A 144,179-nucleotide genomic window follows, 5' to 3' on the forward strand; every position below is an offset into this window, starting at 1 on the left:
AGGATACCCTCCTGCTTTCTATCAGCAGGATCCTTAAGGGCGGCCGTCTCAGGAAAGGGTAGAGCCACCTGTTTTGATAAGCGTGTGAGCGCTTTATCCACCCTAGGGGGTGTTTCCCAACGCACCCTAACCTCTGGCGGGAAAGGATATAATGCCAATAATTTTTTAGAAATTATCAGTTTTTTATCGGGGGAAACCCACGCTTCATCACACACCTCATTTAATTCCGCAGATTCAGGAAAAACTACAGGTAGTTTTTTCTCCCCAAACATAATACCCCTTTTTGTGGTAGTGGTATTATCAGAAATATGTAAAACATTTTTCATTGCCTCAATCATATAACGTGTGGCCCTACTGGAAGTCACGTTTGTCTCTTCCCTGTCGACACTGGAGTCAGTATCCGTGTCGACGTCTGTATCTACCATCTAAGGTAACGGGCGTTTAAGAGCCCCTGATGGCTTTTGAGACGCCTGGACAGGCACAAGCTGAGTAGCCGGCTGTCTCATGTCGTCAACTGTCTTTTGCAAAGAGCTGACACTGTCACGTAATTCCTTCCAGCATCTCATCCACTCAGGTGTCGACTCCCTAGGGGGTGACATCTCTATTATAGGCAATTGCTCCGCCTCCACATCATTTTCCTCCTCATACATGTCGACACAACGTACCGACACACAGCACACACACAGGGAATGCTCTGACAGAGGACAGGACCCCACTAGCCCTTTGGGGAGACAGAGGGAGAGTATGCCAGCACACACCAGAGCGCTATATAAATATACAGGGATAACCTTATATAAGTGTTTTTCCCCTTTATAGCTGCTATATATTTATATTACGCCAATTAGTGCCCCCCTCTCTTTTTTACCCTGTTTCTGTAGTGCAGGACTGCAGGGGAGAGTCAGGGAGACGTCCTTCCAGCGGAGCTGTGAGGGAAAATGGCGCCTGTGTGCTGAGGAGATAGGCTCCGCCCCCTTCTCGGCGGCCTTTTCTCCCGCTTTTATGTAGAATCTGGCAGGGGTTAAAATTCATCCATATAGCCCTGGGGGCTATATGTGATGTATTTTTGCCAGCCAAGGTGTTTTTTATTGCTGCTCAGGGTGCCCCCCCCCCAGCGCCCTGCACCCTCAGTGACCGAAGTGTGAAGTGTGCTGAGGAGCAATGGCGCACAGCTGCAGTGCTGTGCGCTACCTTGTTGAAGACAGGATGTCTTCTGCCGCCGATTTTCCGGACCTCTTCTTGCTTCTGGCTCTGTAAGGGGGCCGGCGGCGCGGCTTCGGGACCGGACTCCGAGGCTGGGCCTGTGTTCGATCCCTCTGGAGCTAATGGTGTCCAGTAGCCTAAGAAGCCCAATCCACTCTGCAAGCAGGTGAGTTCGCTTCTTCTCCCCTTAGTCCCTCGATGCAGTGAGCCTGTTGCCAGCAGGTCTCACTGAAAATAAAAAACCTAAAACTAAACTTTTCACTAAGAAGCTCAGGAGAGCCCCTAGTGTGCACCCTTCTCGGCCGGGCACAAAAATCTAACTGAGGCTTGGAGGAGGGTCTTAGGGGGAGGAGCCAGTGCACACCAGGTAGTCCTAAAGCTTTACTTTTGTGCCCAGTCTCCTGCGGAGCCACTATTCCCCATGGTCCTTACGGAGTTCCCAGCATCCACTAGGACGTCAGAGAAATATATATATATATATATATATATATATATATATATCCATCCATATATATAAATACACATATATACATACTAGGGTCTCAATAGTCCACGCCGTCACAGCGCTACAAACCCATGCCAACCCAATCGCTGGTCTGAGTAGTGTCTCAGAATGTGCACGCTATCTGCAGGATCCCTGAGAATAGCTGTTACGTCAGGGCTACCTCTTGGGCAAACGTGACACCCTAGGGGAAGATTCCCATCATATCCTGGCCCTAGTGGGGAAAGGATACTGCCTGAGAATTCTTTGTGGGAAACTGCCGTCTCTTGTCTGGAGATTCCCGCTCTTTTTCCTCATGAGAGGAGGAAAATTTACCTCAGCTTTCTTCCCCTTAATCATGTGTACCCTTGTGTCAGGGACAGATGGGTCATCAGTGATATGCAAATCATCTTTTATTACAATAATCATATATTGAATACTTTTCTGCCATTTTTGCTGTAACGTTGCATTATCGTAGTCGACACTGGAGTCACATTCCGTGTCGACATCAGTGTCTATTATACTGGATAGTGAGCATTGAGAGACTCTGAAGGTCTCTGTGACATAGGTACAGACATGGGTAGATTTCCTGTCTGTTCTCTAATCTTTTGTGCAATAAATTCACCTTAGCACTTACACATATCCAAACAGGTGTCTGCGTTGTCGACGGAAACACCCTCTGACAGACATATTTGCTCCATTCCTCCTTATGGGAGCCTTTTACCTCACACATGTCAACACACATGTACCGACACACCACACACACAGGGGATGCTCTATTTGAAGACAGTTCCCCCATAAGGCCCTTTGGAGAGACAGAGTATGCCAGCACACACCCCAGCGCTATATGTCCCAGGAATCACACAGTAACTTAGTGTTAAACCAGTAGCTGCTGTATATATTGTTTTTGCACCAAATTTATGTGCCCCCCCCCCCCTCTCTTTTTACCCTCTTCTACCGTGCAGGGGAGAGCCTGGGGAGCTTCTCTCAGCGGATCTGTGGAGAGAAAATGGCGCTGGTGTGCTGAGAAAGAAGGCCCCGCCCCCTCAGCGGCGGGCTTCTGTCCCACGATTTTGTGAAAAATAATGGCGGGGGCTCATGCATATATACAGTGCCCAGCTGTATATATGCTACTTTTGCCAAGAGGTATCCTAATTGCTGCCCAGGGTGCCCCCCCTGCGCCCTGCACCCTACAGTGACCGGAGTGTGTGGTTGTAATGTGGGAGCAATGGCGCACAGCTGCGGTGCTGTGCGCTACCTCATGTGAAGACAGGAGTCTTCTGCCGCCGATTTCGATGTCTTCATTGCTTCTGCCGGCTTCTGTACTTCTGGCTCTGCGAGGGGGACGGCGGCGCGGCTCCGGGAATGGATGACCAAGGTTAGGTACCTGTGTTCGATCCCTCTGGAGCTAATGGTGTCCACTAGCCTAAGAAGTGCAACCTAGCCGCAGTTAGTAGGTTTGCTTCTCTCCCCTCAGTCCAACGTAGCAGAGAGTCTGTTGCCAGCAGAAGCTCTCTGAACATAAAAAACCTAACTAAAATACTTTCTCCTTAGAAAGCTCAGGAGAGCCCACTAAAAGCACCCAGCTCTGGCCGGGCACAGATTCTAACTGAGGTCTGGAGGAGGGGCATAGAGGGAGGAGTCAGTGCACACCAGTAGTACTAAATCTTTCTTTAGAGTGCCCAGTCTCCTGCGGAGCCCGTCTATTCCCCATGGTCCTTACGGAGTCTCCAGCATCCACTAGGACGTTAGAGAAATGGGAACATGTAAGTAGGCATCTTTTATGTCTCAGACATAAAACTGGAGACTGGAGATCACTGCCCTGAGAGATTCCATCTTGAATTTGAATTTCTTTAGGTAGAAATTGAGGGATTTCAGGTTTAGGATTGGCCTGACCGAGCCGTCCGGCTTCGGGACCACGAAAAGGCTTGAATAAAAGCCTTCTCCCAGTTGTGACGGGGGAACCAGGATAATGATTTGATTCTGACACAACTTTTGTATAGCCTCGCTTACTACCTCTCTGTCCGGAGGAGAAACTGGTAAAGCCGATTTGAAATATCGGCGAGTGGGAACGTCTTGAAACTCCAGTTTGTACCCTTGGGACACTATTTGTAAAACCCACGGGTCTAGGCCCGAACGAATCCAGAACTGACTGAAGAGTTTTAGACGTGTCCACACCGGTGCGGACTCCCGCAAGAGAGCCCCAGCTTCATGCGGTGGATTTGGCAGAGGCAAGGGAAGACTTCTGCTCCTGCGAACCCGACAAGGTTGTTGATCCTTTACCTCTTCCCCTTCCTCTACTAGCAAGGAAGGAAGAGCCTCGCCCTCTTCTGTATTTATTGGGCCGAAAGGACTGCATTTGATAGTGGTGCGCTTTCTTTTGTTGCTGAGGAACATAAGGTAAAAAGGATGACTTACCCGCCGTAGCCGTAGATACCAAATCATCGAGGCCATCCCCAAACAAGACACCACCTTTATATGAGAGAGACTCCATATTTTTCTTGGAGTCTGCATCAGCATTCCATTGGTGAATCCACAATGCTCGCCTAGCCGAGACCGCCATGGCATTGGCTCGTGATCCCAAAAGGCCAATATCTCTCGCCGCTTCCCTTAGGTAGGCTGCAGCGTCCTTGATATAACCCAGTGTCAGGAGGATGCTATCCCTATCCAGTGTATCTATATCAGATGACAAGTTATCTGCCCACTTTTCGATAGCACTACTCACCCCCGCAGATGCAATGTGAGGTCTGAGCAGCGTACCCGTGGTCGCATAAATGGATTTTAACGTAGTTTCTTGCTTACGATCTGCTGGGTCCTTAAGGGCCGTCGTGCCCGGTGCTGGGAGAGCCACCTTTTTAGACAAACGTGACAGGGCCTTGTCCAAAATGGGGGGTGACTCACACTTTTTCCTGTCCTCAGTGGGGAAATGATAAGCAACCGGAATCCTTTTGGAGAATTGAATCTTTCTTCCAGGGCTTTCCCCGACTTTTTCAAATAGCGTGTTCAGTTCATGAGAGGGAGGAAACGTCACCTCCGGTTTCTTTTCTTTATACATACAGACCCATTTATCAGGAACATCAGGGTCCTCAGTGATATGTAATACATCTTTAATAGCCACAATCATGTACTGAATGCTCTTTGCCAATTTTGGATCTAATCTGGAATCAGTATAGTCGACACTGGAATCAGTGTCCGTGTCGGTATCAGTGTTCATCAACTGGGCAAAAGAACGTTTTTGCGACCCCGAGGGGTCCTGGACTTGTAACAACATATCCTCCACAGATTTTTTCCACGTCTGGGTCTGAGACTCAGACTTATCTAATCTCTTACTGAGAAGAGCCATATTCGCATTCAAGACCAGTCAGGAGTCGGCGGTGCCGACAAGGTCACCCCCACAGTCGTCTGTGTCGCTAATACAGCCTCCTACTGGGAAGAGCACTCAGCCTCAGACATGTCAACACACGTGTACCAAACACCCACAGACACACCGGGCTTATAGGGGTCAGACCCACAGTAAAGTTTGTCAGAGGGACACAGAGAGGATTTGCCAGCTCCCAACCCAGCACCAAACTAACAACTCTGAAAACACTAAAAAATGCCTCAGACTTGTAGCGCTTTTAATGCCAATATACTGCACCAAATTTATACTGCGCCCCCCCGTTTTGCACCCTGATACTTGTCAGCAGTGTAAGGACCAGCGTCTCTGCTGCCTTGTGAGAGAAAATGGCGGCGAGCAGTGAGCTGACAGAGTGAGGAAGAACCTCCGCCCCCATAATGGCGCGCTTCTGTCCCACTCAAAATAAATAAATAATTATACTGGCAGGGGTTAGGACAGTGTCCTGGCTCTAATGTCCCCTCTTGCCAGTTTTAACAATGAGGATTTATGCTGCCCAGGGCGCGCACCCCCTCGCGCCCTGCACCCTGCAGTGCCTGTGTATGTGTGGGAGCATGGCGCGCAGCGTTTCGCTCACTGCGCGGTACCTCAGAATGCCGTCACTGAAGAGAAGTCTTCTTTTCTTCTGCAACTCACCTGTCTTCTGACTTCTGGCTCTGTAAGGGGGTGACGGCAGGCTGCGGGAGTGAGCATCCGGGAGCGCCCAGCAATCATCACCCTTAGGAGCTAATGGTGTCCTGTCAGCCAGAAGCAGAGCCATATAACTCACCAGAAGTTGGTCATACTTCTCTCTCCTAAGTCCCACGAAGCAGGGAGACTGTTGCCAGTAGGTCTCCCTGAATATAAAAAACCTAACATAAGTATTTTCAGAGAAACTCAGTAGAGCTCCTCAGTGTGCATCCAGTCTGCCAGGGCACAGATTCTAAAACTGGAGTCTGGAGGAGGGGCAGAGAGGGAGGAGCCAGTTCACACCCTTTGAAAGTCTTAAAGTGCCCATGTCTCCTGCGGATCTCGTCTATACCCCATGGTTCTATGGTGACCCCAGCATCCTCTAGGACGTATGAGAAATATACGTTATGGTAAGAACTTACCGTTGATAACGGTATTTCTCCTAAGTCCACAGGGATCCCACCCTGACGCACCTGATTTGAGGATCTTGCTACTCACTAACCTCTTCCCTTTTGTACGGAAGGGTGTGCATGTGTGTTCTCGCCTGATTAGGGCTCTACATGATGCTCCTGCCTAGATTCTTTGGAATCCAACTGATTTGCCTCAGCCAGTGGGCGGGGATATATGGACAGGCCCGTTGCATCCCCAGAGGCCTGAAAGCTTGTGATCATTTGGTGCCAATATGCTGTCGCTCCATCATATCCCATTGTTATTCTGTGGAACCTGTGGACATAGGAGAAATACTGTTATCAACGGTAAGTTCTTACCATAACGTAAATATTTTTTTTATATATAAAGCTTTTTTTTTTTTATTGCGTTGCGTTTTTCTTGTTTAATTAATGGTTGGTAATGCAAATGTCATTTTGTGTAACATATTTTTGTAAAAATCAGAGGGTCAGCGAGACGTTATGGAGCCAATGTATCATTCAATATTTGCTGCTAATTCCCCCAAAACAACCGGACCTCCCAAATGTAAGTAGAAGGGACTGCAGCAGGTATCTCCCATACCTTCATACATGTACATTTCCAGGCAATGGTCAGGTAAGTTTATTTAAAAAAATACAACAACCCTAATTCACTTACAAACAACCCCCAACAATTTATTTCAATCCAACCAATAATAAAACTATTTAACACAGAAAGAGAACCCCCCCAGTAATATCATCCCACTGTTCAAAGGACATAGGCAAAACCACACTGGAAATCTTTAACTTTTAAACTACTTTATTTCATATCTTTAATACACACATTTGTGTCTATAGTTTAAACTTAAAAAATACTTTTCTCTATGCACAGCCTATGGGGGTCATTCAGACCCAGCCGCAATAGCGGCCCGCAGCATAGTTTGCTGGTAGTGGCAGCAGCCGCACAGACACACATTGCGATCACATCCCTGAGGGGTGAACGCGGGCAGGCCGATATCATATTCCAGGGGGCTGCGTGATGGCACATCTGCGGTCATCTCTGATTAACCCCTATAAGCTTCCAGAGTGCACCTCATATCTCATCTTTTCCAAGTTACTACAAATGATATGAGATCGCTAGCAGCACTACTTTCAGGATTATTACACAGAACACACATAAAGGCTGACACAGCAAATAACAGTAACACATACAAGGGATTAATTAGAAATAAGGAAGCATAATCATCACTAAGTCTAATTATCAACTGATTCTGTGTGGGACCCATACACCTCTTTACTGCCTCCAGCAGCCCCTGGTACTGCACTGCAGCCATACGCCCCGTCTCCCCCCACTACTGCCACCCACCCTGTCTCCCCTTACTACTGCCACTTGCACTGTACCCCCACTACTGCCACCGCCATCTCCCCCCACTACTACTGCCACCACCCTGTCTCCCCCCACTACTGCCACCTGCCCTGTCTCCTCCCACTGCCACCTGCCATATCCCCCCCACTACAGCCATCTGCCCTGTGTCCCTCTACTACTGCCACTGCCTTGTCTCCCCCCACTGCTGCCACCCATCCCGCCTCCCCCCACTACTGCCACCCACCCCATCTCCCCCCACTACTGCCACACACCCCACCTCCCCCGACTACTGCGACCCGCACTGTCTTCCCCCACTACTGCCACCCGCCCCATCTGTTCCAACTACTGCCACTACCCTGTCTCCTTTTACTACTGTCACCCCTCACTACTGCCACCTGCCCCGTCTCCCCCCACTACTGCCACCCGCTCTGTCTCCCCCCACTACTGCCACCCGCCCCGTCTCCCCCCACTACTACCACCCGCCCCGTTTCCCGCCACTACTGCAACCCGCCCCATATCCCCCATTACTGCCACCCACCCCATCTCCCCCCACTACTGCCACTGCCCCATCTCCCCCCACCACCCTGTCTCCCTGTGCCACCTCAGTGCAGCTTGAGGACAAGATTACCCACATAGACACTGCTTCCGGCAGCCCCCACTACTACACTACTGCCATCTACCCTGTGCCACCTCAGCGCTGCTTGGGGATATTACCCAATGACAGTGTTTCCGACAGCCCCCGCTACAGCACAAGTGCCACCACCCTGTCTCCCCCCTGACATCTTAGCACTGCTTGGGGATTCTTGGTACTGCTGGTAACAGTCCGTCATCTGCAGATGGAAGTAAGCAAGCAGGCCAATAAGGAGACAGAAGCTGCTTCTGGTAACATGGACCCTGGTCATGTAGGGCTGGGAGAGTCAGTAAGATTATGTAATAGAGTCACCATTTTACAGGCGGCCGGTGAAGGGAGTAGAGAATGGGTGTTATGTGGCAGGAACTAGCTGGTTAGGTAACAGCCTGGCTGCTGCATTCTGTACAAGCTACAAGCGGTGCAATTCTATTGCTGGGAGACCCAGGTAGAGGACATTGCAGTTGTCTATGTGTGATGATACAAGTACATGTATGACTGTAGGTAGATATTCTGTGGGAAATAAGTGCGGGAGGCTGGCTATGTTCCTCAGATGAGGATCTAATTGTGGCTGATACCAATGTCCAAGTGTCACTCCACCATCTAGGACACCAAGATTCTGCACATGATCAGCATTTTGTAACTTTGAACCCCCAAGCGTAAGTAAGGTTGGTTTGCAATGCTGAGCTGTAGCCCTGCTCTTTGTTGGTGAGCTTCTATCATAAGGACCTGTTTCACCAGGACTGAGTCACAGTCAACTGGCATCACCCACACCGGGAGCTCAGCTACACAACCATTTAGGATTGGTACTGGGTTCCCAGTACCCGGAGAAAAAGACAGGTCATCTGCATAGCAGTGGTAGACAAAAACATGACATCTCTTTGTTTCATCCTGCGGTAGTATGTATATTGCAAAAAGCATGGGAGATAGCATAAGAACCTTGAAGAACATTCCATGGCAATGATCAGTATACTCCAGAAGAATAAAATGTTTCCTCACCTGAGTGATGTCTATTGTGTGCGCAACAAGAGTGATTTATTTCTCAGAGCATGGAAATGGCCTCTTACCTGTTTGACTTCTCTGATGTGTAACAAGACCTGATTTGTATGCAAAACATTTCCCACACTCAGAACATGGAAATGGCTTCTCACCTGTGTGACTTCTCTGATGTGTAACAAGACCTGATTTGTGTGCAAAACATTTCCCACACTCAGAACATGGAAATGGCTTCTCACCTGTGTGACTTCTCTCATGTCTAACAAGTTGAGAATTCCGGGCAAAACTTTTCCCACACTCAGAGCAAGAAAATGGCTCCTCTCCTGTGTGACTTCTTTGATGTGTAACAAGATCTGATTTGTGTGCAAAACATTTCCCACACTCAGAACATGGAAATGGCTTCTCACCTGTGTGACTTCTCTCATGTTTAATAAGATCTGATTTCCGCGTAAAACATTTAACACACTCAGAGCAAGGAAATAGATTCTCACCTGTGTGAATTCTCTGATGTAAAACAAGATCTGATTTGTGTGCAAAACATTTCCCACACTCAGAACATGGAAATGGCTTCTCACCTGTGTGACTTCTCTGATGTGTAACAAGATCTGATTTGTGTGCAAAACATTTCTCACACTCAGAACATGGAAATGGCTTCTCACCTGTGTGAATTATCTGATGTCTAACAAGTTGAAAATTCCGGGTAAAACTTTTCCCACAGTCAGAGCAAGAAAATGGCTTCTCTCCTGTGTGAATTCTCTGATGTATAACAAGATCTGATTTGTGTGTAAAACATTTCCCACACTCAGAACATGGAAATGGCTTCTCACCTGTGTGACTTCTCTCATGTTTAATAAGATCTGATTTCCGCGTAAAACATTTTCCACACTCAGAGCAAGGAAATAGATTCTCACCTGTGTGAATTCTCTGATGTAAAACAAGATCTGATTTGTAAGCAAAACATTTCCCACACTCAGAACATGGAAATGGCTTCTCACCTGTGTGACTTATCTGATGTTTAATAAGATTTGATTTGTATGTAAAACATTTCCCACACTCAGAACATATCAGTGGCCTCTCACCTGCCTTAGCTGGATGATGGGTAATACACTTTGTGTTCTGTGTAAAACATTTGGCATCTCTAGAACAGGGAAACACTGTATCTACTCTCAGAGCTGTACCAGATGCACCAATATCAGAGTGATCAGGAGAACATTCCCCAGGATCAGAGGGATGAGCTGATAGAGCTGGATGTATAATTGGGGTAATGGGGTTATCTCCTGGAGAATCCTGTATACTGTCATTATCTTTTATTTCACAATCCGGTGTGAACAATAGATGTCCTTCTGGGATATTCCTGCTTGTGTGTACATCTGCTGGAAATAAAAAAACATTACGGAAATGTGACATTTTCTGTAACAATATTAATCTTGTAAATAATAGAAGACGACTTTCTGGGACACTTAATTGTAAATGTGTGTGTGCATATTAAAACATAACTTTTAATGAAGGCTTTATAATATTGTGTCTAAGACTATCATTGTGTCCACCCTCCTGAGAACACTCACAACAACAAATGTAATACTATTAAAATAAGACTTAGATATATCTCTCTCTTGTACTGGTAACTAACCATGAAGTATAAATGGAGATGTAGTCACTCGCCAAGTCCTATGTCAGCACCAATGTAAAACAATGGATGGGGAACATATCGTATGAACTGGAGATTCTAGATGAACAATAACATCAGGCGTATGAGCTGATGGATCAGAGAAATGTCTCCTAACGTTACTCCTGGAAGCATTGGTAAGGTAGCATTCCTTTATGTGTATGCTCATACGCTGGTAAGCCTGTACATGTGTTACTCACCGTTATATAAGGTATATTGCTACAGCAGAGTAGGTGTGGAACAAGGTATTTTACATGCAATACACCATATAATACCCTGTAATCGTCATCATCTGCTAGGTTACACCCCCATCATCAGTGTCTTACCTCTATACTCTCACTAGTAATAAGGATGATGTGTGTACGGTAAGTATGATACAGAGAATTACATATCAGGATCTATACAGCTGCCGCCATACTTCTGCTTCTCATACGTGTGCTACTGACAGCAGTGAACATCTAAGTGAGACCACCTTAGGAAGATATCCAGATTTGGTTCTGAGAACTGCTCTATCTGGATGAAAAATCAGAAAATGAGGGTGACAATAACGCCCCTAAATCTGAAACTCTTCTAGCTAAAGCAGGTGGTACTCATTATACCAGCTGTCGGGAATCCGGCACTCGGCATACTGGCACCAGGATCCTGACCGCCGACAATCCGTAGTACACCCAGCTGAAGCAATAGCCAATAGAAAGAGAACTTTAGCTGTCAGCCATTTAAGATCCACTTGACTCACTGGTTCAAATGGGGCAACTTGAAGCGCCTTTAGGACAAAACGTAGATCCCAAGGAGCTGCAGGAGGAAGAAAAGGAGGTTGGATGTGAAGTATTCCTTGGAAAAAAAGTGCGAACATCCTGTAGGTTAGCAATTTTCTTTTGAAACCATACAGTCAATGCTGACACCTGAACTTTCAAGGAAGCCACCCGAAGACCTTTGTCCATTCCTGTCTGAAAGAATGCTAGGACTTTGGAAACTCTGAAAGACCTAGGGTCAAGCTTCCTGGCACTGCTCCATTGAATATAGGTTTGCAAATTCGGTAATAAATGCGAGCCGAAGACAGTTTCCTTCCTCTAAGCATTGTGAATTACCTGTTGTGAGAATCCTCTTGCTTTCAGGATGGATTTCTCAAGATCCACGTCGTCAAAGACAGGCGATCCAGGTGCTTGTAATAGCAAGGACCCCAAGACAGTAAATCTGGATGTTGAGGCAGTAGAAATGGAGTATCCTCAGACAGCCTCTGCAGATCTGTGTACCAATGTCTTCTGGGCCATGCCGGAGCGATTAGTATAAATGCGCCCATTCCTTGTTTGACTTTCCGAATCACCCTGGGCAACAGGGCGATTGGTGGAAACACATAGGCCAGATGAAAGTCGCATTTCACTGACAGAGCATCCACGAAGGTCTTTGGGATCCTTTGTCTATGAGCCGTATGCGGGAACTTTGTTGTTCTGACCAGAAGCCATGAGGTCTATCTCTGGCACCGTCCACTTGAATCTGGAAGACCTCTGGGTTTAAAATGTCCATTCATTTACATGAATGGCTTGTCAACTGAGAAAATCCGCTTCCCAGTTTAGGACTCCCAGAACGAACACTGCAGACAAGGCCGGATGATGAAGTTCTACCCACCTCAACGTGCGCTTACCTCCTTCATTGCCTTTTGGTTGTGAGTTCCTCCCTGATGATTGAGGTATGCTACTGCCTCCGCATTGTTTGAGCTAATCTGAACCAGTTTTCCTTGGAGTATGTCCTTTGACTGAGTGAGTGCCATATATATCGCCCTTAGTTCCAATATATTTATCGGCAGGCAACTTTCTTCCTTGGTCCACTGCCCCTGGAAGCAGCACTTTTGTGACACGGCTACCCAGCCCTGAAGATTGGCGTCCGCCTTCAGAACCTTCCAATCCGAGATCCAAAAGGGTCGCCTTTTGTCCATATGGGATGTCTGTATCCACCAGGATCACGACCTCCGCACTTCCTGAGGAAGGACCATAGTCTGAGTTTTTATAAACTGATGTAGTCCATTCCATTTGGAAAGAATCAGACGTTGAAGGGGCCTTGAGTGGAATTGAGCATATACCACCATGTTGAACGTTGACACCACAGATCCCATCACTCGCATTGCTGCAGGAATGGATACTCTTCAATTGGGTAGTAGCTCCTGAGTCCTTGTCTGTATTGTGTATAGTGAAAAACTCTCTTAAGCCTGGAATCCAATACAGTCCCCAGGTGCCTCATGCATTGAGACGGAACCAGGGATGACTTCCCCCAATTTATGAGCCAGGCGTGGCTTTGTAAACAGGCTATTGTCAATTGCAGATGACCCTGGAGAATTTCCTGGGAATGAGCAAGGATTAGCAGGTCGTCCAGGTATGGGAAAATTGTTAACCCCTGATGATGGAGATAAGCTTCCAATTAGGTAGAGGCGATTGCAGGGCTAAGACAGCGTTGGATGTCTACCATGCACCGGCACACTGCGGCGCAGGCGCAATTAAGACCTGATCGCTCCTGTGTGAACACAGACAGCAGTGATCTGGTCTGAATTAGCCCCATGGGACGAGGTTATAGGTACATGCAGGTAAGTATCCTGGATATCCAGGGACACCATAACATCCCCTGGCTCCATGGCCAAGATATTGGAACGTAATGTAGCCATATGAAAACAAGGCACCCAAATGTATTTGTTCAGAGCTTTGAGACTGAGAATGGGCTGGTATGACCCATTCGGTTTCTGTACTAGAAACAGGTTGGAATAGAAACCTTGGGGTAAATTTACTAAGATGGAAGTTCTGTTTAAAATAAGATGTTGCCCATAGCAACCAATCAGATTCCAGGTATTATCTTCTAGAAGGTGCTAGATAAATGAGAAGTAGAATCTGATAGGTTGCTATGGGCAACATCCCATCTTAAATAGAACACCCATCTTAGTAAATTTACCCCCTTGTTCCTGCTGTGCAGGAGGAACCGGTACTATCACTCCTGATTGTGGCAACCTCTGACCTGCCTCTTGTAAGGACCTGGCCTTCGTTTCCACAAAAGACGGGCAGGTACAAAAGAACCTCTGTGGAGGGCGTTTCTTGAAGGCAAACGCATAACCATGAGATACCGCTTCTTGCACCCAGGCATCTGGGGTAGACTGTTGTCAGATCTGTGCAAATAGAAGAAGTCGGCTTCCCACCCTGGGGTCCTCCAGGTGGAAGCCCATGCCATCAGGCTGATGGCTTATCTTCTGGCTTGGTAGCAGGCCCTCTGGTAGCCCAATGCTGGTTAGTCTTTCCAGACTTATCTGATCAGGACTCTCTGCCGTAACCCTTTCTTTTGCTTTTTCTTGCGTCCTGGAAACCTAGGCTTAAGGTGCATTTTTGCCCAGCGTGTATGCACAGCGATGACGGCTGACGTCGCTGGGCTGAAAAATCGATTGGTGCATACACACTGAGCGCTCCCCCCCCCCGCCCAGCATTGTCAGCAGGGGTGAACGGCTTTCCATAACTGGACGCTATGGAAAGCCGTCCACCCTGCCGTTCATCTGCTGGTAATACCAGCAGATGAACAGCTGTCGCCAGCGATGAAGCATTAGCGCTCACCGCAGGGGCATACACACTGAGCGGTTTTGATCTGAAAGCAGCTCAAAACACCAAAAGTGACCCTGCTTTCAGCTCAAAATCGCCCAGTGTGTATGGGCCTTTAGACTTGTAGGTAGAAGGAAACTTCACTTTCTTAGGGTCTGCTTCTGACGCCAGTATATTGTTTAACTCTTTACAAAAAGAATATCTCCAGTAAAAGGCAAAGAATCCAGTACCTTTTCGGACTCTGAGTCAGCCTTCCATGTTCGTAGCCAGACAGCTTTGCCGATGTTTGAGAAGCTATAGTACCCATATCCAAGGCTGCTTCTTCCATAAAAATAGCTGCCTGTTTAATATGTGCAATATGGGACCTTTGTTCTCTAGATGCCAATGACAAATCGTCCTTTAATGCATCAGCCCAGGCTGAAGCCATGGCCGTCCTAACAACTGCCCCTGACAAGGAAAAAATAGTTTTTAGAAAACCATCTATTTTTCTATCCATTACATCATTCAATGCTGTTGAAGGCAATGTAGATTTACGCAACAACCAAATTACATGCGTATCTACTTTGGGAGCAATCTCCCTTTTCAAACAAACCTCAGCCAAGAGAGGATAATGAGAATTCCATTTCTTTGGAATTCTAAACTTCTTACTGGATGTGACCCAAGCCTCTTGCATGATTTCCGTCAGCTGTACTGACTCCAGAAACTCAGTTCTTACCGTTCTGGGACATTTAAACACAGGAGCCTTAGATTTTAACAAAGGCTTTGCTGCCTCCTCTAAGGGTAGAAAGGCTTTTATAGCACTAATTAGCTCAGGTATATCTACCGAGCTGGGACCTTCATCCTCATCTCTGTATGCAGACCCAGAATGTGAGGAATCATCCTCATCCTCCGAAGTGTCTCCTTCTGAAACATGTGTAGACTGTGAAGATGTAGTTTCATGTCTGTGTGATTTACTTTCCACAGGCCTTTCAGCCTGTTCTTGTTGAAAAGCTGCAGATTCCTGGACTGGATGTGATAAGCCCCAGGGGGACTGTTGCATGTAAGGGTTAACAGGGTAACCTATCCCTGGTATAGCAGCTGGCATTATCCGCTCAGCTACTCTATATTGGATAATGTTTGTGCAAAAGAAGCCATCGGAGGGTCTGATTGCACCTGTGCCTGCCTTGGATTATTAAGGAGGGTTTGGTGGAAGCTATAACAATTTCAACATAATCCATTTTGTAGCACATCTTGAAAGGTCAACCCTGCTCTGCATGACAAACATGATATCAATATCGGTGCTGCTGTGGAGAGTGTTTATATGCTCCCCCCGTCTATAAATCCCTCTTGGTACCAGTACAAGGCAATGTAGCAGAGTCTGTGGAGGAGTAGCGCTCTGTATGCAGCCTGGAGATCAGCAGCTGCTGGAAATGGCGCCTGTGAGCCGCTGGTCCCACTCTAAGGGAAGCCCCAACCGCATAATGGCGCACGGCCCCTCTAACAAGATAATACTGGCTGTACAACATTTTTGTGTGTCAAAATGGAGTTAAAACCGTGTACACTAGCGCCAGTGCCATTATCACCAGGGACCCGCTAATTTTTACACACCTCCGCAGAGAGAGGATAGCGAGCCAACAGTCTCTTATTCGGTGTAAATTTTGTCCCCGGATTTTCCCAGGATTCCTGACGTATGTCAACCAGGTGTTTAGAACAGGGTAAAACCTGTTTAACCACCTTCTTACGTTTAAACCTATCCGGTTTCTTGGAGACAGTCTCAGGCTCAGAGTCATCAGACACCTGAAGAATGAGCCGCATCGCCTCAATCAAATCCGGGACATCCACCAGTGACTTCCCTTCCCCATCTGAAACATCAACGTCAGTGTCTGTGGGATCAGTATATGCACCGTCCTCATCAGAGGACGTGTCTGTAATAGCAGTGGATTGGGAGGAGGTAATGGCCCATTTAAAAGATGACTTAATCTTATGCGGGTGAGAGTGAGACTTAGATTTAGTCATAGACCGGTTCAAATGCTGTAAATGAGTGGAAAGCTGATCCGACCACGGCGTGTTCACAGCAGGGACCATAAACTGTGGTAGTGGCACAGGTGGTCCCACAGGGGGCGTTAATTTAGTTACAAGCGTGTTTAACAATGTTGAAAATGTAGCCCAAGGTGGTTCCTGTGATGCCCCAGGTGCTACCGACCCACTGGGGGGTAAGGAACCCCCTGAACCTGAACTCTCAGCTGCTAGATTTTCTTCCATCACGTCAGCGGCCTCACTACCACGCAGTGTGGGAGAAGCCCCGGCGTCGTTGCCACGTGTAGCAGATATAACTATGTGCACAATATCGGGCAACCTGGTACAAAGTGTAGCAGCAATATACCTATCAAGAACTCTCAGCAAAGGTGCCTAAGATATCACAGACCAGGAGGTCAAGAGATATAGATTATATGGTGACTAGAAAATCACAAGTAAAAATACCCCGTTAGTATATCTTGTGAAACAATCCTATATTAAACATAAAGAAAAAACCTGAAACACTTCAGGTATAGCAATATAAGAATAGCCCACTGAGTGAAATACTCTGCAATAAGGCAGCCACGCAGCAGCTACATGCACACACACATATATAGTCACACACGTACCATGCAGAAATGATGCACCATAAACTGCACTGGACTAGCAATACAAAGTAATACTCAGTATGGCTATATGTGATAACAATAGATATAACAATATAGGAATAGCCCACTGAGTGAAATACTCTGCAATAAGGCAGCCACACAGCAGCTACATGCACACACACATATATAGTCACACACGTACCATGCAGAAATTATATACCATAAACTGCACTAGACTAGCAATACAAAGTAATACTCAGTATGGCTATATGTGATAACAATAGATATAACAATATAGGAGTAGCCCACTGAGTGAAATACTCTGCAATAAGGCAGCCACACAGCAGCTACATGCACACACACATATATAGTCACACACGTACCATGCAGAAATGATGCACCATAAACTGCACTGGACTAGCAATACAAAGTAATACTCAGTACGGCTATATGTGATAACAATAGATATAACAATATAGGAGTAGCCCACTGAGTGAAATATCCTGCAATAAGGCAGCCACACAGCAGCTACATGCACACACACATATATAGTCACACACGTACCATGCAGAAATTATACACCATAAACTGCACTGGACTAGCAATACAAAGTAATACTCAGTACGGCTATATGTGATAACAATAGATATAACAATATAGGAATAGCACGCCGAGTGAAATACTCTGCAATAAGGCAGCCACACAGCAGCTACATGCACACACACATATATAGTCACACACGTACCATGCAGAAATTATATACCATAAACTGCACTGGACCAGCAATACAAAGTAATACTCAGTATGGCTATATGTGATAACAATAGATATAACAATATAGGAATAGCCCACTGAGTGAAATACCCTGCAGTAAGGCAGCCACGCAGCAGCTACATGCACACACACATATATAGTCACACACGTACCATGCAGAAATTATACACCATAAACTGCACTGGACTAGCAATACAAAGTAATACTCAGTACGGCTATATGTGATAACAATAGATATAACAAAGCACAGTAGGTACTGGATGTATATCACAGGGTGTTTGTACCACACAAACCCTGACTGTATGCACTCTTTCTTACCTAGCACAGTCCCAGTGACAGGTAGAAGTGTCCTGTAGGAAGCACAGCACTGGCGATCAGGCGGTTCCACAGAGGAGGATTTGCCCCAGCAGTCCCAGGAACAGCTCAGCTCTGTCTGTAATGGCTGCTGACCTTGGGCACATTTTTCTAAACTGATTCTGCTAGGAGGGGCATAAAGGGGAGGAGCCAGCACACTGAACATTTCTTAGAGTGCCAGGCTCCAATGGACCGATCTATACCCCATGCCACTAATACCATCCCAGTATCCCCTAGGACGTTAGAGAAACATATTACTGCATTACCTTATATAGGACTTTTAACGTATTCAGTTGAACAGCAAAAGAAACAGCAGTAACAGTTTACAGACTCGTATGCATCAGGCACTTATCCAACTACTCATACCCAATGGTAGGTAGAGACTTAGGGGGTCATTCCGAGTTGTTCGCTCGCTAGCTGCTTTTAGCAGCATTGCACACGCTAAGCCGCCACCCTCTGGGAGTGTATCTTAGCATAGCAGATTTGATAACGAAAGATTAGTAAATCTGCTATTAAGTATTTCCCCACAGTTTCTGAGTAGCTCCAGACCTACTCCTACATTGCGATCACCTCAGTCCGTTTAGTTCCTGGTTTGACATCACAAACACGCCCTGCGTTCGCCTAGCCACTCCCTCGTTTCTCCAGCCACTCCTGCGCATACTTGCCTACCTGACCCTCTCCATGAGGGAGAAAATGCTCTGTTCCTGGACTTTCCTGGTAATGTATGATTGCCATCACCTGTGGTGACACCTTTCTTATCAATTAACTAGCTCACCACATGTGATGGCAATCATACATTACCAGGAAAGTCCAGGAACAGAGCATTTTCTCCCTCATGGAGAGGGTCAGGTAGGCAAGTATGCTCCTGCGTTTTCTGCTGGCACGCCTTCGTTTTTTAACACACTCCCTTAAAAAAGTCCAGTTTCCACCCAGAAACACCCACTTCCTGTCAATCACACTACGATCATCAGAGCGATTGAAAAGCTTCGTTAAGTCGTGAGTAAAATAGCATAGTTTTGTGTAAAATAACTTAACGCTAGCACTGATGCACCCGAGGTGACAGCCGCGTCAGTGACCGTTTGGTAGTGTCCTCCCTAAAACAGTGCGGCTGTGCCTCGCGTCTTAAACCACTAAGCGGAACCAACGCCTTACCTTCTCCCTATTCTCCGGCCACAGCCTGGTAACGTCTGCTGGACTAGTACATACTACACCGACGCTCGCCGAAACAGCACTGTACACATGGGTAAGCGTTGTTGCGCCCCAGCGGAGAGTTGTTGGAGCGACTCTTTCTAAGGTACGTATAAGACGTTTTTTAGAAAGATCACTCAGAAAGAATAAGACTATAAAAAAAAATTAAAGAAAAAAAGCTTATGACTGCCCTAAAAATCAGCAACCCCATGACCACGGTCCAGCTCCTACCACACCAACAAAAAACTGAAAGCCTGACCCAGGAGGCGGGGTTATATGTACGTGCCCGTTGCATTCTGGGAGGCCGAATGCTTTGATCATTGGTGCCATTCCGCTGACGCTACCTCTTATCCCAATGTATATCCTGTGGATACTACTGTGAACCCTGCAGGAGAAAACATAGGTACCACACAGTGACATGATGTGAGGGGGGAGCAGGAGTATAATAGGGGCTGATGACTCCTGATATATGAGATACACCAGAGAGTGTGGGGAGGAGACTAGTCAGATCTCTGGGCACAGTTACATGATATGAGGGGAGAGCAGGAGTATAATAGTGGCTGATGGCTCCTGATGTATGAGATACACCAGAGATTGTGGGGAGGAGACTGGTCAGATCTCTGGGCTGGTAACACACAGTGACATGATGTGAGCGGGGAGCAGGAGTATAATAGGGGCTGATGACTCCTGATATATGAGATACACCAGAGAGTGTGGGGAGGAGACTGGTCAGATCTCTGGGCACAGTGACATGATATGAGGGGAGAGCAGGAGTATAATAGTGGCTGATGGCTCCTGATGTATGAGATACACCAGAGATTGTGGGGAGGAGACTGGTCAGATCTCTGGGCTGGTAACACACAGGGACATGATGTGAGGGGGAGAGCAGGAGTATAATAGAGGCTGATGGCTCCTGATGTATGAGATACACCAGAGATTGTGGGGAGGAGACTGGTCAGATCTCTGGGCTGGTAACACACAGTGACATGATGTGAGGGGGAGAGCAGGAGTATAATAGGGGCTGATGGCTCCTGATGTATGAGATACACTGGAGAATGTGGGAAGGAATCTGGTCAAATCTCTGGGCTGGTAACACACAGTGACATGATGTGAGGGGAGAGCAGGAGTATAATAGGGGCTGAAGGCTCCTGATGTATTAGATACAACGAAGAGTGTGGAGAGGAGACTGGTCAGATCTCTGGGCTGGTAACACACAGGGACATGATGTGAGGGGGAGAGCAGGAGTATAATAGGGGCTGATGGCTCCTGATTTATGAGATACACCAGAGAGTGTGGGAAGGAGACTGGTCAGATCTCTGGGCTGGTAACACACAGTGACATGATGTGAGGGAGGAGCAGGCGTATTATAGGAGTTGATGGATCCTGCCTCCCCCCAATGGGTAGATATATTTCCCTCATTAGTCTGTACTGACAGAGGAGGGTGTAGGATAAGAGATTGCTGTAGTGACTGAGCAAGAATATGTGACTTCTGTAATAAGGAGATTTATGGTAAGAACTTACTGTTGTTAAATCTCTTTCTGTGAGGTACACTGGATTCCACAGGGTATTACATCGGGGTGTAGAGTTGGATCTTGATCCGAGGCACCAACAGGCTAAAAGCTTTGACTATTCCCAGGATGCATAGCGCCGCCTCCTCCATATCCCCGCCTCCAGGGACTGGAGCTCAGTTTTGTTAATCAGTCCAAACCAGTAGCAGGTAAAAGAGACAACAGTTAGTAGCCACAGACATCACATTCTCACGAAAGGAGTAGGTACCAGCGGCTAACGCCATACAAACAAAAAGAAGTTGAGTGTGTCAGGGTAGGAGCCCTGTGGAATCCAGTGTACCTTGCAGAAACAGATTTAACAACGGTAAGTTATTTCTATAAATCTCCTTTTCTGCAGTGGGGTACACTGATATTCCACAGGGAATTCCATTGGGGATGTCCTAAAGCAGTTCCTCATGGGAGGGGACGCACTGTAGTGGGCACAAGAACCCGGCGTCCAAAGGAAGCATCCTGGGAGGCAGAAGTATCGAAGGCATAGAACCTGATGAACGTGTTCACTGAGGACCACGTAGCCGCCTTGCACAATTGTTCGAGGTATGCGCCACAGCGGGCCGTATAAGAAGGTCCAATAGTCTGAGTAGAATGGGCCTTGATAGTAGCAGGAGCTGGAAGGCTAGCCTGCACATAAGTTTGTGCAATCACCATTCTAATCCATATGGCCACGGTCTGCTTATTCGCAGGCCAGCCACATTTGTGAAAACCAAAAAGGACAAAGAGAATCAGATCTCCGAAGAGAGGCGGTTCTCTTCACATATACACAGAGAGCCCATACCACATCCAAAGACGACAGACCAGGAGAGATAAAGGCCGGAACCACAATATCTTGGTTAAGGTGGAAAGATGACACCACCTTCGGTAGATAACCAGGGCGAGTTCTAAGAACCGCACGGTCACGGTGAAAAATCAGAAAGGGTGACCAACAAGATAATGGCACCTAAGTCCGAAACCCTTCTAGCAGAGGCAACAGCCAGCAAGAACATGACCTTAAGTGTAAGCCATTTAAGGTCCACAGATTCAAGAGGTTCAAACGGAGACTCTTGTAGGGCATCCAGAACAGACAGACAAATCCCAAGGAGCCACAGGTGGACATAGGGAGGTTGAATCCGTAAGACACCCTAAGTTAAAGTATGAACGTCAGGCAGAGACGCAATTTTTTTCTGAAACCATATCGACAAGGCTGAAATATGAACCTTGAGGGAGGCCAAACGAAGGCCTAAGTCCATGCTGTGTTGCAGAAACGCCAAAAGTTTGGCAGTACTGAACTTGTATGCATTATAATTCTTAGCTGCACACCAGGTGAAGTAAGAATTCCAGACTCTATAATAAATCCGAGCTGAAGCTGGTTTATGGGCTTTCAACATTGTTTGAATAACCACCTCAGGACCGAAGCTTCAAGAGCCACGCTGTTAAAGTCAGTTGGGCCAAATCCTGATAGACACAAGGGCCCTGAACGCGGAGGTCTGGGCATTTGCAGAAGAGGACGCTCTATCGAGACACCCTGCAGGTCTGAGAACCAATGCCGTCTGGACCACGCTGGAGCGATTAGAAGTAGTAGTCCTCCATCTTGCTTAGACTTCCTGATTACCCTGGGCAGGAATGACATCGGAGGGAACACATATGGCAGCCGAAAGTTCCATGGAATTGCCAGTGCATCCACAAACGCTGCTTGAGGATCTCTTGTCCTTGGTCCGAAGACCGGAACCTTGTGATTGAGTCGAGACGACATCAGGTCTACATTTGGTAGGCCCCACTTGTCCACTAGGAGCTGAAAAACTTCAGGATGAAGGCTCCACTCTCCGGTGTGTACGTCCTGACGACTGAGGAAGTCTACTTCCCATTTGAGAACCCCCCGGAATGAACACTGCCGATATGGCTGGCAGATGGCGTTCCGCTCATAGAATAATTTTTGAACACTTCCAACATCGCCATGCGACTTTGAGTGCCACCTTAAGGATTTATGTATGCCACTATGGTGGCGTTGTCTGACTGTACTTGAACAGGCCTGTTCTGTACCAGAGGAAGGGCCAGTTTCAAAGCATTGAACACTGTCTGCAACTCCAGAATATTTATCGGGAGAAGAGATTCCTCCTTGGTCCACTGACCCTGAAGAGAGTTGCTCCAACACCATGCCCCAGCCCCACAGACTGGCGTCAGTCATCAGAAGGACCCAGTTGGAGATCACGAAGGGACGAACCCTGCTCAATTGTTGGTTCTGTAGCCACCATGTCAGCGACAGGCGTACCTCCGGAGTCAAAGAGATCATGCGAGACATGATCCAGTGAGGAAGGCCATCCCACTTGGCAAGGATTAGCTTCTGCAGAGGACAGGTGTGAAACTGAGCATACTCCACCATGTCAAAAGCCGACAACATGAGGCCTAGTACTTGCATCGTATAGTGGCCCTCATTCCGAGTTGTTCGCTCGCAAGGCGAATGTAGCAGAGTTACACACGCTAAGCCGCCGCCTACTGGGAGTGAATCTTAGCTTCTTAAAATTGCGACCGACGTACGCGCAATATTGCGATTACAAACGAGTTAGCAGTTTCAGAGTAGCTCCAGACTTACTCTGCCTGTGCGATCATTTCAGTGCTTGTCGTTCCTGGTTGACGTCACAAACACACCCAGCGTTCGCCCAGGCACTCCCACCGTTTCCCCGGCCACTCCTGCGTTTTTTCCGGAAACGGTAGCGTTTTCAGCCACACGCCCCTGAAACGCCGTGTATCCGCCCAGTAACACCCATTTCCTGTCAATCACATTACGATCGCCGGAGCGAAGAAAAAGCCGTGAGTAAAAATACTTTCTTCATAGTAAAGTTACTTGGCGCAGTCGCAGTGCGAACATTGCGCATGCGTACTAAGCGGATTTTCACTGCGATGCGATGAAAAATACCGAGCGAACAACTCGGAATGAGGGCCAGTGTATAGACACTCATGGCCGAGAAAGGAAGCATCGTATCCTGTCCTGAAGTTTTAGGACCTTCACCTGGGACAAAAACAACCATTGGTTGTGAATGTCAAATAATGCCTCCAGGTGCACCATGCTCTGAGCAGGGACCAGGGAGGACTTCTTCCAGTTGATGATCCACCCATGGGCTTGCAGGAATTGAACCGTCAGGTCCAGATGACGGAGGAGAACCTCCGGGGAGTTCGCCAGGATCAACAAGTCATCCAAATATGGGAGGATCCTGATACCCTGATGGCGGAGCAGAGCCGTCATAACCGCCATGACCATGGTGAAGATTCGCGGAGCCATGGTCAGTCCAGAAGGTAAGGCCTGGAATTGATAATGTAGGTTGCCAATAGCAAACCTCAGGTATTGCTGATGCGAGATGGCAATAGGGATATGTAGGTAAGCATCCTGTATGTCCAGGGATACCATATAGTCCATGGGCTCCAAAGCCAGAACGATAGAAGAGTTTCCATACGTAACTTTGAAACCTTAACAAATTTGTTCAAAGACTTGAGGTTGAGATTGGGTCGGGAGGAACCATACGGTTTCGGAACTAGGAACAGCGTTGAATAGTACCCCGTGCCTCTCTGATCCAGAGGCACCAGCACAATCACTCCTGTGTCCAGAAGAGATTGTACCACCAATTGGAGAGTTTTTACTTTTACCGGATCAGAAGGGATGTTTGTTAAGCAAAACGGGTGAGGGGGGGCGTTCTTGAAAGAGACAGCGTATCCGTGAGTGACTACTTCCCTTACCCAGGCATCCGAAGTGGTCCGTAACCATACCTAGGCGAACCGTAGAAGTTGGCCTCCCACCCTGGGATCCCCCAAGGGGAGGCCCGTCCCGTCATGCAGCAGGCTTTTTGCATTTGGAAACAGGCTGATGAGCTGCCCAAGAGCGTTTAGGTTTGGGCTCAGAGGTTTTGGAAGTGCGTGTCTTGTTTGGGTATGCCTGACCTTTGGTCTTTCCTGTAGTTCGAAAGTAACGAAAAGCGGTACTTTTAGCCTTCAGAGCAGAAGGATTAGTACTTGGCAGACATGAAGTTTTAGCAGACGCTAAGTCAGCAACAATCTTGTTCAAATCTTACCCAAAAAGGATGTCTCCCTTAAAAGGGATGACCTCCAAGGTCCTTTTAGAGTCCAGATCCACAGACCAGGACCGCGACCACAGAATCCTGCGAGCCAGAATGGACGTAGTAGACGCTTTGGCTGCCAGGACACCGACATGTGAGGCTGTGATAATATAGGAAAGACACTGTCTGTCATTTTCCAAAAAGTTAGAAGGTAGCTCCGCTTCGACTTCTTGAACCCAGGTTTCAATAGCCTTTGCTGCCCAAGGAGCCGCTATAGTGGGCCTCTGTACAGCACCTGCGAGAGTGTAGACTTCAGAGAACCCTATACACGCTTGTCCGTCGGTTCCTTCAGAGAGGTGACAGGCAGAGCAGACGACACCACCAGACGCGCGACCTGCGAGTCCACCGGTGGCGGTGTCTCCCAATTTTTACTTATCTCTCCAGCGAGGGGATAACGAGCTAGCATCTTCTTAGATAGAGAGAATTTCTTCCGTGGAGACTCTCAGGATTCCTGACGTATGTCAACTAAATGGTCGGAATGGGGCAAAATTAATTTAGCGACCATCTGACGTTTGAATTTATCGCGTTTCTTAGACGTATCAGGAGGTTCAGATTCATCATCAATCTGAAGAATCAGTCTGATAGCCTCCAAGAGGTCAGGAACATCCACTTGTGAAATAGATTCCCCATCAGAAGCATCTGCATCAGTGGCTGATGGGTCAGTATATACACCATCTTCATCGGATGAAGTACCCGAAACATGCGTGGATTGTGAGGAAGTAACGGCCCGCTTAGATGACCCTTTGGTCCTAGGAGAGCGAGGGTTAGGTGTTTTTTTAACCAAAGACTGATTTAATTGCTGTAACTGAGTTGACAGAGTATCTGCCCATGGCGGAATAACTGCAGGGACAATATGTAGCTGCAATGGCACAGGAGGTCCCATAGGGGGCTTAAGTCTCGTTACTAGCGTAATCAGTAAATTAGAAAAAGCAGCCCAAGGTGGGTCTTCATGTGCCCCCGGTGCTGCAGGCTGACTGGGGGGTATAGAACCCCCAATACCTGAACCCTCAGCTGCTATGTTTTCCTCAGAGCAATACGTGGCATCAGCACTGCATGGTGCAAGATCGCCCTGTTTAGCCGACATTATATGAAAGCATAGCCTTAGGGCGTAATAGTACAATATAGCAGACAAAGTACCTGACAAAAAAACCATGTACAGTGTGACAAAGCAGAGCACACACAGAGGATTTCAGAGGTATATGGTGACTGTAATACACAGAGAAAAATACCAAAGAGTATATCCTGTGAAACACACACATATATATATATATATATATATATATATATAGGAATCTGACACACTTAGCCCACTCAGGGTACAGAATATAGGGGTAGCAATATGTGTGAGATACACAGAAGGGAAACCACACAGCAGCTATAAGCACACACAGTCACATGTACAATGCAGAAATTATTACAAACAATAAAACTGCACTTGACTAGTAATACTACATAAAGTTATGTATGTATACAGATATAACAATGCACAGTAAACACTGGATGTATATCACAGGATACTTGTACTAAATATCCCTGAATGTATGCACTTGTTCTTAACTAACACTGTCTGAAGACATGTAGAATACTTAAGTGTCTGTAAATGCACAGCGATGATGATGCAGGCGGCTTACAGAGGAGACATCGCCCAGCAGTCCCAGAATCAGCGTAGCCGTGTGTAATGGCGCCCAAACTCTGACAGGGAGTGAGGGAGAGCGAGAGAGATGCAGCTCTAGGGCGGGAACAGTTACTCTAAATGGCACCCTGGGGCTGGGGCTACAGGTCAGAGCCTTATCCCCTTGCTGGACTTCACCACCAGGTACTGCAGGGCCTGTACTAAACGGATTTTAGGAAATCCGACCCATGCCCCTTGCCCTGGTGGATATAGTGGGGTCCCTGCACGGCCACAGTGTACACGCCAGCGGCGCGGTCCGTCTCTGTAGAACGCGCCTGATTGCGATGGGACCGGAGCGCCTCCGCTGTAACTACCCGGCAACCAGGGCGCAGGAGTATACAGCGCCGCTGGGGGATGTGAGGGAGCAGCAGGATGATATGTCAGGATGACATGCACAGTATCTAGTGTCTGTGAAGCAGCCCTTGAAGTCTTCTTTCTTCTTAGAAAGATCTTTTCAGGGCTGCCTAGCGCAGCCCCCCCTGTTACCTGCCTGCACTGCAGGCACCAACTTACACACTGAGCTCCAGTGCCTGGAGGCGGGGATATAGAGGAGGCGGTGCAAGGCATCCTGGGAACAGTCAAAGCTTTAGCCTGTTGGTGCCTCGGATCAAGTTCCAACTCTACACCCCAATGTAATTCCCTGTGGAATCACAGTGTACCCCGCTGCAGAAAACTGTTTATTACTCTCCATGTGATATTTGTCATGGATAACCTTCTGTTATAAACACCCAACTGAGAACAGGGCTGATGGCAGAGGAGGGTGTAGGATAAGAGATTGCTGTAGTGACTGAGCAAGGAGAATATGTGACTTCTGTAATAATAAGAATTTACTCACTGATAATTCTATTTCTCGTAGTCCGTAGTGGATGCTGGGGACTCCGTAAGGACCATGGGGAATAGCGGCTCCGCAGGAGACTGGGCACAAATAGAAAGCTTTAGGACTACCTGGTGTGCACTGGCTCCTCCCCCCATGACCCTCCTCCAAGCCTCAGTTAGGATACTGTGCCCGGAAGAGCTGACACAATAAGGAAGGATTTTGAATCCCGGGTAAGACTCATACCAGCCACACCAATCACACCGTATAACTTGTGATATGAAACCCAGTTAACAGTATGATAACAGAGGAGCCTCTGATTAGATGGCTCACAACAAGAACCCGATTAGTTAACAATAACTATATACAAGTATTGCAGATAATCCGCACTTGGGATGGGCGCCCAGCATCCACTACGGACTACGAGAAATAAAATTATCGGTGAGTAAATTCTTATTTTCTCTGACGTCCTAGTGGATGCTGGGGACTCCGTAAGGACCATGGGGATTATACCAAAGCTCCCAAACGGGCGGGAGAGTGCGGATGACTCTGCAGCACCGAATGAGAAAACTCAAGGTCCTCCTCAGCCAGAGTGTCAAATTTGTAAAATTTTACAAAGGTATTTGACCCTGACCAAGTAGCAGCTCGGCAAAGTTGTAAAGCCGAGACCCCTCGGGCAGCCGCCCAAGATGAGCCCACCTTCCTTGTGGAGTGGGCTTTTACAGATTTTGGCTGTGGCAGGCCTGCCACAGAATGCGCAAGCTGAATAGTACTACAAATCCAGCGAGCAATAGTCTGCTTAGAAGCAGGAGCACCCAGCTTGTTGGGTGCGTACAGGATAAACAGCGAGTCAGATTTTCTGACTCCAGCCGTCCTGGAAACATATATTTTCAGGGCCCTGACAACGTCCAGCAACTTGGAGTCCTCCAAGTCCCTAGTAGCCGCAGGCACCACAATAGGCTGGTTCAGGTGAAACGCTGAAACCACCTTAGGGAGAAACTGAGGACGAGTCCTCAATTCCGCCCTGTCCGAATGGAAAATCAGATAAGGGCTTTTTCACGATAAAGCCGCCAATTCCGACACGCGCCTGGCCGAAGCCAGGGCCAACAGCATGACCACTTTCCACGTGAGATATTTTAAATCCACAGATTTAAGTTGTTCAAACCAATGTGATTTTAGGAACCCCAAAACTACATTGAGATCCCAAGGTGCCACTGGAGGCACAAAAGGAGGCTGTATATGCAGCACTCCCTTGACAAACGTCTGAACTTCAGGAACTGAAGCCAGTTCTTTCTGGAAGAAAATCGACAGGGCCGAAATCTAAACCTTAATGGATCCCAATTTGAGGCCCATAGACACTCCTGTTTGCAGGAAATGCAGGAATCGACCCAGTTGAAATTCCTCCGTTGGGGCCTTCCTGGCCTCGCACCACGCAACATATTTTCGCCAAATGCGGTGATAATGCTTTGCGGTTACATCCTTTCTGGCTTTTCGCAAAGTAGGGATGACTTCCTCTGGAATGCCTTTTTCCTTCAGGATCCGGCGTTCAACCGTCATGCCGTCAAACGCAGCAGCGGTAAGTCTTGGAACAGACAGGGTCCCTGCTGGAGCAGGTCCCTTCAGAGGTAGATGCCACGGGTCCTCTGTGAGCATCTCTTGAAGTTCCGGGTACCAAGTCCTTCTTGGCCAATCCGGAGCCACGAGTATAGTTCTTACTCCTCTCCGTCTTATAATTCTCAGTACCTTGGGTATGAGAGGCAGAGGAGGGAACACATAAACCGACTGGTACACCCACAGCGTTACCAGAGCGTCCACAGCTATCGCCTGAGGGTCCCTTGACCTGGCGCAATAACTTTTTAGTTTTTTGTTGAGGCGGGACGCCATCATGTCCACCTTTGGTTTTTCCCAACAGCTTACAATCATGTGAAAGACTTCCGGGTGAAGTCCCCACTCTCCCGGGTGGAGGTCGTGTCTGCTGAGGAAGTCTGCTTCCCAGTTGTCCACTCCCGGAATAAACACTGCTGACAGTGCTATCACATGATTTTCCGCCCATCAGAGAATCCTTGCAGCTTCTGCCATCGCCCTCCTGCTTCTTGTGCCGCCCTGTTTGTTTACGTGGGCGACCGCCATGATGTTGTCCGACTGGATCAACACCGGCTGGTCCTGAAGCAGAGGTCTCGCTTGGCTTAGGGCATTGTAAATGGCCCTTAGCTCCAGGATATTTATGTGAAGTGAGGTCTCCAGGTTTGACCACAATCCCTGGAAATTTCTTCCCTGTGTGACTGCTCCCCAGCCTCGAAGGCTGGCATCCGTGGTCACCAGGACCCAGTCCTGAATGCCGAATCTGCGGCCCTCTAAAAGATGAGCACTCTGCAACCACCACAGGAGAGACACCCTTGTCCTTGGTGACAGGGTTATCCGCTGATGCATCTGAAGATGCGATCCGGACCATTTGTCCAGCAGGTCCCACTGGAAAGTTCTTGCGTGGAATCTGCCGAATGGAATTGCTTCGTAAGAAGCCACCATTTTTCCAGGACCCTTGTGCACTGAAGCACCGATACTTGACCTGGTTTTAGGAGGTTTCTGACTAGATCGGATAACTCCCTGGCTTTCTCCTCCGGGAGAAATACCTTTTTCTGGACTGTGTCCAGAATCATCCCTAGGAACAGAAGACGTGTCGTCGGGATCAGCTGTGATTTTGGAATATTGAGAATCCAACCGTGCTGTCGTAACATTTCTTGAGATAGTGCTACCCCGAGTACCAACTGTTCCCTGGATCTCGCCCTTATCAGGAGATCGTCCAAGTACGGGATAATTAAAACTCCCTTCCTTCGAAGGAGTATCATCATTTCGGCCATTACCTTGGTAAAGACCCGCGTTGCCGTGGACAATCCAAATGGCAGTGTTTGGAACTGATAGTGGCAGTTCTGTACCACAAACCTGAGGTACCCTTGGTGAGAAGGGTAAATTGGGACATGCAGGTAAGCATCCTTGAAGTCCAGTGACACCATATAATCCCCTTCCTCCAGGCTCGAGATAACCGCTCTCAGTTACTCCATCTTGAATTTGAACTTCTTTATGTAAGTGTTCAATGACTTTAGATTTAAAATGGGTCTCACCGAACCGTCCGGCTTCGGTACCACAAACATTGTGGAATAATACCCCTTTCCATGTTGCAGGAGGGGTACCTTGGTTATCACCTGCTGGGAATACAGCTTGTGAATAGCTTCTAATACCGCCTCCCTGTCGGAGGGAGTCGTCGGTAAGGCAGACTTTAGGAAACGGCGAGGGGGAGACGTCTCGAATTCCAATTTGTACCCCTGAGATACTACCTGAAGGATCCAGGGATCTACTTGTGAGCGAGCCCACTGTGCGCTGAAATTCTTGAGACGGGCCCCCACCGTACCTGAGTCCGCCTGTAGAGCCCCAGCGTCATGCTGAGGACTTAGCGGAAGCGGGGGAGGACTTCTGTTCCTGGGAACTGGCTGTTTGCGGCAGCTTTTTTCCTCTCCCTTTGCCACGGGGCAGAAAAGAGGAGCCTTTTGCCCGCTTGCCCTTATGGGGCCGAAAGGACTGTGTATGATAATACGATGTCTTCTTTTGCTGAGAGGCAACCTGGGGTAAAAACGTGGATTTCCCATCAGTTGACGTGGAAACCAGGTCCGACAGACCTACCCCAAATAACTCCTCCCCTTTATAAGGCAATACTTCCATATACCTTTTAGAATCGGCATCACCTGACCACTGCCGAGTCCATAACCCTCTTCTGGCGGAAATGGACATAGCACTTACTCTTGATGCCAGTCGGCAAATATCCCTCTGTGCATCACGCATGTATAAAAATGCATCTTTTAAATGCTCTACAGTCAGTAATATACTGTCCCTATCCAGGGTATCAATATTTTCTGTCAGGGAGTCTGACCAAGCCACCCCAGCACTGCACATCCAGGCTGAGGCGATCGCTGGTCGCAGTATAACACCAGTGTGTGTGTATATACACTTTAGTATAGTCTCCTGCTTTCTGTCAGCAGGTTCCTTAAGGGCGGCCGTATCCGGAGACGGAAGTGCCACCTGTTTGGACAAGCGTGTGAGCGCTTTATCCACCCTAGGAGGTGTTTCCCAACGTGCCCTATCCTCTGGCGGGAAAGGGTACACTGCCAATAACCTCTTAGGAATTATCAGTTTTTTAATCGGGAGAAATCCACGCTTCATCACACACTTCATTTAATTCCTCAGATGCAGGAAAAACTACAGGTAGTTTTTTCTCACCAAACATAATACCCTTTTTAGTGGTACCTGTGGTATTATCAGAAATGTGTAAAACATTTTTCATTGCCTCAATCATGTAACGTGTGGCCCTACTGGAAGTTACATTTGTCTCCTCGTCGTCGACACTGGAGTCAGTATCCATGTCGACGTCTGTATCTGCCATCTGAGGTAGCGGGCGTTTTAGAGCCCCTGATGGCCTTTGAGACGCCTGGACAGGCACAAGCTGAGAAGCCGGCTGTCCCATGTCATCAAACTTCTTATGTAAAGAGTTGACACTTTCACGTAATTCCTTCCATAAGCCCATCCACTCAGGTGTCGACCCCCTAGGGGGTGACATCTCCACTACAGGCAATTGCTCCGCCTCCACATCATTTCCCTCTTCATACATGTCGACACAGCCGTACCGACACACAGCACACACACCGGGAATGCTCTGAAAGAGGACAGGACCCCACCTAGCCCTTTGGGGAGACAGAGGGAGAGTATGCCAGCACACACCAGAGCGCTATATATACACAGGGATATCACTATATAGAGTGTTTTCCCTTATAGCTGCTGTTATCTGTAATACTGCGCCTAAATAGTGCCCCCCCTCTCTTTTTTACCCTTTTCTGTAGTGCAGGACTGCAGGGGAGAGTCAGGGAGACGTCCTTCCAGCGGAGCTGTGAGGGAAAATGGCGCCAGTGTGCTGAGGGAGATAGCTCCGCCCCCTTTTTGGCTGACCTTTCTCCCGCTTTTTTGGAAAATCTGGCAGGGGTTAATGTACATCCATATAGCCCTGGGGGTTATATGTGAAGTATTTTTGCCAGCCAAGGTGTTAATATTGCTGCTCAGGGCGCCCCCCCCAGTGCCCTGCACCCATCAGTGACCGCAGTGTGAGGTGTGCATGAGGAGCAATGACGCACAGCTGCAGTGCTGTGCACTACCTTGATGAAGACTGATGTCTTCTGCCGACGATTTTCCGGACCTCTTCTTGCTTCTGGCTCTGTAAGGGGGCCGGCGGCGCGGCTCTGGGACCGGACTCCGAGGCTGGGCCTGTGTTCGATCCCTCTGGAGCTAATGGTGTCCAGTAGCCTAAGAAGTCCAAGCTGGCTGCAAGCAGGCAGGTTCGCTTCTTCTCCCCTTAGTCCCTCGATGCAGTGAGCCTGTTGCCAGCAGGTCTCACTGAAAATAAAAAACCTAAAACTAACTTTCTTCTAAGAAGCTCAGGAGAGCCCCCTAAATTGCACCCAGCTCGCCCGGGCACAAAAATCTAACTGAGGCTTGGAGGAGGGTCATGGGGGGAGGAGCCAGTGCACACCAGGTAGTCCTAAAGCTTTCTATTTGTGCCCAGTCTCCTGCGGAGCCGCTATTCCCCATGGTCCTTACGGAGTCCCCAGCATCCACTAGGACGTCAGAGAAAATAAGAATTTACTTACCGATAATTCTATTTCTCGGAGTCCGTAGTGGATGCTGGGGTTCCTGAAAGGACCATGGGGATAGCGGCTCCGCAGGAGACAGGGCACAAAAGTAAAGCTTTTACAGGTCAGGTGGTGTGTACTGGCTCCTCCCCCTATGACCCTCCTCCAGACTCCAGTTAGGTACTGTGCCCGGACGAGCGTACACAATAATGGAGGATTTTGAATCCCGGGTAAGACTCATACCAGCCACACCAATCACACCGTACAACTTGTGATCTAAACCCAGTTAACAGTATGATAACAGAGGAGCCTCTGAAAAATGGCTTCCTAAACAATAACCCGAATTAGTTAACAATAACTATGTACAAGTATTGCAGATAATCCGCACTTGGGATGGGCGCCCAGCATCCACTACGGACTCCGAGAAATAGAATTATCGGTAAGTAAATTCTTATTTTCTCTATCGTCCTAAGTGGATGCTGGGGTTCCTGAAAGGACCATGGGGATTATACCAAAGCTCCCAAACGGGCGGGAGAGTGCGGATGACTCTGCAGCACCGAATGAGAGAACTCCAGGTCCTCCTTTGCCAGGGTATCAAATTTGTAAAAATTTACAAACGTGTTCTCCCCTGACCACGTAGCTGCTCGGCAGAGTTGTAATGCCGAGACCCCTCGGGCAGCCGCCCAAGATGAGCCCACCTTCCTTGCGGAATGGGCCTTAACAGATTTAGGCTGTGGCAGGCCTGCCACAGAATGTACAAGTTGAATTTTGTTACAAAACCAACGAGCAATCGACTGCTTAGAAGCAGGTGCACCCAACTTGTTGGGTGCATACAGTATAAACAGCGAGTCAGATTTTCTGACTCCAGCCGTCCTTTAAATGTATATTTTTAAGGCTCTGACAACGTCCAACAACTTGGAGTCCTTCAAGTCGTCTGTAGCCGCAGGCACTACAATAGGCTGGTTCAGGTGAAACGCTGATACCACCTTAGGGAGAAAATGCGGACGCGTCCGCAGCTCTGCCCTATGTCGAATGGAAAATTATATAAGGGCTTTTATAAGACAAAGCCGCCAGTTCAGATACTCTCCCGGCCGAAGCCAGGGCCAGTAACATAGTCAGTTTCCATGTGAGATATTTCAAATCCACATTCTTTAGTGGTTCAAACCAATTGGATTTGAGGAAATCTAAAACTACATTTAGATCCCACGGTGCCACCTTAGGCACCACAGGAGGCTGTATATGCAGTACTCCTTTGATAAAAATCTGGACCTCAGGGACTGAGGCCAATTCTTTGTGGAAGAATATTGATAGGGCCGAAATTTGAACCTTAATAGATCCCAATTTGAGACCCATAGACAATCCTGATTGCAGGAAATGTAGGAAAACGACCCAGTTGAAATTCCTCCATCGGAGCACTCCGCTGCTCGCACCACGCAACATATTTTCGCCAAATACGGCGATAATGCTTCGCGGTGACTTCCTTCCTTGCCTTTATCAAGGTAGGAATGACTTCTTCTGGAATGCCTTTTCCTTTTAGGATCTGGCATTCAACGCCATGCCGTCAAACGCAGCCGCGGTAAGTCTTGAAAAAGACAAGGACCCTGCTGAAGCAGGTCCCTTCTCAGAAGTAGAGGCCACGGATCGTCCGTGACCATCTCTTGAAGTTCCGGGTACCAAGTCCTTCTTGGCCAATCCGGAGCCACTAGTCTTACTCCTCTTTGCCGTATAATCCTCAATACCTTTGGTATGAGAGGCAGAGGAGGAAACACATATACCGACTGGTACACCCAAGGTGTTACCAGCGCGTCCACAGCTATTGCCTGCGGATCTCTTGACCTGGCGCAATACCTGTCCAGTGTTTTGTTGAGGCGAGACGCCATCATGTCCACCATTGGTTTTACCCAACGGTTTAATAGCATGTGGAAAACTTCTGGATGAAGTCCCCACTCTCCCGGGTGAAGGTCGTGTCTGCTGAGGAAGTCTGCTTCCCAGTTGTCCACGCCCGGGATGAATACTGCTGACAGTGCTATCACGTGATTCTCCGCCCAGCGAAGGATCCTGGCAGCTTCTGCCATTGCCCTCCTGCTTCTTGTGCCGCCCTGTCTGTTTACATGGGCGACTGCCGTGATGTTGTCCGACTGGATCAACACCGGTCTTCCTTGAAGCAGAGGTTCCGCCTGGCTTAGAGCATTGTAGATTGCTCTTAGTTCCAGAATGCTTATGTGAAGAGACTTTTTCAGGCTCGACCACACTCCCTGGAAATTTCTTCCCTGTGTGACTGCTCCCCAGCCTCTCAGGCTGGCATCCGTGGTCACCAGGATCCAATCCTGCATGCCGAATCTGCGGCCCTCCAATAGATGAGCCTCCTGCAACCACCACAGAAGGGATACCCTTGTCCTCGGCGACAGGGTTATCCGCAGGTGCATCTGAAGATGCGACCCTGACCATTTGTCCAACAGATCCCTTTGCATGGAATCTGCCGAAAGGGATTGCTTCGTAAGAAGCTACCATTTTTTCCCAGGACTCTTGTGCATTGATGTACAGACACCTTTCCTGGTTTTAGGAGGTTCCTGACCAGGTCAGATAACTCCTTGGCTTTTTCTTCGGGAAGAAAAACCTTTTTCTGAACTGTGTCCAGAATCATCCCCAGGAACAGCAGACGAGTTGTCGGCATTAATTGGGATTTTGGAATATTCAGAATCCATCCGTGCTGCTTTAGCACCTCTTGAGATAGTGCTAAACCCATCTCTAGCTGTTCTCTGGACCTTGCCCTTATTAGGAGATCGTCCAAGTATGGGATAATTAATACGCCTTTTCTTCGAAGAAGAAATATTATCTCGGCCATTACCTTTGTAAAGACCCGAGGTGCCGTGGACAAACCAAACGGCAGCGTCTGAAACTGATAGTGACAGTTTTGTACAACGAACCTGAGGTACCCCTGGTGTGAGGGGTAATTGGAACGTGGAGATACGCATCCTTGATGTCCAAGGATACCATAAAGTCCCCTTCTTCCAGGTTCGCTATCACTGCTCTGAGTGACTCCATCTTGAACTTGAACTTCTTTATGTATAGGTTCAAGGACTTCAGATTTAGAATAGGCCTTACCGAGCCATCCGGCTTCGGTACCACAAATAGAGTGGAATAATACCCCTTCCCTTGTTGTAGAAGAGGTACCTTGACTATCACCTGCTGAGAATACAGCTTGTGAATGGCTTCCAAAACCGTCTCCCTTTCTGAGGGGGACGTTGGTAAAGCAGACTTCAGGAAACGGCGAGGTGGCTCTGTCTCTAATTTCAACCTGTACCCCTGAGATATTATCTGCAGGATCCAGGGATTTACCTGCGAGTGAGCCCACTGCGCGCTGTAATTTTTGAGACGACCGCCTACCGCCCCCGAGTCCGCTTGCGAAGCCCCAGCGTCATGCTGAGGCTTTTGTAGAAGCCGGGGAGGGCTTCTGTTCCTGGGAAGGAGCTGCCTGTTGCTGTCTCTTCCCTCGTCCTCTGCCTCGTGGCAGATATGAATAGCCCTTTGCTCTCTTATTTTTAAAGGAACGAAAGGGCTGCGGTTGAAAGGTCGGTGCCTTTTTCTGTTGGGGAGTGACTTGAGGTAGAAAGGTGGATTTCCCGGCCGTAGCCGTGGCCACCAAATCCGATAGACCGACCTCAAATAACTCCTCTACGCATCGCCTGTCCACTGTCGTGTCCATAAAGCTCTTCTGGCCGAAATGGACATAGCACTTACCCGTGATGCCAGTGTGCAGATATCTCTCTGTGCATCACGCATATAAAGAAATGCATCCTTTATTTGTTCTAACGACAGTAAAATATTGTCCCTGTCCAGGGTATCAATATTTTCGATCAGGGACTCTGACCAAACTACCCCAGCACTGCACATCCAGGCAGTCGCAATAGCTGGTCGTAGTATAACACCTGCATGTGTGTATATACCTTTTTGGATATTTTCCATCCTCCTATCTGATGGATCTTTAAGTGCGTCCGTCTCAGGAGAGGGTAACGCCACTTGTTTTGATAAGCGTGTTAGCGCTTTGTCCACCCTAGGAGGTGTTTCCCAGCGCTCCCTAACCTCTGGCGGGAAAGGGTATAAAGCCAATAACTTCTTTGAAATTAGCAGTTTTTTATCGGGGCACCCCACGCTTCATCACACACGTCATTTAATTCTTCTGATTCGGTAAAAACTACTGGTAGTTTTTTCACACCCCACATAATACCCTGTTTTGTGGTACCTGTAGTATCAGCTAAATGTAACATCTCCTTTATTGCCAAAATCATATAACGTGTGGCCCTACTGGAAAATACGGTTGATTCGTCACCTTCACCACCGGAATCAGTGCCTGTGTCTGGGTCTGTGTCGACCGACTGAGGCAAGGGACGTTTTACAGCCCCTGACGGTGTTTGAGGCGCCTGGACAGACACTAATTGAGTGTCCGGCCGCCTCATGTCGGCAAACGACTGCTTAAGCGAGTTGACGCTATCCCGTAATTCCACAAATAAAGGCATCCATTCTGGTGTCGACCCCCTAGGAGGTGACATCCTCATATTTGGCAATTGCTCCGCCTCCACACCAATAACGTCCTCATACATGTCGACACACACGTACCGACACACAGCAGACACACAGGGAATGCTCTATACGAAGACAGGACCCACTAGCCCTTTGGGGAGACAGAGGGAGAGTCTGCCAGCACACACCAAAAAGCGCTATATATGACAGGGATAGCCTTATGATTAAGTGCTCCCTTATAGCTGCTTTTATATTAATATATTGCCATTTATTCTGCCCCCCCTCTCTGTTATACCCTGTTTCTGTAGTGCAGTGCAGGGGAGAGACCTGGGAGCCTTCCTGACCAGCGGAGCTGTGACAGAAAATGGCGCCGTGTGCTGAGGAGATAGGCCCCGCCCCTTTTTCGGCGGGCTCGTCTCCCGCTATTTAGTACATTTAGGCAGGGGTAAATATCTCCATATAGCCTCTGGGGCTATATGTGAGGTATTTTTAGCCTTTTTAAAGGTTTTCATTTGCCTCCCAGGGCGCCCCCCCCCAGCGCCCTGCACCCTCAGTGACTGCCGTGTGAAGTGTGCGGAGAGGAAAATGGCGCACAGCTGCAGTGCTGTGCGCTACCTTAAGAAGACTGCAGGAGTCTTCAGCCGCCGATTCTGGACCTCTTCTTGCTTCAGCATCTGTGAGGGGGCCGGCGGCGTGGCTCCGGTGACCATCCAGGCTGTACCTGTGATCGTCCCTCTGGAGCTTCATGTCCAGTAGCCAAGAAGCCAATCCATCCTGCACGCAGGTGAGTTCACTTCTTCTCCCCTCTGTCCCTCGTTGCAGTGATCCTGTTGCCAGCAGGAATCACTGTAAAATAAAAAACCTAAGCTAAACTCTCTAAGCAGCTCTTTATGAGAGCCACCTAGAATTGCACCCTTCTCGGCCGGGCACAAAAATCTAACTGGAGTCTGGAGGAGGGTCATAGGGGGAGGAGCCAGTACACACCACCTGACCTGTAAAAGCTTTACTTTTGTGCCCTGTCTCCTGCGGAGCCGCTATCCCCATGGTCCTTTCAGGAACCCCAGCATCCACTTAGGACGATAGAGAAAAGTGTTTATTACTCACCTGTGCTGATATCTTTAGGGATCTCCAACTCCTTACACTGCTGATCACCCCTCACATACGTCTCTTCTTCTCCCTCTATATCTTCTGCCTTTATATCAGTCACATACATCTCTTCTTCTCCCTCCGTATCTTCTGCCTTTATATCAGTCACATACGTCTCTTCTTCTACCTCTATATCTTCTGCCTTTATATCAGTCACATACGTCTCTTCTTCTCCCTCTAGATCTTCTGTCTTTATATCAGTCACATACGTCTCTTCTTCTCCCTCTATATCTTCTGCCTTTATATCAGTCACATACGTCTCTTCTTCTCCATCTATGTCTTCTGCCTTTATATCAGTCACATACGTCTCTTCTTCTCCTTCTATATCTTCTGCCTTTAAATCAGTCGCATACATCTCTTTTTCTCCCTCTGTATCTTCTGCCTTTATATCAGTCACATACGTCTCTTCTTCTCCCTCTATATCTTCTGCCTTTATATCAGTCACATACGTCTCTTCTTCTCCATCTATGTCTTCTGCCTTTATATCAGTCACATACGTCTCTTCTTCTCCTACTATATCTTCTGCCTTTATATCAGTCACATACGTCTCTTCTTCTCCCTCTAGATCTTCTGCCTTTATATCAGTCACATACGTCTCTTCTTCTCCCTTTAGATCTTCTGCCTTTATATCAGTCAAATACGTCTCTTCTTCTCCTTCTATATCTTCTGCCTTTAAATCAATCACATACGTCTCATCTTCTCCCTCTAGATCTTCTGCCTTTATATCAGTCACATACGTCTCTTCTTCTCCTTCTATATCTTCTGCCTTTATATCAGTCACATACGTCTCTTCTTCTCCCTCTATATCTTTTATTTTAATATTATTTAATTGGGCTTCACCCTATGTAAACAAGACAAATATAATGACACACAGCTCCTCTACACAACATATAGTGACAGTCACTTTGGTATAAGGGGGAGACCCTAAATCCCACCTACCTGATCCTCCTGTGGGATCCTGTGATTCTCCTCTGTACAATCCTGGGAATACAGAGGACGGGGACATCTCTCTGGGGTATCTCTGTTACTGGGCCCATCTGTAGCAGACACACAGTGACAGAGTACAGTGCATATATGTGATTATCAGATGATGTGTGTATATAGGGGCCCCCATACCTGCTCTCCCCTGTACAATACATGACAGTCTCCTCTTACCCAGTGATGTGAGGGGCCGGTGATTCTCCATCATCACGTCCTTGTACAGACCCCTGTGTTCCTCTATATACACCCCCTCCTGCATGGAGACATAGACAGTGACAACCTGACACCTTATAGACACCTGACACCCACAGTGATACATTCATCACCCAGACACATCCCCTGGTGTTACTGTATAATGCCCCATTCCCAGCAATCACCTCTCCAGTCATCACCCAGACACATCCCCTGGTGTTACTGTATAATGCCCCATTCCCAGCAGTCACCACCCAGACACGTCCCCCGGTGTTACTGTATAATGTCCCATTCCCAGCAGTCACCTCTCCAGTCATCACCCAGACACATCCCCTGGTGTTACTGTATAATGTCCCATTCCCAGCAGACACCTCTCCAGTCATCACCCAGACACATTTCCTGGTGATACTGTATAATGCCCCATTCCCAGCAGACACCTCTCCAGTCATCACCCAGACACATCCCCTGGTGTTACTGTATAATGTCCCATTCCCAGCAGTCACCTCTCCAGTCATCACCCAGACACATCCCCTGGTGCTACTGTATAATGCCCCATTCCCAGCAGTCATCTCTCGAGTCATCACCCAGACACTTCCCCTGGTGTTACTGTATAATGCCCCATTCCCAGCAGTCACCTCTCCAGTCATCACCCAGACACATTTCCTGGTGATACTGTATAATGCCCCATTCTCAGCAGACACCTCTCCAGTCATCACCCAGACACATCCCCTGGTGTTACTGTATAATGTCCCATTCCCAGCAGACACCTCTCCAGTCATCACCCAGACACATTTCCTGATGATACTGTATAATGCCCCATTCCCAGCAGACACCTCTCCAGTCATCACCCAGACACATCCCCTGGTGTTACTGTATAATGTCCCATTCCCAGCAGTCACCTCTCCAGTCATCACCCAGACACTTCCCCTGGTGCTACTGTATAATGCCCCATTCCCAGCAGTCATCTCTCGAGTCATCACCCAGACACTTCCCCTGGTGTTACTGTATAATGCCCCATTCCCAGCAGTCACCTCTCCAAACATCACCCAGACACATCCCCTGGTGTTACTGTATAATGCCCCATTCCCAGCAGTCACCTCTCCAGTCATCACCCAGACACGTCCCCCGGTGTTACTGTATAATGCCCCATTCCCAGCAATCACCTCTCCAGTCATCACCGAGACACATCCCCTGGTGTTACTGTATAATACCCCATTCCCAGCAGTCACATCTCCAGTCATCACCTAGACACGTCCCCTGGTGTTACTGTATAATACCCTATTCCCAGAAGTCACCTCTCAAGTCCTCACCCAGACACGTCAGCTGGTATTACTATATAATGCCCCATTCTCAGCAGTCACCTCTCCAGTCATCACCCGGACACTTCCCCTGGTGTTACTGTATAATGCCCCATTCCCAGCAGTCACCTCTCCTGTCATCAGCTGAATGATCCTGTTGGTGAGTTCCAGGATCTTCTGGTCATTGTGTCTCTTATGTATTAGTGAGTGAGGTGGAGGCACTGGGATGGGGCTCTGGGTTCTACTTAGTCCTCCTGACTCACGGGGATGGCTGTTGAGTATCTCACACTCATTGGATGTCTTCTTCACTACTGTGTAATCCTGTGTAATGGAGGAGACATCAAATATAAATATATACACTCCCAGACCCCCTCACCTCCTCAGTCATGTCCCTGTATTATTATTATAGATATAAGTGAAGTCAATGTGATGCTCCCAGATCCCCATACCTCCCCTGTCATGTCCCTGTATTATTACTATAGATATAAGTGATGTCACTGTGACACTCCCAGACCCCCTCACCTCCCCAGTCATGTACCTGTATTATTATTATTATAGATATAAGTGAAGTCAATGTGATGTTCCCAGATCCCCTTACCTCCCCTGTCATGTCCCTGTATTATTACTATATATATAAGTGACTTCACAGTGACGCTTCTAAATCCCCTCACCTCCCCAGTCATGTCCCTGTATTATTACTATAGATATAAGTGATGTCACTGTGACACTCCCAGATCCCCTCACCTCTAGTCATATACGTATTATTAATATAGATATTAGGTCACAGTGACGCTCCTAGATTCACTCACCTCCAGTCATGTCCCTTTATTATTACTATAGATATAAGTGATGTCACTGTGACACTCCCAGATCCCCTCACCTCCCCAGTCATATACCTGTATTATTACTATAGATATAAGTGATGTCACTGTGACACTCCCAGATCTCCTCAACTCCCCAGTCATGTCCCTGTATTATTACTATAGATATAAGTGATGTCACTGTGACACCCCCAGATCCCCTCACCTCCCCAGTCATGTCTCTGTTTTATTACTATAGAATTAAGAGATGTCACTGTGACACTCCCAGATCCCCTCACCTCCCCATTCATGTCCCTGTATTATCACTACAGATATAAGGTCACAATAATGCTCAAAGATCCCCTCACCTCCCCAGTTATGTCCCTGTATTATTACTAGAAATATAAGGTCACAGTGATGCTCCCAGATCCTCTCACCTCCTCAGTCATGTCCCTGTATTATTACTATAGATATAAGTGATGTAACTGCGATGCTCCCAGATACACTCACCTCCCCAGTCATGTCCCTGTATTATTACTATAGATATAAGGTCACAGTGATGCTCCCAGATCCCCTCACCAACCCAGTCACGTCCCTGTATTATTACTATAGATATAAGTGATGTAACTGCAACGCTCCCAGATACACTCACCTCCCCAGTCATGTCCCTGTATTATTACTATAGATATAATGTCACAGTGATGCTCCCAGATCCCCTCACCTCCCCAGTCATGTCCCTGTATTATTACTATAGATAAAAGTGATGTAACTGCGATGCTCCCAGATACACTCACCTTCCCAGTCATGTCCCTGTATTATTACTATAGATATAATGTCACAGTGATGCTCCCAGATCCCCTCACCTCCCCAGTCATGTCTCTGTATTATTACTATAGATATGAGGTCACTGTGACACTCCCAGATCCACTCACCTCCCCAGTCATGTCCCTGTATTATTACTATAGATATAAGGTCACTGTGATGCTCCCAGATCCACTCACCTCCCCAGTCAGCAGGTAGATGATCTCCAGGGTGATATTTATTATCCTCTCAGTCCTGTGACTCCTGTCCTTGTCCATCCTCTGTGAATCAGAGAGTATACAGAACGTGTGATGTGTAATAAAGACTCCGTTCCTCACAGCTGGAGTTCCTTGGAATAAATATAATTCATAAAACATATTGCACATATAACATAGTAAATATGGAACAGAGAGGCCATTAAGTCTCCTATTTCCCCACAGTCATAGGGTCCTGGTCAGTGTCTCCGAGATTCCTGTGACCCAGCCCTATAAGGCTGCACTGCATAGTGGGCCTGATCTAGATTGTAGCGCTATTGTGGGTGGAGTCACAATGAACTGATGTTCGCTACACTGTGAAGGGACAGGGTCTCTTGGAAAGGCGGCAGGAGACAGGCAGGGAAAAGGCGGCAGGAGCCAGGCAAGGGAAAGGCGGCAGGAGACAGGCAAGGGAAAGGCGGCAGGAGACAGGCAAGGGAAAGGCGGCAGGAGACAGGCAAGGGAAAGGCGGCAGGAGACAGGCAAGGGAAAGGCGGCAGGAGACAGGCAGGGGAAAGGCGGCAGGAGAAAAAGGCAGGGGAAAGGCGGCAGGAGACAGACTGGGGAAAGGCGGCAGGAGACTGACAGGGGAAAGGCGGCAGGAGACAGGCAGGGGAAAGGCGGCAGGAGAAAAAGGCAGGGGAAAGGCGGCAGGAGACAGGCAGGGGAAAGGCGGCAGGAGACAGGCAGGGGAAAGGCAGCCGGAGACAGGCAGTGGAAAGGCAGCCGGAGACAGACAGGGGAAAGGCGGCTGGAGACAGGCAGGGGAGCAGCCGCATGGAGTAACATGAGATGGTGCTCAGACGGGGTCACCAGCAGCAGCCACGAGCGGGGCAGAGTGCCAGCTGCCTGCAGGCTATAACCCGGCCCTCCCATACCAGAGGCTCCTGCCATGCTACACCCGTAGCCCCCTGCCCCCTACCCACACCCTCTGCAGCCTAGGAAGGATGAGCTGCTGGGAGCCCCCTGAGGTGGATGAGCGAGGAAGCCCCTGGAGGAGTAAGTGCCGCTCTCTCTGTGCCTGCTTCTAGATGCTGCCCTCCCCTACTTGCTGCATGGGTGCAGATGTTGGCATCGCACAGAGCATGGGGCACAGTAACAGCACGGCTGCTGGCACACATACAAAATAATAGATTGCCTATAGAATAGTAAACGCATGGCACAGCTGCTGCAGAAACTCTTGTTACATACGTGACGTCAGTCTCTTCTGATACTGGCATTATATAATACAACCCGGTGTCTCTACAGCAGATGGCCGTCGTTATAGGTGTGGCGCCCTCCTAGCGGGCATTTCACATTTTACACCATTATAGTGACGTGACTGCTGGGGGGGACGGCAATGAGGGGGCTCATCCTGCAGCTGTCACACTGCCAGTGGTGTAGTAATTCTCTGCAGCTGTCACACTGCCAGTGGTGTAGTAATGCTCTGCAGCTGTCACACTGCCAGTGGTGTAGTAATGCTCTGCAGCTGTCACACTGCCAATGGTGTAGTAATGCTCTGCAGCTGTCACACTGCCAATGGTGTAGTAATGCTCTGCAGCTGTCACACTGCCAGTGGTGTAGTAATGCTCTGCAGCTGTCACACTGCCAGTGGTGTAGTAATGCTCTGCAGCTGTCACACTGCCAGTGGTGTAGTAATGCTCTGCAGCTGTCACACTGCCAGTGGTGTAGTAATGCTCTGCACCAGTCACACTGCCAGTGGTGTAGTAATGCTCTGCAGCTGTCACACTGCCAGTGGTGTAGTAATGCTCTGCAGCTGTTACACTGCCAGTGGTGTAGTAATGCTCTGCAGCTGACGTGTCACACACTGAGTAATGTCACACTGCCAATGGTGTAGTAATGCTCTGCAGCTGTCACACTGCCAGTGGTGTAGTAATGCTCTGCAGCTGTCACACTGCCAATGGTGTAGTAATGCTCTGCAGCTGTCACACTGCCAGTGGTGTAGTTCTGCTCTGCAGCTGTCACACTGCCAGTGGTGTAGTAATGCTCTGCAGCTGTCACACTGCCAGTGGTGTAGTAATGCTCTGCAGCTGACATAATAATAATAATAATAAAAATAATAAAAATAATAATAATAATAATAATAATAATAATAATAACAGGACACCACAGGCTTCTCCTCCTGTATAATAATAATAACAACAACAACAACAACAACAACAACAACAACAACAGGACACCACAGGCTGCTCCTCCTGTATAATAATAACAACAGGACACCACAGGCTGCTCCTCCTGTATAATAATAATAACAGGACCCCACAGGCTGCTCCTCCTGTATAATAATAATAACAGGACCCCACAGGCTGCTCCCCCTGTATAATAATAATAATAATAACAGGACCCCACAGGCTGCTCCTCCTGTATAATAATAATAACAGGACACCACAGGCTGCTTCTCCTGTATAATAATAATAATAATAACAACAGGACACCACATGCTGCTTCTCCTGTATAATAATAATAATACTAACAGGACACCACAGGCTGCTCCCCCTGTATTATAATAATAATAATAATAATAATAATAATAATAATAATAACAGGTCACCACAGGCTGCTCCTCCTGTATAGTAATAATAACAGGACACTACAGGCTGCTCTTCCAGTATAATAATAATAACAGGTCACCACAGGCTGCTCCTCCTGTATAGTAATAATAACAGGACACTACAGGCTGCTCTTCCAGTATAATAATAATAACATGACACTACAGGATGCTCCCCCTGTATATTAAGACGCCATTACCTGATCTCTACGGACACTGAGGCTTCCTTTGTCCCTCCACTATAATGACTATTACCATGCATGTCCTCAGTGCAGGAGGCCGGCGGCCATTTTCTTGTAGACCAGTCCGGCATCAGCAATACTACCATCAGCAATAGGTTCCCTGGCCGTGTAGTGACGTCAGGAGCGGCGGCCATTTTCCCCTGGTCTGAGCTCCGCCTACCTTCTATCATTCCCACAAGGCAGCAGGAGCAGAGAGCAGCCATTGCTGTGTCTGGCAGCAGGTAATGATATTATTATTATTATTCTATAGGCTGAGCAGCTCTGGTGTCAGGTTCTGTACTACAGGGGGAGCAGCCTCTGGTGCCTTGTTACAGTGCAGCTGGAGCAGCCTCTGGTGCATACTTGCCTACCTGAGCCTCTCCATGAGGGAGAAAATGCTCTGTTCCTGGACTTTCCTGGTAATGTATGATTGCCATCACCTGTGGTGAGCTGGGTAATTGATAAGAAAGGTGTTTCACCACAGGTGATGGCAATCATACATTACCAGGAAAGTCCAGGAACAGAGCATTTTCTCCCTCATGGAGAGGCTCAGGTAGGCAAGTATGCTCTGGTGCTGCATTATCTGTACAGTTGGCGCAGACCCCGCTGTTACCGTATTACAGGAGGCGCAGACCCCGCCGTTACCGTAATACAGGTGGCGCAGACCCCGCAGTTACCATAATACAAGGTGGCGCAGACCCCGCCGTTACCGTAATACAGGTGGCGCACACCCCGCCGTTACCGTAATACAGGTGGCGCATGCCCCCACGTTACCGTAATACAGGTGGCGCAGACCCCGCCGTTACCGTAATACAGCTGGTGCAGATCCCGGCATTACCGTAATACAGGAGGCGCAGACCCTGCCGTTACCATGATACAGGAGGCGCGGATCTCGCCGTTACCGTAGTACAGGTGGCGCACACCCCGCTGTTACCGTAATACAGGTGGCGCATACCCCGCCGTTACCGTAGTACAGGTGGCGCAGACCCCGCCGTTACCGTATTGCAGGAGGCGCAGACCCCGCCATTACCATGATACAGGTGGCGCAGACCCCGCCGTTACCGTAATACAAATGGCGCAGACTCCGCTGTTACCGTAATACAGGTGGCGCATGCCCCCATGTTATCGTAATACAGGTGGTGCAAACCCCGCCGTTACTGTAATACAGTTGGAGCAGACCCCGCCGTTACCGTAATACAGGTGGCGTAGACCATGCCGTTACCGTAATATATGTGACGCAGCCCCCGCCGTTACCTTAATACAGGGGACGCAGACCCCGCCGTTACCGTAATACAGCTGGTGCAGATCCCGCCGTTACCGTAGTACAGGTGGCGCACACCCCGCCGTTACCGTAATACAGGTGGCGCAGACCCCGCCGTTACCGTAATACAGCTGGTGCAGATCCCGGCATTAACGTAATACAGGAGGCGCAGACCCAGCCGTTACCATGATACAGGAGGCGCGGATCTTGCCGTTACCGTAGTACAGGTGGCGCACACCCCGCTGTTACCGTAATACAGGTGGCGCAGACCCCGCTGTTACCGTAATACAGGTGGCGCAGACCCCGCCTTTACCGTAATACAGGTGGAGCAGACCCCGCCGTTACCGTAATACCGGTGCTGCAGACCCCGCTGTTACTGTAATACAGGTGGTGCAGACCCCGCCGTTACCATAATACAGGTGGCGCAGACCCCGCCATTACCATAATACGGGGGGCGCAGACCCCGCCGTTACCGTAATACATGTGGCGCAGACCCCGCCGTTACCATTATACAAGCGGCGCAGACCCCGCTGTTACCGTAATTCTATACACAGGACATTACAGCTGTTGTGTCCTGTGGCATTGTACTATACAGGGGGAGCGGCATGTGTTGTCCTACTCTACAGGGGGAGGGGCCTGTGGTGTCTTGTTACTATTATATAGGTTGAGCTGCATGTATTGTCTTTCTATACAGAAAGAGTAGCCTGTGTTGTCATAATATACAGTGGTAGCTTCCTGTGTTGTCATGATATACAGGGGTAGCTTCCTGTGCTGTCTTAGTATACAGGTAGAGCAGCCTGTGTTGTCATAATATACATGGGTACATGGGTAGCATCCTGTGCTGTCATAGTATACAGAGGGAGCGGCCTGTGTTGTCTTAATATAAAGGGGTAACATCCTGTGCTGTCATAGTATACAGAGGGATCAGCCTGTGCTGTCATAGATTACAGGGGGAGCGGCCAGTGTTGTCATAATATTCTGGGAGAGCGACCTGTGTTGTCATAGTATACAGGGGGAGCGGCCTGTGTTGTCATAATATACAGGGGTAGCATCCTGTGCTGTCATAGTATACAGAGGGATCAGCCTGTGCTGTCATAGAATACAGGGGGAGCGGCCTGTGTTGTCATGATATACAGGGGTAGCTTCCTGTGCTGTCTTAGTATACAGGTAGAGCAGCCTGTGTTGTCATAATATACATGGGTACATGGGTAGCATCCTGTGCTGTCATAGTATACAGAGGGAGCGGCCTGTGTTGTCTTAATATAAAGGGGTAACATCCTGTGCTGTCATAGTATACAGAGGGATCAGCCTGTGCTGTCATAGATTACAGGGGGAGCGGCCAGTGTTGTCATAATATTCTGGGAGAGCGACCTGTGTTGTCATAGTATACAGGGGGAGCGGTCTGTGTTGTCATAATATACAGGGGTAGCATCCTGTGCTGTCATAGTATACAGAGGGATCAGCCTGTGCTGTCATAGAATACAGGGGGAGCGGCCTGTGTTGTCATGATATACAGGGGTAGCTTCCTGTGCTGTCTTAGTATACAGGTAGAGCAGCCTGTGTTGTCATAATATACATGGGTACATGGGTAGCATCCTGTGCTGTCATAGTATACAGAGGGAGCGGCCTGTGTTGTCTTAATATAAAGGGGTAACATCCTGTGCTGTCATAGTATACAGAGGGATCAGCCTGTGCTGTCATAGAATACAGGGGAGCGGCCTGTGTTGTCATAATATACTGGGAGAGTGACCTGTGTTGTCATAGTATACAGGGGGAGCGGCCTGTGTTGTCATAATATACAGGGGTAGCATCCTGTGCTGTCATAATATACAGCGGGAGTGGCCTGTGTTATCATAACATACAGGGGGAGTGGCCTGTGTTGTCATAATATACGGGGAGAGCGGCCTGTGCTGTCATAGTATACAGGGGGAGCGGCCTGTGTTGTCATAATATACAGGGGTAGCATCCTGTGCTGTCATAATATAAAGGAGGAGCATCCTGTACTGTCATAGTATACAGAGGGAGTGGCCTGTGTTGTCATAATATACAGGGGTAGCATCCTGTACTGTCATAGTATACAGGGAGAGCAGCCTGTCTTGTCATGATATACAGGGGGAGCATCCTGTGCTGTCATAGTTAGTTAGGACTTCGTGGGACTTTGGGGGGGGAGTAGGAACCAACTCTAGAAGTTAATGGTTCTCTACTCCGCTGACAGAACACTGAGCTCCTGAGGGTGCTGATCGCAAGCCCACGAGGCGACCGCTCACTCCTGCAGCACGGCCGCCACCCCCTAACAGAGCCAGAAGAAAGAAGAGTGCTGAGTATAGCACCGGCGGCCCGGTTAGCGGGTCACCAGCGGGTATGGTGGCACAAGGGTGGGAGTGCAGCTCTGACAGGCTGCGCTCCAGGAAGGCTCAGCAACACACAGTGTAGGGACTTTGAGGAGCGTTTTGAGCCAGCACCGGATACCCTACACTGGTCACGCAGCTAACAGGGGCTAATCCTCCAGTAAACACTAAAATCCTCAGGCCAGTATAAACAATTAGTGCGGGAAGACGCGCCATTACAGGGGGAAGGGCTTTTCAGAGCACTCACCTTCGCCATTTTCTCCCTGCAGATCATAGGAAGAGACGCTGACAGGGAGCGCTGCCCTCCACATTACTCCAGCATACCTCTGCGGTAGCATGGTGTTATAGACGGGGGGTGGGGGGGAGTGTATAATAACTGCCTACCGGGGTGCTGTGTGGCTGGCTCCTTATTCTCTGTGTCTCTCTGAAGGTACTCTGGGGGAAACTGTGTGACATTTTCCTGTGTGTGTGTGTGTGTGTGTGTGTGTGTGTGTGTGTGTAAGTGTGTATATCCACATTACCATGTCTAAGGACTCTGTGTCCTGTGCTGCAGAGTGTGTATATTCTCCTGAGGAGTCTATTCCATGTACTCAGGACTGCAATGTGCTGTCTCAGCCTTCTGAATCCAAACCCCCATGGGTGGATACTTTAAGGGGAATGATATCCCAGATTTCAACAAGCATGTCACATACTGAGAAAGAGACGCAGTTATGAGACAATCTGTAGTGGGTTTGAAGTATTCAGCTCCCACTACTTCATCTAAAACCCCACCTACATACCCACAAAAACATACACTTGCCCAGATAATGCAAGCTGACACTGATACCGACTCTGATACAGGGGACGGTGATGGGGATATGCAGGGGGGAGGGGGGATGGATCCATTGCTAAAGGGGTGCAGCTAATGATTGAAGCCATTAGGGACATTTTACATATTACTGAGAAGGTTCCTGAGCAGGTAGAGGAATCTTATTTTACAGAAAGTAAGAAATCCTCGCTTATCTTCCTGGCTTCTAAGGAGTTAACTTCTTTGTTTGAAAAATCCTGGGAAAAACCAGAGAAAAAATTCCAGATCCCAAAAAGGGTTCTCATTGCTTTCCCTTCCCCTGAAGAGGACAGGAAGAAGGGGGAAAACCCACCTATAGTAGACGCTTCTGTATCTAGGCTGTCTAAAAACGTGGTTTTACCTGTCCCTGGTTCAACCGCTTTAAAAGAGCAAGCTGATTGCAAGATTGAGACTACGCTCAACTCAATATACACTGCTACAGGCGTGGCTTTAAGGCCCACTATTGCTTGTGCGTGGATTTCTAAAGCCATAGTAAAGTGGTCAGGCACCATACTAGAGGACTTAGACACTATGGATAGGAGTGACATTGAATTGTTTTTGCATCACATACAGGATTCTGCAGGTTTCATGGTGGAGGCCATGAAGGACCTTGGCATGCTGAACACAAGGGCTACTTCCATGGCAGTCTCGGCACGCATAGGACTCTGGCTACGCCAATGGTCTGCGGATCCAATAAAAGTGTGGAGAACCTACCCTTCACATGTCAGGCTCTGTTTGGGGACACATTGGATGCGTGGATCTCCACGGCAACTGCAAGTAAGTTAACCTTTCTTCCCTCAGCAGCACCACCGGCTAGGAAATCTTATCCTACGTCTTCACTGCAGTCCTTACGGACCGCAAAAGTTAAAAAGTCCAAACCCCTTTCCACTGTCTTTAGAGGAGATGGGGGGAAATCCAAAAACCTGCAACAACAGGTTCTCAGGAACAGAAACCAGTTTCTGCTTCCTCAAAGTCTTCAGCATGATGGTGGACCTACCAGCCTGGAGATAGTGCAGGTGGGAGCAAGACTAAAGGATTTCAGTCACATCTGAACGTCATCATGCCTAGACCCATGGGTAAAGGATATTCTTGCCCAGGGGTACAGACTGGAGTTTCAAGTGTTCCCACCTCACAGATTCTACAAATCAGGCTTACCAGCTTCGCTGATAGAAAGTGCTATCCTACAGGAAGCCATTCAAAAATTGGTTCAAACAAATATCATTAATCCAGTGCCACTTCACCTACAACACAAGGGTTATTACTAAAACCTGTTTGTGGTAACTAAACCAGATGGTTTGGTAAGGCCGATATTAAACCTAAAGTCTTTGAACCCCTACTTAAGGGAATTCAAATTCAAGATGGAGTCTCTGAGAGCGGTGATCTCAGGGCTGGAGGAGGGGGAATTCCTGGTACAGGGGACTGCGATGGGGAGTACATGTGCCCCCACGTATGCTAGCCTGTACCTGGGGTGGTGGGAGAGGGACATCGTGTTCTGTGAGGAGAATGATCCCTATACCACCCACATTCACATGTGGATGAGATATATAGATGATCTCCTCATTATCTGGGGAGGTGACAAACCCACATTTGAGAAATTCATACACAAGCTCAACTCAAATAATTTTAATTTAAAGCTGACGTATGAGATGGATGAGAAAAAGGTTAATTTCCTTGATGTCACGCTGACCCTGGAAGAAGATGGTCACATCTCCTCAGATTTGTTCCGTAAAAAAACGGCGACAAATAGTATACTACACCATGAGAGCTCCCACCACCCGTCAATTATAAAGGGACTACCGAAAGGGGAGTTCCTACGTACAAAGCGGAACTGCTCTGAGAAAGGCACCTTTCAACTGAGGGCACGACAGTTAAGTAACAGACTGGAGTCCCGTGGATACAGTAGGAGATCAGTTAAGCAAGCCTATCAGGAAACAGGAACATATACCAGAGATCAACTACTTATTCCTAAAACAAAAAAGAAGGAAGAGGAGAAAGTGAGATTTATTGGCACTTTCTGCCAGGAATGGCAGGATGTTCGGAGAATTCTACAAAAACATTATCAAATCCTCTGTACCGATCCGGATTTGGAAACAATCCTGTGGGAAGACATCACAGTCAACTGAAGAAGATCCAAGAATCTTAGGGACATGTTAGTCCAAAGTCATCTGGAAACCACTAAGAAACCTTTATACAATAAAAAGGGATCCAACAGATGTGGCACATGCAAAGCATGTTCGATTATGATTCACACAACAGAATACACGGACAAATTTAATAGGGTCTGGCAGATTGGAGAATACATCAATTGTGAAACCCCTGCCGTGATATATAATCTAAGATGTCCATGCAACAAAACTTATATAGGAAAAACCAAAAGACCTCTAAAGAAAAGACTACTTGAACATCTTGGAAATATAAGAAATGCCAAGAGGGACAAAGAACTGATGAAGACACTTACATCAGTGGCCCGGCATTTTTTGAAACATCATCAAGGCAACTCCAGGGGCCTGACAGCCTTTGGCATGAAGAGAATCATTCTGAATATTAGAGGAGGTGATATTGATCGGGAGCTTCTGAAACAAAAGACGAGGTTGATTTTCTTGATGGATACCCTCACACCTAAAGGATTAAATGAGGAAAACAACTATACATCCTTCCTGTAACCTAGAGATGACTACATAACCCTTATGTAATAGAAGAACTGCAAATAACTACACCCATAGGACCCCCTATAATTCACTAAAATGGACCTATATAAAAATCTTTTTCTTAAAAATCTTAAAAACTTTTTTGGGGAGTGCTCTCTTATCTACATATAATCAGTGGATAGTTTTCCCAGGTCATAACATACTAGAAGGGTTTTATATACTATTAAAAAAGAATACCTATATATAATAATTACTTTCAGACATTTATTTTCAATATTTTGAGTTTATCACTGCACATTTTTTAATTTCATTTTATTTTATTATTTGTGTGATCACTTTTTTTTTATAATCACTTGTTTGTTCCTTAACCAAGACTAACTCTCCCAATATTGTCACCATTGTACAACTAAGAACCAGTATTCTTTAATGATTTCAGAGATATGAGAGATTACTCTCGATCATACATGTTTTTGGGAGCAATTATTTGCTCCTTATAAAGGAGTATTTAGTTCACATTTACTATTAAAAATTCTTTCTTACACATTTTTTCACATTTAATATTCTTTATTTATGGTGGATTCCTACCACATATATATTTATTCACAGATATCGAAAATAAGAGATCAAGTATCCCAATCTAAAAGTTCACATATTCACAATGATTACCAGTTGGGATCCATATAATCCAACAGGTTAGAAATTATCTGTTGGTTATTCATTATTATTTTTTATCACATATTTTTTTCTTTTTTTCTTGGACTAATTCACTGCACATTAAATATTTTGTAATTTGGTTATTATATATTAATTTGATTCATTACTATATTTGATTTATAATTTATTTGGAAATCTCAGTCTATAGAATGATATATACTCTAAGGATATTAAAGGGCACTCCAGTCTTTACTGAGGTCACTATGAATTATTATCTGCTCCAGAATGGCAGCAGTTATTCAATATTAGCTTTAAAGATATCTATTCTTTAACATCTTCAGCATAATGTAATCATGGACTGATTCGCATAGATATTAACACCTGTTTGAAAATGATCTTTATTTATCTTTTTATTAAAAATTCGAATCAAAGGGACCATTTGTCACAAGACAATAAAAATTAAATACTGAATCAATTTTTTATTATGTGTTGCTCAGTAAATTTAGTGGGTAAAAAAAACAATATGTGGATGGTCTAATACTAGGGCTCCTCTGGGGGTATACGCTGCTACACGGACCTGACACTTTGATTGGAAATACAGGCTATTTTGAGCCTGATGTCTCCCTACATAGATAGGCACTCGCAGCATTCAGTCTGAATATCAGATCCAGCCTATCTCACTACGATCGGTTGAGACTCCCTAGGATGACGGTGCAGGGAAACTTAGTAAAGGCAGACCACGTGACTTGCACAGTGACAGATGAGCTCCCATTACGTCACGGGTTACTACATTAAGATAAGTCTTTTCCATTGGTGGATCGCGGCAACCGCCGGCATTTAAGGGCGAACCTGGAGGCAATCTGGTTTTGCCCTTGATGAAGCGAACAGCGAAGCGTGCGTCAGGCTAGCTGCGCACTGCAGATAGTCACCAGACACTATGTTAGATTAGATAGCATTGATCTTATGAAGAGTGTTTATCCCATGCAAATTGCGGGGAGAGGTAGAGAAAACAGTTAGAAATGTTAGACTCCTTTGTGCATATTGAAATATACTGTGTGCAGCAAATGTGAAAGGTGTCCGTGCAGACTGTAGTACTCAGTCCATATACAAACAATATTAAACATCTGATATACACGTGCATATACTGAAAACTACTGAATAAAGGACGAGATATAACACAGTGACACGGTTCACATTTATAATAATCTCTCAGCTATTATAAACCTATTGAAAGCACATGCTAATGAAACTCTTTTCATGAACATCACAATAAATGTTTAAAAATTGTGACTTTGTGGGCGTATAATATATCAAGGTATCAGAATTTGATTATGAAGGTTTGACCACTAGTGCATTTCTCTGAATTTCTGTTACCATTTTTATGATACATTGAAAACATAGCTCACAGCTTTGGGAGATTAAGTTTATTACTGCTATTTCTCTATCGTCCTAGTGGATGCTGGGGTTCCTGAAAGGACCATGGGGAATAGCGGCTCCGCAGGAGACAGGGCACAAAAAGTAAAGCTTTTCCAGATCAGGTGGTGTGCACTGGCTCCTCCCCCTATGACCCTCCTCCAGACTCCAGTTAGATTTTTGTGCCCGGCCGAGAAGGGTGCAATCTAGGTGGCTCTCCTAAAGAGCTGCTTAGAAAAAGTTTAGCTTAGGTTTTTTATTTTACAGTGAGTCCTGCTGGCAACAGGATCACTGCAACGAGGGACTGAGGGGAGAAGAAGTGAACTCACCTGCGTGCAGGATGGATTGGCTTCTTGGCTACTGGACATCAGCTCCAGAGGGACGATCACAGGTACAGCCTGGATGGTCACCGGAGCCGCGCCGCCGGCCCCCTTGCAGATGCTGAAGTCAGAAGAGGTCCAGAATCGGCGGCTGAAGACTCCTGCAGTCTTCTAAAGGTAGCGCACAGCACTGCAGCTGTGCGCCATTTTCCTCTCAGCACACTTCACACGCAGTCACTGAGGGTGCAGGGCGCTGGGGGGGGGCGCCCTGGGAGGCAAATGTAACCTATATAAAGGCTAAAAATACCTCACATATAGCCCCCAGAGGCTATATGGAGATATTTAACCCCTGCCTATATTCACTAAATAGCGGGAGACGAGCCCGCCGGAAAAGGGGCGGGGCCTATCTCCTCAGCACACGGCGCCATTTCCTCTCACAGCTCCGCTGGTCAGGACGGCTCCCAGGTCTCTCCCCTGCACTGCACTACAGAAACAGGGTAAAACAGAGAGGGGGGGCAAATTTATGGCGATATTTTGATATATATAAAGCAGCTATAAGGGAGCACTTATTATAAGGCTATCCCTGTTATATATAGCGCTTTTGGTGTGTGCTGGCAAACTCTCCCTCTGTCTCCCCAAAGGGCTAGTGGGTCCTGTCTTCGTTAGGAGCATTCCCTGTGTGTCTGCTGTGTGTCGGTACGTGTGTGTCGACATGTATGAGGACGATATTGGTGTGGAGGCGGAGCAATTGCCAAATATGAGGATGTCACCCCCTAGGGAGTCGACACCAGAATGGATGCCTTTATTTATGGAACTACGGGATAGTGTCAACACGCTAAAGCAGTCGTTTGACGACATGAGACGGCCGGACAATCAATTAGTGCCTGTCCAGGCGACTCAATCACCGTCAGGGGCTGTGAAACGCCCTTTGCCTCAGTCGGTCGACACAGACCCAGACGCAGGCACTGACTCCAGTGGTGACGGTGACGAATCAACCGTATTTTCCAGTAGGGCCACACGTTATATGATTTTGGCAATGAAGGAGGCGTTACATTTAGCTGATACTACAGGTACCACTAAACAGGGTATTATGTGGGGTGTGAAAAAACTACCTATAGTTTTTCCTGAATCAGAAGAATTAAATGACGTGTGTAATGAAGCGTGGGTTGCCCCTGATAAAAAGCTGATAATTTCAAAGAAATTATTGGCATTATACCCTTTCCCGCCAGAGGTTAGGGAGCGCTGGGAAACACCTCCTAGGGTGGACAAGGCGCTAACACGCTTATCTAAACAAGTGGCGTTACCCTCTCCTGAGACGGCCGCACTTAAAGATCCATCAGATAGGAGGATGGAAAATATCCAAAAAAGTATATACACACATGCAGGTGTTATACTACGACCAGCTATAGCGACTGCCTGGATGTGCAGTGCTGGGGTAGTTTGGTCAGAGTCCCTGATTGAAAATATTGATACCCTGGACAGGGACAATATTTTACTGTCGTTAGAACAAATAAAGGATGCATTTCTTTATATGCGTGATGCACAGAGGGATATCTGCACACTGGCATCACGGGTAAGTGCTATGTCCATTTCGGCCAGAAGAGCTTTATGGACGCGACAGTGGACAGGCGATGCGGATTCAAAACGACATATGGAAGTTTTGCCGTATAAAGGGGAGGAGTTATTTGGAGTCGGTCTATCAGATTTGGTGGCCACGGCTACAGCCGGGAAATCCACCTTTCTACCTCAAGTCACTCCCCAACAGAAAAAGGCACCGACTTTTCAACCGCAGCCCTTTCGTTCCTTTAAAAATAAGAGAGCAAAGGGCTATTCATATCTGCCACGAGGCAGAGGTCGAGGGAAGAGACAGCAACAGGCAGCTCCTTCCCAGGAACAGAAGCCTTCCCCGGCTTCTACAAAAGCCTCAGCATGACGCTGGGGCTTCTCAAGCGGACTCGGGGACGGTGGGTGGTCGTCTCAAAAATTACAGCGCGCAGTGGGCTCACTCGCAGGTAGATCCCTGGATCCTGCAGATAATATCTCAGGGGTACAGGTTGGAATTAGAGACAGATCCACCTCGCCGTTTCCTGAAGTCTGCTTTACCAACGTCCCCCTCCGAAAGGGAGACGGTTTTGGAAGCCATTCACAAGCTGTACTCTCAGCAGGTGATAGTCAAGGTACCTCTTCTACAACAAGGGAAGGGGTATTATTCCACTCTTTTTGTGGTACCGAAGCCGGATGGCTCGGTAAGGCCTATTCTAAATCTGAAGTCCTTGAACCTGTACATAAAGAAGTTCAAGTTCAAGATGGAGTCACTCAGAGCAGTGATAGCGAACCTGGAAGAGGGGGACTTTATGGTATCCTTGGACATCAAGGATGCGTATCTCCACGTTCCAATTTACCCCTCACACCAGGGGTACCTCAGGTTCGTTGTACAAAACTGTCACTATCAGTTTCAGACGCTGCCGTTCGGATTGTCCACGGCACCTCGGGTCTTTACAAAGGTAATGGCCGAGATGATGATTCTTCTTCGAAGAAAAGGCATATTAATTATCCCATACTTGGACGATCTCCTAATAAGGGCAAGGTCCAGAGAACAGCTAGAGATGGGATTAGCACTGTCGCAAGAAGTGCTAAAACAGCACGGGTGGATTCTGAATATTCCAAAATCCCAGTTAATGCCGACAACTCGTCTGCTGTTCCTAGGGATGATTCTGGACACGGTTCAGAAAAAGGTTTTTCTCCCGGAGGAAAAAGCCAAGGAGTTATCCGAGCTTGTCAGGAACCTCCTAAAACCAGGAAAGGTGTCTGTACATCAATGCACAAGAGTCCTGGGAAAAATGGTGGCTTCTTACGAAGCAATTCCATTCGGCAGATTCCACGCAAGAATTTTCCAAAGGGATCTGTTGGACAAATGGTCAGGGTCGCATCTTCAGATGCACCTGCGGATAACCCTGTCTCCAAGGACAAGGGTGTCTCTTCTGTGGTGGTTGCAGAGTGCTCATCTATTGGAGGGCCGCAGATTCGGCATACAGGATTGGATCCTGGTGACCACGGACGCCAGCCTGAGAGGCTGGGGAGCAGTCACACAAGGAAGAAACTTCCAGGGAGTATGGACGAGCCTGGAAACGTCTCTTCACATAAACATTCTGGAACCTCTGCTTCAGGGAAAACCGGTGTTGATCCAGTCGGACAACATCACGGCAGTCGCCCATGTGAACAGACAGGGCGGCACAAGAAGCAGGAGTGCAATGGCAGAAGCTGCAAGGATTCTTCGCTGGGCAGAGAATCATGTGATAGCACTGTCAGCAGTGTTCATCCCGGGAGTGGACAACTGGGAAGCAGACTTCCTCAGCAGACACGATCTTCACCCGGGAGAGTGGGGACTTCATCCAGAAGTCTTCCACTTGCTGGTAACCCGTTGGGAAAGACCAATGGTGGACATGATGGCGTCTCGCCTCAACAAAAAACTGGACAGGTATTGCGCCAGGTCAAGAGATCCGCAGGCAATAGCTGTGGACGCGCTGGTAACGCCTTGGGTGTACCAGTCGGTGTATGTGTTTCCTCCTCTGCCTCTCATACCAAAAGTATTGAGAATTATACGGCAAAGAGGCGTAAGGACGATACTAGTGGTTCCGGATTGGCCAAGAAGGACTTGGTACCCGGAACTTCAAGAGATGATCACGGAAGATCCGTGGCCTCTACCTCTAAGGAGGGACTTGCTTCAGCAGGGTCCCTGTCTGTTTCAAGACTTACCGCGGCTGCGTTTGACGGCATGGCGGTTGAACGCCGGATCCTAAAGGAAAAAGGCATGCCGGAAGAAGTCATTCCTACTTTGATTAAAGCAAGGAAGGAAGTAACCGTGCAACATTATCACCGAATTTGGCGAAAATATGTTGCGTGGTGCGAAGATCGGAGTGCTCCGACGGAGGAATTTCAACTGGGTCGATTCCTACATTTCCTGCAATCAGGATTGTCTATGGGTCTCAAATTGGGATCTATTAAGGTTCAAATTTCGGCCCTGTCGATTTTCTTTCAAAAAGAATTGGCTTCAGTCCCTGAAGTCCAGACCTTTGTTAAGGGAGTGCTACATATACAGCCTCCTGTGGTGCCTCCAGTGGCACCGTGGGATCTCAATGTGGTTTTGGACTTTCTAAAATCTCATTGGTTTGAACCACTAAAGAAGGTGGATTTGAAATATCTCACATGGAAAGTGACCATGCTTCTAGCCCTGGCTTCGGCCAGGAGAGTGTCAGAACTGGCAGCTTTATCTTACAAAAGCCCATATCTGATTTTCCATTCGGACAGGGCAGAACTGCGGACTCGTCCGCATTTTCTCCCTAAGGTGGTGTCAGCATTTCATCTGAACCAGCCTATTGTAGTGCCTGCGGCTACAAGTGACTTGGAGGACTCCAAGTTACTGGACGTTGTCAGAGCATTAAAAATATATATTGCAAGGACAGCTGGAGTCAGAAAATCTGACTCGTTGTTTATATTGTATGCACCCAACAAGATGGGTGCTCCTGCGTCTAAGCAGACGATTGCTCGTTGGATCTGTAGCACAATCCAACTTGCACATTCTGTGGCAGGCCTGCCACAGCCTAAATCTGTAAAGGCCCACTCCACAAGGAAGGTGGGTTCATCTTGGGCGGCTGCCCGAGGGGTCTCGGCATTACAACTTTGCCGAGCAGCTACGTGGTCAGGGGAGAACACGTTTGTAAAATTTTACAAATTTGATACTCTGGCTGAGGAGGACCTGGAGTTCTCTCATTCGGTGCTGCAGAGTCATCCGCACTCTCCCGCCCGTTTGGGAGCTTTGGTATAATCCCCATGGTCCTTTCAGGAACCCCAGCATCCACTAGGACGATAGAGAAAATAAGATTTTACTTACCGATAAATCTATTTCTCGGAGTCCGTAGTGGATGCTGGGCGCCCATCCCAAGTGCGGATTATCTGCAATAATTGTACATAGTTATTGTTAACTAATTCGGGTTATTGTTGAAGGAAGCCATCTTTCAGAGGCTCCGCTGTTATCATACTGTTAACTGGGTTTAGATCACAGGTTGTACGGTGTGATTGGTGTGGCTGGTATGAGTCTTACCCGGGATTCAAAATCCTTCCTTATTGTGTACGCTCGTCCGGGCACAGTACCTAACTGGAGTCTGGAGGAGGGTCATAGGGGGAGGAGCCAGTGCACACCACCTGATCTGGAAAAGCTTTACTTTTTGTGCCCTGTCTCCTGCGGAGCCGCTATTCCCCATGGTCCTTTCAGGAACCCCAGCATCCACTACGGACTCCGAGAAATAGATTTATCGGTAAGTAAAATCTTATTTTCTGAAACACAGTAAACTATTAGAGTATTACTATCATTCTATTATAGCACATACTATGAAAACTGGAGTCCTGTTTTCACAATAATCTCATTTTATGAATCCTGGGAGGGATTAGAACATTTTGAGACACTTTTTGAAGGGGTTCCTCTATAGCTAGCAGAAACACAGCTATATAGGAATTACATACTCCTGATACACTCTTCATTAATCTATAACCTTATAAATGAGATAAAAATCATTTGGGTGACATCTGGTGCGCAGCTTTCTTAATTTTAATCACTATTTCTTATTTACACTACTTTACTTTTCCTTTTAATATTCGCTGGTTTTACCATATATTAAATTAAAAGTTATATTTTAATTAAACTTTGTGTGCACCACTTTAGGGCATTTCGAACCCTTTCTCTCTCTTTTTCATGCAGATTTACTTTGCTTGTGGTAGCACCCCCTAAATGGTTAAGAATAACGCAGATGTGTTTTGAATAATACAAATTGGGGTCATTCTCGGAATAAGAATTAAACCTGTGCGACCAGTACTACAATTATGAATTCCTGGCATCCCATGATATCAAGGATGCGTACCTTCACATTCCGATCTGGCCGCCTCACCAGGCTTATCTAAGATTTCTGCTGCTGGACTGTCACGATCAGTTCCAGACGTAGCCATTTGGCCTCTCCACAGAACCGAGGGTGTTCACTAAGGTCATGGCAGAGATGATGCTCCTCCTACGCAAGCAGGGAGTGAACATAATTCCATATCTGGACGATCTGCTGATAAAAGCTGATAAAAGCATCTTCCAGGAAGAGGATGTTACGGAGTATTGCTCTCTCAACTCGACTACTCCAGGATCATGGGTGGATCCTGAACCTTCCAAAGTCACATTTGGAGCCGACAAGGAGACTGTCCTTCCTGGGGATGATACTCGACACAGAAGTGCAGAGGGTGTTTCTACCAGTGGAGAAAGCGTTGGTGATCCAATCAATAGTCCGGGATGTCCTGAAGCCAGCCCGGGTTTCGGTTCATCAGTGCATTCGCCTTCTGGGGAAGATGGTAGCCTCCTACTAGGCTTTACAGTACGGAAGATTCCATGCGCAGTCCTTCCAGCTGGATCTCCTGGACACATGGTTGGGATCACATCTTCACATGCACCAGCTGATACGCCTGTCGCTAAAAGCCAGAATTTCACTCCTCTGGTGGCTGCAAACTTCTCACCTACTCGAGGGCTGCAGGTTCGGAATTCAGAATTGGATCCTTCTAACCACGGATGCAAGTCTCAGAGGTTGGGGAGCAGTCACCCAAGGGGAAAACTTCCAAGGAAAGTGGTCAAGTCTGTAATCCATCCTTCTGATAAACATTCTGGAACTAAGGGCCATATACAACGGCCTTCTACAAGTGGCACATCTACTGCTAGATCAGGCCATTCAGGTTCAGTCTGACAATGTAACGGCAGTGTCCTACATAAACCGACAGGGTGGAACGAAGAGCAGAGCAGCAATGTCAGAGGTAACAAGAATCCTCCTCTGGGCAGAAAAGTGGCACTGTCAGCAATCTTCATTCCAGGAGTAGACAACTGGGAAGCGTACTTCCTCAGCAGACACAATCTCCATCCAGGAGAATGGGGCCTCCACCCGGAGGTGTTCACAGAGGTGACAAGCCGATGGGGTGTACCTCAGATAGACATGATGACCTCTCGCCTCAACAAGAAGCTTCGGAGGTACTGTTCCAGGTTGAGAGGCCCACAAGCAGTGGCGGTGGACGCACTGGTAACTCCGTGGTCATTCCAGTCAGTGTAGGTGTTCCCTCCACTTTCACTCATCCCAAGGATTCTCAAACTAATAAAATAGAACAAGAGTTCTGGCGATCCTCATTGCTCCGGACTGGCCAAGAAGGGCTTGGTACGCGGATCTACTGGAATTACTACTGGATGATCCAAGGCCTCTTCCTCTTCGAAAGGACCTTCTGCAACAGGGGCCGTTCACCTTTCAAGACTTACCGGGGCTACGTTTGACGGCATGGAGGTTGAACGACAGATCTTAGCTCGGAAAGGCATTCCGAACAAGGTCATTCCTACCCTGATACAGACTAGGAAGGGAGTAACATCTAAACATTACCATCGGATTTGGAAAAAGTATGTGTCTTGGTGTGAATCCAAGAAGTTTCCTACGGTGGAGTTTCAACTGGGACGGTTTCTCCTCTTTCTGCAAGCAGGTGTGGATGTGGGCCTACGCTTGGGCTCCATAAAGGTCCAGATTTTAGCCTTGTCCGTTTTCTTCCAGAAACAATTGACTGCTCTCGCTGAGGTTCAGACTTTCTTGAAAGGGGTTCTGCACATCCAACCACCCTTTGTGCCTCCTACGGCATCTTGGAATCTTAATGTGGTGCTGCAGTACCTGCAATCGGATTGGTTTGAGCCTTTACAGGAGATGGACATCAAGTTTCTTACTTGGAAGGCGGTCACACTGTTGGCATTGGCATCTGCTAGACGTGTGTCAGAATTGGGTGCATTGTCATGCAAGAGTCCCTACTTGATTTTTACAGCTTTTCATATCAACCAACCTATTGTGATGCCAGTGGGAGGGCTTTGAAAATATATATGAAGAGAACTTCTCGTCACAGGAAGTCGGACGCTCTGTTTGTCCTTTGTGATCCCATCAAGGTTATTATTATTATTATACAGGGAGAGCAGCCTGTGGTAACCTATTAATATTACTATACAGGGGGAGCAGCCTGTGGTGTCCTGTTATTATTATTATTATTATTATTATACAGAGGGAGTAGCCTGTGGTGTCCTGTTATTACTATTATTATTATTATTATTATACAGGGGGAGCAGCCGGTGGTAACCTGTTATTACTATTATTATTATTATTATACAGGGGGAGCAGCCTGTGATGTCCTGTTATTATTATTATACGGGGGGAGCAGCCTGTGGTGTCCTGTTATTACTATTATTATTATTATTATTATACAGGGGGAGCAGCCTGTGGTGTCCTGTTATTATTATTATTATTATTATTATTATTATACAGAGGGAGTAGCCTGTGGTGTCCTGTTATTACTATTATTATTATTATTATTATTATACAGGGGGAGCAGCCGGTGGTAACCTGTTATTACTATTATTATTATTATTATACAGGGGGAGCAGCCTGTGATGTCCTGTTATTATTATTATACAGGGGGAGCAGCCTGTGGTGTCCTGTTATTACTATTATTATTATTATTATTTATTATTATACAGGGGGAGCAGCCTGTGGTAACCTGTTAATATTACTATACAGGGGGAGCAGCCTGTGGTGTCCTGTTATTATTAATATACCGAGGGAGCAGCCTGTGGTGTCCTGTTATTACTATTATTATTATTATTATTATTATTATTATTATTATTCAGGGGGATCAGCCTATGGGGTCCTGTTGTTGTTGTTATTATTATTGTTATTATACAGAGGGAGGAGCCTATGGGGTCCTGTTGTTATTATTATACAGGGGAAGCAGGCTGTGGTGTCCTGTTGTTGTTGTTGTTGTTATTATTATCATTATTATACAGGGGGGGAGCAGCCTGTGATGTCCTGTTGTTTTTGTTGTTGTTGTTATACAGAAGGGAGCAGCACGTTGTGTCCTATTATTATTATTTTTTCGCTGAGGGAGCAGCCTGTGGTGTCATTTTATTATTACTATAAAGGGAGAGCAGAATGGGGTGTCCTGTTGTTATTAGTGTTATACAGAGGGAGCAGGTTTTTGTGTATGGTTATTATTGTACAGGGACAGCGGCTTGTGGTGTCCTGGTATTATTATTATTATACATTGGGAGTGTTGGTGATGTCCTACAATACAGGAGGAATGGTCTGAGGTGTCCTGATTTAAAGACATCTGTTATTATTTTTATACTGTGTCGTTATTGTTAATATTATAACTATTATTATTAATTTTATTATATGTAGTTGTGGGAATTGAAAATATTGCTCAAATTCCAGGTTATATTAAAGCAGAGACCATAATATCCCTGGCATGTGTAACAGATGATAATTGCAGCAGTGTGAATCAAATGTATATCAGACTCCTGGGAGCATCACAGTGACATCACTTATATCTATTGTAATAAAGGGACATGACTGGGGAGGTGAGGGCATCTGGGAGTGTCACAGTGACATCACTTATATCTATAGTAATAATACAGGGACATGACTGGGAAGGTGAGGGGATCTGGGAGTATCACAGTGACATCACTTATATCTATAGTAATAATACAGGGACATGACTGGGGAGGTGAGGGTATCTGGGAGCAACACAGTGACCACTTATATATATAGTAATAATACAGGGACATGACTGGAGAGGTGAGGGGATCTGGGAATGTCACAATGACATTACTTATATCTATAGTAATAATACAGAGACGTGACTGGGGAGGTGAGGGGATCTGGGAATGTCACTGTGACGTCACTTACATCTATAGTAATAATACAGCAACGTGACTGGAGAGGTGAGGGGATCTGGGAGCGTCACAGTGACATCACTTATATCTGTAGTAATAATACAGGTACATGACTGGGGAGGTGAGGGGGTCTGAGAGTGTCACAATAACATCACATATCTGTAGTAATAATACAGGGACATGACTGGTAAGGTGAGGGGATCTGGAAGCATCACAGTTACATCACTTAAATCTATAGTTATAATACATGGGCATGACTGGGGAGGTGAAGGGATCTGGGAACATCACTGTGACATCACTTGTATCTATAGTAATAATACAGGGACATGACTGGGGAGGTTAGGGGATCTGGGAATGTCACAGTGACATTACTTATATGTCTAGTAATAATACGGGGACATAATTGAGGAGATGAGGGGATCTGGGAGTATTTACAGTGGTAGTGATGTCTCCCCCATTTCGCAGGATTACACAGTAGTTTGGAAGACATCCGGTGAGCATGAGACACCCAGCAGCCATCTTTGTGTGTCAGGCGGACTAAGCATTACCCAGAGCCCCATCACGGTGCCTCCACCTCACTCACTGAAACATGAAAGACACAGTGACCAGAAGTTCCTGAAACTCACCAACAAGATCATTCAGCTGCTGACTGGAGAGGTGACTGCTGGAAATAGGGCATTATACAATAACACCAGGGGACGTGCCTGAGTGATGACTGGAGAGGTGACTGCTGGGAATGGGACATTATACAGTAACACCAGGGGATGTGTCTGGGTGATAACTGGAGAAGGGACTGCTGGGAATGGGACATTATACAGTAAAACCAGAGGACATATCCGGTTGATGACTGGAGAGGTGACTGCTGGGAATGGGGCATTATACAGTAAAACCAGTGGACGTGTCTCGGTGATGACTGAAGAGGTGACCGCCGGGAATGGGACATTATACAGTAACACCAGTGAATGTATCTGGGTGATGACTTGAGAGGTGACTACTGGGAATGGGGACATTATACAGTAACACTAGGGGACATGTCTGGGTGATGACTGGAGAGGTGACTGCTGGGAATGGGACATTATACAGTAACACCTGGGGATGTGTCTGGGTGATGACTGGATAGGTGACTGCCGGGAATGAGGCATTATACAGTAATACCGGGGGACGTGTCTGGGTGGTGACTGGAGAGGTGACTGCTGGGAAAGGGAAATTATACAGTAACATGCAGATGTGTCTGGGTGATGACTGGGGAGGTGACTGCTGGGAATGGGGCATTATACAGTAACACCGGGAGATGTGTCTGGGTGATGACTGGAGAGGTGACTGCTGGGAATGGGACATTATACAGTAACACCAGCGGATGTCTGGGTGATGACTGGAGAGGTGACCGCTGGGAATGGGGCATTATACAGTAACACCAGGGGATGTGTCTGGGTGATGACTGGAAAAAAGACTGCTGGGAATGGGGCATTATACAGTAACACCGGGGGATGTGTCTGGGTGATGACTGGAGAGGTGACCGCTGGGAATGGGGCAATATACAGTAACACCAGGGGATGTGTCTGGATGATGACTGGAGAGGTGACTGCTGGGAATGGGGCATTATACAGTAACACTGGTAGACGTGTCTGGATGATGACTGCGGTGGTGACTGCCAGGAATGGGGCATTATACAGTAACACCGAGGGACGTGTCTGGATGATGACTGGAGAGGTGACTGCTGGGAATGAGGCATTATACAGTAACACCGGTGGACGTGTCTGGATGATGAACGCGGAGGTGACTGCCGGGAATGAGGCATTATACCGTAACACCAGGGGTTGTGTCTGGGTGATGACTGAGGAGGTGACTGCTGGGAATGGGGCATTATACAGTAACACCAGGGGACGTGTCTGGATGATGACTGGAGAGGTGACTGCTGGGAATGGGACATTATACAGTAACACCAGGGAATGTGTCTGGGTGATGACTGGAGAGGTGACTGCTGGGAATGGGACATTATACAGTAACACCAGGGAATGTGTCTGGGTGATGACTGGAGAGGTGACTGCTGGGAATGGGACATTATACAGTAACACCGGGGGACGTGTCTGGGTTCTGACTGGGGAGGTGACTGCCGGGAATGAGGCATTGTACAGTAATACCGGGGGACGTGTCTGGGTGGTGACTGGAGAGGTGACTGCTGGGAAAGGGAAATTATACAGTAACATGCAGATGTGTCTGGGTGATAACTGGAGAGGTGACTGCTGGGAATGAGGCATTATACAGTAACACCGGGGGATGTGTCTGGGTGATGATTGGAGAGGTGACTGCTGGGAATGGGGCATTATACATAGAGATGAGCGGGTTCGGTTTCTCTGAATCCGAACCCGCCAGAACTTCATGTTTTTTTTCACGGGTCCGAGCGACTCGGATCTTCCCGCCTTGCTCGGTTAACCCGAGCGCGCCCGAACGTCATCATGACGCTGTCGGATTCTCGCGAGGCTCGGATTCTATCGCGAGACTCGGATTCTATATAAGGAGCCGCGCGTCGCCGCCATTTTCACACGTGCATTGAGATTGATAGGGAGAGGACGTGGCTGGCGTCCTCTCCGTTTAGAATAGATTAGAGAGACACTTGATTTACTAATTTTGGGGAGCATTAGGAGTACTCAGTACAGTGCAGAGTTTTGCTGATAGTGACCAGTGACCACCAGTTTTATTTATAATCCGTTCTCTGCCTGAAAAAAGCGATACACAGCACACAGTGACTCAGTCACATACCATATCTGTGTGCACTGCTCAGGCTCAGGCCAGTGTGCTGCATCATCTATTATCTATATATATAATATTATATATATCTGTCTGACTGCTCAGCTCACACAGCTTATAATTGTGGGGGAGACTGGGGAGCACTACTGCAGTGCCAGTTATAGGTTATAGCAGGAGCCAGGAGTACATAATATATTATATAGTGAGTGACCACCAGACACACAGTGCAGTTTATTTAATATATCCGTTCTCTGCCTGAAAAAAGCGATACACACAGTGACTCAGTCAGTCACATACCATATCTGTGTGCACTGCTCAGGCTCAGGCCAGTGTGCTGCATCATCTATATATATTATATATCTGTCTGACTGCTCATCTCACACAGCTTATAATTGTGGGGGAGACTGGGGAGCACTACTGCAGTGCCAGTTATAGGTTATAGCAGGAGCCAGGAGTACATAATATTATATTAAAATTAAACAGTGCACACTTTTGCTGCAGGAGTGCCACTGCCAGTGTGACTAGTGACCAGTGACCTGACCACCAGTATATATAATATTAGTAGTATACTATCTCTTTATCAACCAGTCTATATTAGCAGCAGACACAGTACAGTGCGGTAGTTCACGGCTGTGGCTACCTCTGTGTCGGCACTCGGCAGCCCGTCCATAATTGTATATACCACCTAACCGTGGTTTTTTTTTCTTTCTTTATACATACATACTAGTTACGAGTATACTATCTCTTTATCAACCAGTCTATATATTAGCAGCAGACACAGTACAGTGCGGTAGTTCACGGCTGTGGCTACCTCTGTGTCGGCACTCGGCAGCCCGTCCATAATTGTATATACCACCTAACCGTGGTTTTTTTTTCTTTCTTTATACATACATACTAGTTACGAGTATACTATCTCTTTATCAACCAGTCTATATATTAGCAGCAGACACAGTACAGTGCGGTAGTTCACGGCTGTGGCTACCTCTGTGTCGGCACTCGGCAGCCCGTCCATAATTGTATACTAGTATCCAATCCATCCATCTCCATTGTTTACCTGAGGTGCCTTTTAGTTGTGCCTATTAAAATATGGAGAACAAAAATGTTGAGGTTCCAAAATTAGGGAAAGATCAAGATCCACTTCCACCTCGTGCTGAAGCTGCTGCCACTAGTCATGGCCGAGACGATGAAATGCCAGCAACGTCGTCTGCCAAGGCCGATGCCCAATGTCATAGTACAGAGCATGTCAAATCCAAAACACCAAATATCAGTAAAAAAAGGACTCCAAAACCTAAAATAAAATTGTCGGAGGAGAAGCGTAAACTTGCCAATATGCCATTTACCACACGGAGTGGCAAGGAACGGCTGAGGCCCTGGCCTATGTTCATGGCTAGTGGTTCAGCTTCACATGAGGATGGAAGCACTCAGCCTCTCGCTAGAAAAATGAAAAGACTCAAGCTGGCAAAAGCAGTAGCACCGCAAAGAACTGTGCGTTCTTCGAAATCCCAAATCCACAAGGAGAGTCCAATTGTGTCGTTTGCGATGCCTGACCTTCCCAACACTGGACGTGAAGAGCATGCGCCTTCCACCATTTGCACGCCCCCTGCAAGTGCTGGAAGGAGCACCCGCAGTCCAGTTCCTGATAGTCAGATTGAAGATGTCAGTGTTGAAGTACACCAGGATGAGGAGGATATGGGTGTTGCTGGCGCTGGGGAGGAAATTGACCAGGAGGATTCTGATGGTGAGGTGGTTTGTTTAAGTCAGGCACCCGGGGAGACACCTGTTGTCCGTGGGAGGAATATGGCCGTTGACATGCCAGGTGAAAATACCAAAAAAATCAGCTCTTCGGTGTGGAGGTATTTCACCAGAAATGCGGACAACAGGTGTCAAGCCGTGTGTTCCCTTTGTCAAGCTGTAATAAGTAGGGGTAAGGACGTTAACCACCTCGGAACATCCTCCCTTATACGTCACCTGCAGCGCATTCATAATAAGTCAGTGACAAGTTCAAAAACTTTGGGTGACAGCGGAAGCAGTCCACTGACCAGTAAATCCCTTCCTCTTGTAACCAAGCTCACGCAAACCACCCCACCAACTCCCTCAGTGTCAATTTCCTCCTTCCCCAGGAATGCCAATAGTCCTGCAGGCCATGTCACTGGCAATTCTGACGAGTCCTCTCCTGCCTGGGATTCCTCCGATGCATCCTTGCGTGTAAAGCCTACTGCTGCTGGCGCTGCTGTTGTTGCCGCTGGGAGTCGATCGTCATCCCAGAGGGGAAGTCGTAAGCCCACTTGTACTACTTCCAGTAAGCAATTGACTGTTCAACAGTCCTTTGCGAGGAAGATGAAATATCACAGCAGTCATCCTACTGCAAAGCGGATAACTGAGTCCTTGACAACTATGTTGGTGTTAGACGTGCGTCCGGTATCCGCCGTTAGTTCACAGGGAACTAGACAATTTATTGAGGCAGTGTGCCCCCGTTACCAAATACCATCTAGGTTCCACTTCTCTAGGCAGGCGATACCGAGAATGTACACGGACGTCAGAAAAAGACTCACCAGTGTCCTAAAAAATGCAGTTGTACCCAATGTCCACTTAACCACGGACATGTGGACAAGTGGAGCAGGGCAGGGTCAGGACTATATGACTGTGACAGCCCACTGGGTAGATGTATGGACTCCCGCCGCAAGAACAGCAGCGGCGGCACCAGTAGCAGCATCTCGCAAACGCCAACTCTTTCCTAGGCAGGCTACGCTTTGTATCACCGCTTTCCAGAATACGCACACAGCTGAAAACCTCTTACGGCAACTGAGGAAGATCATCGCGGAATGGCTTACCCCAATTGGACTCTCCTGTGGATTTGTGGCATCGGACAACGCCAGCAATATTGTGTGTGCATTAAATATGGGCAAATTCCAGCACGTCCCATGTTTTGCACATACCTTGAATTTGGTGGTGCAGAATTTTTTAAAAAACGACAGGGGCGTGCAAGAGATGCTGTCGGTGGCCAGAAAAATTGCGGGACACTTTCGGCGTACAGGCACCACGTACAGAAGACTGGAGCACCACCAAAAACTACTGAACCTGCCCTGCCATCATCTGAAGCAAGAAGTGGTAACGAGGTGGAATTCAACCCTCTATATGCTTCAGAGGTTGGAGGAGCAGCAAAAGGCCATTCAAGCCTATACAATTGAGCACGATATAGTAGGTGGAATGCACCTGTCTCAAGTGCAGTGGAGAATGATTTCAACGTTGTGCAAGGTTCTGATGCCCTTTGAACTTGCCACACGTGAAGTCAGTTCAGACACTGCCAGCCTGAGTCAGGTCATTCCCCTCATCAGGCTTTTGCAGAAGAAGCTGGAGGCATTGAAGAAGGAGCTAAAAGGGAGCGATTCCGCTAGGCATGTGGGACTTGTGGATGCAGCCCTTAATTCGCTTAACAAGGATTCACGGGTGGTCAATCTGTTGAAATCAGAGCACTACATTTTGGCCACCGTGCTCGATCCTAGATTTAAAGCCTACCTTGGATCTCTCTTTCCGGCAGACACAGGTCTGCTGGGGTTGAAAGACCTGCTGGTGACAAAATTGTCAAGTCAAGCGGAACGCGACCTGTCAACATCTCCTCCTTCACATTCTCCCGCAATTGGGGGTGCGAGGAAAAGGCTCAGAATTCCGAGCCCACCCGCTGGCGGTGATGCAGGGCAGTCTGGAGCGACTGCTGATGCTGACATCTGGTCCGGACTGAAGGACCTGACAACGATTACGGACATGTCGTCTACTGTCACTGCATATGATTCTCTCAACATTGATAGAATGGTGGAGGATTATATGAGTGACCGCATCCAAGTAGGCACGTCACACAGTCCGTACTTATACTGGCAGGAAAAAGAGGCAATTTGGAGGCCCTTGCACAAACTGGCTTTATTCTACCTAAGTTGCCCTCCCACAAGTGTGTACTCCGAAAGAGTGTTTAGTGCCGCCGCTCACCTTGTCAGCAATCGGCGTACGAGGTTACATCCAGAAAATGTGGAGAAGATGATGTTCATTAAAATGAATTATAATCAATTCCTCCGCGGAGACATTGACCAGCAGCAATTGCCTCCACAAAGTACACAGGGAGCTGAGATGGTGGATTCCAGTGGGGACGAATTGATAATCTGTGAGGAGGGGGATGTACACGGTGATATATCGGAGGGTGAAGATGAGGTGGACATCTTGCCTCTGTAGAGCCAGTTTGTGCAAGGAGAGATTAATTGCTTCTTTTTTGGGGGGGGTCCAAACCAACCCGTCATATCAGTCACAGTCGTGTGGCAGACCCTGTCACTGAAATGATGGGTTGGTTAAAGTGTGCATGTCCTGTTTTGTTTATACAACATAAGGGTGGGTGGGAGGGCCCAAGGACAATTCCATCTTGCACCTCTTTTTTCTTTTCTTTTTCTTTGCATCATGTGCTGATTGGGGAGGGTTTTTTGGAAGGGACATCCTGCGTGACACTGCAGTGCCACTCCTAGATGGGCCCGGTGTTTGTGTCGGCCACTAGGGTCGCTAATCTTACTCACACAGTCAGCTACCTCATTGCGCCTCTTTTTTTCTTTGCGTCATGTGCTGTTTGGGGAGGGTTTTTTGGAAGGGACATCCTGCGTGACACTGCAGTGCCACTCCTAGATGGGCCCGGTGTTTGTGTCGGCCACTAGGGTCGCTAATCTTACTCACACAGCTACCTCATTGCGCCTCTTTTTTTCTTTGCGTCATGTGCTGTTTGGGGAGGGTTTTTTGGAAGGGACATCCTGCGTGACACTGCAGTGCCACTCCTAGATGGGCCCGGTGTTTGTGTCGGCCACTAGGGTCGCTAATCTTACTCACACAGCTACCTCATTGCGCCTCTTTTTTTCTTTGCGTCATGTGCTGTTTGGGGAGGGTTTTTTGGAAGGGCCATCCTGCGTGACACTGCAGTGCCACTCCTAGATGGGCCCGGTGTTTGTGTCGGCCACTAGGGTCGCTAATCTTACTCACACAGCTACCTCATTGCGCCTCTTTTTTTCTTTGCGTCATGTGCTGTTTGGGGAGGGTTTTTTGGAAGGGACATCCTGCGTGACACTGCAGTGCCACTCCTAGATGGGCCCGGTGTTTGTGTCGGCCACTAGGGTCGCTTATCTTACTCACACAGCGACCTCGGTGCAAATTTTAGGACTAAAAATAATATTGTGAGGTGTGAGGTATTCAGAATAGACTGAAAATGAGTGTAAATTATGGTTTTTGAGGTTAATAATACTTTGGGATCAACATGACCCCCAAATTCTATGATTTAAGCTGTTTTTTAGTGTTTTTTGAAAAAAACACCCGAATCCAAAACACACCCGAATCCGACAAAAAAAATTCGGTGAGGTTTTGCCAAAACGCGTTCGAACCCAAAACACGGCCGCGGAACCGAACCCAAAACCAAAACACAAAACCCGAAAAATTTCAGGCGCTCATCTCTAATTATACAGTAACACTGGTAGACGTGTCTGGATGATGACTGCGGTGGTGACTGCCAGGAATGGGGCATTATACAGTAACACCGAGGGACGTGTCTGGATGATGACTGGAGAGGTGACTGCTGGGAATGAGGCATTATACAGTAACACCGGTGGACGTGTCTGGATGATGAACGCGGAGGTGACTGCCGGGAATGAGGCATTATACAGTAACACCAGGGGACGTGTCTGGATGATGACTGGAGAGGTGACTGCTGGGAATGGGACATTATACAGTAACACCAGGGAATGTGTCTGGGTGATGACTGGAGAGGTGACTGCTGGGAATGGGACATTATACAGTAACACCGGGGGACGTGTCTGGGTTCTGACTGGGGAGGTGACTGCCGGGAATGAGGCATTGTACAGTAATACCGGGGGACGTGTCTGGGTGGTGACTGGAGAGGTGACTGCTGGGAAAGGGAAATTATACAGTAACATGCAGATGTGTCTGGGTGATGACTGGGGAGGTGACTGCTGGGAATGGGGCATTATACAGTAACACCAGGGGATGTGTCTGGGCGATGACTGGGGAGGTGACTGCTGGGAATGGGGCATTATACAGTAACACCAGGGGATGTGTCTGGGTGATGACTGGGGAGGTGACTGCTGGGAATGGGGCATTATACAGTAACACCAGGGGATGTGTCTGGGTGATGACTGGAGAGGTGACTGCTGGGAATGGGGCATTATACAGTAACACCGGGGGATGTGTCTGTGTGATGACTGGAGAGGTGACTGCTGGGAATGGGACATTATACAGTAACACCAGGGAACTTGTGTGGGTGATGACTGGAGAGGTGTTTACAGGGAATGGGACATTATACAGTAACACCAGGGGATGTGTCTGGGTGATGACTGTATCACTGTGTGTGTGTCAGGTTCCTATAAGGTGTCATGATGTCACTGTCTATGTCTCCATGCAGGAGGAGGAGTATATAGAGGAACACAGGGGTCTGTACAAGGACGTGATGATGGAGAATCACCGGCCCCTCACATCACTTGGTAAGAGGAGACTGTCATGTATTGTACAGGGGAGAGCAGGTATGGGGGCCCCCTATATACACACATTACCTGATAATCACATATATACACTGTACTCAGTCACTGCGTGTCTCCTACAGATGGGCCCAGTAACAGAGATACCCCAGAGAGATGTTCCTGTCCTCTGTATTCCCAGGACTGTACAGAGGAGAATTACAGGACCCCACAGGAGGATCAGGTAGGTGGGATTTAGGGTCTCACCCATATACTAAAGTTACTGTCACTATATGATCTGTAGAGGAGCTGTGTGTCTTGATATTATACTGTTTCACCTCAGTTTAATCTGACTGTGTGCAAATGTCATTATAGTGTTTGTTTGTCTTTTAGGTAGAACATCTGTCTGATATTAAAACAGAAGATATAGAGGGAGAAGAAGAGACGTATGTGACTTGTATAAAGGCAGAAGATATAGAGGGAGAAGAAGAGACGTATGTGACTGATATAAAGGCAGAAGATACAGAGGGAGAAGAAGAGACGTATGTGAATGATCTAAAGGCAGAAGATATAGAGGGAGAAGAAGAGACGTATGTGACTGATATAAAGGCAGAAGATACAGAGGGAGAAGAAGAGACGTATGTGAGGGGTGATCAACAGTGTAAGGAGGAGGAAATCCCTACAGATATCAGCACAGGTGAGTAATAAACACTTTTCTCTGACGTCCTAGTGGATGCTGGGACTCCGTCAGGACCATGGGGAATAGCGGCTCCGCAGGAGACAGGGCACAAAAGTAAAAGCTTTAGGATCAGGTGGTGTGCACTGGCTCCTCCCCCTATGACCCTCCTCCAAGCCTCAGTTAGATTTTTGTGCCCGGCCGAGAAGGGTGCAATCTAGGTGGCTCTCCTAAAGAGCTGCTTAGAGTAAAAGTTTTATTAGGTTTTTTATTTTCAGTGAGTCCTGCTGGCAACAGGCTCACTGCAACGAGGGACTTAGGGGAGAAGAAGTGAACTCACCTGCGTGCAGGATGGATTTGTTTCTTAGGCTACTGGACACTAGCTCCAGAGGGACGATCACAGGTACAGCCTGGATGGGTCACCGGAGCCGCGCCGCCAACCCCCTTGCAGATGCTGAAGAGAGAAGAGGTCCAGAAATCGGCGGCTGAAGACTTCTCAGTCTTCATGAGGTAGCGCACAGCACTGCAGCTGTGCGCCATTGCTCTCAGCACACTTCACACCAACGGTCACTGAGGGTGCAGGGCGCTGGGGGGGGCGCCCTGGGCAGCAATGAAAATACCTATACTGGCTAAAAATACATCACATATAGCCTCTGGGGCTATATGGATGTATTTAACCCCTGCCAGGTTGTCAGAAAAACGGGAGAAGAAGGCCGCCGAAAAGGGGGCGGGGCCTATTCTCCTCAGCACACAGCGCCATTTTCCCTCACAGAACTGCTGGTGGGAAGGCTCCCAGGCTCTCCCCTGCACTGCACTACAGAAACAGGGTTAAAACAGAGAGGGGGGGCACTTATTTGGCGATATGATTATATATTAAGATGCTATAAGGGAAAACACTTATATAAAGGTTGTCCCTGTATAATTATAGCGTTTTGGTGTGTGCTGGCAAACTCTCCCTCTGTCTCCCCAAAGGGCTAGTGGGGTCCTGTCCTCTATCAGAGCATTCCCTGTGTGTGTGCTGTGTGTCGGTACGTGTGTGTCGACATGTATGAGGACGATGTTGGTGAGGAGGCGGAGCAATTGCCTGAAATGGTGATGTCACTCTCTAGGGAGTCGACACCGGAATGGATGGCTTATTTAAGGAATTACGTGATAATGTCAACACGCTGCAAGGTCGGTTGACGACATGAGACGGCCGGCAAACAAATTAGTACCTGTCCAGGCGTCTCAAACACCGTCAGGGGCTTTAAAACGCTCATTTACCTCAGTCGGTCGACACAGACACGGACACTGACTCCAGTGTCGACGGTGAAGAAACAAACGTATTTTCCTTTAGGGCCACACGTTACATGTTAAGGGCAATGAAGGAGGTGTTACATATTTCTGATACTACAAGTACCACAAAGAAGGGTATTATGTGGGGTGTGAAAAAACTACCTGTAGTTTTTCCTGAATCAGATAAATTAAATGAAGTGTGTGATGATGCGAGGGTTTCCCCCGATAGAAAATTATTGGCGGTATACCCTTTCCCGCCAGAAGTTAGGGCGCGTTGGGAAACACCCCTTAGGGTGGATAAGGCGCTCACACGCTTATCAAAACAAGTGGCGGTACCGTCTCCAGATAGGGCCGCACTCAAGGAGCCAGCTGATAGGAGGCTGGAAAATATCCTAAAAAGTATATACACACATACTGGTGTTATACTGCGACCAGCGATCGCCTCAGCCTGGATGTGCAGCGCTGGGGTGGCTTGGTCGGATTCCCTGACTGAAAATATTGATACCCTTGACAGGGACAGTATTTTATTGACTATAGAGCATTTAAAGGATGCATTTCTATATATGCGAGATGCACAGAGGGATGATTGCACTCTGGCATCAAGAGTAAGTGCGATGTCCATATCTGCCAGAAGATGTTTATGGACACGACAGTGGTCAGTTGATGCAGATTCCAAACGGCACATGGAAGTATTGCCGTATAAAGGGGAGGAGTTATTTGGGGTCGGTCCATCGGACCTGGTGGCCACGGCAACAGCTGGAAAATCCACCTTTTTTACCCTAAGTCACATCTCAGCAGAAAAAGACACCGTCTTTTCAGCCTCAGTCCTTTCGTCCCCATAAGGGCAAGCGGGCAAAAGGCCAGTCATATCTGCCCAGGGATAGAGGAAAGGGAAGAAGACTGCAGCAGGCAGCCCATTCCCAGGAACAGAAGCCCTCCACCGCTTCTGCCAAGTCCTCAGCATGACGCTGGGGCCGTACAGGACCCCTGGATCCTACAAGTAGTATCCCAGGGGTACAGATTGGAAATTCAAGACGTCTACCCCTCGCAGGTTCCTGAAGTCTGCTTTACCAACGTCTCCCTCCGACAGGGAGGCAGTATTGGAAACAATTCACAAGCTGTATTCCCAGCAGGTGATAATCAAAGTACCCCTCCTACAACAAGGGAAGGGGGTATTATTCCACACTATATTGTGGTACTGAAGCCAGACGGCTCGGTGAGACCTATTCTAAATCTGAAATATTTGAACACTTACATACAAAGGTTCAAATCAAGATGGAGTCACTCAGAGCAGTGATAGCGAACCAGGAAGAAGGGGACTATATGGTGTCCCGGGACATCAGGGATGCTTACCTCCATGTCCCAATTTGCCCTTCTCACCAAGGGTACCTCAGGTTCGTGGTACAGAACTGTCATTATCAGTTTCAGACGCTGCCGGTTGGATTATCCACGGCACCCCGGGTCTTTACCAAGGTAATGGCCGAAATGATGATTCTTCTTCAAAGAAAATGGACGATCTCCTGATAAGGGCAAGGTCCAGAGAACAGTTGGAGGTCGGAGTAGCACTATCTCAAGTAGTTCTACGACAGCACGGGTGGATTCTAAATATTCCAAAACCGCAGCTGTTTCCGACGACACATCTGCTGTTCCTAGGAATGATTCTGGACACAGTCCAGAAAAGGGTGTTTCTCCCGGAGAAGAAAGCCAGGGAGTTATCCGAGCTAGTCAGGAACCTCCTAAAACCAGGAAAAGTGTCAGTGCATCATTGCACAAGGGTCCTGGGAAAAATGGTGGCTTCTTACGAAGCGATTCCATTCGGCAGATTTCACGCAAGAACTTTTCAGTGGGATCTGCTGGAAAAATGGTCCGGATCGCATCTTCAGATGCATCAGCGGATAACCCTGTCTCCAAGGACAAGGGTGTTTCTTCTGCGGTGGCTGCAGAGTGCTCATCTACTAAAGGGCCGCAGATTCTGCATTCAGGACTGGGTCCTGGTGACCACGGATGCCAGCCTGAGAGGCTGGGGAGCAGTCACACAGGGAAAAAATTTCCAGGGAGTGTGATCAAGTCTGGAGACTTCTCTCCACATAAATATACTGGAGCTAAGGGCAATTTACAATGCTCTAAGCTTAGCAAGACCTCTGCTTCAAGGTCAGCCGGTATTGATCCAGTGGGACAACATCACGGCAGTCGCCCACGTAAACAGACAGGGCGGCACAGGAAGCAGGAGGGCAATGGCAGAAACTGCAAGGATTCTTCGCTGGGCGGAAAATCATGTGATAGCACTGTCAGCAGTGTTCATTCCGGGAGTGGACAACTGGGAAGCAGACTTCCTCAGCAGGCACGACCTCCACCCGGGAGAGTGGGGACTTCATCGGGAAGTCTTCCACATGATTGTGAACCGTTGGGAAAGACCAAAGGTGGACATGATGGCGTCCCGCCTGAACAAAAAATTGGACAGGTATTGCGCCAGGTCAAGAGACCCTCAGGCAATAGCTGTGGACGTTCTGGTAACACGGTGGGTGTACCAGTCGGTGTATGTGTTCCCTCCTCTGCTTCTCATACCCAAGGTACTGAGAACTATAAGACGTAGAGGAGTAAGAACTATATTCGTGGCTCCGGATCGGCCAAGAAGGACCTGGTACCCGGAACTTCAAGAAATGCTCACAGAGGACTCATGGCCTCTGCCGCTAAGAAGGGACTTGCTTCAGCAAGTACCATGTCTGTTCCAAGACTTACCGCGGCTGCGTTTGACGGCATGGCGGTGGAACGCCGGATCCTAAGGGAAAAAGGCATTCCGGAAGAGGTCATTCCTACCCTGGTCAAAGCCAGGAAGGAGGTGACCGCACAACATTATCACCACATGTGGCGAAAATATGTTGCGTGGTGTGAGGCCAGGAAGGCCCCACGAAGAAATTTCAACTCGGTCGATTCCTGCATTTCCTGCAAACAGGAGTGTCTATGGACCTCAAATTGGGGTCCATTAAGGTTCAAATTTCGGCCCTGTCAATTTTCTTCCAGAAAGAATTGGCTTCACTTCCTGAAGTCCAGAAGTTTGTCAAGGGAGTACTGCATATACAAACCCCTTTTGTGCCTCCAGTGGCACTGTGGGATCTCAACGTAGTTCTGGGATTCCTCAAATCACATTTTAAACCGCTCAAATCTGTGGATTTGAAATATCTCACATGAAAAGTGACCATGCTGTTGGCCCTGGCCTCGGCCAGGCGAGTGTCAGAATTGGCGGCTTTGTCTCACAAAAGCCCATATCTGATTGTCCATTCGGACAGGGCAGAGCTGCGGACTCGTCCCCAGTTTCTCCCTAATGTGGTGTCAGCGTTTCACCTGAACCAGCTTATTGTGGTACCTGCGGCTACTAGGGACTTGGAGGACTCCAAGTTGCTAGATGTTGTCAGGGCCCTGAAAATATAGTTTCCAGGACGGCTGGAGTCAGGAAAACTGACTTGCTGTTATCCTGTATGCACCCAACAAACTAGGTGCTCTTGCTTCTAAGCAGACGATTGCTAGTTGGATGTGTAGTACAATTCAGCTTGCACATTCTGTGGCAGGCCTGCCACAGCCAAAATATGTAAATGCCCATTTCACAAGGAAGGTGGGCTCATCTTGGGCGGCTGCCCGAGGGGTCTCGGCTTTACAACTTTGCCGAGCTGCTACTTGGTCAGGGGCAAACACGTTTGCAAAATTCTACAAATTTGATACCCTGGCTGAGGAGGACCTGGAGTTCTCTCATTCGGTGCTGCAGAGTCATCCGCACTCTCCCGCCCGTTTGGGAGCTTTGGTATAATCCCCATGGTCCTGACGGAGTCCCAGCATCCACTAGGACGTCAGAGAAAATAAGAATTTACTTACCGATAATTCTATTTCTCGTAGTCCGTAGTGGATGCTGGGCGCCCATCCCAAGTGCGGATTGTCTGCAATACTTGTACATAGTTATTGTTACAAAAATCGGGTTATTATTGTTGTGAGCCATCTTTTCAGAGGCTCCGCTGTTATCATGCTGTTAACTGGGTTCAGATCACTGGTTGTACAGTGTGATTGGTGTGGCTGGTATGAGTCTTACCCGGGATTCAAAATCCTTCCTTATTGTGTACGCTCGTCCGGGCACAGTATCCTAACTGAGGCTTGGAGGAGGGTCATAGGGGGAGGAGCCAGTGCACACCACCTGATCCTAAAGCTTTTACTTTTGTGCCCTGTCTCCTACGGAGCCGCTATTCCCCATGGTCCTGACGGAGTCCCAGCATCCACTACGGACTACGAGAAATAGAATTATCGGTAAGTAAATTCTCATTATTACAGATAAGAGTCACATATTCTTGCTCAGTGACTACAGCAATCTCTAATTCTACACCCTCCTCTGTCAGTACAAACTAAGGAGGAATATGTATTTTCCCAGTGTGGAGTCAGGAGCCATCAGCCCCTATTATACTCCTGCTCTCCTCCTTACATCATGTCCCTCTGTGTTACCAGCCCAGAGATCTGACCAGTCTCCTTCCCACACTCTCTGGTCTATCTCATACATTAGGTGCCATCAGCCACTATTATACTCCTGCTCTCCCTCTCACATCATGTCACTGTGTGTTGCCAGCCCAGAGACCTGACCAGTCTCCTCCCCACACTCTCTGATGTATCTCATACTTCAGGGGCCATCGGCCCCTATTATACTCCTGCTCTCACCCTCACATCATGTCACTGGGTGTTACCAGCCCAGAGATCTGACCAGTCTCCTCCCCACACTCTCTGGTGTATCTCATACATCGGGAGCCATCAGCCCCTATTATACTCCTGCTCTCCCCCTCACATATCACTGTGTGTTACCAGCCCAGAGATCTGACCAGTCTCCCCACACTCTCTGGTGTATCTCATACATCAGGAGCCATCAGCCCCTATTATACTCCTGCTCTCCCCCTCACATCATGTCACTGTGTGTTACCAGCCCAGAGATCTGACCAGTCTCCTCCCCACACTCTCTGGTGTATCTCATACATCAGGAGATATCAGTCCCTATTATACTCCTGCTTTACCCCTCACATCATGTCACTGTGTGTTACCAGCCCAGAGATCTGACCAGTCTCCTCCCCACACTCTCTGGTGTATCTCATACAGCAGGAGCCATCAGCCCCTATTATACTCCTGCTCCCCTCCTCACACCATGTCACTGTGTGTTACCAGCCCAGAGATCTGACTAGTCTCCTCCCCACACTCTCTGGTGTATCTCATACAGCAGGAGCCATCAGCCCCTATTATACTCCTGCTCTCCTCCTCACATCATGTCACTGTATTTTACCAGCCTAGAGATCTGACCAGTCTCCTCACACTCTTTGAGTGCATATTATACTCCAGTCCAAGCTTCCTAGTATTTTTAATTAAGCATAAAAGGAATGGCAGAACTATAGTACTGGTTAATTTCAGTTACAGAATTATATAATGTACAATGTAACATCTGATAATGTTGATATCATCTTAAACCATAAAGCTATACTTCTAGATACACTTTTACCGTGGAGCCGCTATGTCCGTTATACTGAATACACGCGCTACGCACTTTGTACGCTATTTGCGTACGGAGTCCTGTACGTGGTAAATACTTGGCGTACACACGCCGCGCTGATTGTACAGAGTTCGCACAGCGCGCGCACACACAATTGATAACCTTTAAACCTTATTAGTAATGCAATGTAATGTTACACTCTAAACCATGTGCCGCGAAGCACTGTAATGATGTTTATACTTTAAACCTTAAGTAGCGCTGGCGGTATAAAGTACCCGCAGTGCGTACACCTTATCAATACACTCTATAACCTTATACAGTAAAATCCGCTTTAAACCCTAGCAGGAAAGTGAGGACACAACACCGATATGTAGTGAAACCACAGGGTTCTAAGGCCACAGTGGATTATTTCAAAAGGTAAAACAGTATAAATTATACACTACAGGCTAACAAGATAAATCTACAACAGAATAATGGCTACAGAGAATGTACATACGTGAGAATGTTCGCAAGCGCAACCCGGCCGGTCCTCCGCTTGTCAGGTAGAAAGCGTTCAGAGTCTTCTGACCGGCCAGGCAACAATGTGCTTTTTATACACAACTTACATACACAATTCAATGGTCACTGTAATCTCATTGTCCATTGGACACAGAGATGTGTCTTTACATCACAGGAGAGGTCATAGGTTGATTTGAAAATGTAGGCGATGTCTTTCCCCAACTGCTCTTGTGGGTGGTATCCTCTGGATTCCCGCCGCATACATAATATACATTAAATACAGTTAATATCTATATTCTACTTTTGCACATAACTATACGCTGGTACATACGATCTTTCTCTAACCAACACCGGAATGTTACCCTTAAAATACCCTACAGCTGGATACTAGACATCACCTTCCAACCTTTATCTGACCCTTCCTATCATGCAAAGGCGAATCCCTTAGTCCTGGAACTGTTTAAACTGTTGATACTCACTGATGTGGTGCAGGGGAACTATGGGTACAAAATGCACTATTTGGGTTAAATATGTAATGTTCTAATAACCCTCTACGCGCTCACAAACTCCACCGTAATTACCCATACCACGCGCATGATCGCAGGAGCTATCCTACGCAAATTGCGGATATGTGAACGCACGGCGGACTGAGCACGCGCCGCGGGCATGTGCATGGGGTTAGTACATGGTATATGCATTACAATATTTTTCGACTTTGACACATCTTGGGTGTTTTCTACTCATTTATAGTATTTTGCCATTTTTGAACATAACCTATACAATATTTATTTTGTTTCATGAAAATTCATATGTGCATAATGTATTTTATTTCCAGCAGATGGACACACAAGCAGGAATATCTCAGAAGGACATCTTATGTTATCCCCGGATTGTGACATAAAAGATAATGACAGTAGACATGATTCTCCAGGAGATAACCCCATTATCCCAATTATACATCCAGCTCTATCAGCTGGTCCTTCTGATCCAGGGAAATGTTCTCCTGATCACTCTGATATTGGTACATCGGTAACAGCTCTGACAGTAGACACAGTGTTTCCCTGTTCTATAGATGCCATATGTTTTACACAGAAAACAAAGCTTATTACCCATCAGACAGATAAAGCAGGCAAGAGGCCATTTCCATGTTCTGAGTGTGGGAAATGTTTTACATACAAATCAGTTCTAGTTACACATCAGAGAAGGCACACAGGTGAGAAGCCATTTTCATGTTCTGAGTGTGTAAAATTTTTTACACATAAATCAGCTCTTGTTAGACATCAAAGAACTCACACAGGTGAGAGGCCATTTCCATGTTCTGAGTGTGTAAAATTTTTTACACATAAATCAGCTCTTGTTAGACATCAAAGAACTCACACAGGTGAGAGGCCATTTCCATGTTCTGAGTGTGGGAAATGTTTTGCACAGAAATCATATCTTGTTGCACATCAAAGAAGTCACACAGGTGAGAAGCCATTTCCATGCTCTGAGTGTGGGAAATGTTTTATACAGAAATCAAATCTTTTTACACATCAGAGAACTCACACAGGTGAGAAACTATTTCCATGTTCTGAGTGTGGGAAATGTTTTACCCGAAAATCAGAACTTGTTACACATCATCGAAGTCACACAGGTGAGAAACCATTTCCATGTTCTGAGTGTGGAAAATGTTTCACAGGGAAATCAGCTCTTGTTAGACATCAAAGAACTCACACAGGTGAGAGTCCATTTCTATGTTCTGAGTGTCAGAAATGTTTTGCACAGAAATCAGATTTTGTTGCACATCAAAGAAGTCACACAGGTGAGAGGCCATTTCCATGCTCTGAGTGTGGGAAATGTTTTATACAGAAATCAAATCTTTTTACACATCAGAGAACTCACACAGGTGAGAAACCATTTCCATGCTCTGAGTGTGGGAAATGTTTTACCCGAAAATCAAAACTTGTTATACATCATCGAAGTCACACACGTGAGAAACCATTTCCATGTTCTGAGTGTGGAGAATGTTTCACAGGGAAATCAGCTCTTGTTAGACATCAAAGAACTCACACATGTTAGAAACCATTTCCATGTTCTGAGTGTGAGAAGTAAATCAGCTTTGTTTCACACAATAGACATCACACAGGTGAGGAACCTTTTTAATCTCATCATCACAATTGCCATGCATTGTTTCTCAAGTTCCTGTCCTATCTCCTTTGCTTTTTGCAATATGCATGCTGCTACTGGGTGAAACAATCAGATATCATACCCTGGTCTACCACTGCTATGCAAGTAACCTGTCTTTCAATAACATCCTAGTGGATACTGGGGTGGTATTCGTACCATGGGGTATATATCGAGTCCATTAGTGTGTGCTGGCTCCTCCCCTCTATGCCCCTTCAAGCAGACTCAGTTTAGAAAAATGTGCCCAAGGAGCCGGGTGCATTCTCTGGAGCTCCAGAGAGTTTTCATCAAAATTTATGTTCGTTTATTATTTTCAGGCAGCGCTGGTTGGCACCAGACTGCCTGCATCGTGACACTTAGGGTGGGAACCGAACCAACTTAATAAAGAGTTAATGGTTCGTATCCCCACTGACAGGACACTCGGGTGTGAGCCCACGCCAGTAGCATGCCGCCACCCCTAACATTGCGAAGTAGATGCATTGAGTAATACGCAGGGGTCCCAGTAAGCAGGTCCCTGGTGCAAATGGCGGCAAAAGGGTGCGGCAGTCACAGGCCTCGAGCTGCGGTGCCTGCTGTGGACCCCACACTGGCACACTGAACATAGGGTTACTCTCTTTATATACACATGTATTACAAGGTGGTTTTACTATTTATGTCAGTATAATCTGCTAGGGTCCGCATGCCATGTAAGGGGCGGGGCTTCCCAGAGAGCGGGTCCAGAGACTGGAAAGGCGCCATTTCCTGCTGCTGGTTACAGACTGCCCGCTCAATCTGCTCCTCCACAGAGGCCACTGCACCATGTTTTGTACTGGCACCAGGGGGTCTGATAGAAAGGGGGGGAGTGCATATATAGTGGTTACACCGCTGGCCACAAAACGTGTAAAACATACCCAGCGGAGCCCTGCCCTGAGCTGAGGTATTGTGTGCTGGTCCCAGTCCTCTCTGTGTTCCTCCAATCAGGGTGTTCTGGGTTACTGTGCTGTTCTCTATTGTGTGTCATTGCACTGTGATATAAATATCTGTTTTCTGCTTTAAGCATGTCTGAGGAAAAATCTTTGTGTCCTTCTTGCAACACCAAGTTTACATCTTGCAACACCAAGTTTACACCCTCTTCCCAGGGGTCCCTGCTCTGTACCAGCGTTCTCTACCTTCACAGGGTAGTGCTTTGCAGGAACCTGCATGGTTGGACTCATTCAAAACAATGATTACAGATATAAAGTCACCTGCTGCAAAGCAGGAGAGACAAACCCTGAAACAGTCTGTAGAAGAGTTCATTATTAAGACTGCTGATCACAGACAGCCAACTCAGCCCCCTCTGGTGGTCTCATAAACGTACACTCCCACAGGTGCTCCAGTCTGACACTGACACTGTACTACCAGAGGATGTGGAGCTGGAGGGGGAAGATGACAACACACTGTCCCCGGAATAGGCAGGTGTGAATTACGGTAATTGAATCACCTTGGTACATTTGGTATATAGGGTTTGGTCCCAGAGAAGTGTGTGTCGATGGCAGTGGCAACAGGGTGATCTGTGCTGGGATGCCGGAGTCTTCGACTAACGGATAAGTTTGACTTTCAATCATATATTTCTAAGTGCTGCATTGATGTTGAATATCTCTTGGATTGGAGAGAAACATTTGCTTTTTTGGCTTGAATATTTATTGATATATAAGTATTTTTCCTTCACCATTGCCATTTGATATGTTTTTTTTTTTAAAGTGTCTTTTTTGGAAACAATAAACTTTCATATATTAATTAAGAAGTTTGAGTGCCCTTTAACTACAAAGTTTAAATATCCTGGACCTGTGAAGGAACGGACTGAAGGGAGCACCACCTGAGAATTGCAGGGGAGTGTGCATTTGTATAAAGTCTCTCTCTCTTTATATATATATATATATATATATTATACACACACATATATATATATATATCTGCTCTGTGTGTGTGACACCCGGCCTATACACATAGAAACACTCTGATGTATAAATATCCTGGACCTGTGAAGGAACGGACTGAAGGGAGCACCACCTGAGAATTGCAGGGGAGTGTGCATTTGTTTAAAGTCTCTCTCTCTTTATATATATATATATATATATATATATATATAATATATTATACACACACACACATATATATATATATATATATATATCTATCTGCTCTGTGTGTGTGACACCCGGCCTATACACATAGAAACACTCTGATGTATAAATATCCTGGAGATATGGCCTCCAGAACTGGACACAGTATTCTGGATTAGAGCTTACCAATGACCTATACAGTGTCATTCTGCTGCTGATTCCTCTCCCAATGCAGCCATGCATCTGACTAGCCTTCCTCATTGCTGTGTTACATTGCTTATCTGCCTTTATGTCACCGGACATAGTGACTCCTAGATCCCTTTCCTCCTCAGTAGTTCACAGTAGAGTGCCATTAATACTATATTTATTATTAAGATATTTGAGACCCAAGTGCATGATTTTACATTTTTTGGCATTAAACAAATTACCGCACTCTTGACCATCCCTCTGGTCTACCTAGATCCTCAGTCATTTGTTTTACCCCTCCTGGTGTGTCTACCCTGTTGCATACCTTTGTCTCATCTGCAAAAAGGGTATACTTTCCATTTAATGCCATTTGCAATGTCACCAATAAAGATAGTAAAGAGCACTGGTCCAAGTACAGATCCCTGGGGTACTCCACTGGTAACATTTCCCTCCTGTGAATGCACTCCATTTACCACAACTCTCTGATTTCTATCCTGCAACCAAGATCTTATCCACTCAACAATCTTAGTATCCGATCACAAGCTTCTGAGTTTATTTAGCAGTCAGCGATGTGGGACAGTGTGAAAGCCTTACTAAAGTCTAGATAAGCTATATCCACGGCTCCACCTTTATCCATCACTTTAGTCACACAGTCAGAAGCGTCAGTAAGATTTGTGTGACATGATCTCCCCCCAGTGACTCCGTGCTGTGTGCGATCCTGTAAATTGCTGGATGTGAGATAATCTACAGCTCTTTCTTATGAGTGTTTCCACCAATGTCCTACTACTGATGTAACACTCGCTGGTCTGTAGTTGTTGCCTCTTCCTGGCTTCCACTTTTGTTGTTATAATAATTTTTATTGATGAACATAAAATCATTATATAATACATTGCACAGTGACAGGAGTTACACAATTACAGAGCCATGTGACAGGAAATGCGGATACATAAGAACAAGACACCGAGCAATAACCGGAGTCAGAGTATAGTATACATTAGAGGACACTAGCTGTGTAATAAGGTACAGAGTCATGTGACAGGAAATGCAGATACATAAGAACAAGACTCCGAGCAGTAACCGGAGTCAGAGTATAGTATACATTAGAGGAAACTAGCTGTGTAATAAAGTACAGAGTCATGTGACAGGGAAATGCAGATACATAAGAACAAGACTCCGAGCAGTAACCGGAGTCAGAGTATAGTATACATTAGAGGACACTAGCTGTGTAATAAGGTACAGAGTCATGTGACAGGAAATGCAGATACATAAGAACAAGACTCCGAGCAGTAACCGGAGTCAGAGTATATATACATTAGAGGACACTAGCTGTGTAATAAAGTACAGAGTCATGTGACAGGGAGATGCAGATACATAAGAATAAGACTCCGAGCAGTAACCGGAGTCAGAGTATAGTATACATTAGAGGACACTAGCTGTGTAATAAGGTACAGAATCATGTGACAGGAAATGCAGATACATAAGAACAAGACTCCGAGCAGTAACCGGAGTCAGAGTATAGTATACATTAGAGGAAACTAGCTGTGTAATAAGGTGTACCTGTGTGTAACAGCCAGATTGTACCATGAGGGGAACTGAAAGCTTTGTCTAAGTGTTTTACTTCAGATGGTAATGTGTGAATAAAGGGTAAACTTGTCCAAAAACCTTTCCTCCCGACCTTCTTTGTTACTTGATGTATCCGTCCAATCCATATAAAATAGATGAGTCTAGGTGTAAATAGAGAAAATGAAGGAGCGTAATGTGCGATCAGTTTTTTGCAAAACCCGCAATGTTACATAATAATAGTTTATTACCACTAGTTGTCTTATGTATCGATATGTATTATTCGGAGTGAAAGGTCCTTTATTACAAATATCAAGCAAAGTATTAAAATAAAGGAATATGTGAAAAGATATGAAAAATAAAGTGAATAAAGAGTATTATATTGAATAAAATATTGTTTGCATAAGGTACTGTAACAGTACTAGGTATGTATTATAACCAGTGATTATTATGCTGACATCAATATTACAGTGCTGAGAACTGGATCTTTTTAGAGAAAAGTAATCCTGTCTGGTAAGTTTGTGCACTGTTACAATATTGTAATGATTGTTACTTTATGTGGATACACCAGTGTGTGACTGTCTCTATTATTCTGCATAGAATGTGTTAATGTTTCCAAATGAATGCAGTACCGAGCAGTCAGTGTTAGTCATCCACAACACATGGGAGCAGAAATCAGTATAATGGAAGTACATTGATTACCCCGTATGAGGATCAATATGAACAAGTGAAGGATTATAATGTAGTGATCTTTATGCCACAGTTATATCAGAATGTAATTGCTGCAATGTAATGTAATTAGATGCTAGCATACAACCATATGATTTTGTGGCTGTAAGTGCAATTCATAAGACATCCTCATACCATCTGACTCGTTCCCATAAATCACAATGTACATACATAACATGAAATATAAATTCTTATTCAGATGGATGATCAGTGTGAATAAATCACTGTTATCAGGGAAGGGTGTCTGCCATAGTATCAGCAGCGGCCAGTATAATGTATAGTGCCGCAGTGTGTGCCGGATGAATGCCGGCACTCTGGTTCTCTGCCATAGTAACAGCAGTGGCCAGTATAATGTATCGTGCCACAGCGTGTGCCGGATGAATGCCGGCACTCTGGTTCTCTGTGTCAGTGTTCCACTATCCGTGGTGTAACCAGATATATATACTGCTACCAATAGGATTCTCTTTTATCTGCATGGAGATTAATCCCGGCTACCAACAGACAATGCTCTTAGTAGGCAAAGCATCTCATATGTGTAGCATAGCAATCTGAGCTCTCAAATATAAAAAAATATAATAAATCCTCCTCACTCTTTATTGAAATAATTGCGCTCCCATTAATATTACAGGTTAATGCTCATGATAGTGAACTTTAGTATGTGATTATACAGTATGCAAGGAACACATCGCTCTAGATGACCAATGCGCATTTCGCTCATATAGGCTTCCTCAGGGCACTATAGTAAACAGAGCAGCCTAATACCACATTTAAATAGGGGGAGGAAATTGAAGGAATGACATTGATAAGTTTAGTAGACAATAGTGACAAAGTGATTTCAAATACCACATCCATTACTCCTAATTGTATCCCCATTGTGCAAGTCAAATTAGTTTCTAACAAATATTTAAAATGCCAGCTCTATTATATACTGTGGACGCCTGCGCATCTTATTACCATGTGCTATGAATGTGCGCTATATATCGCAAAAAACACTGCATGCCATAAGAGAAAACAATACACCCACACATTATCTGAGTTCCAAAGCTCATTGATGTATATATTTGTTATTAAAAGGATATGTATTCAATATATCACAATGTACAGTATATATATAGTTACATGGTTACAATTTACACAGTAAGCAGTTATTACAAACTAATTCAAATACAGACACGGCCAGCAATACGATTACCATATTTTGCTCAAATACACTCTCCACTCCATATCACTCTCTCTCAGTAAAATCATGCAGCCACTGGACAGACAGCATCACCACCATCATCTGGGACAAAAAGGGCAGCCTGCTGTGGTGTGATCAGCAATACACTGAGAGTTGGGGGTGTGCACAGGTCTCTTGTTATTAGTCTAGGGGAGGGAACTTTCTCATTCATGATGAGTCATTGGTCAGTTCATATGCAAGCCTTGAAGACATCAAAAGGGCTGGCCTAAGTTTCCTGTCCACATGCTTTAAATGGAATGTCCTTTGTCATCAGTTGAATTGTGGCTTAATATTCATACATTCAATCATATCTACTCATGGCAATGTGCTACAACTTAGTAACAGGCATCAAATGAATCTACACATTAATCTGGTTACTTTGACACAAAGCACGACATGTCCATCTTGCTCCGCTCCAATGATACACATACATGACGTTATATTCCATTATATAATTTAAAACTTTATGATGTCTGGTGCTTGGTATGTTCAATGTATGTGCTGTATGAAATATGTGTTGAATATATCTTTGTGGCATGTCTGTGTAAATGCGTGTTACCATATTTTGCTGTGCTCACTGCGCGTATTTGCAAGCATAGCGACTCATAATGTCTGGAGTCTGTATGTTATCTCTATGTAATATTTTTGACTTTGACATCATCCTATTATACATAGAGATGAGCGGGTTTTGGTTCCTCGGAATCCGAACCCCCCCGAACTTCAGCCTTTTTTGCACGGGTCCGAGCAGACTCGGATCCTCCCGCCTTGCTCGGTTAACCCGAGCGCGACCGAACGTCATCATCCCGCTGTCAGATTCTCGCGAGACTCGGATTCTATATAAGGAGCCGCGCGTCGCCGCCATTTTCACACGTGCATTGAGATTGATAGGGAGAGGACGTGGCTGGCGTCCTCTCCGTTTAGTTAGTTAGTTGATCTGATTGCTATTTGCTACTGCTTAGCTTATTGTGGGGAGGATTGGGGAGCAGCTGTTAGGAGGAGTACAGTCAGTGCAGAGTTTTGCTATTTTTTTTTTCCGTTCTCTGCCTCAAAAAAATGCTCCATACCATATCTGACTGTGCTCAGCCTCAGTGTGTTGCATGATATATCTATCTATCTATGTATATCTGACTGTGCTGAGTGCTCACTGCTCACACAGCTTAATTGTGGGGGAGACTGGGGAGCAGTTATAGCAGGAGTACAGTGCACACTTTTGATGCCAGTGTGACCACCAGTATATTGTCTGCCTGAAAAAGTTAAACACTCCTGTGGATTTTTTTTTATGTTCTATAAACGCATTCTGCTGACAGTGTCCAGCAGGTCCGTCATTCATTATATTATATAAATATTTACCTACAGTAGTGTTATATATTTTTTTTCATCTCTATCATCTTTATCATCTCTATATTAGCAGACGCAGTACGGTAGTCCACGTCTGTAGCTAGTGCTACCTCTGTGTCGTGACTACTAGTGCTCGGCCAATATTGTAAATAATATACCTCTACCTGTGTGGTGTTTTCTTTTTTCTATCTTCATTCATACTAGTCTAGTACTAGTTAGTTTAGCAGTCTGCTGACAGTGTCCAGCAGGTCCGTCATTATATTATATATACCTACAGTAGTGATATATATATATTTTTTATATCATTATCATCTCTATACTAGCAGACACAGTACGGTAGTCCACGGCTGTAGCTACCTCTGTGTCGTCAGTGCTCGTCCATAATTGTATACCTACCTGTGGTGGGTTTTTTTTTTCTATCTTCTTCATACTAGTAGTTTAGCAGTCTGCTGACAGTGTCCACCAGGTCCGTCATTATATTATATACCTACAGTAGTAATATATTTATTATATTATCTATAATAGCAGACGCAGTACAGTAGTCCACGACTGTAGCTACCTCTGTGTCGTCACTCGTCCATAATTGTATACCTACCTGTGGTGGGGTTTTTTTTTCTATCTTCTTCATGCTAGTAGTTTAGCAGTCTGCTGACAGTGTCCACCAGGTCCGTCATTATATTATATACCTACAGTAGTAATATATTTATTATATTATCTATACTAGCAGACGCAGTACGGTAGGCCACGGCTGTAGCTACCTCTGTGTCATCAAATATACGTATAAAATGGAGAGAAAACTTAACCAGCGCTTGTGTTTAGATGATCAAGATCTGATGTATTCCTTATCTATTCGTCCTCATAGTAGATCATGTGAATAAAAAAAGATGTATATAGCATAACACCCTTTTATTATACACAACATAAACAAGTAAAACAATTATAGTGAATAGCACAAATCCTGGAGTGTTAATAGGTGCAGTGGGTAATTACCAGATGTTCCAGAACTGTGGTTAAACAGTTCTAAATGGGCATAGAGATTTAACTGCAGGGATTCCGGATTTCCCCCAGTATTCGGTCCAATGATGTTATAACCGCGTCTCCACTCCACTGCAGACCTGTAAACGCCTCCCTGGATCTCACCAACGCGTTTCCACCCCGGGCTGGGGTCTTTTTCAAGGTGCAAATAGTGCAATGTCACTCTCCTTCTAACTCCGGATATTTAACAAAACGATCCACCAATCATTGTCCAGCAGGTCCAGCTGGACCCTATACATTAATCACCTTGAGTTCCGTGGTCCTCTGCTGGATCTGTGCATCACTTCCCTTGTTGTCCTGGTAACCCGTCTGTTTGTATGACTTCTGCGTCCAGCCGCGTCCCTGTTACCACAGAAACCCGTACTTCCGGTCCGTGGTAACAGGGACGCGGCTGGACGCAGAAGTCGTACAAACAGACGGGTTACCAGGATAACAAGGGAAGTGATGCACAGATCCAGCAGAGGACCACGGAACTCTAGGTGATTAATGTATAGGGTCCAGCTGGACCTGCTGGACAATGATTGGTGGATCGTTTTGTTAATATCCGGAGTTAGAAGGAGAGTGACATTGCACTATTTGCACCTTGAAAAAGACCCCAGCCCGGGGTGGAAACGCGTTGGTGAGATCCAGGGAGGCGTTTACAGGTCTGCAGTGGAGTGGAGACGCGGTTATAACATCATTGGACCGAATACTGGGGGAAATCCGGAATCCCTGCAGTTAAATCTCTATGCCCATTTAGAACTGTTTAACCACAGTTCTGGAACATCTGGTAATTACCCACTGCACCTATTAACACTCCAGGATTTGTGCTATTCACTATAATTGTTTTACTTGTTTATGTTGTGTATAATAAAAGGGTGTTATGCTATATACATCTTTTTTTATTCACATGATCTACTATGAGGACGAATAGATAAGGAATACATCAGACCTTGATCATCTAAACACAAGCGCTGGTTAAGTTTTCTCTCCATTTTATACGTATATTTGTGCACTTTTTGGTGAGGGGTTGGAGGAAACCTCACAGGAGTTTAAACATTATTAGCAGCTTTTGCGCACGGACACTTTCATCTTGTTTTGTTATACCTCTGTGTCATCAATCGTCCATAATTGTATACCTACCTGTGGTGGGGTTTTTTTTCTATCTTCTTCATACTAGTAGTTTAGCAGTCTGCTGACAGTGTCCACCAGGTCAGTCATTATATTATATATACCTACAGTAGTTATATATATATATTTTTTTTATATCATTAATTATCATCTCTATACTAGCAGACGCAGTACGGTAGTCCACGGCTGTAGCTACCTCTGTGTCGTCAGTCACTCGTCATCCATAAGTATACTAGTATCCATCCATCTCCATTGTTTACCTGAGGTGCCTTTTAGTTGTGCCTATTAAAATATGGAGAACAAAAATGTTGAGGTTCCAAAAATAGGGAAATATCAAGATCCACTTCCACCTCGTGCTGAAGCTGCTGCCACTAGTCATGGCCGAGATGATGAAATTCCATCAACATCGTCTGCCAAGGCCGATGCCCAATGTCATAGTACAGAGCATGTAAAATCCAAAACACAAAAGATCAGTAAAAAAAGGACTCAAAAATCTAAATTAAAATCGTCGGAGGAGAAGTGTAAACTTGCCAATATGCCATTTACCACACGGAGTGGCAAGGAACGGCTGAGGCCCTGGCCTATGTTCATGGCTAGTTGTTCAGCTTCACATGAGGATGGAAGCACTCAGCCTCTCGCTAGAAAAATGAAAAGATTTAAGCTGGCAAAAGGACAGCAAAGAACTGTGCGTTCTTCGAAATCCACAAGGAGAGTCCAATTGTGTCATTTGCGATGCCTGACCTTCCCAACACTGGACGTGAAGAGTATGCGCCTTCCACCATTTGCACGCCCCCTGCAAGTGCTGGAAGGAGCACCCGCAGTCCAGTTCCTGATAGTCAGATTGAAGATGTCAGTGTTGAAGTACACCAGGATGAGGAGGATATGGGTGTTGCTGGCGCTAGGGAGGAAATTGACAAGGAGGATTCTGATGGTGAGGTGGTTTGTTTAAGTCAGGCATCCGGGGAGACACCTGTTGTCCATGGGAGGAATATGGCCATTGACATGCCTGGTGAAAATACCAAAAAAATCAGCTCTTCGGTGTGGAAGTATTTCATCAGAAATGCGGACAACGGGGGGCGTGGCCTGGCTGTCCTGGAGAGTGGTCGTGCTTTTCACAGCTCCTGCACTTCCAGCCCTTTTAATTGCTCTTACCCTCCTCCGACAAAAAACCAGGTCGCCCCAGATTACTCCCTGGGACCCCTTGTGCCTACCTGCAGCTGCTGTGGGGGACCCGCGGAATCGGGGAGTGCTTTTAAGCGCTCCTGCGGGTTGCGGCCTCCCCCCAGCCTGAAGCCTGGGGCTCGAGTTTGGGGCCGGGCCGGAGTGACGGGCCGGGGCCGGCGTACCACAGGACCCCATTACTGCTACCCCGTCTTCCCTGTGTTCCCCCTCTCTCTCATACCTGTAGGCGGAGGACTGCCTGACCGGGGGACGTCTCCCGGAGCCCTCACTGCGGACGGCACTCGTTACAGCGGAGGCCGCCGGAGCCCGGAACACGGACTACTGCCCTGGTGACTGGAAGAAGCTGGGATCGGGGTCATACAACAAGACCCTCGGGGTAAGCTACACCTTCTACACCCTCAGCCCCGCGACCCGAACAATACCGAAAGGCGAGGCCTGCTTTCCGACCCGGAGCCGGGGCCTCGAGTTTGGCGACGGCCCGCCCGGAACCTCCAGTCCTGACACACTCGCCCCGGAAGCTCTCACGGACACCTGGGGGATCCTTCCCTCCTCTTTGCATACCTCCCTGCTGTCCCCTGACACTCCTAGATGCTGGAGACCCTCCTGAGGAGCTCCGGAGCTGTCCTCTGTCATCCTCCAGCTCTCTCTCCTACTACAGCGGCTGCCATTTTGCGGGCTTCCGGGACCGTAACACTCCCTGCCTGCTTTCATCTAAAGCTCATCAGAGCACATATTGGGGTCTCCCCGAAGGCCATCCCCACTGCTCTCCACAGCTCTCTCCTCCCACTGGGATCCGATTGCAGTGCTGCCCCGACCGCTGGCAGGTCCGCGCCCGGGGCTCGCCTCCACGATCCCTGAACAGAGGAGATTCTACACAGGGCCCCCTCCTTCCTGCAATTTGACCTGCAGGAATGGAAGGAGATGCCCGCTGAACCCGGAGCCCTTCGCACGGCATTACCTCACTGCCCCCCACCACATGTTCACTAGAGCAGCCCAGCTCAACCGGGTATATAAATAAATAAGCCCAGAAGGGACCCTCTGGTCCTGTCTCCTAACCAGCGCAGAGTATTTCACCACAAGTATTATCCACCATTTACTTTGCTCTGCTTCACCTATGATATATGAGCCTGGAGCTCCACCTACTGGCAACCCTCATATCTGATCCCATCTGCAGGCTGAGTACTCTATCTCTCATAATGTGACCCGTCGGAATATGCCCTGAGTCTCGGGATCACTTATGTCATAAAATAGAGGCTGCCCCGTCTCCGCCACCGGGACGCTTTCAAACATACTGATGCAGTGATTCTCTCTAAATCAGCATATACACACGCACGCTCAACATGTCTAAAGGCAACAAAAAGCAACAGGGGGCAGCGGCCACCCCGAGCCTGAAGAAATATGCCTACTCAAACACCAAAACATCAGGTCAAGAGGCCACAACACAACTCGACGTCTCAGACTCGGAGGACTCCGACCATTCTCCTCTGACACGAAAAGATCTTCACCTGCTTTTCTGCGAAATCAAGGAGACAAGGAGATCTGTACAGGCGGTACAGGCGGAGGTCCATACCGCTATTACCTCTCTTAAAGCCGACATCACAGACCTGGGGGACAGGACAGACCACTTGGAATCCAAAATGGACGAAGTGGTCGCCTTTCAGCAGGGGGTGGAGGATGATGTCCATACCCTGAGACAAGAAATGCGCCTAATCCTGGAACACCAGGAGGACCAGGATAATCGGGCGCGCCGGAATAATCTTCGCATCAGGGGGATCCCCGAGGAAGTTGATATGTCATCCCTCCCCGGCTTCCTCAAGAAATTGTTTGTCCATCTCTCGCCCTCAACGCCGGAAGATCAATTTCTGCTGGATAGGGCCCACAGAGCTCTTCGCCCCCGCTCTCAAGACCAAGCACAACCCAGAGATGTTATTCTCCGCTGCCACTACTATTCGGCTAAGGAGGACTTGCTTCGGGAGACTTGAAAGCTTCCCAAGCTGGATTTTCTAGGACATTCCCTACAAATATTTCAGGACATTGCTCCCAGTACGCTAATTAAAAGAAAGGAATTCCGTCCTATCACTATGGCTCTGCGAGATAAGGGCATTCGGTATAGATGGGGATTCCCCTTCCACATACTTGTGTGGCACCATAACCGCCTACACTCGGCTAGGGACCTAGCTGAAGCAAAAGATCTCCTACGCAACCTAGGCGTTACCCCATCTCTGCCTATGCCCGAATCTCCGCAGCGGATAAATGAGGCTCCCCCCGCAGAATCGTCCGATACTCCGAGACGCTCTCTGAACCGTGACTGGACACGTGTTCCATCAACACGGAAATCCGCCTCTGTTGGTCGTGACCCCTGAGGACAGCCCAGCCTAAATGTTATCTTATTCTTCTGTTCTATATTGCTTATTTGTGTGTCTATCTCTCTCAGATGTGGCTTTCCCCTGCATCCGCCCCAATAGCGTCCCACCACCCCGCATCCAATGCACCGCCATCTGGGTGCGTTAACCTAGGCTGGCCGCTGACATCTCGTTGGATAACTTAGGGGAGGGTGGAGTTGGGGAGCAGATGTCTACGTATATATCCCTTCAAATGTAGGTTCCCAGACTCGGGGCACTGAGATGAGTGCCCGCTACCTTTGATGTGTCTGGCTCGGCCAGGCCGCGTCCCCACAATTGGGTCTTATACCCTAGTCCGGTCGTTGTCACCTGGTGACCCCCTATGGTTTCCCCCTGACCGGCACGTATGGCCAGATGCTGTCTTTTCTGGCCTCCAACCCCCCTCTTTTCCCTGTCTCTCCCATGTTTTGTCCTCCCTGTTTCTATCACTATCTTGGTATCTGTGTCTCTCCTTTTCTTTTGTCCGTCTATACATAAATACCAACCAGATAATGCACACATTTATACTGTTTTTGTCCTGGCTTTCCGTAGGGCTGCGGTGTCTGGAGGGAGGCGATGAAGCGTTTCGGGATCCGGTCGGACATGGCTCTTAAAGTTTATTCGCACAACGTTAAAGGTTTGAATAGCCCCTACAAACGCACTAAACTATTCCTCTCCCTTAAGCAGGCCAAGGGAGATTTAGTCTTCCTACAGGAAACGCATTTTAAGAAATCCCTACACCCCGAGCTAAAATCCAAAGCTTACCCACTTACGTTTCATGCATGCGATGCCACACATAAGAAGAGGGGGGTTTCCATTCTGATAGCTGCTCACCTCACGTTTGAACTGCTGGACAGTCATGCAGATAAAGCAGGTAGATGGCTTATCCTAGTGGGGAAGCTGAATGATAGCCTATGTACCCTAATTAACATATACGCCCCAAACCAAAACCAAGCTACATTCTTCGGGAGAATAAGTGCACGGCTGACTAGCCTCGGCCGAGGAGAAGTCATCATGGCTGGAGATTTTAATGAGGTACTAGATGCCTCCCTGGATAGATCAACCCCTCCCCGTCCTCGGTCCCCTAACCATCCCCGTCCGACTTTGGCGTCCCTTGCTTTGCTAAACCTTTTGAAAACCCACTTGCTATTCGACTCCTTTAGGGTATCTGAACCACTGACCAAAGACTACACCTTTTATTCCTCGGTACACAAAACCTACTCTAGAATTGACATGATCCTACTCAGCCGGGATATATCCTCAAAATTGAAATCGGCCGGTATTCTCCCTATGATATGGTCTGACCATTGCCCAATCACTGCCGAACTCCAATCTATCACCCCACGACCTCCCCCCGTTTCCGGGCGCCTGAACGACTCCATCTTACACAACCAAGAAGTCACCACTCAAATTAAAGACTGCCTGGCCGAATACTTCCTTCTCAACGACTCCCCAGAGATTTCCTCAACTACTCTGTGGGAAGCACACAAAGCTGTCCTCCGAGGCCATCTGATAAGCCAGACGGCTAGGTTTAAAAAATCCCAGAAGCTTAGTTTCCTCTCCCTCTCTACGAAACTCCAGGCCCTTGAGCGTCAGCATAAACTTTCCCCTACCCTGTCTAATCTAGAGCCCCTACTAGAGGCTAGGAACGCAATGTCACTTTCTCTATTGGAACGCACGGCGAAGACTCTTCAGAGGCTTAGCCAGACCTTCTACGAGAAAGGCGACAAAGCCGACAGAATCCTGGCATCTCGCCTTAAAGCACAAAGATCCCGTAACAATATCTTAGCAGTAAATACCGAATCTGGTGAACTCACATATGACCCAGGGGGTATAAACAGGGAATTTCGAGATTATTACACCAAGCTATATAATTTAAACTCCAAGGCACCAAGCCCCAACCCTCCTGATGCATTTATCTCAGAATTTCTCCGCCGAGCCGACCTCCCCCAACTATCTGTCACTGACTCGGCAGATCTGAACAGAGACATCACGGAGGAGGAAATAACGGCCGTCCTGAGAAACCTTAAATCTTCTAAAGCCCCAGGCCCTGATGGCTTTTCGGCTTCATATTACAAAAAATTTGCCCCCTTGTTGGTCCCCCATCTGCGGGTATTATTTAACGCAGTCCTACACGGCGCCCCATTTCCAAGTACCATGCTGGAGGCCAGAGTAATAGTTATACATAAAGAGGGCAGAGACCCACGAAATTGCGCTAACTATCGCCCCATATCCTTATTGAATCTGGATATTAAAATATATGCAAAGATCTTGGCCACCCGCCTTAACGGTGTGTTATCTGAACTGATACACTATGATCAGGTGGGATTTATCCCAGGACGCCAGGCTAGAGACAACACTAGAAAAGCGATCGACATTATCCACCTGTTGAATAACAGGCAAACCCCATCTATTATCCTTTCCTTAGACGCTGAGAAGGCGTTCGATCGTATCTCTTGGCCGTTCTTATTGCAGACTCTTCAGGCGTTCGGGATATCGGCGGAATTTCTGACTGGGGTCTCAGCACTCTATTCCTCTCCAATAGCAAAAGTTCTTACTAACGGGATATTGTCCCCCTCCTTCCCATTGGCTAATGGAACTAGACAGGGTTGCCCTCTCTCCCCCCTGGTGTTTGCCATGGTCATTGAACCATTAGCAGCCATGATAAGGAAGTCCGGCAGTGTTCGGGGAGTGCAGATGGGCTCACAGGAGTCTAAGATCTCCCTCTTCGCCGACGACGTTCTACTATCTCTAACCCAGCCGCAGTCTTCCCTACCCGCCCTATACAGGATTATAGAGGAATATGGTTCCCTCTCGGGATATAAAATAAACTACTCTAAATCGGAAGCCATGCTGCTCCATGTCCCTGGAGACCTCAGGCGCTCCCTACAGTCCTCCTTTGATTTGCGTTGGCAGTCTAATAAGATCAAGTACCTAGGAGTCCATATTACCTCCCACTATAACTCCCTATACTCTGAAAATTTTCCACGAATACTGAGCAAGATCAAATCAGATTTGACAAGATGGAGGACACACATTATATCCTGGCTGGGTAGGATAATTGCCCTCAAAATGACAGTTATGCCACAACTTCTATATCTCTTCCAGACCCTGCCTGTGAGGGTCCCGGAGAGGGTCCTCAGGGATGCCCAGGCCTCATTTGTGAGGTTTGTTTGGAACGACAAACCCCCACGGATTGCCTTTAATATACTTCGACTTCCTCGCTCTGCGGGAGGCCGAGGATTCCCCGATATCAAACTCTACTACATGGCTAGCCATCTCAGTCAAATGGTGGCCTCATTTGCACCCCGTGGCTGTATCGCCTGGGTTGATCTTACTGCACTCTCCATGGGAATTCGTTCACTGGCTTCGCTGTGGGGCCTGGGCAAACCACACCTCTCCCTCCCTTAAGTTTCACCTATCTACCTGGCACAAGTCTGTTACGAAATACTGCTTATCTTCCCCACTCTCCCCTCTTACACCCCTTTGGGACAACCCAGATTTTCCCACCGGGATCCCTCCTCGTAAGTTTACATCCTGGTTTAATGCCCGGATCCTTGTGGTCCACGACTTATCCCTACAAGGCCAATGGATGTCATTAGATGATATTAAATCCAAATTCCCCTCACTGTCCCCTCCCTTCTTTGAATATTTCCAACTCCGTCACTTCCTCCTATCCCTGCCACAGGCCGACGCCCAGAGGGACCTTACACCCTTTGAGTCTCTATGTCTTGCAAAACCCATAAGCAGAGGCCTAATCTCGCAAATATATACCCTGTTGGTTGGGACCTCCTCTGGGCCGCAGACCCGCCACGAGCGAGAGTGGGAGAGGGACTTGGGGCCCCCCCCCCGACGAAACCTGTTGGGAGGAGGTACGAGAGGGCATTGCTAAAAGTTCAATCTCTACCCGACTCAAGGAGACATCCTATAAATTGTATTACCGATGGTATTATACCCCAGACAAACTATCGCGGATGTTCCCTTCTACCACCCCGGTATGCTGGCGGGGTTGCGGCCTACGGGGTACTCTCCTCCATATTTGGTGGACATGTCCACGAATCGTTAACTATTGGAAGAAAGTGCTCGACATACTGAACTCGTTAGCAGGGCTTAAGCTTACACTAGACCCATGGATGTTTCTATTGGCCCGCCCGCACCCGGACCTTGACCCACTATTGAATAAATTATTTTCCCATATATTAGTAGCAGCTAAATCCTTGATTGCCAAAAACTGGAAAACCGCCGCCCCGCCCACTATTCGTGCCCTGAACAATCCTATATGGTTCGTAGCCAACATGGAAAAAATCACCTATTACCTGCATGACTGTCCCCACAAATTTGAATTAGTTTGGGGTCCATGGTTAACCGCGCGGTCCCCCTCAATTTAAGATTCAAACCTGGCCTCTGACCCTGTCTCATCGACTTCCGAGTGGGACGCACCCGGACCCTCCCTCCGGACACCGCCCCGCACTCTTGGTACCTGATTCTCTCTGCACTACTACATATCATACAGGTATGCCTATTCTATAAGTAGTGTTTATAACTATTGTGGATAATCCAGCTGTTGTACTCCCACTGCTGCATAGAACGGACTTGTTGTCCCCTCTCTCCCCTTTTTTCTTTTTTTCTTTCTTTTCTCTCTCTCTGTTCCCCCTCTCCCCCTTCCCGTTACCTGTTGATGTTCCCATTTTCCCCATTTATGCGCTCCCTATTCGAGGAGAAATTTTGCTTAACTGTTTAACTATATACAAAATAATTGGAAAACGGACGCCTTGAAGACTGTTATGTACATTTTATTATGCCACTGTTTTTTTGTGCCATGTGTTGTAGATCTTTCAGTCTCTCTTGGTGTGAACAAAGAAAACTGTTTAAAAAAAAAGAAATGCGGACAACAGGTGTCAAGCCGTGTGTTGCCTTTGTCAAGCTGTAATAAGTAGGGGTAAGGACGTTAACCACCTCGGAACATCCTCCCTTATATGTCACCTGCAGCGCATTCATCATAAGTCAGTGACAAGTTCAAAAACTTTGGGCGACAGCGAAAGCAGTCCACTGACCAGTAAATCCCTTCCTCTTGTAACCAAGCTCACGCAAACCACCCAACCAACTCCCTCAGTGTCAATTTCCTCCTTCCCCAGGAATGCCAATAGTCCTGAAGGCCATGTCACTGGCACTTCTGACGAGTCCTCTCCTGCCTGGGATTCCTCAGATGCATCCTTGAGTGTAAAGCCTACTGCTGCTGGCGCTGCTGCTGTTGCTGCTGGGAGTCGATGGTCATCCCAGAGGGGAAGTCGTAAGACCACTTTTACTACTTCCACCAAGCAATTGACTGTCCAACAGTCCTTTGCGAGGAAGATGAAATATCACAGCAGTCATCCTGCTGCAAAGCGGATAACTGAGGCCTTGGCATCCTGGGCGGTGAGAAACGTGGTTCCGGTATCCATCATTACTTCAGAGCCAACTATAGACTTGATTGAGGTACTGTGTCCCCGGTACCAAATACCATCTAGGTTTCATTTCTCTAGGCAGGCGATACCGAAAATGTACACAGACCTCAGAAAAAGACTCACCAGTGTCCTAAAAAATGCAGTTGTACCCAATGTCCACTTAACCACGGACATGTGGACAAGTGGAGCAGGGCATACTCAGAACTATATGACTGTGACAGCCCACTGGTTAGATGTATTGACTCCCGCCGCAAGAACAGCAGCGGCGGCACCAGTAGCAGCATCTCGCAAACGGCAACTCTTTCCTAGGCAGGCTACGCTTTGTATCACCGCTTTCCAGAATACGCACACAGCTGAAAACCTCTTACGGCAACTGAGGAAATCATCGCAGAATGGCTTACCCCAATTGGACTCTCCTGTGGATTTGTGGCATCGGACAACGCCAGCAATATTGTGCGTGCATTACATCTGGGCAAATTCCAGCATGTCCCATGTTTTGCACATACCTTGAATTTGGTGGTGCAGAATTATTTAAAAAATGACAGGGGCATACAAGAGATCATGTCGGTGGCCAGAAGAATTGCAGGACACTTTCGGCGTACAGGCACCGCGTACAGAAGACTGGAGCAACACCAAAAACGCCTGAACCTGCCCTGCCATCATCTGAAGCAAGAGGTGGTAACGAGGTGGAATTCAACCCTCTATATGCTTCAGAGGATGGAGGAGCAGCAAAAGGCCATTCAAGCCTATACATCTGACCACGATATAGGCAAAGGAGGTGGAATGCACCTGTCTCAAGCGCAGTGGAGAATGATTTCAACGTTGTGCAAGGTTCTGCAACCTTTTGAACTTGCCACACGTGAAGTCAGTTCAGACACTGCCAGCCTGAGTCAGGTCATTCCCCTCATCAGGCTTTTGCAGAAGAAGCTGGAGACATTGAAGGAGGAGCTAAGACAGAGCGATTCCGCTAGGCATGTGGGACTTGTGGATGGAGCCCTTCATTCGCTTAACCAGGATTCACGGGTGGTCAATCTGTTGAAATCAGAGCACTACATTTTGGCCACCGTGCTCGATCCTAGATTTAAAACCTACGTTGTATCTCTCTTTCCGGCAGACACAAGTCTGCAGGGGTTCAAAGACCTGCTGGTGAGAAAATTATCAAGTCAAGTGGAACTTGATCGGTCAACAGCTCCTCCTTCACATTCTCCCGCAATTGGGGGTGCGAGGAAAAGGCTCAGAATTCCGAGCCCACCCGCTGGCGGTGATGCAGGGCAGTATGGGGCGAGTGCTGACATCTGGTCCGGACTGAAGGACCTGCCAACGATTACGGACATGTCGTCTACTGTCACTGCATATGATTCTCTCACCATTGAAAGAATGGTGGAGGGTTATATGAGTGACCGCATCCAAGTAGGCACGTCAGACAGTCCGTACGTATACTGGCAGGAAAAAGAGGCAATTTGGAGGCCCTTGCACAAACTGGATTTATTCTACCTAAGTTGCCCTCCCACAAGTGTGTACTCCGAAAGAGTGTTTAGTGCCGCCGCTCACCTTGTCAGCAATCGGCGTACGAGGTTACTTCCAGAAAATGTGGAGAAGATGATGTTCATTAAAATGAATTATAATCAATTCCTCCGTGGAGACATTCACCAGCAGCAATTGCCTCCAGAAAGTACACAGGGAGCTGAGATGGTGGATTCCAGTGGGGACTAATTGATAATCTGTGAGGAGGGGGATGTACACGGTGATGAATCGGAGGATGATGATGAGGTGGACATCTTGCCTCTGTAGAGCCAGTTTGTGCAAGGAGAGATTAATTGCTTCTTTTTTGGTGGGGGTCCAAACCAACCTGTCATTTCAGTCACAGTCGTGTGGCAGACCCTGTCACTGAAATGATGGGTTGGTTAAAGTGTGCATGTCCTGTTTATACAACATAAGGGTGGGTGGGAGGGCCCAAGGACAATTCCATCTTGCACCTCTTTTTTCTTTAATTTTTCTTTGCGTCATGTGCTGTTTGGGGAGTAATTTTTGGAAGGGCCATCCTGCGTGACACTGCAGTGCCACTCCTAGATGGGCCAGGTGTTTGTGTCGGCCACTTGGGTTGCTGAGCTTAGTCAGACAGCTACCTCATTGCGCCTCTTTTTTTCTTTGCGTCATGTGCTGTTTGGGGAGTGTTTTTTGGAAGGGCCATCCTGCGTGACACTGCAGTGCCACTCCTAGATGGGCCAGGTGTTTGTGTCGGCCACTTGGGTCGCTGAGCTTAGTCACACAGCTACCTCATTGCGCCTCTTTTTTTCTTTGCGTCATGTGCTGTTTGGGGAGTGTTTTTTGGAAGGGCCATCCTGCGTGACACTGCAGTGCCACTCCTAGATGGGCCAGGTGTTTGTGTCGGCCACTTGGGTCGCTGAGCTTAGTCATCCAGCGACCACGGTGCAAATTTTAGGACTAAAAATAATATTGTGAGGTAATCAGAATAGACTGAAAATGAGTGGAAATTATGGTTATTGAGGTTAATAATACTTTGGGATCAAAATGACCCCCAAATTCTATGATTTAAGCTGTTTTTTAGGGTTTTTTGAAAAAAACACCCGAATCCAAAACACACCCGAATCCGACAAAAAAAAATTTGGTGAGGTTTTGCCAAAACGCGTTCGAACCCAAAACACGGCCGCGGAACCGAACCCAAAACCAAAACCCGAAAAATTTCCGGTGCACATCTCTAAATACAGGGCTATTGATAATCTCCAGCAGCTGCATTATACTCAGTGAGTCTACCACCGCCAGCAATTTCCATGTTACATATTGATCAATACAAACTCATGTTCCATCCGCAATATGTCCGTGCCGTTCCAGCTGCACCTGCATTGCATTAAATTGTTACAAAAAATACAATTGTTATTGTTAAAAGTAATCACACCATGTGGTTTATATACAGTATTACCACATTATAAGTGAAATATATATTGCATATTTATATGAAATATTTATTAATAAGAGTAATTGTACGTGAGTGTAAATGGGTATGCCAAAACTGTCACATACTGTATAATCAAAGTATTTATTGATGTTTTGTCTGTCCATATGTGTAATATGTATTAAAGTGCATACATTCATTATACATGGTGCATGCATGATATAAGCATTGTGCATAAATGATTATATAGTGCACTGAATTATATAAAGTGCTTACATTCATTATATAAGGTGCATGCATGATATAAGCATTGTGCATAAATGACTATATAGTGCACTGAATTATATAAAGTGCATACATTCATTATATAAGGTGCATGCATGATATAAGTATTGTGCATAAGTGACTATATAGTGCACTGAATTATATAAAGTGCATACATTCATTATATAAGGTACATGCATGATATAAGTATTGTGCAAAAGTGACTATATAGTGCACTGAATTATATAAAGTGCATACATTCATTATATAAGGTGCATACATGATATAAGTATTGTGCATAAGTGACTATATAGTGCACTGAATTATATAAAGTGCATACATTCATTATACATGGTGCATGCATGATATAAGCATTGTGCATACATGATTATATAGTGCACTGAATTATATAAAGTGCTTACATTCATTATATAAGGTGCATGCATGATATAAGCATTGTGCATAAATGACTATATAGTGCACTGAATTATATAAAGTGCATACATTCATTATATAAGGTGCATGCATGATATAAGTATTGTGCATAAGTGACTATATAGTGCACTGAATTATATAAAGTGCATACATTCATTATATAAGGTGCATGCATGATATAAGTATTGTGCATAAGTGACTATATAGTGCACTGAATTATATAAAGTGCATACATTCATTATATAAGGTACATGCATGATATAAGTATTGTGCATAAGTGACTATAGTGCACTGAATTATATAAAGTGCATACATTCATTATATAAGGTGCATGCATGATATAAGTATTGTGCATAAGTGACTATATAGTGCACTGAATTATATAAAGTGCATACATTCATTATATAAGGTACATGCATGATATAAGTATTGTGCATAAGTGACTATATAGTGCACTGAATTATATAAAGTGCATACATTCATTATACATGGTGCATGCATGATATAAGCATTGTGCATAAATGATTATATAGTGCACTGAATTATATAAAGTGCTTACATTCATTATATAAGGTGCATGCATGATATAAGCATTGTGCATAAATGACTATATAGTGCACTGAATTATATAAAGTGCATACATTCATTATATAAGGTGCATGCATAATATAAGTATTGTGCATAAGTGACTATATAGTGCACTGAATTATATAAAGTGCATACATTCATTATATAAGGTACATGCATGATATAAGTATTGTGCATAAGTGACTATAGTGCACTGAATTATATAAAGTGCATACATTCATTATATAAGGTGCATGCATGATATAAGTATTGTGCATAAGTGACTATATAGTGCACTGAATTATATAAAGTGCATACATTCATTATATAAGGTGCATGCATGATATAAGTATTGTGCATAAGTGACTATATAGTGCACTGAATTATATAAAGTGCATACATTCATTATACATGGTGCATGCATGATATAAGCATTGTGCATAAGTGACTATATAGTGCACTGAATTATATAAAGTGCATACATTCATTATATAAGGTGCATACATGATATAAGTATTGTGCATAAGTGACTATATAGTGCACTGAATTATATAAAGTGCATACATTCATTATACATGGTGCATGCATGATATAAGCATTGTGCATACATGATTATATAGTGCACTGAATTATATAAAGTGCTTACATTCATTATACATGGTGCATGCATGATATAAGCATTGTGCATACATGATTATATAGTGCACTGAATTATATAAAGTGCTTACATTCATTATATAAGGTGCATGCATGATATAAGCATTGTGCATAAATGACTATATAGTGCACTGAATTATATAAAGTGCATACATTCATTATATAAGGTGCATGCATGATATAAGTATTGTGCATAAGTGACTATATAGTGCACTGAATTATATAAAGTGCATACATTCATTATATAAGGTGCATGCATGATATAAGTATTGTGCATAAGTGACTATATAGTGCACTGAATTATATAAAGTGCATACATTCATTATATAAGGTACATGCATGATATAAGTATTGTGCATAAGTGACTATAGTGCACTGAATTATATAAAGTGCATACATTCATTATATAAGGTGCATGCATGATATAAGTATTGTGCATAAGTGACTATATAGTGCACTGAATTATATAAAGTGCATACATTCATTATATAAGGTACATGCATGATATAAGTATTGTGCATAAGTGACTATATAGTGCACTGAATTATATAAAGTGCATACATTCATTATACATGGTGCATGCATGATATAAGCATTGTGCATAAATGATTATATAGTGCACTGAATTATATAAAGTGCTTACATTCATTATATAAGGTGCATGCATGATATAAGCATTGTGCATAAATGACTATATAGTGCACTGAATTATATAAAGTGCATACATTCATTATATAAGGTGCATGCATGATATAAGTATTGTGCATAAGTGACTATATAGTGCACTGAATTATATAAAGTGCATACATTCATTATATAAGGTACATGCATGATATAAGTATTGTGCATAAGTGACTATATAGTGCACTGAATTATATAAAGTGCATACATTCATTATATAAGGTGCATGCATGATATAAGTATTGTGCATAAGTGACTATAGTGCACTGAATTATATAAAGTGCATACATTCATTATATAAGGTGCATGCATGATATAAGTATTGTGCATAAGTGACTATATAGTGCACTGAATTATATAAAGTGCATACATTCATTATATAAGGTACATGCATGATATAAGTATTGTGCATAAGTGACTATATAGTGCACTGAATTATATAAAGTGCATACATTCATTATACATGGTGCATGCATGATATAAGCATTGTGCATAAATGATTATATAGTGCACTGAATTATATAAAGTGCTTACATTCATTATATAAGGTGCATGCATGATATAAGCATTGTGCATAAATGACTATATAGTGCACTGAATTATATAAAGTGCATACATTCATTATATAAGGTGCATGCATGATATAAGTATTGTGCATAAGTGACTATATAGTGCACTGAATTATATAAAGTGCATACATTCATTATATAAGGTACATGCATGATATAAGTATTGTGCATAAGTGACTATATAGTGCACTGAATTATATAAAGTGCATACATTCATTATATAAGGTGCATGCATGATATAAGTATTGTGCATAAGTGACTATATAGTGCACTGAATTATATAAAGTGCATACATTCATTATATAAGGTGCATGCATGATATAAGTATTGTGCATAAGTGACTATATAGTGCACTGAATTATATAAAGTGCATACATTCATTATACATGGTGCATGCATGATATAAGCATTGTGCATAAGTGACTATATAGTGCACTGAATTATATAAAGTGCATACATTCATTATATAAGGTGCATGCATGATATAAGTATTGTGCATAAGTGACTATATAGTGCACTGAATTATATAAAGTGTATACATTCATTATATAAGGTGCATGCATGATATAAGTATTGTGCATAAGTGACTATATAGTGCACTGAATTATATAAAGTGCATACATTCATTATACATGGTGCATGCATGATATAAGCATTGTGCATAAGTGACTATATAGTGCACTGAATTATATAAAGTGCATACATTCATTATATAAGGTGCATGCATGATATAAGTATTGTGCATAAGTGACTATATAGTGCACTGAATTATATAAAGTGCATACATTCATTATATAAGGTGCATGCATGATATAAGTATTGTGCATAAGTGACTATATAGTGCACTGAATTATATAAAGTGCATACATTCATTATACATGGTGCATGCATGATATAAGCATTGTGCATACATGATTATATAGTGCACTGAATTATATAAAGTGCTTACATTCATTATATAAGGTGCATGCATGATATAAGCATTGTGCATAAATGACTATATAGTGCACTGAATTATATAAAGTGCATACATTCATTATATAAGGTGCATGCATAATATAAGTATTGTGCATAAGTGACTATATAGTGCACTGAATTATATAAAGTGCATACATTCATTATATAAGGTACATGCATGATATAAGTATTGTGCATAAGTGACTATAGTGCACTGAATTATATAAAGTGCATACATTCATTATATAAGGTGCATGCATGATATAAGTATTGTGCATAAGTGACTATATAGTGCACTGAATTATATAAAGTGCATACATTCATTATATAAGGTGCATGCATGATATAAGTATTGTGCATAAGTGACTATATAGTGCACTGAATTATATAAAGTGCATACATTCATTATACATGGTGCATGCATGATATAAGCATTGTGCATAAGTGACTATATAGTGCACTGAATTATATAAAGTGCATACATTCATTATATAAGGTGCATACATGATATAAGTATTGTGCATAAGTGACTATATAGTGCACTGAATTATATAAAGTGCATACATTCATTATACATGGTGCATGCATGATATAAGCATTGTGCATACATGATTATATAGTGCACTGAATTATATAAAGTGCTTACATTCATTATATAAGGTGCATGCATGATATAAGCATTGTGCATAAATGACTATATAGTGCACTGAATTATATAAAGTGCATACATTCATTATATAAGGTGCATGCATGATATAAGTATTGTGCATAAGTGACTATATAGTGCACTGAATTATATAAAGTGCATACATTCATTATATAAGGTGCATGCATGATATAAGTATTGTGCATAAGTGACTATATAGTGCACTGAATTATATAAAGTGCATACATTCATTATATAAGGTACATGCATGATATAAGTATTGTGCATAAGTGACTATAGTGCACTGAATTATATAAAGTGCATACATTCATTATATAAGGTGCATGCATGATATAAGTATTGTGCATAAGTGACTATATAGTGCACTGAATTATATAAAGTGCATACATTCATTATATAAGGTGCATGCATGATATAAGTATTGTGCATAAGTGACTATATAGTGCACTGAATTATATAAAGTGCATACATTCATTATACATGGTGCATGCATGATATAAGCATTGTGCATAAGTGACTATATAGTGCACTGAATTATATAAAGTGCATACATTCATTATATAAGGTACATGCATGATATAAGTATTGTGCATAAGTGACTATATAGTGCACTGAATTATATAAAGTGCATACATTCATTATATAAGGTGTATGCATGATATAAATATCGTGCATAAGTGACTATATAGTGCAATGAATTATATAAAGTGCATACATTAATTTGTCGAAGTCAAAAATATTACATACACAGCAAATACAAACTCCAAACAGTTTACGCAGCATGCACAGCGATATATGGTAGCATACGCATTCACACAGACAAGCCACAAAGATATATTCAACACATATTTCATGCAACACATAAATGAAACATGTCAAGCACCAAACATTATAATGTATTTATAGAAGAGAGTTATAACATTATACATATATATATATATATATATATATATATATATATATATGTGTGTATTATTGGAACGTAACAAGACAAACATATCATGCTTAGTGTCAAAATGATCAGGGGAATAAGTGTGTTAATGCGACAGCTGTGGTTAGATAGTTATGATTAAATGTAGGAATATGAAGCCACAATTCTAATGAGAGCAAAAGACATTCCTGAGAAAGCATGTGCAGCAGAAACCAGTGGCTAATCCCTATAATGTCATCTCCAAGGCTAGACGTTGCTTGCGCATGAACTGACCAATAACACATCATGAATGAGAGATCACCCTCCCCTGGACCAATAACAGAAGACCCGGCCCCAGACATGTACTTCCCCCAATATAGGCAGTTTCTAGGACTTAGAGAGTTAGTTGCTGTTGCTTGCTGAGAGGGAGAGATTGAGAAAATGTTCTATGGGAGAGGGTAATGTATGTATGCTGGCTGTAATGGATTCTTTTGTAACCACAACTTCTTTTTGTGTAATTGTAGCTCTGTAACTATATATATATTGTGTTATATTGTATGCATATCCTTTTAATATCAAATATATACATCTCTGAGTATTGGACCTCAATCGACAATGTGTGCGAGTGCTTGCTTTCTCTTAAGGGATGTAGTGTTTGTGACGTACAGCGCACTTTCATCATATATGGTAATAAGATGCGCCTTGCATCCGCAGAATTTATTAACGCTGGGATTTTAAATATTTATTAGAAATAATCTGACCCTCTCAGTTGGGGGCCACGTCCGCGATATCATGTACTTAATGATGCGCTGTACAGATAATGCTGTGGTCTACCAGCTAAAGATGGATGCATCTAGATGCTGCTGAAGCGCATGCCATCTTTTTGTGATATCAGTAAGGCGCTAATATGAAATTCAAGGGACAATATATTTCTTTGTTGCATGAGTGTGACAAAAAAAGTACAATATTTGAAATGCTACAGCGTATTTTTATTGTTGCAAAACAAGGTTCAATAAGTCATTTTGTGTTTGATTCAGATTGGATTGTTTATCTGTTAAGTAAATGTAAAGAGCATTTAAAAGTTGGTGCATAGGTATGATATAGCTGTGTTAGCATGCTGCAGCCTATTCGCATGCTGTTAACATAGGCCTGAAGTAACAGACTTCCACTGCTTGTATAACTTGTGATTTGTGACAAAGGAGCTAGTGTTTGTGTGACCGCCATTTTGTCCATGTACATGGGCGCTCATTCCGAATTGTTCGCTCGTTATTTTTTTCTCGCTACGGAGCGATTAGTCGCAAACTGCGCATGCGCAATGTTCGCAGTGCGCCTGCGCAAAGTAAATTTGCACAAAAGTTTGGTATTTTACTCATGGCCTAACAAGGTTTTTTCATCGTTCTGCAGATCGTAGTGTGATTGACAGGAAGTGGGTGTTTCTGGGCGGAAACTGGCTGTTTTCTGGGCATGTGCGGAAAAACTCAGGCGTGTCAGGGAAAAACGCGGGAGTGTCTGGAGAAACGGTGGAGTGGCTGGGCGAACGCTGGGTGTGTTTGTGACGTCAAACCAGGAACGAAAAGGACTGAACTGATCGCAGTGTAGGAGTAAGTCTCAAGCTACTCAGAAACTGCTAAGAAATTTCTATTCGCAATTCTTCTAATCTAAGATTCACTCCCAGAGGGCAGCGGCTTAGCGTGTGCAATGTTTCTAAAGGCAGCTAGCGAGCGAACAACTCGGAATGAGGGCCATGGCTGGGAATAAGGGGGAAGAGCAGTGGCCATTTTAGGAAGGCCACTCTCTATCCACTTAGCTTACAGCTGACTTTCAGTGTGTTTAAAGAAATCTGTTTCCGTTGTCACAAATAAACAATCTATATGTACAAATCCAACACCATTTAAAAGCTACCAATTAACCTATGCCATAGTCAATTACAAATAGTTTCAATTGGGCCTAGAGATAGTAATAGTGAGATAAATACTTGATGTAAAAATTACACACAGATATAGTCTTTTTTTTTTCCATGATTTGTTAACCCTCTGTGTGCTACAAGATAGGCATTGAAATGTTAATGAACCTGTTCAACCACCCTATGAACATCTGTTGATATGCAAATTAGAGGTTCTGTAGGGGTGAGGGGTTTCATAGAAGTGTAGTAAATATATATATATATATATATATATATATAACATTATTATTATTATTATATGGGTATTTATATCAGTGTATGTTCTGCAAGATAGCTGTCCAATCTGAATCATAGCAATTAAATTATAGTCAATAGTCATTATAGATCTGTATAGAATCAGATATGTTTATTTGTTATTCATTTTGTGTATTTGTTTAAGTGGGTAAATTGTAGGACAACACTCAGTTCCAACATAAAAGTTTAGGCATCACTCAATGGAAGGTTGCCCGTGTGGGTGACTTCCAGCGTGTGTAAGTAACAAAGGTGTATTGTGTAGTGAGCAGTAGAAATACAAATTTGCTGCATTGCTTACATTCATCATGATAAGTGTGGAATATTTAGGTGCGAACGCATGGTGTACATGTGGTACGGGATTGTGCACGTGGCGCGATTACGCGCATGGTTGCGTGCTTACGCAAGGTTGCGTAAAGTAGAGAGCGCACGTTTTTAACCACACAATAGAAGTTTCATTTAAGGCGGGATAAAAGACATAGTTATACATTAACGAGTAACTACCCGATTTTAAAAGCAGATTACTATAATATTTTGTTTAAAGTGTACTATCTCTTGGACAAGTTATCAATCAAAGGGAGTGATATTTTTCTGTACAGGAAACATTGTGTATTAGTGTGAGTTGAAAGTAGGTGTGGATGTATTGAACCCCTGAAACCAGGATCCCATGGGAGATGCTGAGTTAGCAGTGGCTTGGCGGTGTGAAGACTAGCAACCTTGCGTATTGACTAGTATTGAGGCAAGTAGTGTGTGTGTGTTTTTACAGGAAAAACGTGCGGAGAAGCGTGATAGATTGTGAAGTACTGATTTAAGGTTTTAGTGGTACGCTCCGGCTGTGGAGCGCAGCTTGCGAATTTGACTCCTGTGATCATAGGGCGTATAAATAACAAGTATCTATAAGCTGTGCGATTGGACCGCATTTCTGTGTGTGTGATATGTGGCGCAACATGATACCATTTGCATTCTTTGTTCGCAATTGCGTCATCATACGCGCTGTGTAGATTTGTGTAAAGTAGAAGGAATTTTTTGCTGACTCTCTCTCAGGAAATCTTCCTGGTGGACATTCACTGGATAGGGTGATCGATAAGTTGTTTCTCATCCAACAAAATTCCAGTGGATAGAAACCAAAAAGCTCCATTGAAAAAGGTGGCGTATTGATTTATTGCTGTTAATGCGTCAATACTTACAGTGCTGAGGGGTGTGGTAGGTGCCTCACTGGGAACGCGGCAGTCACTACAGAAGTGAACCAGCGGAGAAGGAGTTGGTGAAAGGACTTGGAGGACTTTCACCATTTGCTTACTTTGTCCATTTGGTGATTGTGTTATAAAAGTCTGCAATGGGAGCCAAAATGCACAAGTGAGAAACGTTTGGCAGCAAGGGTTCAGGCTGGAGAGCAGAGGCCAAGAGGGCCCTCTTGGTTCATAGTGTGTGGGAAGTATGATCCACACGGTAAGGCTTTTTGTGATGAATGGGTATGAATAACCATGGATGATAGGGCATCATTTCCTAGTGATTGGTGGTTTTGATCCTGAGGTATTGCAGGTGGTATGTTTAACCAAAGTTATAGAAGACAAGAACGAAAACATAATAACTGTTTGAACCCGTAGCAACAATAAATAAGTAGAAAAAAGAGAAAGCAAGTACACCACCATATGTAGATGTGGAAGCAGTTACAGCCAGCATACAAACTATAGAAAATAATAAAATAATAAAAATAATAAAATATGAATGTAAGCTATATATGTACTAATGAATGTCAACATTTTATTTAGGAGGAGAAGGTGACCTGACTGGTTTCAGCCATTTCTCATACACTAGGAGTAGTATCCAACCAGTAAAAGAGGAGCTGTAGCCTGCAGGGGAAGTGGCTGAGACCAGTGGAACTGGTAAGTATGGAGTCATTCAAGTACATATATAGTAAAACCCAAAGATAAAATAAAAATCAAGACAGTAATGTCATAAATGGAGAATATCCTGTCCACACAATAGTATTTCCCAGTAGGAAAGCGGACAGAGATAGGGTAACCCACCAAGTATTTCTGTTTGAATTGCCACATAAGAAGTATTCATTTCTAGTAATGCCCCTAGTCTAGATGAGCTCGGAAATATTTGTTGGACCATGTACAGACCCTTAATACGGGATGAGAAGGATTGAATGAATACTTCGCATGACATAGAAGCTTGTTTGTGTTTTTTTGCAGTACTAGAAAATTCTCTGTCAGGATAAGATAACTGGTAAACACTAATTTGGCAAATGGGAGGAACGAGAGAAGTGCAACATTACTATTTGACAAAACCTGCAGAAGTTACGATTGGGCCCCTGTGATGCTAAACCCTTTTTTTTCCTAGCAGCAGTGGCCCCTGACTAACTTAATCGACAGAGATTTTGTTATGTAAATTGAAATGTGAAATACGTATATTGTACTCCCGCTCAGGCAGTACAAGGTATGTTAGATACTCTCAAAGGCTGTTGGAATCTGAAATATCTATTGGTGTGCACTAATGTTTTCATAAACTGGGTAGAGGCATTTCCTGCCGCCACAAATACTGCTGTGTTTACCGCAAAGAATATTGTGCAGAAAATAAGATTTTAAACCTACCGGTAAATCTTTTTCCCCTAGTCCGTAGATGATGCTGGGGACTCCGTAAGGACCATGGGGTATAGACAGGCTCTGCAGGAGACATGGGCACTATAAAGAACTTTTAGTATGGGTGTGCACTGGCTCCTCCCTCTATGTCCCTCCTCCAGACCTCAGTTAGAGAAACTGTGCCCAGAGGAGATGGACAATATGAGGAAAGGATTTTGTTAATCTAAGGGCAAGATTCATACCAGCCCACACCAAACACACCGTATAACCTGGAATATACACAAACAGTTAACAACAGTATGAATAAAACAGTATCAGTCAAAGACCGATCTCAACTGTAACATAACCCTTATGTAAGCAACAACTATATACAAATCTTGCAGATTTAGTCCGCACTGGGACGGGCGCCCAGCATCCTCTACGGACTAGGAGAAAAAGATTTACCGGTAGGTTTAAAATCTTATTTTCTCTTACATCCTAGAGGATGCTTGGTCTCCGTATGGACCATGTGGTTTATACCAAAGCTCCAAACCGGGCAGGAGAGTGCGGATGACTCTGCAGCACCGATTGAGCAAACGCGAGGTCCTCATCAGCCAGGGTATCAAACTTGTAGAATTTTGCAAAAGTGTTTGAACTCGACCAAATAGCCGCTCGGCACAGCTGTAATGCCGAGACGCCTTGAGCAGCCGCCCAAGAAAAGCCCACCTTCCTAGTGGAATGGGCCTTTACTGATTTTGGTAACGGCAATCCAGCCGTAGAATGAGCCTGCTGAATTGTGTTACAGATCCAGCGAGCAATAGTCTGCTTAGAAGCAGGAGCGCCAAGCTTGTTGGCTGCATACAGGACAAACAGAGCCTCTGTTTTCCTAACCCTAGCCATTCTGGCTACATACATTTTTAAGGCCCTGACTACATCCAGGGACTTGAAGTCCTCCAAGTCACCCGTAGCCACAGGCACCACAATAGGTTGGTTCATATGAAATGAAGAAACCACCTTAGGCAAAAATTGAGGACGAGTCCTCAACTCTACTCTATCCACATGGAAAATCAAATAGGGGCTCTTGTGAGACAAGGCTGCCAACTCGGACACCCGCCTTGCAGATGCCAAGGCCAATAACATGACCACCTTTCAAGTGAGAAATTTTAATTCAACCATTTGAAGAGGTTCAAACCAGTGAGATTTTAGGAACCTTAACACCACGTTAAGGTCCCATGGTGCCACTGGGGGCACAAAAGGAGGCTGGATGTGAAGCACTCGCTTCACAAAAGTCTGGACTTCTGGGAGAAAAAGCCAATTCCTTCTGAAAGAATATAGATAGGGCCGAAATCTGTACCTTAATGGAGCCTAACTTCAGGCCCATATCCACTCCTGTCTGTAGAAAGTGGAGAAAATGGCCGAGATGGAAATCTTCCGTAGGAGCATTCTTGGCTTCACACCAAGATACATACTTTCTCCAGATACGGTGATAATGTTTCGCCGTCACCTCCTTCCTAGCCTTTATCAGAGTAGGGATGACTTCCTCCGGAATACCTTTCCCAGCTAGTATTCGGTGTTCAACCACCATGCCGTCAAACATAACTGCGGTAAGTCTTGGAACACGCAGGGCCCCTGCTGCAACAGGTCCTCCCTGAGAGGAAGAGGCCACGGATCTTCTGTGAGCATCTCCTGAAGATCTGAATACCAGGCTCTTCGAGGCCAATCTGGAACAATGAGTATTGTCTGCACTCTTTTTCATCTTATGATTCTGAATATTTTTGAGATGAGAGGAAGAGGAGGGAACACATAGACAAAACACCCATGGTGTCACCAGGGCGTCCACTGCTACTGCCTGAGGGTCCCTTGACCTGGCACAATACCTCCAAAGCTTCTTGTTGAGGTGTGACGCCATCATGTCTATTTGAGGAAGTCCCCAATGACTTGTTATCTCTGCAAAAACTTCTTGATGAAGTCCCCACTCTCCTGGATGGAGATTGTGTCTGCTGAGGAAGTCTGCTTCCCAGTTGTCTACTCCCAGAATGAAGACGGCTGACAGAGCGCTTACGTGATTTTCCGCCCAGCAAAGAATCCTGGTGGCTTCCGCCATTACCACTCTGCTCCTTGTCCCGCCTTGACGGTTTACATGAGCCACGGCTGTGACGTCTAATTGAATCAGAACCAGTAGGTCGCAAAGAAGATTCTCCGCTTGTCATAGGCCGTTGTATATGGCCCTCAAATCCAGTACGTTGATGTGTAGACAAGCCTCCTGGCTTGACCATAGTCCCTGAAAATGTCTTCCTTGTGTGACTGCTCCCCATCCTCGGAGGCCGTGGTTACCAGAACCCAGTCCTGAATGCTGAACCTGCGACCCTCTAGAAGGTGAGCACTCTGCAGCCACCACAGGAGAGACACCCTGGCCCTGGGGGACAGGCTTATTTTCTTATGTAAATGGTTGTATGGAGAGCGCTCTTATCATGTAGTTATATCTCTTTAGCTGTTCTTTCTCTCTAGGACAGTCCTTCAAATTTTAGCTTTGATCACAAGAAGATGGATATTTCTGCAAAAATACCCTCACACCAGATTCACCCAGATAATAACATCACTCGTTAGTTAAAACTTCCATGAAATTTATTATTGATAAAATCCTCTTATTTTAAATGAATGACTCTTACATTAAATGTAACATTTGTGGGATAAGATCTCAATGGCACTGCTGTCTACCCCAGCTGGGGAGGAGCTCCTATGACAGCCTGTCCAACCCACAAACGTTAATTCACCCAACGCGTTTCGTCTAACAGACTTCCTCAGGGGTGTTTTTTATATGTAAGAGTGATGTCTTATGTGAAAATAGAGGGAGACATTCCTATATAGTTTATGCCACTTTTAAATCCGTAGAGACCAATGTAGAATAATTTCAGCTTCCTATTGGCTAATTTCCAGAACTGTTATACACAGCTCCTATCTTTTATTAGCTGCAATCCTGGAGCTTGTGTCCTCTGTGCTGTCCTCACTGTGAATGACTCACAGTGAGGACAGCACAGAGGACACAAGCTCCAGGATTATTATCTGGGTGAATCTGGTGTGAGGGTATTTTTGCAGAAATATCCATCTTCTTGTGATCAAAGCTAAAAGTTGAAGGACTGTCCTAGAGAGAAAGAACAGCTAAAGAGATATAACTGCATGATAAGAACGCTCTCCATACAACCATTTACAGTGTTCAACCACCTGGTTCTCGACTGGCAGGAGGACCTATTTGGAGATTAGCAGCCAATCCTCCACAAGGACTATTAGATCTAAGGCAGATTAATAGCGCAATTTGGTTATATATTTGTTTATTTTCTTATGTATTTGTAGATGGGACCCGGACCATTTGTCCAGAAGGTCCCACTGAAATGTCCTCGCATGGAACATGCCGAAGGGGATGGCCTCGTAGGCTGCCACCATCTTCCCCAGAACCTGAGTGCATTGATGAACAGACACTCTTTTTGGTTTTAGCAGGTCTCTGACCATGTTCTGGAGGTCCTGGGCTTTTTCCATTGGGAGAAAAACCCTCTTCTGTTCAGTGTCCAGAATCATGCCTAGGAATGATAGTCGAGTCGTTGGAACCAATTGTGACTTTGGCAGATTGAGAATCCAACCGTGCTGTTGTAGCACTCTCAGGGACAGCGACATGCTCTTCAGCAATTGATCTCTAGATCTCGCTTTTATCAGGAGATCGTCCAAGTATGGGATAATTGTGACTACCTGCCTGCGCAGGAGCAAAATCATCTCCGCCATCACCTTGGTGAAAATCCTCGGTACCGTGGAAAGCGCGAACAGCAACGTCTGAAACTGGTAATGACAGTCCTGTACAGCGAATCTCAGGTACTCCTGATGAGGATATATGGGGACATGAAGGTGGGCATCCTTTATGTCCAGTGACACCATAAAATCCCCCCCTTTTAGACTGAATATCACAGCCCGGAGTGATTCCATCTTGAATTTGAACTTTTTCAAGTACAGGTTTAGAGATTTTAGATTTAATATGGGTCTGACCGAACCATCCGGCTTCGGGACCACGAACAGGGTTGAATAGTACCCTTTCCCCTTGACAATCACCTGCTGTTGACACAGCTTTTGAATTGCAGCTAACACTACTTCCCTCTCCGGGGGAGAAGCTGGCAAGGCCGACTTGAAAAATCGGCGAGGGGGCACCTCTTCGAATTCTAGTTTGTAGCCTTGGGAAACAATTTCCATCACCCAAGGATCCACGTCTGACAGAACCCAGACCTGGCTGAAGAGTCATAGACGTGCCCCCACCGGTGCGGACTCCCTCAGTGGAGCCCCAGCGTTATGCGGTGGATTTAGCAGAAGCCGGGGAGGACTTCTGCTCCCGGGAACTAGCCGAAGCAGGTGTTCTCTTTCCTCTACCCTTACCTCTGGTGAGGAAGGAGGAGCCCCGACTACTCTTCTGGATTTATGCGACTGAAAGGACTGCATTTGACATTGTGGAGTTTTCTTTTGCTGTGGGGGAACAAAAGGCAAAAAAGTAGATTTACCCGCGGTAGCTGTGGAAACCAGATCCGCGAGACCGTCCCCAAATAAAACTTCACCCTTGTAAGGTATAATCTCCATATGCTTCTTTGAGTCAGCATCACCCGTCCATTGGCGGGTCCACAGGGCTCGCCTAGCAGAAATCACCATGGCGTTGGCCTCAAACCTAGCAGCCCAACGTCTCTCTGAGCGTCTCTCATATATAAGACTGCGTCTTTAATGTGACCTAAGGTCAATAAATGGTATCCCTGTCTAGGGTATCAATGTCAGCTGACAAGGTATCTGTCCAAGCAGCAACTGCGCTACATACCCATGCCGATGATATTGCCGGTCTGAGTAAAGCACCCGTATGCGTATAGATTTTAAGGTAGTCTCCTGTCTGCGATCAGCAGGATCCTTGAGGGCTGCCGTGTCTGGAGACGGTAGCGCCACCTTCTTGGACAGATGCGTTAAAGCCTTGTCCACCCTGGGCGAAGATTCCCACTGTACCCTGTCCTGTGCAGGGAAAGGGTACGCCATAAGAATCCTCTTGGGAATCTGCAGTTTTTTGTCTGGAGTTTCCCAAGCTTTTTCAAACAACTTGTTCAGCTCATGAGATGGGGGAAAGGTAACCTCAGGTCTCTTTTCCTTATACATGCGCACCCTAGTGTCGGGGACAGAGGGGTCATCAGTGATATGCAAAACATCTTTATTGCAATAATCATATAATTAATACTTTTGGCCACCCTTGGGTGTAACCTTGCATCATCGTAGTCAACACTGGAGTCAGAATCCGTGTCGGTATCAGTGTCTGCTACTTGGGATAAGGGATGTTTTTGAGACCCTTAAGGGCCCTGTGACACAGTCGAAGCAGTGGATTGACTCCCCTGCCTTTTCCCTGGACTCTGCTTTGTCCAATCTCTAATGTAATAAGGTCACATTTGCATTTAAAACATTCCACATGTCCATCCAATCATGAGTCGGCGTTGCCGATGGAGAAACCACAATCATCTGCTCCACCTCCTCCTTAGATGAGCCTTTGCTTCAGACATACCGACACGCGTGTACCAACACCCCCACACACACAGGGATATAGTTATAAGGAGATAGATCCCCAATAAGGCCCTTTGGAGAGACAGAGAGAGAGTATGCCAGCACACACCCAGCGCCGACACTGGAAACAGAATTCCCAGATAAACACGCTTTTATATATCTAAATACACTCACTGCGCCAATTAAAAGTGCCCCACCCCCCTCTTTCCAGTCCTGTGTCACCGTGTTCAGCAGGGAAGAGTCTGGGGAGCCAGCTTCTCTGCTGTGCTCTGTGGAGAAAATGGCGCTGGTTAGTGCTGAGGGACCAAGCTCCGCCCCCTCCAGTGGCGGGCTTCGGTCCCGCTCAATTGTTTAAACTGGCGGGGGATTTTAATAATTACTGCCTCTTCAGCCCAAATATTCACAAATGCCAGCCTAGAAGTTTATATTGCTGCCCAGGGTGCCCCCCATGCACCATGCACCCGTCAGTGCCTGCTAGTGTGTGTAGTGTGTGGGAGCAATGGCGCACAGCGATACCGCTGCGCCCTTACCTCAGTGAAGATCGGAAGTTTTCTGCCACCTTGAAGTCTTCCTTTCTTCTTATACTCACCCGGCTTCTATCTTCCGGCTCTGTGAGGACGGCTGCGTGGCTCTGGGACAAACGGCGGGGGGAGACCTACGTTCCGACTCCCTCTGGAGCTAATGGTGTCCAGTAGCCTAAGAAGCAGAGCTTAACACTTAAGTAGGTCTGCTTCTCTCTCCTCAGTCCCACAATGCAGGGATGTTATAGGAAAAATGTTACTCCCAGCGCTTGTTCGATATCACACATATAGCTTGTAGGTTGTAAAATAAATTTTTGTTTTTATTCAAAATTTATACAGAAAGTCATAAATATATATAGTAATAATATATATATATATGTAAGGCTTATAAATATCAGAGTTAAAAAAAATTGAAATACCGGTATATACTAATAACACAAACAAAAACACATAAACAAGACAGAAATAGGACAAAAATAAGAATAAGAAAGACTTAGAGTTTAGTGAAAATAGAAAAGTACCAGATGGAGAAAAATTCTTAAGGATGTTTTGAATAAAAAACGGGTAGACACGCTGTTAAGCGTTTTACTCTATCCAATATGTATGTGCACAGTAAGTTGCTTTTAGTCATTCAGAATTGTTTATGAAAAGCAGTATGGGTGGTAATAGTCCTGGAGAATGTAACAATGTTGTTGCTAAGTTTCCGTCAAGTAGGATTTTAAGATGGATACAGTGTATCAGTTCAAGTCTGTATCGTTACTCACAGTCTCTGAGATTTGAAAGTGCTGCTGCGCTCGTCCCGGGGATCCTCCGTGTCCTGCTGAATGCCGCTGCTTGTAGCGTGCCGGTGTGTTTGCATGCACCTGTCCGGGCGGTCTTCTGTGTTCAGCCCGAGGCTCCCCTCAGTGGCGTGTAAGCGGGCACTGGTATAAGGACGTAGTCCATTGTTGTCTGCCGGCAGACTGAATGGAGCTTTTGCTGCAGGAGGACAGTGTCAGTGTCCGGACCCGTGGCCAATCAACGCGTTTCACCTGTGATCTCAGGCTTCGTCAGGATACACACAAATTTCTCTTACGTCCTAGAGGATGACTGTGAGTAACGATACAGTAACGATACAGACTTGAACTGATACACTGTATCCATCTTAAAATCCTACTTGACGGAAACTTAGCAACAACATTGTTACATTCTCCAGGACTATTACCACCCATACTGCTTTTCATAAACAATTCTGAATGACTAAAAGCAACTTACTGTGCACATACATATTGGATAGAGTAAAACGCTTAACAGCGTGTCTACCCGTTTTTTATGCAAAACATCCTTAAGAATTTTTCTCCATCTGGTACTTTTCTATTTTCACTAAACTCTAAGTCTTTCTTATTCTTATTTTTGTCCTATTTCTGTCTTGTTTATGTGTTTTTGTTTGTGTTATTAGTATATACCGGTATTTCAAAATTTTTTATAAGCCTTACATATATATATATTATTACTATATATATTTATGACTTTCTGTATAAATTTTTAATAAAAACAAAAATTTATTTTACAACCTACAAGCTATATGTGTGATATCGAACAAGCGCTGGGAGTAACATTTTTCCTATAACATTACAAATAAGGTCTGTGGCAACCTTACTTCTCTCCAGGTTGCCTAATAGACAGGTGGGAAGGACCGTACCAAGTTTTATTGACAGCACGATCCCAGCGAAAGTAGCTGAGAGAGAGACTTAGGTCCATGATTCCCATTGCAGGAAAGTCGGTAGTCCGGAAGGAACTCGTAAAGGGAGTGAGATCGCAGAAGTATCACCCGAGAGTCTGTTCCGTGAAGACTGAGAGGCAGCACTGTTGAACACTACTTGAGTGTACTAAAGGATTACAGAAAGACCAGTTGTTGTAATGGATTTACTATGGGCAAGATTTGTTTTGTTCTACCTTTTTTTTTCCTGTTGACAAACTTTTTTTTTAGGACATTCTATTTTTGTTTTCATGAGGAGTCGAGTGTGGGACTGGAACTGGTTCTGGAGAAAGAAGTGATGTCTTTATAGGATCTCAGGATCAGCCTATCACTTTGTTAAAGCCAGAGAAATCAAAGGTCTAGTAGTTACGGAGTTCAGAGGTAATGTGATAGGCTATTGTCTAAGGAATACTGAATTTTGTAGTTATTGTGACCCTATGATTGAAGATGAGTGCATCCAGGGATGTCAGTCTAGCAATAAGGCAGCATTTGACAGACATCCCTTGAGTGATTAATACTCACTAGTGGGTAAGGTCTTAAACTAAGACCAAATAATGCAGGATTAGTGCCATATCCTTTAGAGTAAGCTGAGGTACTTGAATTACACAAAAAGAGGGGGGAAGGGAGACCGGTGGACAAGGAATATAATATAACTAGACCCCCTAGTTTTCAGATCCACCAGTACCATAGATAAATCCCTGGTATGTTTAAATCTCACCAGTTTCAGGAAATCAGGAAATTGGGAGGTAATCAGGAACAATCAGACAATGGCTATTCACACATAGCAGATAAAGAGCTCATTAATATATGTAGAAGAAAGGTTTATGTCTGGCTCTCCCCAAACTCCGAAGGTTTATGTTATCTAGGAAGAATATTACCTGAAATAATAACCCTTGTTCAATGATGAAACAGGCCTGGCATATGTTCCAGAAATGAAAACAATGTTCAGGGAGTGAAAGGAATATATACCATGAAAATTTCATATGTCTCTTTCGCGATTTGTTTGTGTTTTCTCCCTCTACCCAGCAAAACCTCTATCGAATCTGAACATCCGTGTACAAAGACGTAGGTAGATGTATGTGTGCAACGTTCATTCAAATCAGACATCATAGGCCATAGCACTGTCCCAGCACACTCTATAGGTTGAATGTCATCCCACACCCAACCAGCGGTCCCATGACCACCGAGTGCATATAAAGGATGTCCCGTCCTCCTCCCTGTCTTTTCCAAATATAGTCAATGTCTGATTTGTGAAAAGAATGCATACGTGTGTCTAGGTCACCGATTATGTGTTTGATATTTTTTTTGTAATTATGTTTAGTGTGAGTTATTGTCTACTGTCAAAGGGTGGACTGTCGAAGTCAAAAATATTACATACACACCACATACAAACTCCACTTTGATGGGTCGCTGTACGTGTGAATACACGCAGCTAGTACAGCGATATATATGGTAGCATACGCATTCACACAGACAAGCCACAAAGATATATTCAACACATATTTCATACAACACATAAATTAAACATGTCAAGCACTAGACATTATAGTGTATTAAATTATATAAAAGATTTATAACATCATATATATGTATTAATGGAACGGAACAAGATAAACATGTCATGCGTGGTGTCAACATAATCAGGGGAGTGTGTTAATTTGATAGATGTGGTTAGATTATAGCACACTGCAACAATGAGTTATGACCAAGTGTAGGAATATGAAGCCACAATTCTAATGAGAACAAAATGACATTCCAAAGAAAGCATGTGGGCAGGATCCCAGTGACCAATTCCTATGATGTCTGATTCAAGGCTGGACGTTGCTTGCATATGAACACACATCATGGATGAGAGACCTCCCTCTCCTGTACCAATGGAAGGAGTCTGAAACCAACAACCTGTTAACTCCAACTGTTTTGATATATGCAGTTTCTAGGACATAGTTGTTTTTGCTTGCTGAGAGGAAGAGAAAGAGGGAGAGATGGAGGAAATGTTCTATGGGAAAGGGTAATGTTTGTATGTATGCTGGCTGTAATGGATTCTTTTGTAACTATCTGCTTCCTGTGTAATTGTTACTTAGTAACCATATATATACTGTACATGTGCTATATTGTATGCATACCCTATGAATATCAAATATATACATCACTGAGCGTTGGAACTCAGAAAATGTGTGCGAGTGCTTGTTTTCTCTTAAGGGATGTAGTGTTTGCGACGTACAGCGCACTTTTATCGTATATGATAATAAGATGCGCCTTGCGTCCGCAGCGTATATTAACACCGGCATTTTAAATATGTATTAGAAATAATCTGAATTTCTCAATCCTGACCAGAATTGATGATTTTGTTCTATTTTTTTTATATATAAAGTTTTTTGAAGATAAAAATTATTGCGTCGTGTTTTTCTTGTTTAATTAATGGTTGTTAATGCAAATGTCATTTTGTGTAACATATTTTTGTAAAAATCAGAGGGTCAGCGAGACATTATGGAGCCAATGTATCATTTAATATTTGCTGCTGATTCCCCAAAAACAACCGTACCTCCCAAATGTAAGTAGAAGTGACTGCAGCAGGTATCTCCTATACCTTCATACATGGACATTTCAGGCAAGAGTCAGGTAAGTTGTTTTTTTAAATACAAGAACACTAATTCACCTACAAGTAAAAAAACACCCAGAACATTTGAACAGACATTTATTTAAAAAAAATAATAATAAAAATAAATAAATATATATATACACACACACACACACACACACACACACACACACACACACACACACGAAGGGAATATGGAAATGAGAGGAAGTCACATGATGTAACTGCAGCTTCCTGACAGGCTACTGCCCCCACTCCACATTAATGCACTGATATAAAATGTCTGCCACTATTTAGTTACACAGAAAGAGACCCCCTGTCACAAAATGGAGGTTACCTGCGCTCCCCAGTCGTGCCTTGGTCTACCTCCGCCATAAGCCTGGGCGTGATCCCTCATTCAAGCACGTCTCCGCTGTGTCCTGCCGCTCGCTGCGGTATCCATGATTGTGCTCCAGCGTCTCCCTTCTAGTGACCGTTGGACCAGGCCGCAGCATGCAGAGTTTCCACTGGCCCTCTCCATAGGCAGTGCCATGACAGTCTCCAGTCAGCTGATTCTCCAGGAGCCAACCCAGATTCTCTCTCTGTCATGTGAGCCGTTCATCCACTCAGCTGCAAGCACTGGGTATAAGTTCCAGCTCTGAGCACTAACAAGCTGTCAGTGCTTTGGTGTCTCTCAGCCTGGAGTGAGCTCCAGAATCTCCTGCTGGTAATAGACTCAGTGCAAGTTACCATCACCCGCACTGCCCGACTCCCTGGATGATTTAAAGGGCTATCGCTGCCGTTACATCCTGGCATCTCCAGACTCACTGGAAGTCCTCCAGGGATCCAGAGAGACTGTCCTATATCCCTAGCGGCATTAGAGATTCTGCTGGTTCCTACCAGCTTCCAGTTCTACGCTGTGCAAAGTAGCGCACCATAGTATCCGGAAAACCTGCCACTGCTGTCTACAACATTGCAGTATCCATTCTGCAGAACCACCGCATCACAAGCTACTGGGAAAGCAGCAGTGCCGACACTGTAAAACATATGGAATCCCTGCTGCACTAGCTCAGCTTCCCAGCATCCGGAAACCCATGTTGCTGAAGTCCTCAGCTTCATCTACAAGCATTGCCGACATCCTCGGCTTCGTCCACAAGTATAGCTGACATCCTCGGCTACATCTTCAAGTGTTGCTGACATCTTAAGCTTTGTCTACAAGCATTGCCGACATCCTCAGCCGCCTCTACAATTATTGCTGATGCTATTGCTGATGCCCTCAGCTTCTTCTAGTCATTACCATAGACTTCTTCCAGCTTCACACACTGGTTCCAGCAAGTGACACGAGCCTCTCTTGCATTGCTGTTCCTCCCAGCATTCCGTCACTCACCAGTCCTCATGCGACTCTCTCTATAGGTGATAGCCGGCTACACATTGCACTGGTGGCTCCCATTAGTGTTCCAGTACCCACAGCCGGTCACCTACCATCACAGTTCATACTGCCTGACTGCCATGCCTGAATCAGACCAATTCTTAAGCCAGCCCAGTTCTGTCCACAGTGCTCAAGACCAGATGCAGTGTCCAGTACTAGTCCGGGTGCACAACCTAACATAGCCATGACACCCCCCCTCCTGTAATGTCACCCCACTATTCACATGAGCTGTCAATCTCAGACATAGCCAAAATGGCAGCGTGTGTACCTCACCTTTACACACCAGATGGGAGATTTATACACAGCAACACTGATATTATGTAGACACAAAAGTAACACTACAAGGGACACATTAACAGGAAATTGTTTCTATTACAATAGCGACAATTATCTGAAAATAAGATAATACAGACACATTAAAAGACTCAAAGGAAATCTTTTGGTTTTAAACAGCTTCATTTCATATCTTTAATACACATTTTTATCTATCTATATGCGGGCGGGCCAGGACCATTTTCCGGGGGCGCTGTGTGATGTCACATCTGCGTTCATCTCTGATTAACCCCCTATAAGCTTCCAGAGTGCACCTCATATCTCATCTTTTCCAAGTTACTACAAATGATATGAGATCGGTAGCAGCACTACTTTCAGGATTATTACACAGAACACACATAAAGGCTGACACAGCAAATAACAGTAACACATACAAGGGATTAATTAGAAATAAGGAAACATAATCATAATTAGGTCTAATTATTAACTGATTCTGTGCGGGACCCATACACCTCTTTACTGCCTCCAGCATCCCCTGGTACTGCACTGCGGCCATCCGCCCTGTCTCCCACCCCACTACTGCCACCTGCCCTGTCTCCTCCCACTACTGCCACACGCCCTGTCTCCCTCCACTACTGCCACCCACCCTGTCTTCTCCCACTACTGCCACTCGCCCTGTCTCCTCCCAGTACTGACACCACCCTGTCTCTCCCCACTACTGCCGCCTGCCCTGTCTCCCCCCCACTACTGCCACCCGCCCTGTCTCCCCCCCATTACTGCCACCCACCCCGTCTCCCTCTACTACTGCCACCACCCTGTCTCCTTTCACTACTGCCACCTGCAGTCTCCCCACATTACTGCCGCCGCCCTGTCTCCTTCCGCTACTGCCACACACCGTCTCCCACTACTGCCACCTGCAGTCTCCCCCCACTACTGCCGCCGTCCTGTCTCCTTCCACTACTGCCACACACCGTCTCCCACTACTGCCACCTGCAGTCTCCCCCCACTACTGCCGCCGCCCTGTCTCCTTCCACTACTGCCACCCACCATCTCCCCACACTACTGCCACATGCACTGTCTGCCCCCTACTGCCACCACCCTGTCTCCTTTCACTACTGCCACCTGCACTGTCCTCCCCCCACTACTGCCACCCTCACTGTCTCACTCTACTATTGCCACCCTCGCTGTCTCCCCCACTACTGCCACCTGTCCTGTCTCCCCCTCACTACTGCCAGCCACTCTGTGTCCCCCTCTGCCACCTCAGTGGTGCTTGGGGACATTACCCACAGACAATACCTCCTGCGTCCCCCACTACAGCACTAGTTCCACCCCCTGTCTCCCCCTCTGACATCTCAGCACTGCTTGGGGATTCTTAGTACTGCTGGTAACAGTCCTTCATCTGCAGGTGGAAATAAGAAAGCAGGGCAGTAAGGAGGCAGAAGCTGCTTCTGGTACCATGGACCCTGGTCATGTAGGGCTGGGAGAGTCAGTAAGATTATGTAATAGTCACCATTTTACAGGCAGCCGGTGAAGGGAGCAGAGAATGGGTGTTATGTGGCAGGAACGGGCTGGTTAGGTAACAGCCTGGCTGCTGCATTCTGTACAAGCTACAAGCGGTGCAATTCTATTGCTGGGAGACCCAGGTAGAGGACATTGCAGTGCATGTATGACTGTAGGTAGATCTTCTGAGGGAAATAAGTGCTGGAGTCTGGCTATGTTCCTCAGATGAGGATCTGATTGTGGCTGATACCGGATGTCTAAGTGTCACTCCACCATTCAGGACACCAAGATTTTGCACATGATCCACATTTTGTAACTTTGTACCCCCAAGCGCAAGTCTGATTGGTTTGCAAAGGTGAGCTGTAGCCCTGCCCTTTGTTGGTGAGCTTCTATCATAAGGACCTGTTTCACCAGGACTGAGTCACATCCAACAGGCATCATCCACACCTTGAGCTCAGCTAGACAACCATTTAGGATTGGTACTGGGTTCTCAGTACCCATAGCAAAAGACAGGTCATCTGCATACCAGTGGTAGATGAGGACATGACATCTGATTATTTCACCCTGCGGTAGCATGTATATTGCAAAAAGCATAGGAGATAGGAAAAGAACCTTGAAGAACAACACATGGCAATGATAAGTATACTCCAGAAGATTAAAATGGTTCCTCACCCGAGTGATGACTATTTTGTGCAACAAGAGCCAATATATTTCTCAGAGTATGGAAATGGCTACTCACCTGTGTGACTTCTCTGATGTGTAACAAGTACTGATTTGTGTGCAAAACATTTCCCACACTCAGAGCAAGAAAATGGCTTCTCACCTGTGTGACTTCTCTGATGTTTAACAAGTACTGATTTGTGTGCAAAACATTTCCCACACTCAGAGCAAGAAAATGGCTTCTCACCTGTGTGACTTCTGTGATGTCTAAGAAGATCTGATTTGTGTGCAAAATATTTCCCACACTCAGAACATGGAAATGGCTTCTCACCTGTGTGACTTTGCTGGTGTGTAACAAGTTGTGATTTCTGGACAAAACATTTACCGCACTCAGAGCAAGAAAATGGCTTCTCACCTGTGTGAATTCTCTGATGTCTAAGAAGATACGATTTGTATGCAAAACATTTCCCACACTCAGAACATATCAGTGGCCTCTCACCTGCCTGTGGGTTAATAGGCTTTGTGTTCTGTGTAAAACATTTGGCATCTATAGAACAGGGAAACACTGTATCTACTGTCAGAGCTGTAACAGATGCACCAATATCAGAGTGATCAGGAGAACATTTCCCAGGATCAGAGGGACCAGCTGATAGAGCTGGATGTATAATTGGGGTAATGGGGTGAACTCCTGGAGAATCCTGTCTACTGTCATCTTTTATGTCACAATCCGGGGATAACATTAGATGTCCTTCTGACATATTCCTGCTTGTGTGTCCATCTGCTGGAAATAAAATACATTATGGAAATGTGACATTTTCTGTAACAATATTAATCTTATAAATAATAGGAGAAGACGACTCTCTGGGACACTTAATTGTAAATGTGTGTGTATAATAAAACATAACTTTTAATGAAGGCTTTATAATATTGTGTATCAGACTATCATTGTGTCCACCCTCCTGAGAACACTCACAATAACAAATGTAATATTATAATAAGACTTATATATATCTCTCTCTTGTACTGGTAACTAACCATGAAGTATAAATGAAGATGTAGTCACTCGCCAAGTCCTATGTCAGCACCAATGTAAAACAATGGATGGGGAACATATCGTATGAATTGGAGATTCTAGATGAACAATAACATCAGTCATATGAGCTGATGGATCAGAGAAATGTCTCCTAACGTTACTCCTGGGAGCATTGGTAAGGTAGCATTCCTTTATGTGTGTGCTCATACGCTGGTAAGCCTGTACATGTGTTACGCACCCTTATATAAGGTATATTGCTACAGCAGAGTAGGTGTGTAACAAGGTACTTTACATGCAATACACCATATGATACCCTGTAATCATCATCATCATCATCATCTGCTAGGTTATAATCCACTGTTACACCCCTATCATCAGTGTCTTACCTCTATTCTCTCAATAGTAATAAGGATGATGTGTGTATGGTAAGTATGAAACAGAGAATTACATATCAGAATCTATACTGCTGCCGCCATACTTTTGCTTCTCATACGTGTGCTACTGGCAGCAGTGAACATCTGAGTGAGAGTGCAGGGAAGACAGCAGAGTCTGATGAGAAAGCGATTGGATCTGCCTTTGCAGGGATGTACCACACTTGTTAGTATATAAAATAATAAATAAGAGGGGCCTGAGTCCATCCAGACGTGCTTTCTGGAGATCTCCTCACTAAGTGGCTTCTTATCTACCCTACCTGATAGCTCTCAGCCGCCGCTGGGACCAAGACCCAATCTATTAAGTCCCCCACTCCTACTGCCCTAAAGCCACTCGCTCTGCTCACTCCGGGCACTGTTCACTGCCGCAGCCTAGTGACGCCGCTGAAGCCACGGGCTGTAGTCTGGGGCTAAGTGCACCCAGTCTTTCCTGCACGCTCCAGACACTTGACTTGGAGGCGCTTTTGCCTCAGGTGGGAGCACTTGCTCTTCTACTGCTGGGGACAGAACGGGCTGCCAACAGTCACCGGAGCCTGGCGGTGTTATTGGGAAGTGAGGTGGCTGCCATTCTGGATCCTGGTGCCCGGCCATCGCATGCTTTGCCTTCAATAAGGTGTAAAATTGATATAAGCTGCTAAATAAGTGTCCTTATGGCTGGACCGGTGTCAATACACTACATTGAGGTATTTGCCTGGAGGTGAAACTACCGTCTATTTATATGGTACCACTATAATCTACTTCCTCTCAATATACATGCAGAGCCTAGTATCAAGTATCGTCTGAGTACAGCTCATTACACTCTGATTACAACCTCCCAGTATATTATTTTGTGGATTTATTCACTGAATATATTTTGCCATTTGTGTCTCTCTGTGCTGAGTACTTCACGTCTGTGATCACGCTGACCTCTAGTGGAATTTCTCGCTCATTGCTGTGTTATTTGAGTTGTATTACATCATGTTTACTTGAAATTTTGGCTCGGATACCCCTGTCACCCCGACTAAGAAAGTCATTTTGAACTGAGTCATCTTGATGTAACCTCCTGACAGCGTACTACTGTTCCTTTTATTTATAGATCGTTTGTATTTTCCTATCCCTGAGAGGTCAGTCTCTTTGTAGCCGGTTTACCATGCCTCCAAAAAAGGTTAAAAGGTACCAAATCGGCCCGACCTGTCCATCTCTTTGGTACCTCGAATTCAGGTGGTCCTTCTAAGACCACTACAATATCATCTGCTTCTTCTTGTCAGGCGCACAGCCCAGCTGTAATGGCTGAAGACATCTTAAGACACTCTAGATGGTCCTATTACTCTACGATCTATACATTCTATGTTACCTGCAATTAACCACTTGCCTAGCATGGTGGCATCAGATGTGACCATGCCTGCAAGTGCTCTATCTGACCTGGGAGCACAGGATGCGACCAGTCAGATAAACTGTATTAGCAGCGGCAGGGAAGAGAAACTTCCCTCCGCTGATTCTGTCAGAGGGGCCGGAAGGTCCCTCTGCCTTCCTGCACTCACCCCCACTGATTGCCCCTACTGATTGGTCAGCACGGCAGGATCCCCCCCCTCCAGCAGCTGCAGACAATGGCAGCCGCTGGGGAGTGTAAATCAACCCTCCCAAGCCACCCCCAGAACCCCCTGTATAACTGGAGGCTGTAATGTTTCCGATGGTCCAATGGCCATGATGTTCCCAATCGATGTTTCAATGTTTGAAAATTATATTGGCCCACATCCACAACAGCCTGCAGGAAGTGCAAGAAACATCCCAGATGAAAATCCACAGCAGAATACTGTTGACCCTCACACCAAGAGACACATTTCTTCTATATGCTTGGAGCATAGTCGAGATAACCTTGCCCGGAATCTCTTTCCTTGCAAAAATCCTCCCAATCTACATCCATTGCATCAAACGTAGCCATGGCTAGAATGTCTACATACCAGGCCCTGCGGGGCTAGTCTGGGGCAATCAGAATTGCCTGAATCCTGTCCCTTTAAGTCCTTTGAGAACTCTTGGAATTAGAGGAACTGGAGGGAACAAGTACACCAAGCGGTAAATCCACGGTGTCGCCAGTGCGTCCACTGCTGCTGTGGCCTATGGATCCCTCGTCCCAGAACAGTAATGCAGAAGCTACTTGGTGAGCTGAGAAACCGAGTCGATTTGCGGGTAGCCCCACTGATGAAATATCTGCTGAAACACTTGCGGGTAGATACCCCATTCCCCCAGGTGCAGATCGTGTCTACTGAGGAAGTCTGCTCCCCAACTTTCTACTCCCGGAATTAATATGGCAGAAATGGCCTTGGGATTCCCCATCACCCAGAGGAGTATCTGGGATACTTCCCTCATTAGAGCTTTGCTGTTTGGAACTCCTTGTCAGTTTATGTACGCCACAGTTGGTGCGTTTTCCGACCATACCTGTATGGCCTGATACTGAAGGACATAAAGAGGTCAGCAGAGTTCCAAAATATTTATCGGAAGGGAAGCCTCTTGATCAGAACACCTTCATTGGAACAGAGCCTCTAGGGTCACTGCACCTCAACCATGGAGGCTCGCATCCGAAGTGTCGACCCTCCAGGAGGGAGATCAGCAACCACCATAAGAGGGAAATCCTGGCATTTGGTGAAAGGCATATCAACTGGCGTATGTGCAGATGTGACCCAGACCATTTGTCCAGCAGATCCAGCTGGAATGGCCATGCATGGAATCTTCCTTACCGAATTGCGTCGTAGAAGGCCATCATCTTTCCCAGTAAGTGTATGCAAAGATGTGCCAAGATTTTGTTCAGCTTCAAAATGGAACATGCCATTGTCTGAATTGTCTTTGCCTTGTCCATAGGAAGGAACACCTTCTGAGACACCTTGTCCAGTATCATTATCAGGAACTGAAGCCTCTGCATAGGTTCTAGGTGAGATTTCTGCAGATTGAGAATCCACCCATAATCCATGAATAGTCGTGTTGGAAGGCTGATGTTTTCCATCAACTGTGCTCTGAATATAGCCATTATGAGGAGATCGTCCAAGTATGGAATGATGTTCACTTCCTGCTTGCGGAGTTGTAGCAACATCTCTGCCATCACCCCTGATAACACCCTCAGTGCCGTTGAGAGACCAAAAGGCAAGGCCTGGACCTGGTAGTGACTGTTCTGCAGTGCAAACCTGAGGTAAGCCTGAAGAGGCGGCCATATTGGGATGTGAAGATATGCATCCTTAATATCCAGAGAAACCAGGAATTCCCCTTCTTCCATGTCATGCTTGGCTTGAGTTGGGGATCTGATGGCTGATAATTGACGGAGGGAGCAGCTATCGGCAAAGGAAGGAAACAAGGTGGCTGAATGTAGTTCTTACTCATGGACTGAAGACTTAGGCCCGAAGATGTAGAGGGGTAGGCCATGAGGACAATGACTGAGAATGATACACTGAAGAAAGAGGAATTCAGTTTATATGAGACCTCAATCATACACAACGACTAGGAGAGAAGTCTGAGTGAATTCTGAAAGATAAAATGTTAGTGACTTGTAAATGATGCTGAAGAATACTGAATGAAGAGATGATTTGTGATTTGTAAATTATGCCGAAGAACACAAAATAAAGAGATGATTTGTGATTTGTAAACAATGCTGAAGAGAGGATCGCTGTGAGCCCCATCAGCAAATGGAGACCCTCTACCAGAGGACCCAGCAGTTAAACCGCAAGAGCAGGTGGACTGGGAGCAAAGGACTGCAATAACAGAACTGACCACTGGGTGGCCATGCAAGTAACTTGAAGTACTGGCAACATAGCTAAGCATTAACCCCTTTTTATAAGGGAAGACTGCACCGGATTGGCTGTACGCGAACTGGGATACCTATTGGCTTGGCTTGGTCTCCAACATGGTGGCTCCCTGCACAGAGGACACATGTGGAACAAGCACACAGCCACTTCTGCTGGCCTCAATCTCTCAAATGCAGCACTCCAGCAACAGGACACTTGGAAACAGACACCTTTGGCTGCCATGCTCCGCTCCCCAGGACCCGGACCCCGGCCTCCAGATGCCCAGCAGCCGCACCGGAGAACCTCTCTGCTGTAGCTCCTATCCATTGCAGCGACAACAGCCACCTACAGGAAGGCCACAGGGACCAGAACTAGAGGTAAGACTCCAGATGCTGACAGTACCCCCCTTTTTAGGGTGGTCTCCGAACTATACTGCTTAGTGGAATTCTTAGCATGAAAGGCACAAATCAGTCTTGGAGCATGAACATCCTCTGCAGCCACCCCAGATATTTCCTCTGGACGATATCCTCCCCAATCTATGAGACACTGGAGATGACCATACCTCTTGCGGGAGTCAAGAATCGTATGAGCCTCAAATTCCTCATTTTGAGCAGCTTGAACCTTGGGAGGTTTAGGGAAAGCTGCACAAAAATGATTTAGTACAGGAGGCTTTAGCAGAGAAATATGAAAGGTATTGGGAATTTTCAAATAGGGAGGCAGTTTCACCCTGTAAGAAACAGGATTCAACACTCTTAATAGGATACGGACCGATGAATCTTGGGGCAAACTTTTTGGTAGGAACTTTGAGTCTGAGGTTTCTGGTGGATATCCATACATGATATCCCACTTTGAGACTAGGAACAGGCCTCCGTTTCCGATCGGCATAGGTCTTTTATTTCTGGGAAGTCTTAAGTAGCGCCATATGAATTTGTCCCCAAATCTTAGTGAACTGACGAACAGCGGATTCAGCAGCAGGAACCTCAAGAGGTGGGAGAGATTTGAAGGAAGGAACTTGTGGATGAAAACCATAGTTAATGAAGAAAGGAGTGGAATTGGTAGAAGAATGATATAGGTTATTGTGTGCAAACTCAGCAAATTGGAGGTAATCCATCCAGTCTTCCTGAGCAGGGGGCATGAACATCCGTAAGAAAGCTTCCAGATCTTGGTCGACTCTTTCAGTCTGTCCGTCAGTCTGGGGATGGTAGGCTGAAGAGAGGTTCAACTTGATTCCTAGGACAAAGCTGAGAGCTTTCCAGAACTTGGCGACGAATTGAGGACCCTGATCATAAACTATTTCCTGTGGAAGGACATACAAACAGAATGTCTATGAGAAAAAAAATTTGGACAGCTGAGGAGCAGAGGGAAAACCGGTGAGGGGTATGAATGAGCCATCTTTGAAAATCGTTCCACAATGACCCAAAGGTGGCGTGCCCTCTGGAGACTGGCAAATCAGTTATGAAATCCATAGAGATGTGAGTTCAAGGTTTTTGAGGTTTTGGAAGTGGATGAAGAAGACCAAAGGGAGATGTTCATGGACTTTTATGTTAAGCACACTTGGAACAGGCTGCTACAAATTCAAAGACATCTGTTTTAAGATGAGGCCACCAGTAGAATCGCTGACTGAACTTGAGAGTCTTAAGACCGCTGGCATGACCCATGAAAGATGAAGAATGAGCCCACATAAGAAATTTCCTGCAGTTTTGGTGCTACAAAAGTTCTCCCTGGAGGAGGAAGAGAAACAGTATGAGTTGAAGCAAATGATGCTGGATTCAGAATAAATTGTTTCTCAGAGGAGTTGAGTGAATCATCTGTTTGAAAAGAATAAGAAAGTGCATCTGCTCTTCGATTTAAGGTTCCTGGGCGATTAAAGACTTTGAAGGAGAACCGAGAGAAGAAGAGAACCCACCTGGCTTGCCGTGGATTTAAACAATGAGCTGTCTGGAGGTACAGAAGATTCTTGTGATCCGTGATAACAGAGATATGATGTTGAGCTCCCACTAATAAATATCGCCACTTTTCAAAAGCTAATTTTATGGCTAACAGTTCTTCACCAATAGGATAATTTTGCTCTGCTTGGGAGAATCTTTGAGAAAATATGCACAAGGATGACTTTTCTTATCTTCAAAGAGCTGAGAAAGAACCGCCCGACTCCCACCGAAGAAGCATCTACTTCCACCTGAAAGGGGCGACTGAGATCAGGTTGTCAAAAAAGTGGAGCGGACATGAAGGCCTCTTTTAAGAACGTGAAGGCTTTCAGAGCCTTGGGTGGCCAAATTGAAGGATTGGCTCCTTTCTGGTTAACATGGTAATTGAGGTGATGATAGTGGAGTAGTCCTTGATAAATTTCCTGTAAAAGTTGGCAAAGCCAAGAAATTGTTGGATCCCTTTTAGAGTGGTAGGAAGAGTACAATCATGAATAGCTTAGACCTTGGTTGAATCCATCTGAAGCTCTTGTCCGGAAATTACATAACTGAGAAAGGAGATGAAAGGTATCTCGAAGGTGCACTTTTCTAACTTGCAGAAAAATGATTCTTCCTAAGATAGTTTAAGACCTCTTTGACTTGCTCACGATGGACCTCCAAATCTTTAGAAAAAATTAGAATATAGTCCAAGTATACCACTAGACAACTGTAAAAAAGATCTCTGAATATCTTGTTCACAAAGTTCTGGAAAACCGCTGGAGCATTGAAGAGACCGAAGGGCATCACTAGATTCCCGTAATGCCCATTCCGGGTGTTAAAAGCAGTCTTCCATTCATCTCCAGAACAAATATGTATCAGGTTATAAGCTCTCGAAGGTCCAACTTGTTGAAAACGGTGGCCCCTTTCACTCGATCGAATAACTCAGGAATCAGGGGCGGAGGATATCTGTTCTTCACATTGATCTCATTCAAACCCGAGTAGTCTATGTATGGCTGCAAACCCCCGTCCTTCTTTTTCACGAAAAAAAACACTGACCCAGCCGGGGAGGAAGTGGAGCGAATAAAACCTTTACTGAGATTTTCCGAAATGTAGTCTGACATGGCCTGGGTCTCTGGAATGGATATAGGGAATATTTTACCTCTTTGAGGGGTCTTGCCAGGTATCAAATCAATGGGACAGTCCCAACTACAATGGGGAGGCAAAGTGTCAACTCCCTGCTTGCTAAAGACATCTTGAAAGTCCTGATAGACTACCGGGAGTTCAGAAGGATTCACACTGCAAAGAGGTTTCACAGACACCAAGCAATCATGGAAGCAAGATTCACCCCAAGCGAGCACATCCATAGTCTGCCAATCGATGCAGGGATTATGTCTTTGTAGCCAGGGGAATCCAAGAATTAATTCTTTAGATGCCTGATCTTTAATTTGAGAGTAACAGTGCGGTGACTAATGATTCCTTCAGGGATGTAGCTTCCATCAACTGCAGTGATTGAAATAGGACGATCCAACTTCACCGTCTGAATTCTGGTTCGTTTAACTAGTGCCAACATGATGAAACTCTCAGCTGATCCAGAGTCAAGTAGTGCAGAAATGAAAAGAGAAGAGGAGGAGAGCTCTAGACAAATGTAAGCAGAGATTTTTCCTGAAAGGTAATTCCGAGGAGACTCCTAACTTAACCTCTCCTGCGTAAGTAGCGAGAGTTTCCTGGCGATGATTGTAGGACTTGACAAAGTGATCAGCTGCTCCGCAGTACTTACAGAGGTTTTCTCATCTCCGCCTTTGTCGATCTTCATCAGTGAGACGGGACCGGTTAACCTGCATGGGTTCCTACGTGGATGGAGAAGATGGTCTAGGAAGAGGAGCAACATGAGGTCTCGGACAGACTGACATTGATATCTCCAAGCAACGCTCTCTATTGTCAGATCCAACTTGTTGCATAGAGAGATTAGTTTGTCCAACTTGTCTGGAATGTCTAGGGTTGCTAGATCGTCCTTAATCTTGTCTGAAAGACCATTCCAGAAAGCTGCTATAAGAGCCTCTTCGTTCCAACTAAGTTCGGAAGGGAGGGTGTAAAATTGAATAACTATTGACTGACTGTTTAAGTTCACTGTTGCAAACACAGAATCTCCAAAGTCCTGCCTGGTTCGTCGAAAATCTTTCGGAAAGTTGATACAAATTCTGAGTAATCTGAAAGAATGGGATCCACTCTCTCTCCATTCCAACGCCTGACCGGTCAGCAGAGAAATAATATAAGCTATCCTGGTCAGGGCAGTTGAGAAATTCACCAACTGTAACTCAAACTGAATCTCACATTGGTTGAAGAATACGCGGCATTGCTTTGGAGTACCGTCAAACTTGCTAGGTGAAGGAAATTGTAACCGTGGAATTGGAACTGGCGCAGGAGCTTCTAAAATTGGGAGTGGCAGGAACGGAAGCTGGCACTTGAGGTACGGATATGACTACATGGAGAGAGTCAAGACGAGCTGACATACTTTGCATAAACCGCACGATTTGAGTTTGCGTAGCTTCCTGCTTATTTAACCTGACTGGATATCTGAGGCTGCACCACCCCCAGAAGCCTGATCACTCGTCGTATCCATGGGGCCAATGCTTACTGTCACGCTTGGCTTGAGTTGGGGATCTGATGACTGATAATTGACTGAGGGAGCAGCTATCGGCAAAGGAAGGAAATGAGGTGGCTGAATGTAGTTCTTACTCATGGATTGAAGCCTTAGGCCAGAAGATGTAGAGGGGTAGGCAATGAGGACAATGACCGAGAACGATACACTGAAGAAAGAGGAATTCAGTTTTAATGAGACCTCAATTATACACAACGACTAGGAGAGACGTCCGAGTGAATTCTGAAAGACAAAAGGTTAGTGACTTCTAAATGATGCTGAAGGACACTGAATGAAGTGACTTGTGATTTATTAATGATGCTGAAGAACACGGAATAAAGAGATGACTTGTGAGTGAGAATTGATCAGGGCTTTTTCCTAGATTGCCACCCACTGCAGAATCATGTACATGTCACAGGAGTGTGAGAAGCTCAACCTGAGTCGTGTCAAAACCTTTCAGTATATTACCCATCCATTTAATAATGGCCCCTGTAATAAATCCATATGCAATTGTGGGTCTCTGAGCAACTTCCACTGCTGTATAAATGGATTTGAGAGTAGTCCCAATGTTATGATCAGCAGGGTCTGTTAAAGAAATAGCTCCCGGTACTGGCAGCAAGAAGTTTACGTGACAGTCAGGACATTGAAGTATCCACTGCAGGTGGATTTATCCACACCTTCCCACCCTCAGGGGGAAAAAGAAAGGATGACAGCAACCTCATAGGGATCTGAAATTTCTTGTCAGGATTAACCCACATTACTCTAAAGAGTGTTTAATTTCTTTGAGATAGGAAAGTAGCAGTAGATTCTGAATAACAATAAAAAAACACAATACTTTTACTGTGTCTGTCTCCTTATCAGGGATATTCAGGACATCTCAAATAGAGTAGATAAGAGCTTCCACTGCCAGACACATTAGCGTCCCCCATATTTACATTCACCTCCCCCTCTTCCAGATCTGGTATCTCGACATCACAGACAGACAGACAGACTGGAGAACTTGGGGTAGTGTTCCTTTTTGTGAAATAAGTATAGGGGGCTGAGAGGATGGTCTACGGTATGAAATCATAATCATAAAATCAGCCAAAGACTTATTTTAAAATCCTGCCTCTCCTGCCTGGCAGTAGCCAGTTCAGAGGATATGTCTGCAGTGATCGCAAAAACGCGCTATAGCGCGTATTTTACCCCATAATGAGGATCGGGGACTCGCTTTTAGAAAATGAGTGCGTCCCTGGGGACGCGCTCCGTTGTAGGCAGTCCTGTAGCTCCTTTGATCTCTCTGCCGGGTCCCGCTGCCAATCTCGTGGCTTCTTTGAAGTCACGGCCAATCGCAATAATCTCCCTCTCAAACCCCTCCAATAGCCGGGCTTCCGGGAGGACTGTTAGACGGGGAGGAGGAGCTGTTGGTGCCTTTCACTCCCGTATGCAGCTGCGGCACCCGGCGTACTCAGAAGGCGGGACGAACTGCGGCGTTGACAGGATTTCTCGGCGGCCACCTGTCTCCTCCCCATCCCGGCGCTGCTATTCACTTTTCCCCCTCACCGCCGCGGCCACTCAGGATGCGGGGGCATGCGCCGGTGAATTCCAAGGCTAGGCGCGGCATCCGCAGCGCTGAGTTCTGAGTGGCCGCGGCGGTGAGGGGTAGAAGTGAATAGGAGCGCCGGGATGGGGAGGAGACAGGTGGCCGCCGAGAAAGCCTGTTAACTGCGGCCAGGTAATTAAGATGAAGAGTTTGACATGCAAATTCATTTGTTTATCAGCGCAACGTACTGCGGCCCTTATTATTCTGTGCTTCATATGCTCATCTTTACACATGCATATTGTGCAAACGCGCCGCGGCTGAGAAACTGTAATACCACCAGGCTTAGTGTTAGACCCATCTAACCAGACCGCTAACCTATAGCGTGCCAGCTGCAGCAGCCTGCTCTCCATGCTGGAACTTGTAGTTCAACAACCAGACACCTACAGCACACGTCTCATCTTTTATGAGGTAAAACTGGGACAATAGCATACAGGCAAGCAAGTAGCGCCCCTGACAACTGCACCATTACATTCCCTAAAAGCACCCTGTACCCCATTCACCATCACCCTCCTCTCTCTGCCTACATTAAGCCCTGTTGGGAGGTATGCTGCAGGTGGTTCATCTCTGATCTATCCCATACACAGCTGGGGTGACACGAATAACAGAAGGCGGCATCATGGAGACGTAGCTTTCACACAGAGGGGGCAGCCATTTTGTGAGGGTCAACCTACAAATCAGGAAAAAGCAGTGCCTCAGATATCAGACATCGCACCAGCGGTAGTTGTACTGGAATACCAGTCGCCAATATCCCTTTATTATTGCCAACACCACTACCTTACAATACCTGAAACCTCTACCGGCTATAATGGTTATTCTGCAATTTTATGTCTCAAGTGTCCCAACACCTCTTAGATTGTAAGCTCATTTGGGTAGCGCGATGAACCAGAACTACTGACTGATGTTTCACCAACAAAGCAGCGCCGGGATGGGGAGGAGACAGGTGGCCGCCGAGAAAGCCTGGTAACGCCGCAGTTCGGTCCGCCTTCTGAGTACGCCGGGTGCCGCAGCTGCATACGGGAGTGAAAGGCACCAACAGCTCCTCCTCCCCGTCTAACAGTCCTCCCGGAAGCCCGGCTATTGGAGGGGTGTGAGAGGGATGGCAACAGCTAACGATTAAAACACTGGGGGTGAGGGCAGTGCCCAGCATACACCAACACAAATGCACACATTGACCAGCATAGTTACCCCACCCACATATACCCACACCCTCCATACACCCTCCAAAGCCACACAGTGCCATCACATGCACCCCACCAACCACACAGTGCCCATCATACACACACCCAATATCCACACATTGCCCATTACACACTCACACAGTGCCAATCATACGCACTCCCCACAACGTGTTTACAGTGCCCATTATACACACACCCATCTGACACCCCTCCACTGACACCTGTGATCACTGTGTCTGGGGACGACAACTGGGGCTCCGAGATGGTGGCTACAATGTGTCTAAGTGGTCACCTGGTGCAATGTGTATAACGTGCTGTACCTGGCGCAATGTGTGTAATGTGCTCTGCCTGGCGCAATATGTGTAACGTGCTCTGCCTGGCGCAATGTGTGTAACGTGCTGTACCTGGCGCAATGTGTATAACGTGCTCTGCCTGGCGCAATATGTGTAACGTGCTCTGCCTGGCGCAATGTGTGTAACGTGCTCTGTCGCATTGTGTGTAACGTGCTCTGCCTGCTGCAATGTGTGTAAAGTGCGCTACCGGGCGCATTGTGTATAATGTGCTCTACCTGCTGCAATGTTTATATTTGCTTTACCTGGTGCAATGTATATAACGTGCTCTACCGGGCGCAGTGTGTATAATGTGCTCTACCTGCTGCAATGTTTATATTTGCTTTACCTGCTGCAATGTTTATATTTGCTTTACCTGGTGCAATGTATATAACGTGCTCTACCGGGCGCATTGTGTATAATAATGTGCTCTAACTGGCGCAATGTGTATAAAGTGCTATACCTGGCGTAATGTGTATAACGTGCTCTGCCTGGCGCAATGTGTATAAAGTGCTCTACCTGGTGCAATGTACATAACATGTTCAACCTGGCGCAATGTGTATAATGTGCTCTACTTGGAGCAAAGTGTATAGCGAGCTGTACCTGGAGCAAAGTGTATAACGTGCTGTAACCTGGTGCAATATGTATAATGTGCTCTACCTGGTGCAATATGTATAACGTGCTCTACCTGACGCAGTGTGTATAGGAGGTTCTACCTGGAGCAATCTGTATAAGCGGCACTACTGTGTGATGTAATGTGAATTGGCACTATTATGTGGCCACGCCCCTTCCCCATGAAGCCACGCCCCTCAAATTTTGTGGCGCGCCTTCGGCACGCATTCTCTATACTTCGCTGTCTGGTAAGGTGGAACACCAATTCACTTTTTGCCTAAGGGCACCAAACTGTCTAGTTACAGCTCTGGTGCAGGGTGTCCTGCATTATACACAGCCCAGCAGCACTGTCACCCCATCCCCCCACCTTGC

At 46.0% G+C, this 144,179-nt stretch overlaps 2 protein-coding genes across 2 annotated transcripts; one reads left to right on the plus strand and one right to left on the minus strand.

Moving 5' to 3' along the window:
• Nucleotides 1-8,111: 8,111 nt before the first annotated feature.
• On the minus strand, nucleotides 8,112-49,773 carry LOC134984102 (zinc finger protein 568-like). The gene is made up of 7 exons (XM_063949734.1): nucleotides 49,710-49,773; nucleotides 43,031-43,179; nucleotides 41,359-41,550; nucleotides 39,914-39,992; nucleotides 39,698-39,795; nucleotides 38,717-39,599; nucleotides 8,112-10,508 (listed from the first exon to the last, which is right to left on the minus strand). Exons 1-7 carry the CDS (start codon nucleotides 49,771-49,773, stop codon nucleotides 9,178-9,180), a joined length of 2,796 nt encoding a protein of 931 aa, XP_063805804.1. The 3' UTR covers nucleotides 8,112-9,177.
• A 15,786-nt stretch (nucleotides 49,774-65,559) lies between these two features.
• LOC134984109 (zinc finger protein OZF-like) lies at nucleotides 65,560-86,160 on the plus strand. Its single transcript, XM_063949739.1, has 5 exons — nucleotides 65,560-65,749; nucleotides 74,277-74,355; nucleotides 74,475-74,572; nucleotides 74,722-75,025; nucleotides 83,119-86,160. The coding sequence occupies exons 2-5, from the start codon at nucleotides 74,322-74,324 to the stop codon at nucleotides 84,339-84,341; spliced, it is 1,659 nt and encodes a 552-aa protein (XP_063805809.1). The 5' UTR covers nucleotides 65,560-65,749; nucleotides 74,277-74,321; the 3' UTR covers nucleotides 84,342-86,160.
• The last annotated feature ends 58,019 nt before the right edge of the window (nucleotides 86,161-144,179 follow it).

This window comes from Pseudophryne corroboree (genome assembly GCF_028390025.1).
Source record: "Pseudophryne corroboree isolate aPseCor3 chromosome 3 unlocalized genomic scaffold, aPseCor3.hap2 SUPER_3_unloc_36, whole genome shotgun sequence".
Lineage (NCBI taxonomy): Eukaryota > Metazoa > Chordata > Amphibia > Anura > Myobatrachidae > Pseudophryne > Pseudophryne corroboree.

Bases quoted from the DNA above. Each gene is read 5' to 3' on its own strand.
- LOC134984102 (XM_063949734.1), bottom strand. From the start codon at position 49,773: ATGTGGAGGGCAGCGCTCCCTGTCAGCGTCTCTTCCTATGATCTGCAG. The intron at 41,551-43,030 runs GTGAGTGGATCT...TCCATTACACAG, and splicing joins TCTACCTGCTGACTGGGGAG to GATTACACAGTAGTGAAGAA. The intron at 39,993-41,358 runs GTGACTGCTGGG...GTCTCCATGCAG, and splicing joins TTCAGCTGATGACAGGAGAG to GAGGGGGTGTATATAGAGGA.
- LOC134984109 (XM_063949739.1), top strand. From the start codon at position 74,322: ATGATGGAGAATCACCGGCCCCTCACATCACTTG. The intron at 74,356-74,474 runs GTAAGAGGAGAC...TGTCTCCTACAG, and splicing joins CCGGCCCCTCACATCACTTG to ATGGGCCCAGTAACAGAGAT. The intron at 75,026-83,118 runs GTGAGTAATAAA...TTTTATTTCCAG, and splicing joins CCCTACAGATATCAGCACAG to CAGATGGACACACAAGCAGG.